Source organism: Dendrobates tinctorius, unplaced genomic scaffold (genome assembly GCF_039654945.1).
Source record: "Dendrobates tinctorius isolate UK_male_01 unplaced genomic scaffold, ASM3965494v1 ptg000209l, whole genome shotgun sequence".
NCBI lineage: Eukaryota > Metazoa > Chordata > Amphibia > Anura > Dendrobatidae > Dendrobates > Dendrobates tinctorius.
In genome coordinates this window covers 1,514,052-1,658,230 of record NW_027361876.1, presented here as the reverse complement: position 1 = coordinate 1,658,230, position 144,179 = coordinate 1,514,052, and positions in this window count along the sequence as shown.

Here is a 144,179-nt window from a genome sequence, read left to right as displayed (position 1 = left end):
GACAGCTGTTTCGGGGTATTGCCCCTCATCAGTGTGGAGTAGGAAACTGGCTAGTAGGAGCAATGCCTAGTGAAAGGCTATGAACATAAGGATGAGTGACCTCATGGAGATCAACATCCAACACTGCGGAGACACCATCACATGTTTCTCAACGCAGTGATCTAGAGCAATGCCCCCATCCCTTATGGGAAATATGCAAATGATGAGGAGCAATACCCCGAAACAGCTGTCTGTGGATGGATACCATGTTTTGGCATAGGTGGTTTCCTTCATTGGAGACTGCCCTTCCCGTGGTTGTTCCTTCCCGGGGAAAGACCTGGCTAGTCATTGCTTGCGTTGAGAAACATGTGATGGTGTCTCCGCGGCTGTTGATTTACATGCTTTTGCATATTTCCCATAAGGGATGGGGGCATTGCTCTAGATCACTGCGTTGAGAAACATGTGATGGTGTCTCCGCAGTGTTGGATGTTGATCTCCATGAGGTCACTCATCCTTATGTTCATATACTGTGTAATATCACAGTCATGTGATTAGTCACATGGTCTAGGGCTTAAATAGCTGGGCTCCAGAGGCAGTCTTTGTTCAGCAGTGCTTGAGGAAGGATTCTCCAGTGGTTTGTGTCCTGAGGAGGAAAGACTTAACCTGTGATGCTGCAGAGCGTGAAGCTCCCCGCAGACGTACAGTCTGTGTACAGCATATTTGTTTTCTTTGCTGTTTTGCTATTTTGCCCAGAGGGCCGTGATTATTTTCCCAGCTTGGTTTATGCTGTATTTATGAAACCAAGCATGTTCTTAAAGAGACAGTGTTCCGTTTCTACCTCTGTGTCCAGCCGAGTGAGCCGCTCTACCACACCACCTACTAAGAATGGAGAGGTCTGTTATTTTTATTGTAGGTACACTTCAACTGTGAGAGACAGAATCTAAAAATAAAAATCAGAAAATCACATTGTATGATTTTTACATAATGAAGTGGCATTTTATTGCATGAAATAAGTATTTGATCACTTATCAATCCGTAAAGATTCTGGCCCTCACAGACCTGTTAGTTTTTATTTAAAGGGAATCTGTCACCCCTGGGACTTTTTTTTACTAATAATATGGGCATATAGGTGACACAATGGTAAAACTAGTCATACCTGTATGCCCATATCTGCGGTCTTGATGTGCAGAAATTGCCTTTTATTCTTTTATGGTGATTAGTTCTTCCAAGCTCAGGGGCATGCGATTCCTTGGAGAAGACACGGTGTCCAATCTTCATTTGAATACCACCCCCCTCCCACCAGTGTCACAGTGTCCTGTGACATGTTTGCTGGCCCCAGAATCGCCCTGCAATTGCACAATTATACTTACCTATTCTGCAATCCTATGGGCATTGGCATTGTTGTACTTCTGCGCAGGTGCCAGTGAGTCATTGCTACTGAAGGACTTTGAAGAGGTAGAGAGAGATCATGTATGAAAATGCTCCATATTTTAAAGCAATCGTTTGTGAAATTATGCACCCACTATTTATTGTACATAGTTCCCTCCAAGTTAGTGTTAAGAAAAAGACTTTATTTTTGAGTGGTGGTCTCCTTCATTCAACCCCTCAACACCAGGTCCTGACCAGCCGAAGTCACCAGCATCATGCAGCCTGTACAGGTGCAGCACCCCCCTAGACAAAGCCCACACTCAGTCAGTAAAAACATCTTCATGTAGCGTGATGGCCAGTGAAAGACGAGTACCTCTCTCACGGTTACTGCCCTGCGCCATTTTACAATGCCATAGCGTATTTTTATTTCTTTTAGTTATATACAGTATGTCTAGTTCTTTCTTAACTTGTTTATAGAACTGCATTTACTTGACAACACCAACTAGATATTTTTGTATGAGGGAATATCATCCATAAAATAAAATGTGAACTTTTCGCAGAGTAAGTTATTTACATAGGCCATAAAATGTGTTAATAACTTTATATGTGTCTCTATGTATTCTAATGTACAATTATTGTTGCTTATATGACGTTTTTGTTATGATCAACCCCCAACTCTTTCCAGAAATGTCATAGAACGCTGCCAAGTGCTTAACATTCGCTAAGCTGCAGGAAAACTTGTTTTTTCAATCACGGTAAATATTGTATGTTGACTGTGAAATCAGTGAATGTTTTGGCCTTACCATTAGACCACTAGGTCATGATCTGAATAGCTGCACACTTTTTCGTCCTGTTGCTTCAGCTTCACTTTCTAATTTTCACTTGCAAAACCTTTAGATATGACAGATGTTCTGTCTTTTATCCGTGACTTGTTGTATATGGTATATGTTTTTTCACATAGTCATTTCTCTCTGTGATCATCTGTATAAATAGCCACAAACTGTGCATAGAGAGCACAGCAGTATACAGGCCACAGGAAATAGTTGTCCTAACCTAAGCTCTAAAGTTCATATTATTATACATGGAGTTCCATTATAAGCAAATGCTGTTTACTGTTTCTAAAGCAGGGTGATCCGTCTACAGCACTGATGTATGTAGGGGTGCTCTGTATATTCTATAAAATATATAGCAATTTATAATCTTCATTATGACCAATTATAAAGCTTGATTTGTCAAGTTTACAGCAAAGTAAACAAACACCATAAAGTCTATAAAGCACATAATATACAGTTGTGCTCAAAAGTTTACATACCCCGGCAGAATTTTTGCTTTCTTGGACTTTTTCAGAGAATATGAATAACACCAAAACTTTTTCTCCACTCTGGTTAGTGGTTGGGTGAAGCCAATTATTGTCAAACTACTGTGTTTTCTCTTTATAACTTATAATGACAACCCAAAACATGTGTTTTCATGTAAATTTGTTTGCTTCCTTTAAAAGACACACTGACTTTTCCCCCTCATTTGGAACTGAAAAAAGGGCATCGTCTAAAGCGAAAAATACTGTATACAGACAAAAGTTTGGGCAAACCTCCTAATCAATCCTTCTGAGTTTTTACCTTAGCCACATTTCCACAGATTGTATAAAATCTAGTCCTTAGCCATGCTGTCCACCTTTACAAATATTTTTGAAAGAGTACCGCTTTTGTCCATTTTTAGAGATCACAGAAAACTTAACTGACCTGGTGACACTGTATGTCTGAGAAATGGAAGCCCTACAACATTTTTAAAAAGCTTTTTAGCAGTTTTAGAGATCACAGAAATGTTCACAGACCACGTAGCACTGTATATCTGAGAAATGAAAGTATATAAACCTTTTAAATGCTTTTGTTCACTTTTAGAGATCACAGAAGTGTTCAGAGGCCGTGTAACACTGTATGTCTGAGATATGGAAGCCTATAAAATTTTTAAAAGCTTTTTAGCAGTTTTAGAGATCGCAGAAATTTACTCCACACTATGGAATAGTGTATGGCTGAGAAATGTAGCCTAGAAAAATATTTCAATGAGTTTTGTGTGTGTTATATTACATAAAAAAGGACCTCAAAGCATGTATTGCTGGATCAAAATATATTAAATATTTACAGCCCCTACAAAAAAAATTGCAGCTATATATTTGCCAATGGACTGCACAAGCTTAATCCCTGTCTATAGACTGGGTTCTGTCACTCCATTTGCTCCTGCAGCTCTCTCTCCCTCCCTAGTCTAAACAAAGATTGTATGTTATGCAAATGATTAGCCCTTAGAAGGGCTGTTAGTATGACGGCTCAGCTTCAGCACCAGTATCAACACTACAGGACTCTGATTCCTTATACTGTGGACACACACGCCTAGACAAGCACTGTCTCCCTCCAACATGAACTGTCAAAGAGCTGTGCAATGGCGTCAGTGTGCCAAGCCGGGCAGCACCTGTCCTTTTATAATTACTGTGGATGTCAGATAGCCAACCAATCATAGTAAAGCCAAAACCAAGAAGGCTATGACATTTCAGTGGATAACAGGCAATCGCTGCATTCTTATTGGATGCATAACAGGTGCCAAAGATGCGGGACGGGGATTCGAGTTTTGCATCAAGCACCGCCCATTACTCACCGAGTAATGAGCACTGTGATACTCGAGTGATAACGGACTATCACCAGGTACGATCGCTCATCCATATTGCTAATATTGAGATATTCTCTGAAATGTGTATGATACTCCTACATATTTTAGGTCACATACAATACATTTCTATTATGTAGATAACACAAACCATTTGATTTGATATTCAGTTGAATTTGCCAAATCCCTAAGAGTGTTTGTGTTCTCTTCATACAAACAGGCCTTACAAGGATGGCACCCATGTTTTGTGGTGAACTATGGGGTACTGATTGATTTATGGGAATAATACATAATAGGTGACAGGCTATTTCATAAAGTGGGAGCTTTCCTTGCCACTATATTCGCTCTCTTAGTAAGCAATGACTCAAAAACTAAATCATTGTACAGCATTGGATAATATTTGTGCACAATTTACCCTATATCATGAAATTGGGCACTAAATCGCAATACCAGCATTGGTTTTTAGTAGAGATGAGCGACTTTGCCTTTTTTCGGGTCGAGACGGGTTTCATGAAACCCGACTTTCGCAAAAGTCGGGTCGAACGAAATCGGTCGACTACAGGGAAAAGTCGGAGGCCGACTGAAACACGAAACCCAATGCAAGTCAATGGGGAAGCAAAGTCGGCAGGGAGTGGAAGACAGTAAACACACATACAGTGCCCATTTCAATGACAAAAACATCAATTCTTATAACTGAAGCTTGTCAACCTTAATTTACTTCCTAATAATAGTTACGCATTGAAAACTGGGGGTTATTTGGCTAAAGTTGTGTGGGGGGTTGGGCTGGCTCCAGGTTTTCGTGTGCCCTGGGCCAAAGAGTGTCAGTGCGCCCCTTTAACACATACCACAACTCATGATGCTCCGATACACCACAGAAATATAGGTATAGTACAATAACACATACTTCACTGCTTACATGACATGACTGATCTATTTTAAATTGTACAATAGCTCAAAAACAGGACAGTGTATTACTCCATACAGTGATATGGCCACCACATTGTGCGCCATACAGAATAATGAGCCCCATATATTTCTCCATACCAAATAATTAGTCACATATAAGTTCCATACAGTATCTGATGATACTGCCCCATATATAATGGGCCCTATTTGTAATGCTCCAGTGTATAATGTGCCCCTTAGATGCTGCTCCAGTGTCTTATCTGCCCCATTTACATTGCTCAAGTACATGATGGGCCTCATGGATTCATGGATGATGCTCCAGTGTTAGAGTTGAGCGAAACGGGTCGAAAAAATTCAAAAGTCGCCGACTTTTGGCAAAGTCGGGTTTCATGAAACGAAACCCGACCCTAGGATGAGGTCGGCCACGAGGTTGGCGACTTACGCGCCAAAGTCGCGTTTCAAAAGTTTGTTTTGCGCTCTTTTTCAGCCAATCAGGATCCACGGACACTGTGGGCAACGTGATGACATAGGCACGGGTCACCACCATCTTTCAGAAGGGCATGCAAGTGATTGGCTTGCTTTGGTGGGCATCACAGGGGGTATAAAAGGGCGTGCACGCCGACCGCCATCTTACTTCTGCCGATCTTAGTATAGGGAGAGGTTGCTGCTGATTGCTGCGTTAGGCAGGGAAGAAGACAAAAAAACTGCTTCTGCTGCTAGCGATTTGGCCTGCACAACACACAAGTCACTGTGTGTGCAGTGCAAGGGGAGGCTATATTGTGGTGTATCAGTGGTGTTGGTTGTTGGGTTGCCTTTTAAGGCTTCCTGACACGCTGGCATTGCTGTTTACCCACTGCTCCGCAAACTGCTTTTTTAAAAGCAATCCAATCTCCCTTATCCTCTCGTCACTTTGGTCACAGGCAGCTATGCCATCGAGCGTGTCACATAGCGCTCAGATATCAGTGGGCCGCACACAATCCACAAGTGTCCAGTGTCCAAAAGTGTACGCAGAGATTCAAAATCTCCATTATCCTCTCGTCACTTTGGTCACAGGCAGCTGTGCCATCGAGCGTGTCACATAGCGCTCAGATATCAGTGGGCCGCACACAATCCACAAGTGTCCACTGTCCACAAGTGTACGCAGAGATTCAAAATCTCCATTATCCTCTCGTCACTTTGGTCACAGGCAGCTGTGCCATCGAGCGTGTCACATAGCGCTCAGATATCAGTGGGCCGCACACAATCCACAAGTGTCCAGTGTCCAAAAGTGTACGCAGAGATTCAAAATCTCCATTATCCTCTCGTCACTTTGGTCACAGGCAGCTGTGCCATCGAGCGTGTCACATAGCGCTCAGATATCAGTGGGCCGCACACAATCCACAAGTGTCCACTGTCCACAAGTGTACGCAGAGATTCAAAATCTCCATTATCCTCTCGTCACTTTGGTCACAGGCAGCTGTGCCATCGAGCATGTCACATAGCGCTCAGATATCAGTGGGCCGCACACAATCCACAAGTGTCCAGTGTCCAAAAGTGTACGCAGAGATTCAAAATCTCCATTATCCTCTCGTCACTTTGGTCACAGGCAGCTGTGCCATCGAGCGTGTCACATAGCGCTCAGATATCAGTGGGCCACACACAATCCACAAGTGTCCAGTGTCCACAAGTGTACGCAGAGATTCAAAATCTCCATTATCCTCTCGTCACTTTGGTCACAGGAAGCTGTGCCATCGAGCGTGTCACATAGCGCTCAGATATCAGTGGGCCGCACACAATCCACAAGTGTCCAGTGTCCAAAAGTGTACGCAGAGATTCAAAATCTCCATTATCCTCTCGTCACTTTGGTCACAGGCAGCTGTGCCATCGAGCGTGTCACATAGCGCTCAGATATCAGTGGGCCGCACACAATCCACAAGTGTCCACTGTCCACAAGTGTACGCAGAGATTCAAAATCTCCATTATCCTCTCGTCACTTTGGTCACAGGCAGCTGTGCCATCGAGCGTGTCACATAGCGCTCAGATATCAGTGGGCCGCACACAATCCACAAGTGTCCAGTGTCCAAAAGTGTACGCAGAGATTCAAAATCTCCATTATCCTCTCGTCACTTTGGTCACAGGCAGCTGTGCCATCGAGCGTGTCACATAGCGCTCAGATATCTGTGGGCCGCACACAATCCACAAGTGTCCACTGTCCACAAGTGTACGCAGAGATTCAAAATCTCCATTATCCTCTCGTCACTTTGGTCACAGGCAGCTGTGCCATCGAGCGTGTCACATAGCGCTCAGATATCAGTGGGCCGCACACAATCCACAAGTGTCCAGTGTCCAAAAGTGTATGCAGAGATTCAAAATCTCCATTATCCTCTCGTCACTTTGGTCACAGGCAGCTGTGCCATCGAGCGTGTCACATAACGCTCAGATATCAGTGGGCCGCACACAATCCACAAGTGTCCAGTGTCCAAAAGTGTACGCAGAGATTCAAAATCTCCATTATCCTCTCGTCACTTTGGTCACAGGCAGCTGTGCCATCGAGCGTGTCACATAGCGCTCAGATATCAGTGGGCCGCACACAATCCACAAGTGTCCAGTGTCCAAAAGTGTACGCAGAGATTCAAAATCTCCATTATCCTCTCGTCACTTTGGTCACAGGCAGCTGTGCCATCGAGCGTGTCACATAGCGCTCAGATATCAGTGGGCCGCACACAATCCACAAGTATCCACTGTCCACAAGTGTACGCAGAGATTCAAAATCTCCATTATCCTCTCGTCACTTTGGTCACAGGCAGCTGTGCCATCGAGCGTGTCACATAGCGCTCAGATATCAGTGGGCCGCACACAATCCACAAGTGTCCAGTGTCCAAAAGTGTATGCAGAGATTCAAAATCTCCATTATCCTCTCGTCACTTTGGTCACAGGCAGCTGTGCCATCGAGCGTGTCACATAACGCTCAGATATCAGTGGGCCGCACACAATCCACAAGTGTCCAGTGTCCAAAAGTGTACGCAGAGATTCAAAATCTCCATTATCCTCTCGTCACTTTGGTCACAGGCAGCTGTGCCATCGAGCGTGTCACAGAGCGCTCAGATATCAGTGGGCCGCACACAATCCACAAGTGTCCAGTGTCCAAAAGTGTACGCAGAGATTCAAAATCTCCATTATCCTCTCGTCACTTTGGTCACAGGCAGCTGTGCCATCGAGCGTGTCACATAGCGCTCAGATATCAGTGGGCCGCACACAATCCACAAGTGTCCACTGTCCACAAGTGTACGCAGAGATTCAAAATCTCCATTATCCTCTCGTCACTTTGGTCACAGGAAGCTGTGCCATCGAGCGTGTCACATAGCGCTCAGATATCAGTGGGCCGCACACAATCCACAAGTGTCCACTGTCCACAAGTGTACGCAGAGATTCAAAATCTCCATTATCCTCTCCTCACTTTGGTCACAGGCAGCTGTGCCATCGAGCGTGTCACGTAGCGCTCAGATATCAGTGGGCCGCACACAATCCACAAGTGTCCACTGTCCACAAGTGTACGCAGAGATTCAAAATCTCCATTATCCTCTCCTCACTTTGGTCACAGGCAGCTGTGCCATCGAGCGTGTCACATAGCGCTCAGATATCAGTGGGCCGCACACAATCCACAAGTGTCCAGTGTCCAAAAGTGTACGCAGAGATTCAAAATCTCCATTATCCTCTCGTCACTTTGGTCACAGGCAGCTGTGCCATCGAGCGTGTCACATAGCGCTCAGATATCAGTGGGCCGCACACAATCCACAAGTGTCCACTGTCCACAAGTGTACGCAGAGATTCAAAATCTCCATTATCCTCTCGTCACTTTGGTCACAGGCAGCTGTGCCATCGAGCGTGTCACATAGCGCTCAGATATCAGTGGGCCGCACACAATCCACAAGTGTCCACTGTCCACAAGTGTGTGCAGAAATTCTAAAACTCCCCTGTCCTATATACACCTTGTACCTTGTTTTACATTACTATATAGTTTGTTGGATTTTGTCTACATTTCTACCAAAAATGAGGAAGGCTGGTGGAAGAGGCCGTGGAATTGGGCGGGGGTTGGCAGCTGGTAATGATGGTGTTGGTGGTGGATCTGATGGTAGTGGCAAGAGCAAAATAGGACCGAATGCAGGAGGTGCTGACCCTGCGTCATCGTCTGGCTACATAAGGACTCGAACGCTTAGTTTTCTAGGAGTTGGCAAACCGCTTTTAAAGGCAGAGCATCAGGAAAAAGTTTTGTCTTACATTGCTGACTCAGCCTCCAGCTCTATCGCCTCCTCTTCTTCAGTTGTAAAAAGTAAAAGCACTGAGTCGTCATTGGAGGCTCATGTTCATGAACCACACCTTTCCTTGTGTCCTTCACCCCAACCAAGATTGAAGGATGATGCAGGCCATACTACTGATTACTCCATGGAGCTGTTTTCACATACCATGCCTGGATTATCAAGTCAAATGGTGAATTGCCCAGGCCAAGATGAATCTGACATGGAGTGCACTGATGCACAGCCGCTGATGGATGATTCTGCTGGTACATTCACTCAGAGCACTACATTGTCCTCGCAGTGTACAGAGCCAGATTTTGACCCTGATGAGACTCAGGTGCCCCTTCCCGCACACTATACCACCATACACGGTGACACAGAGAAAGATGCACATGACATAGAAGAGGAGGTGATGGATGACCCAGTTGTTGACCCAGATTGGCATCCATTGGGGGAAGAGGGTGCTGCTTCCAATAGCTCAGATGAGGAGCATCCACAGCAGACATCGACATCGCAATAGCTGTTATCTGGCAGGCCCGGAGCACTCCAAAGACAGGTTCCAAACATCAAAAGAGTTGCTGGACAGCTTGTCCAGAGGGTCAAAAGATCACAGCGTGCTAGGCCGCAAAATGTCTGCCAAAGTAGGAAGAGTGCAGTGTGGCACTTTTTTGAACAAAATCCTCATGATCAGGCCAAGGTTATCTGTAAGAAGTGCGCAAAGACCTTTAGCCGAGGGAAAAATCTGAAAAATTTGAATACCAGTTGCATGCTTAGACATTTAACCAGCATGCACTTGCAAGCGTGGACACAACACCAAACCTCAAGTGCCACATGTGCAACTGATCACAACGAAGGTAGTCAGCAACGCTACATTGTTTCCCCCACTGTAAGCCCACCGGTTAGCACAGCAGCAAATGTTGAGGTGTCGTTGCAAGACCACAGCAGTCAGGGAATCCCACTGTTATATCAACGAAAGACTGATTCTAGGCTATCAGAAAGAACACCAACTCCATCACCATCATCAACCCTCTCTCAGTCCGCCCTGTCCACCGCTACTTCCACCATATGCAGCTCTCAAGTCCAGCTCACCCTCCCAGACACTATGAGTAGGTCAAGAAAGTACTCAGTCTCTCATCCGCGTACACTGGGTTTGAACGCCCACATTGCCAAACTAATCTCGTTTGAGATGATGCCCTTTCGGTTGGTGGAAAGCACAGCTTTCCGCGAACTCATGGCCTATGCAGTACCACGCTATGACCTACCCAGTCGCCACTTCTTCTCTCGCAAAGCCATCCCAGCCCTCCACCATCATGTGAAAGACCGCATTGTCCATGCACTCAAGCAGTCAGTGAGCGGAAAGGTGCACCTCACAACTGATGCATGGTCCAGTCGGCATGGCCAGGGCCGTTACGTGTCCATCACTGCGCACTGGGTTAATGTGGTGGATGCAGGGTCCACAGGGGACAGCGGTGGTGGGACAGTGCTGCCTAGCCCATGGTGTAGGAAACAGTTGGCTGTAGGCGTTCGACCCTCCTCCTCCTCCTCCTCCAGATGCGAAAGCTCGTCCACAGAGCGCAGTCGTACGAGCACTCCATCTGCAGCTGCCACTGTTGCACACGATGTGTCCCCCTATCGAGCAGCTAGTGGAAAGCATCAGCAGGCTGTGTTGCAGATGATGTGTTTGGGCGACAGACACACCGCCGAGGTGCTGGCCGAGTACTTGAAGCGACAAACTGAGTCATGGCTGGGCAGTGTACATCTTGAGGCAGGCAAGGTAGTTAGTGATAACGGCCGTAATTTTGTGGCAGCCATAGCCCTTTCAAAACTCAGCCACATACCTTGCTTGGCTCACACCTTGAACCTGGTGGTGCAGTGCTTCCTCAAAAATTATACGGAGTTAACAGCCCTGCTCCAGAAGGTGCGAAGACTGTGCGCGCACATCCGCCGGTCGCCTGTACACTCCGTTCGTATGCAGAAGCTGCAGCGATTGCTCCACCTTCCCAACCACCGCCTCATTATCGACATTGCAACAAGGTGGAACTCCACCCTGCACATGGTGGAGCGGCTGTGCGAGCAGAGGCAGGCCATAATGCATTTGTGGGAGGATACACGGCCAGGCACTTTGAGAGCAGACATGGAGTTGACAGGCGTGCAGTGGTCGAAGCTGAAAGACCTTTGTAAAGTCCTTCAGTGTTTTGAGGAATGCACACGGCTGGTAAGCGCAGACTGCGCCATCCTAAGCATGAGCATCCCACTTATGCGTCTGCTCATGCAAACTTTGACGCACCTTAAGGAGCAGGCGTCTGCAGCCAATGTTGATGAGGAGGAAGAGGAGGAGGGAATCCTTGATGACATTCAGCCATTGTCTGCTCAGGGACCTCTCCTGGACGAGGTGGAGGAAGAAGAAGAGGAGGAGGAGGAGGATGATGGGGATGATTACTTAGGGGAGGAGGATGCATCTCGTGGGGCAAGTGAAAATGTTGGCGTGGCAAGGTCTGGTACAGGGTTTGTGCGTGACTGGAGGGATGTGGATTTGCCAGAAAGTGCTCCTCCACCCAGCACTCGCAGTGCATCATTGACACCGGGAACATTGGCCCACATGTCAGATTATGCCTTGCGGATCCTAAAAAGGGACCCCCGCATTGCCAAAATGATGAACGATGACGACTACTGGTTGGCCAGCATCCTGGATCCACGCTATAAAGGCAAATTACAAAACATCATGCCACAGGAGAACCTTGACCTAATATTGGCTAATAAACAAGCAACTCTGGTAAATCGGTTGCTTGAGGCATTCCCAGCACACAGCAGCGGTGATGGTTCTCACACGAGCCGTACGGGCCGGGGGCAGCTTGGCAGAGGTGTTCGTGGTGCACACAGCAGAAGTGGCGTTGGAGACAGGGGTTTCATGACAATGTTGTGGACTGATTTTTCAAATACCGCTCACACAACTGGTAATACTGCATCGATGGAAAGTGACAGGAGACAGCAGTTGTCAACTATGGTTACAAACTACTTTTCCTCCCATATCGATGTTCTCCCACACAGGTCATTCCCCTTTGACTATTGGGCCGCTAAACTGGACACCTGGCCTGAATTGGCCCAATATGCCTTACAGGAGCTCGCTTGCCCAGCTGCAAGTGTGCTATCGGAAAGAGTCTTCAGTGCAGCTGGATCAATCCTGACAGAAAAAAGGACCCGTCTGTCAACCCAAAATGTGGATGATCTAACCTTCATTAAAATGAACCACGCATGGGTTTCCAAGGATTTTGTCCCACCTTCCCCTGATGACACATAGGGTGACAGAAAAATGGCTTGCTTTGGTCCACCTCTTCCTGGTACTTCACCTATTTCGCCTTTTGCATCAGTTGAATGTCCAACATCAACATATGCCACTTTCTAAAACTCCCTAACTGTGCTGCCTCCCCCCCCCATGGCCGGGGTCACCACCTAGCGCACGACACCGTGCGAGTGCCGTTGCCCTGGACAGGTGGGTAGGCCGACTCTTGGGCGCGGACACTGGCACAGGGTCCCTCATAGTGCAATCAAGTGTCTCTGACGGTGGTGGTGCACACCCGCCGTCAGACACACCGCTGTACTATGAGGGGCCCAGTGCCAGTACCGACGCCCACGAGTGGGCCCCCCTTGCTTGGCCAGGGCCCCAGCATTTGCAATCTTTACCTCTCCCTGCTCCTCCGCTGTGTAATCTGGGCCGTCAAATCCATACTGTGCCTGACACCGTCTGAGCCTGCCTCCTGAGACATATATTTTGAATGTGTACGCTATCCATACATGTTATCCGGGGATACGGTACCCTTTCTAACCTTTGTGCAATGATGTGCAATCCATACTGGGCCTAACACCATCTGAGCCTGCCTCATGCTGTATAGACATATATTTTGAATGTGTACGCTATCCATACATGTTATCCGGGGATACGGTACCCCTTCTAACCTTTGTGCAATGACGTGCAATCCATACTGGGCCTAACACCGTCTGAGCCTGCCTCATGCTGTATAGACATATATTTTGAATGTGTACGCTATCCATACATGTTATCCGGGGATACGGTACCCCTTCTAACCTTTGTGCAATGACGTGCAATCCATACTGGGCCTAACACCGTCTGAGCCTGCCTCATGCTGTATAGACATATATTTTGAATGTGTATGCTATCCATACATGTTATCCGGGGATGCGGTACCCCTTCTAACCTTTGTGCAATGACGTGCAATCCATACTGGGCCTAACACCGTCTGAGCCTGCCTCATGCTGTATAGACATATATTTTGAATGTGTACGCTATCCATACATGTTATCCGGGGATACGGTACCCCTTCTAACCTTTGTGCAATGACGTGCAATCCATACTGGGCCTAACACCGTCTGAGCCTGCCTCATGCTGTATAGACATATATTTTGAATGTGTACGCTATCCATACATGTTATCCGGGGATACGGTACCCCTTCTAACCTTTGTGCAATGACGTGCAATCCATACTGGGCCTAACACCGTCTGAGCCTGCCTCATGCTGTATAGACATATATTTTGAATGTGTACGCTATCCATACATGTTATCCGGGGATACGGTACCCCTTCTAACCTTTGTGCAATGACGTGCAATCCATACTGGGCCTAACACCGTCTGAGCCTGCCTCATGCTGTATAGACATATATTTTGAATGTGTACGCTATCCATACATGTTATCCGGGGATACGGTACCCCTTCTAACCTTTGTGCAATGACGTGCAATCCATACTGGGCCTAACACCGTCTGAGCCTGCCTCATGCTGTATAGACATATATTTTGAATGTGTACGCTATCCATACATGTTATCCGGGGATACGGTACCCCTTCTAACCTTTGTGCAATGACGTGCAATCCATACTGGGCCTAACACCGTCTGAGCCTGCCTCATGCTGTATAGACATATATTTTGAATGTGTACGCTATCCATACATGTTATCCGGGGATACGGTACCCCTTCTAACCTTTGTGCAATGACGTGCAATCCATACTGGGCCTAACACCGTCTGAGCCTGCCTCATGCTGTATAGACATATATTTTGAATGTGTACGCTATCCATACATGTTATCCGGGGATACGGTACCCCTTCTAACCTTTGTGCAATGACGTGCAATCCATACTGGGCCTAACACCGTCTGAGCCTGCCTCATGCTGTATAGACATATATTTTGAATGTGTACGCTATCCATACATGTTATCCGGGGATACGGTACCCCTTCTAACCTTTGTGCAATGACGTGCAATCCATACTGGGCCTAACACCGTCTGAGCCTGCCTCATGCTGTATAGACATATATTTTGAATGTGTACGCTATCCATACATGTTATCCGGGGATACGGTACCCCTTCTAACCTTTGTGCAATGACGTGCAATCCATACTGGGCCTAACACCGTCTGAGCCTGCCTCATGCTGTATAGACATATATTTTGAATGTGTACGCTATCCATACATGTTATCCAGGGATACGGTACCCTTTCTAACCTTTGTGCAATCACGTGCAATCCATACTGGGCATGAGAACGGCTGGCGAGCTGTTAAGCAAGCTACAGCACCTGTCCAGACAAGTACAGGGATTCCCTAGCGAGGAGACTTATTTGATTGTTTTCTATGTTGGGACAGCAATTTTTGGGGAGCACTATACTCTGGAGAATGATAGATGGGGCCCACCATACACTGGAACATTCCAAAGGTGGACATCAGACACTGGAGCAGCATTTACAGGGCCCATTATACACTAGAGCAGTAGAAATGGGGCCCATTATGTTTGGAGCATTATTTGGGCCCATAAGACAGTGGAGCTTCATCCATGGGGACCAACATATACTGTAGCATTATGTGGAGCTCATCATATACTGTTTCAAACATTATATGGGACCAATGATTTTGTATGGAGAAATAGATGGGCCTCGTCATGAGATGTAAAAAGTGAGGTATTTTTCATTGTACTATACCGCTATTTCTCTGCCGTATCGGAGCATGATGAGTTGTGGTATGTGTTAAAGGGGCGCTCTTTCGCCCAGGGCACATGAAAACCTGCAGCCAGCCCTCCCCCCCCACAAATTTAGCCAAATAACCCCCATTTTTCAGTGCGTAACTTGTATTATGAAGTTAATTAAGGTTGACAAGCTTAAGTAAGAAGAATTGATGCTTTTGGCATTCAAATGGGCACTGTAGGTGTGTTTCCTGTCCTCCTCTCACTGCCGACTTTTATTCCCCATTGACTTACATTGGGTTTCGTGTTTCGTGACGACCCCGACTTTTCCCTATAATCGGACGATCTTGCTCGACCCGACTTTTGGAAAAGTCGGGTTTCACGAAACGAAACGCGACCCTAAAAAAGCAAAAGTCGCTCAACTCTATCCAGTGTATGATGGGCTCCAATAATGCTCCATATATAATGGGTCCCATTTGTAATGCTCCAGTGTATAATGGGCTCTTTAGATGCTGATCCAGTGTCTCATCTGCCCCATTTACAATGCTCCAGTACATGATGGGCCTCAAGGATGATGCTCCAGTTTATCATGAGCCCTAATAATGCTCCATATATAATGGGCCCCATTTGTAATGCTCCAGTGTATAATGGACCCCTTAGATGCTGCTCCAGTGTCTGATCTGCCCCATTTACATTGCTCCAGCACATGATGGGCCTCATGGATGATGCTCCAGTGTATGATGGGCTCCAATAATGCTCCATATATAATGGGCCCCATTTGTAATGCTCCAGTGTATAATGTGCCCCTTAGATGCTGCTCCAGTGTCTGACCTGCCCCATTTACAATGCTCCAGTAAATTATGGGCCTCATGGATGATGCTCCAGTGTATGATGGGCTCCAATAATGCTCCATATATAATGGGCCCCATTTGTAATGCTCCAGTGTATAATGTGCCCCTTAGATGCTGCTCCAGTGTCTCATCTGCCCCATTTACAATGCTCCAGTACATGATGGGCCTCATGGATGATGCTCCAATGTTTCATGGGCCCTAATAATGCTCCATATATAATGGGCCCCATTTGTAATGCTCCAGTGTATAATGGGCCCCTTAGATGCTGCTCCAGTGTCTGATCTGCCCCATTTACAATGCTCCAGTACATGATGGGCCTATTTTTAATTAACCCAGGCATGGTAAGTGAAAAGAGCTCCATGGAGTAATCTGAGGTGTGTGCTTCCACATCCTTCACTTTTGGTGTGGGTGAAGTTCACAAGGAAAGGGGTTGCTCCTGACCAGAAGTCTGCAGTTACGACTCAGTGCTTGCATTTTTTACAACTTCAGAAGAGGAGGCGATAGAGCTGGAGGCTGTTTCAGCATTGTAAATCACAAACAGTTCCTGATACTCCGGCTTTAAAAGCAGTCTACCTACTCCCAGAAAAGGGAGCCTTCCAGGCCTTCCAGAGCTACACCATGACGCTGGCTCAACACCTCCTGCCTTAGCTGCTATTGTGTTTTTGGCACTACCAGCAAATGCACCACCACCACCATCAGTACCAGATGGCCCTCCATGCCCACATCCACGTTCTCTTCCACCATACTTCCTCATGTTTTTGAAAATGGTCCCAAAATACCAGCAGATATATGGTACTGTATCAGGAGCGTACAGCTCCATACAGTCTATGGATAACAGTAAATCTCCGTATATATTTCATGAGGCATACACAGATGCTCACAGGCTCAGTATGGATTACCCAATAAAATAACAAGTTGAAAAAGGGTACAGTATCACCAGATACAAGGTATATATAGTATAGTGTAAACATTCTGATTCTCCGTATACATTTCAGGAGGCAGACACAAACGCTCTCAGGCCCAGTATGGATTACACAAGAATATGAAAAGCTGTAAATGGGTTATGTAACACAAGCGTACAGCTGTATACAGTGTTGGGGTAATCTTAAAGTTCCAAATATATTGCCGGAGTAACAGACAGACGTTTACAGGCTCATTATGGATTACACCAGAATCTAAATAGCTAAAAAGGTTACTGTATCAGAAGTGTTCTGCTATATACAGTGTTGGCCAAATTGAAAATATCGGTATATATTTCCGTAGTCACCCTCAGACACTCACTCAGTTTGGTTTTGACCATAGTAAAAAATGTTGTAAAAAAAAGTCCTGGATAACAAGATAACAAGTATATAATTTTTAGGGTACAATTGAAATCTCCGTATAAATAGTCCCGTAGTCACTCTCAGACGCTTACACAGTATGGTTTTGACCATAATACTAAATGTCGAACAAAGGTACTGCATAACAAGCTACAAGCTGTACTGAGTATAGTGTAAAAATTTGTTTCTCCAATTCACCGTATATATAGAAGGCATAACCCACACATGCTCACTCACTATGGATGATGTAGGGACGGTGGACTGACAGACAAACCAGCCTGTAGAGAGAAGCAGAGGTGTAGCGCAGTGTAGGTAAGATAAAGAGAAAGGGTGCAGTGTTTTAGCTTGCCCATTGGAGGGCAGTGGAGAGTGTAGGAGTGGGACTGAATAACTTCCATTGGTCAGAGAAACTGTTAGGTGATGGTGGGTGGAGTTACCAGAACTGGAAGTATAAATGGCTGAGGGAAGGTTCTGGAAGAGTCAGGCAGCGAATGGAGCACAGTAAAGAGGAAGTTCTGCTGAGGAAATAGAGACAGTGGAAAGGACTGACAGTTGAGGCGGTCACGGGGGGTGACCCAGAGGACGGTAGCCGCAGACGAAGACGGCCTGAGGCTATCATACGGATGGTGTGCTCAGACTGGTGCAGCGCTGTGGTGGTTGGGCCTAGGCCAGCCACAGTGGAAGAGCCACAGAGGATGCCATGATTATAGTTACAAAGGAAGTGAAGGTACTGGGGCCTGTGTACAGAGAAATGTGAAACGGCTGTGGTGAATTGCTGTTGTCGACAGAAGGTACTTTTAAATCTTCATATATATTTCAATTTCAGTAAGCCAGTCAAGAATCTCCACTACTGGAAACTACATGGATACAAGTATAGATGCAAAGTCGATTGTTAGCAGAAATTTTGGAATTACTCATAGCGGGAAAACCTCCCAGTAGATGTTGCAGAGGTGATGCAGACCCTCAATTACTGTGTCTGTGGAGAAAGCGAAAAAGGTTCTTTGTGAAGAAAGGATTGCTTTAAGGCAGTAGCATGGATCACATCACCGTTACTCGTCTCCATCAAATTGTGATCACAGGGAGAGATGTACCCATGGTCCTCACTGCCTATCATGATGTGTCTGGTCATTTTGGAGTGCAAAAGACAGAAGCCACAGGCCGTATGCGATTCTATTGGATTGGCATGAGAGGAGACATTGAAAAATGGTAGCAGTAATGTCACACGTCTGTGACTATCACAACTGTGAAAGGTGATCATAAACCACCACTGCATCCGCTTGTACGCTTGTAAGTTGACGTCCATTTCAAATGGTAGCCATTGATCATCTGAAGGTAGAGGCCAGCAGGACAGGCCATAGCTACATCTCAACCATCATTGATCAATACACCAAATTTCTAGTTGCCGTCCCTGTGAAGGATTTAACCCCTTACCTACAATTGACGTTATATTCCGTCCATGTGACCATGGACCTAATTACCATGGACGGAATATTACGTCATCGCGATCAGCGGCGCCCACGTGGTGAGCGCCGCTGATCGCGGCCGAGTGTCAGCTAATTATCATAGCTGACACCCGGCACAATGTGTCAGGGGCGGTCACGGACCGCCCCCGACACGTTAACCCCTTGCACACCGCGATCAAACGCGATCGCGGTGTACCGGGGGTTAAAGGGAAGCATCGGCAGGGAGGGGGCTCCCTCCGTGCTTCCCTGAGCCCCCCACGGCAGCGCAATGTGCAGCGCTGCTGCGGGGGGCTCTTTCCCTACAGGCCCCCGGATCCAAGATGGCGACGGGGGCCTTCGGGGGCCTGAGGAAGCTGGCTTCCTCAGTGCCTGCAAAGCGCAGGCATGAGGAAGTCTGCAGCAGTGCCTGTGACAGATCGCTGATCTGTCACAGTGATCTGTGATGTGACAGATCAGCGATCTGTCACAGGACAGCGATGTCCCACCTGGGACAAGGTAATAAAGTAAAAAAAAAAAAAAAAAAAGTGTTAAAAATAATTTTAAAAAAATCGCTAAATAAATCAGTAAAAAAAAAAAAAATATTCCCCAATAAATCCATTTTTTCAAAATAAAAAAAACAAAAACAATAAAAGTACACATATTTGGTATCGCCGCGTCCGTAATGACCTGCCCTATAAAACTGTCCCATTAGTTAACCCCTTTAGCAAACCCCTTAAAAAATAAAAATAAAAAACGAAGCAAAAAATAATGATTTATTATCATACCACCGAACAAAAAGTGCAATAACGTGCGATCAAAAAGACGCATATAAATATGCATGGTACCGCTGAAAACGTCATCTTGTCCCGCAAAAAATGATCCACCATACAGCATCATCCGCAAAAAAATAAAAAAGTTATAGCTCGCAGAATAAAGCGATACAAAAATAATTATTTTTTATATAAAATAGTTTTCATTGCAAAAAACCGACAAAACATAAAAAAACGACATAAATGAGGCATCGCTGTAATCGTACTGACCCGAAGAATAAAACTGCTTTATCAATTTTACCGCACGCGGAACGGTGTAAACGCACCCCCCCAAAAGAAATTCATGAAACGCTGGTTTTTGTTCATTCTGCGTCCCAATAATCGGAATAAAAAGCGATCAAAAAATGTCACGTGCCCGAAAATGGTACCAATAAAAACGTCAACTCGTCCCGCAAAAAATAAGACCTCACATGACTCGGTGGGTCAAAATACGGAAAAATTATAGCTCACAATATGTGGTGATGCAAAAACTATTTTTACAATAAAAAGCGTCTTTTAGCGTGCGACAGCCGCCAAACATAAAAACCGCCATAAATCGTAAATCAAACCCCCCGTTATCACCCCCTTAGTTAGGGAAAAATAATAAAACTAAAAGAAAATGTATTTATTTCCATTTTCCCGCTAGGGTTAGGGTTAGGGTAGGGTTAGGGCTAGGGTTAGGGTTAGGGCTAGAGTTAGGGCTAGGGTTAGGGCTAGGGTTAGGGTTAGGGTTAGGGCTTGGGTTAGGGCTAGGGTTAGGGCTAGGGCTCAGATTAGGGTTAGGGGTGTGCTGAGGTTCGGGTTGGAGTTATAATTGGGGGTTTCCACTGTTTGGGCACATCAGGTGCTCTCCAAAGGCAACATGGCGTCTGATCTCAATTCCAGCCAATTCTGCGTTGAAAAAGTCAAATGGTGCTCCTTCCCTTCCAAGCTCTGCCATGTGCCCAAACAGTGTTTTACCCCCACATGTAGGGTATCAGCCTACTCAGGACAAATTACAAAACAACTTTTGGGGTCCAATTTCTCCTGTTACCCTTAGGAAAATAAAAAATTGGGGGCAAAAATATAATTTTGCGGAAAAAAATGTTTTTTTTATTTTCACGCCCAGGCGTTATAAACTTCTGTGAAGCACTTGGGGGTTCAAAGTGCTCTCCACACATCTAGATAAGCTCGGTGGGGGGTCTAGTTTCCAAAATGGGGTCACTTGTGGGGAGTTTCAATAGTTTAGGTACATTACGGGCTCTCCAAACGCATATGACACCCGCATACCAATCCATCAAAGTCTGCATTCCAAAACGTCACTACTTCCCTTCCGAGCCCCGACGTGTGCCCATACAGTAGTTTTCTCCCACATATGAGGTATCAGCGTACTCAGGACAAATTGGACAACTACTTTTGGGGTCCAATTTCTCCTGTTACCCTTGGGAAAATAAAAAAAATGGGGACTAAAAGATGATGTTTGTTGAAAAAATACGATATTTTTATTTTCACGCCCGGTCGTTATAAACTTCTGTGAAGCACTGGGGGGTTCAAAGTGCTCACCACACATCTAGATAAGTTCATTAGGGGGTCTAGTTTCCAAAATGGGGTCACTTGTGGGGGGTTTCCACTATTTAGGTACATCAGGGGCTCTCCAAACGCAACATGACACCCGCAGACCATTCCATCAAAGTCTGCATTCCAAAACGTCACTACTTCCCTTCCGAGCCCCGACGTGTGCCCATACAGTAGTTTTCTCCCACATATGAGGTAACAGCGTACTCAGGACAAATTGGACAACAACTTTTGGGGTCCAATTTCTCCTGTTACCCTTGGGAAAATAAAAAAATGGGGACTAAAAGATCATGTTTGTGGAAAAAATACGATTTTTTTATTTTCACGCCCGGACGTTATAAACTTCAGTGAAGCACTGGGGGGTTCAAAGTGCTCACCACACATCTAGATAAGTTCCTTGGGGGGTCTAGTTTCCAAAATGGTGTCATATGTGGGGGGTTTCTACTGTTTTGGTACATCAGGGGCTTTCCTAACGCGACATGGTGTCCGATCTCAATTCCAGCCAAAAACGTCAAATGGCGCTGCTTCTCTTCCGAGCTCTGCCATACGCCCAAATAGTGGTTTACCCCCACATGTGGGGTATCAGCGTACTCAGGATAAATTGCACAATATCTTTTAGGGTCCTGTTACTTTTGGAAAAATAAGAATTGAGGGTGAAAAGATCATTTTTGTGGAAAAAATATGATTTTTTAATTGTACTGCTGTACGTTATAAACTTCTGTGAAGCCCTTGGGGGTTCAAAGTTCTCACCACACATCTAGATAAGTTCCTTGGGGGGTCTAGATTCCAAAATGGTGTCATTTGTGGGGGGTTTCCACTGTTTTGGTACATCAGGGGTTTTCCAATCGCGACATGGTGTCCGATCTCAATTCTAGCCAAAAACGTCAAATGGCGCTGCTTCCCTTCCGAGCTCTGCTATGCGCCCAAATAGTCATTTACACCCACATATGGGGTATCAGCGTACTCAGGACAAATTGCACAATAACTTTTAGGGTCCTGTTACCCTTGGAAAAATAAAAATTGGGGGTGAAAAGATCATTTTTGTGGAAAAAATATGATTTTTTAATTGTACCGCTGTACGTTATAAACTTCTGTGAAGCCCTTGTGGGTTCAAAGTTCTCACCACATATCTAGATAAGTTCCTTGGGGGGTCTAGTTTCCAAAATGGGGTCACTTGGGGGGTTTCCACTGTTTAGGTACATCAGGGGCTCGCCAAACGTGACATGGCGTCCGATCTGAATTCCAGCCAATTTTGCATTGAAAAAGTCAAACGGCGCTCCTTCCATTCTGAGCTCTGCCATGCGCCGAAACAGTGGTTCCCCCCCACATATCAGGTATCAGCGTACTCAGGACAAATTGCACAATAAGTCTTGCAGTCCAATTTCTCCTGTTACCCTTGGTAAAATAAAGAAAATTGAACCTGAAGTATTTTTTTTGTGAAAAAAAGTTAAATGTTCATTTTTTTTTTTAATATTCAAAAAATTCCTGTGACGCACCTAAAGGGTTAATTAACTTCTTGAATGTGGTTTTAAGCACCTTAAGGGGTGCAGTTTTTAGAATGGTGTCACTTTTGGGTATTTTCTATCATATAGACCCCTCAAAGTGGCTTCAAATGTGAAGTGGTCCCTAAAAATAAAATGGTGTTGCAAAAATGAGAAATCGCTGGTCAATTTTTAACCCTTATAACTTCCTAACAAAAAAAAATTTTGGTTCCAAAACTGTGCTGATGTAAAGTAAACATGTGGGAAATGTTATGTATTAAGTTTTTTGTGTGCCGTATCGCTGTGATTTAAGGGTATAAAAATTCAAAGTTGGAAAATTGCGAAATTTTCAAAATTTTCGCCAAATTTCCGTTTTTTTCACAAATAAACGCAAGTTATTTGAATGCAATTTTACCACTAACATGAAGTACAATATGTCACGAGAAAACAATGTCAGAATCACCGGGATCCATAGAAGCGTTCCAGAGTTATGACTAGAGTTGAGCGATACCAGCCGATACTTGAAAATATCGGATCGGAATGGATCGGCCGATCTTAAAGAAAAGTATCGGTATCGCCGATTCCGATACCGGGAACCAATGCAAGTCAATGGGGCCAAAATATCGGAATTAAAAAAAAACCTTTCTTTCCTTGTAGGTTAATTCTACATGAAGAAAAACAACTAAGAATAATGTAGAATGTATTGTGGGAGGTGGAGGAGACATTAAAGCCATAGAGGTTTAGCCCAATCAAATGGAATAGCAGGAATTAAACTTTTTTTTTAAAGATGTTAGGAGTTACAAAGATATTGACTATGTTAGCCTCATTTATATTTTGCCAGACATGTATGTCTTCTTCTTCTTCTTTCTTCTTCTTTCTTATTCTTCTTCCTTTTTTTTACCTTCTTCTTCTTCTTATTCCTTTTTTTACATTCTTCTTCTTCTTCTTCCTCCTTTTTTTACATTCTTCTACTTCCTTTTTTTACATTCTTCTTCTTCCTTTTTTTACATTCTTCTTCTTATTCCTTTTTTTACATTCTTCTTCTTCTTCCTTTTTTAAATTCTTCTACTTCCTTTTTTTACATTCTTCTTCTTCTTCTTCCTTTTCTTACATTCTTCATATTCTTCTTATTCAACAATTATTATTCTACATATTCAACTTCTTCATCTTCTTCCTATTCTTCTTCATCATATTCTTGTTTGTGTCAGGCATTCCTGTAGTTGTTATCTGGAAAAGTTAGAAGTTTACACCTTCCGTTCTGCCTGTCACAAAAGATTTACAACAGGATTTGTCCGCGTTCAGTTTGGCCTGCAGCAGCAGGCCTTTTCCAGGGGCACCACGAGGAGGAACGGACTCACCCCCATACACTGCTTAGTCTTCTTCTGCTTATAAATAAGATAATATCATTTGCTCAGAGTATTAGTCTTATGCTTAATGTTCTTCTGCTTTGTTTTTTTTATGCTTCTTGGTCTTCTCTCTCTTGTTGTTCTGCATCTTGGTGGTTGTCTTCCTGTTCTTTGTCCTCTTGAACCAGCTGACGGTACTGGCACCGGGAGGGGCAGCAGAAGGAACAAGAGCCAATGGCACTACCGAGGACCAGCTGACGGTGCTGGAACCCGGTTACTAAGCAGGAGGTACCTGTGCTACAAAGCACTACCAAGGACCAGCAGACGTTGCCGGAACTCGGATACCGAGATGGAGGCACCTAGGCCAAAGGCTCTGACGAGAACCAGCTGACGGTGCTGGAACCCGGAGGGGTAGCATAAGCTGCAAGAGCAAATGGAAATAGCGAGGACCAGCTGACAGTGCTGGCACCCGGAGGGGCAGCAGAAGGAATAAGAGCCAATGGCACAACCAAGGACCAGCTGACGGTGCTGGAACCCGGTTACTAAGCAGGAGGTACCTGTGCTACAAAGCACTACCAAGGACCAGCAGACGTTGCCGGAACTCGGATACCGAGATGGAGGCACCTAGGCCAAAGGCTCTGCCGAGAACCAGCTGACGGTGCAGGAACCCGGAGGGGTAGCATAAGCTGCAAGAGCAAATGGAAATAGCGAGGACCAGCTGACAGTGCTGGCACCCGGAGGGGCAGCAGAAGGAATAAGAGCCAATGGCACAACCGAGGACCAGCTGACGGTGCTGGAACACGGTTACTAAGCAGGAGGTACCTGTGCTACAAAGCACTACCAAGGACCAGCAGACGTTGCCGGAACTCGGATACCGAGATGGAGGCACCTAGGCCAAAGGCTCTGACGAGAACCAGCTGACGGTGCTGGAACACGGAGGGGTATCAGAAGTTACCCCTGAAAAGCAAAGTTGGCATGCCGCAAGCTGGCCGCAGTTACCGAATCACACAGTCCTACAGGGGGTGCTTGTCCTACTGGCACTATGGAACAAGCCTTTCTTACCAGAACCCGCAGTCCACATAGGAAGCACCTAAACTGCTGGCACCCTAGCCTCGGCTAACCCAACCGCAACACGACATGGCAACTTGGGGTGGCAAACTGACATTGACACTTCCCGGAAACAGCAGGCAGGGCTGGAACCAAGCTGGGCAGGAGGGAGTACCCGTGCCAAAGTCAGTTATGAGCAGCAACTGGCGATGTTGGAGCCCAGGACAAGCACTTAGCAGGCTGAGGCCTGATGTGCTGTCAATTGGGAGGCAGCAGGACAGATTGCCATCAAAACAGCAGGGGAACAGCTGACGTTACTGAACCCCACAAACACAGGAGCTAGTGTTTTACTCTGTGAAGACGGCACTTCCGAGCAACAACTGGCTGTGTTGAAGCCCAGGGACAAGCACGGAGCAGGCTGAGGCTGCATTGAAGAAATTTTAAGATCGGTTGTAGACTACTAATTTGAACCAAGCTCCACTTAGGCCTGTGGCTTCACTGATTTTCGTATTTCCCCTGTCCTCCAACCCCGCCAGTTACAGCTCCGAAGTGGCGTCTGCACAATCCACACTTGTTCCTGTGTTACAGGTGTTCAGTCCGGTCAGTTAATCCCCTGATGTGTGTCCGGCAATGTCGCCTGCTCTGTCCACATTCCCATAATGGGAATGTGGACAGAGCAGGCGACATTGCCGGACACACATCAGGGGATTAACTGACCGGAATGAACACCTGTAACACAGGAACAAGTGTGGATTGTGCAGACGCCACTTCGGAGCTGTAACTGGCGGGGTTGGAGGACAGGGGAAATACGAGAGACAGTGGAGCCACAGGCCTAATTGGAGCACGGTTAAAAATCAGTAGTGGTATGACTGTGTAGGCAGCAGGAGACTTTGCCATCTACACAGCAGGGGATCAGCTGACGTTACTGAACCCCACTGAGACACGGGAGCAAGTGTCTCTTTCCGTGTGGACGGCACTTCCGAACTACAACTGGCTGTGTTGAAGCCCAGGAAATAGGAGGGTGTAGGCAGAGGCCTACTGTATTTTGAATGAGGTGACAGCAGGAGAGACTGCCATCCACAAAGCAGGGGATCAGCTGACGTTACTGAACCCCACTGAGACACGGGAGCAAGTGTCTCTTTCCGTGTGGACGGCACTTCCGAACTACAACTGGCTGTGTTGAAGCCCAGGAAATAGGATGGTGTAGGCAGAGGCCTACTGTATTTTGAATGAGGTGACAGCAGGAGAGACTGCCATCCACACAGCAGGGGATCAGCTGACGTTACTGAACCCCACTGAGACACGGGAGCAAGTGTCTCTTTCCGTGTGGACGGCACTTCCGAACTACAACTGGCTGTGTTGAAGCCCAGGAAATAGGAGGGTGTAGGCAGAGGCCTACTGTATTTTGAAAGAGGTGACAGCAGGAGAGACTGCCATCCACAAAGCAGGGGATCAGCTGACGTTACTGAACCCCACTGAGACACGGGAGCAAGTGTCTCTTTCCGTGTGGACGGCACTTCCGAACTACAACTGGCTGTGTTGAAGCCCAGGAAATAGGATGGTGTAGGCAGAGGCCTACTGTATTTTGAATGAGGTGACAGCAGGAGAGACTGCCATCCACACAGCAGGGGATCAGCTGACGTTACTGAACCTCACTGAGACACGGGAGCAAGTGTCTCTTTCCGTGTGGACGGCACTTCCGAACTACAACTGGCTGTGTTGAAGCCCAGGAAATAGGAGGGTGTAGGCAGAGGCCTACTGTATTTTGAAAGAGGTGACAGCAGGAGAGACTGCCATCCACACAGCAGGGGATCAGCTGACGTTACTGAACCCCACTGAGACACGGGAGCAAGTGTCTCTTTCCGTGTGGACGGCACTTCCGAACTACAACTGGCTGTGTTGAAGCCCAGGAAATAGGAGGGTGTAGGCAGAGGCCTACTGTATTTTGAAAGAGGTGACAGCAGGAGAGACTGCCATCCACACAGCAGGGGATCAGCTGACGTTACTGAACCCCACTGAGACACGGGAGCAAGTGTCTCTTTCCGTGTGGACGGCACTTCCGAACTACAACTGGCTGTGTTGAAGCCCAGGAAATAGGATGGTGTAGGCAGAGGCCTACTGTATTTTGAATGAGGTGACAGCAGGAGAGACTGCCATCCACACAGCAGGGGATCAGCTGACGTTACTGAACCCCACTGAGACACGGGAGCAAGTGTCTCTTTCCGTGTGGACGGCACTTCCGAACTACAACTGGCTGTGTTGAAGCCCAGGAAATAGGAGGGTGTAGGCAGAGGCCTACTGTATTTTGAAAGAGGTGACAGCAGGAGAGACTGCCATCCACAAAGCAGGGGATCAGCTGACGTTACTGAACCCCACTGAGACACGGGAGCAAGTGTCTCTTTCCGTGTGGACGGCACTTCCGAACTACAACTGGCTGTGTTGAAGCCCAGGAAATAGGAGGGTGTAGGCAGAGGCCTACTGTATTTTGAAAGAGGTGACAGCAGGAGAGACTGCCATCCACACAGCAGGGGATCAGCTGACGTTACTGAACCCCACTGAGACACGGGAGCAAGTGTCTCTTTCCGTGTGGACGGCACTTCCGAACTACAACTGGCTGTGTTGAAGCCCAGGAAATAGGAGGGTGTAGGCAGAGGCCTACTGTATTTTGAATAAGGTGACAGCAGGAGAGACTGCCATCCACACAGCAGGGGATCAGCTGACGTTACTGAACCCCACTGAGACACGGGAGCAAGTGTCTCTTTCCGTGTGGACGGCACTTCCGAACTACAACTGGCTGTGTTGAAGCCCAGGAAATAGGAGGGTGTAGGCAGAGGCCTACTGTATTTTGAATGAGGTGACAGCAGGAGAGACTGCCATCCACAAAGCAGGGGATCAGCTGACGTTACTGAACCCCACTGAGACACGGGAGCAAGTGTCTCTTTCCGTGTGGACGGCACTTCCGAACTACAACTGGCTGTGTTGAAGCCCAGGAAATAGGATGGTGTAGGCAGAGGCCTACTGTATTTTGAATGAGGTGACAGCAGGAGAGACTGCCATCCACACAGCAGGGGATCAGCTGACGTTACTGAACCCCACTGAGACACGGGAGCAAGTGTCTCTTTCCGTGTGGACGGCACTTCCGAACTACAACTGGCTGTGTTGAAGCCCAGGAAATAGGAGGGTGTAGGCAGAGGCCTACTGTATTTTGAAAGAGGTGACAGCAGGAGAGACTGCCATCCACACAGCAGGGGATCAGCTGACGTTACTGAACCCCACTGAGACACGGGAGCAAGTGTCTCTTTCCGTGTGGACGGCACTTCCGAACTACAACTGGCTGTGTTGAAGCCCAGGAAATAGGAGGGTGTAGGCAGAGGCCTACTGTATTTTGAAAGAGGTGACAGCAGGAAAGACTGCCATCCACACAGCAGGGGATCAGCTGACGTTACTGAACCCCACTGAGACACGGGAGCAAGTGTCTCTTTCCGTGTGGACGGCACTTCCGAACTACAACTGGCTGTGTTGAAGCCCAGGAAATAGGATGGTGTAGGCAGAGGCCTACTGTATTTTGAATGAGGTGACAGCAGGAGAGACTGCCATCCACACAGCAGGGGATCAGCTGACGTTACTGAACCCCACTGAGACACGGGAGCAAGTGTCTCTTTCCGTGTGGACGGCACTTCCGAACTACAACTGGCTGTGTTGAAGCCCAGGAAATAGGAGGGTGTAGGCAGAGGCCTACTGTATTTTGAAAGAGGTGACAGCAGGAGAGACTGCCATCCACAAAGCAGGGGATCAGCTGACGTTACTGAACCCCACTGAGACACGGGAGCAAGTGTCTCTTTCCGTGTGGACGGCACTTCCGAACTACAACTGGCTGTGTTGAAGCCCAGGAAATAGGAGGGTGTAGGCAGAGGCCTACTGTATTTTGAAAGAGGTGACAGCAGGAGAGACTGCCATCCACACAGCAGGGGATCAGCTGACGTTACTGAACCCCACTGAGACACGGGAGCAAGTGTCTCTTTCCGTGTGGACGGCACTTCCGAACTACAACTGGCTGTGTTGAAGCCCAGGAAATAGGAGGGTGTAGGCAGAGGCCTACTGTATTTTGAATAAGGTGACAGCAGGAGAGACTGCCATCCACACAGCAGGGGATCAGCTGACGTTACTGAACCCCACTGAGACACGGGAGCAAGTGTCTCTTTCCGTGTGGACGGCACTTCCGAACTACAACTGGCTGTGTTGAAGCCCAGGAAATAGGAGGGTGTAGGCAGAGGCCTACTGTATTTTGAATGAGGTGACAGCAGGAGAGACTGCCATCCACAAAGCAGGGGATCAGCTGACGTTACTGAACCCCACTGAGACACGGGAGCAAGTGTCTCTTTCCGTGTGGACGGCACTTCCGAACTACAACTGGCTGTGTTGAAGCCCAGGAAATAGGATGGTGTAGGCAGAGGCCTACTGTATTTTGAATGAGGTGACAGCAGGAGAGACTGCCATCCACACAGCAGGGGATCAGCTGACGTTACTGAACCCCACTGAGACACGGGAGCAAGTGTCTCTTTCCGTGTGGACGGCACTTCCGAACTACAACTGGCTGTGTTGAAGCCCAGGAAATAGGAGGGTGTAGGCAGAGGCCTACTGTATTTTGAAAGAGGTGACAGCAGGAGAGACTGCCATCCACAAAGCAGGGGATCAGCTGACGTTACTGAACCCCACTGAGACACGGGAGCAAGTGTCTCTTTCCGTGTGGACGGCACTTCCGAACTACAACTGGCTGTGTTGAAGCCCAGGAAATAGGAGGGTGTAGGCAGAGGCCTACTGTATTTTGAAAGAGGTGACAGCAGGAGAGACTGCCATCCACACAGCAGGGGATCAGCTGACGTTACTGAACCCCACTGAGACACGGGAGCAAGTGTCTCTTTCCGTGTGGACGGCACTTCCGAACTACAACTGGCTGTGTTGAAGCCCAGGAAATAGGAGGGTGTAGGCAGAGGCCTACTGTATTTTGAATAAGGTGACAGCAGGAGAGACTGCCATCCACACAGCAGGGGATCAGCTGACGTTACTGAACCCCACTGAGACACGGGAGCAAGTGTCTCTTTCCGTGTGGACGGCACTTCCGAACTACAACTGGCTGTGTTGAAGCCCAGGAAATAGGAGGGTGTAGGCAGAGGCCTACTGTATTTTGAATGAGGTGACAGCAGGAGAGACTGCCATCCACAAAGCAGGGGATCAGCTGACGTTACTGAACCCCACTGAGACACGGGAGCAAGTGTCTCTTTCCGTGTGGACGGCACTTCCGAACTACAACTGGCTGTGTTGAAGCCCAGGAAATAGGAGGGTGTAGGCAGAGGCCTACTGTATTTTGAAAGAGGTGACAGCAGGAGAGACTGCCATCCACACAGCAGGGGATCAGCTGACGTTACTGAACCCCACTGAGACACGGGAGCAAGTGTCTCTTTCCGTGTGGACGGCACTTCCGAACTACAACTGGCTGTGTTGAAGCCCAGGAAATAGGAGGGTGTAGGCAGAGGCCTACTGTATTTTGAATAAGGTGACAGCAGGAGAGACTGCCATCCACACAGCAGGGGATCAGCTGACGTTACTGAACCCCACTGAGACACGGGAGCAAGTGTCTCTTTCCGTGTGGACGGCACTTCCGAACTACAACTGGCTGTGTTGAAGCCCAGGAAATAGGAGGGTGTAGGCAGAGGCCTACTGTATTTTGAATGAGGTGACAGCAGGAGAGACTGCCATCCACAAAGCAGGGGATCAGCTGACGTTACTGAACCCCACTGAGACACGGGAGCAAGTGTCTCTTTCCGTGTGGACGGCACTTCCGAACTACAACTGGCTGTGTTGAAGCCCAGGAAATAGGATGGTGTAGGCAGAGGCCTACTGTATTTTGAATGAGGTGACAGCAGGAGAGACTGCCATCCACACAGCAGGGGATCAGCTGACGTTGCTGAACCCCACTGAGACACGGGAGCAAGTGTCTCTTTCCGTGTGGACGGCACTTCCGAACTACAACTGGCTGTGTTGAAGCCCAGGAAATAGGAGGGTGTAGGCAGAGGCCTACTGTATTTTGAAAGAGGTGACAGCAGGAGAGACTGCCATCCACAAAGCAGGGGATCAGCTGACGTTACTGAACCCCACTGAGACACGGGAGCAAGTGTCTCTTTCCGTGTGGACGGCACTTCCGAACTACAACTGGCTGTGTTGAAGCCCAGGAAATAGGAGGGTGTAGGCAGAGGCCTACTGTATTTTGAAAGAGGTGACAGCAGGAGAGACTGCCATCCACACAGCAGGGGATCAGCTGACGTTACTGAACCCCACTGAGACACGGGAGCAAGTGTCTCTTTCCGTGTGGACGGCACTTCCGAGCTACAACTGGCTGTGTTGAAGCCCAGGAAATAGGAGGGTGTAGGCAGAGGCCTACTGTCTTTGTAATGCGGAGACAGCAGGAGAGACTGCCATCTCCACAGCAGGGGAACAGCTGGCAGTGCTGAACCCCACTAACACTTGAACGAATGTGTTTGGCTCTGTGGAGACGACACTTCTGAACACCAACTGACGTTGTTGGAGCCCAGGATTAGGCGAGGAGCAGGCTGGGGCCTACTGGATTTTGGCAGGTGAATGCAGCAGGAGACTTGCCATCTCCACAGCAGGGGAACAGCTGACAGTGCTGAACCCCACTAACACTTGAACGAATGTGTTTGGCTCTGTGGAGACGACACTTCTGAACACCAACTGACGTTGTTGGAGCCCAGGATTAGGCGAGGAGCAGGCTGGGGCCTACTTGATTTTGGCAGGTGAATGCAGCAGGAGACTTGCCATCTCCACAGCAGGGGAACAGCTGACAGTGCTGAACCCCACTAACACTTGAACGAATGTGTTTGGCTCTGTGGAGACGACACTTCTGAACACCAACTGACGTTGTTGGAGCCCAGGATTAGGCGAGGAGCAGGCTGGGGCCTACTTGATTTTGGCAGGTGAATGCAGCAGGAGACTTGCCATCTCCACAGCAGGGGAACAGCTGACAGTGCTGAACCCCACTAACACTTGAACGAATGTGTTTGGCTCTGTGGAGACGACACTTCTGAACACCAACTGACGTTGTTGGAGCCCAGGATTAGGCGAGGAGCAGGCTGGGGCCTACTTGATTTTGGCAGGTGAATGCAGCAGGAGACTTGCCATCTCCACAGCAGGGGAACAGCTGACAGTGCTGAACCCCACTAACACTTGAACGAATGTGTTTGGCTCTGTGGAGACGACACTTCTGAACACCAACTGACGTTGTTGGAGCCCAGGATTAGGCGAGGAGCAGGCTGGGGCCTACTGGATTTTGGCAGGTGAATGCAGCAGGAGACTTGCCATCTCCACAGCAGGGGAACAGCTGACAGTGCTGAACCCCACTAACACTTGAACGAATGTGTTTGGCTCTGTGGAGACGACACTTCTGAACACCAACTGACGTTGTTGGAGCCCAGGATTAGGCGAGGAGCAGGCTGGGGCCTACTGGATTTTGGCAGGTGAATGCAGCAGGAGACTTGCCATCTCCACAGCAGGGGAACAGCTGACAGTGCTGAACCCCACTAACACTTGAACGAATGTGTTTGGCTCTGTGGAGACGACACTTCTGAACACCAACTGGCGTTGTTGGAGCCCAGGATTAGGCGAGGAGCAGGCTGGGGCCTACTTGATTTTGGCAGGTGAATGCAGCAGGAGACTTGCCATCTCCACAGCAGGGGAACAGCTGACAGTGCTGAACCCCACTAACACTTGAACGAATGTGTTTGGCTCTGTGGAGACGACACTTCTGAACACCAACTGACGCTGTTGGAGCCCAGGATTAGGCGAGGAGCAGGCTGGGGCCTACTGGATTTTGGCAGGTGAAGGCAGCAGGAGACTTGCCATCTCCACAGCAGGGGAACAGCTGACAGTGCTGAACCCCACTAACACTTGAACGAATGTGTTTGGCTCTGTGGAGACGACACTTCTGAACACCAACTGACGCTGTTGGAGCCCAGGATTACGCATGCCGCATGCAGAGGCCAATGGGCATCGGTTTTTATGGAGGTTGTGGACTACTACTGATTCTAACCATGCTCCACTTAGGCCTCTGGCTCCACTGTCTCTACTATTTACCCTGGCCTCCAACGCCGCCAGCTACATCTCTGAAGTGGCGTCAGCACAATCTACACTTGTTCCTGTGTTACTGGTGCTCAGTCCCATCAGTTGATCCCCTGATGTTTGTCCGGCAAGTTCGCCAGCTCTGTCCTCATTCCCACTACTGGTTATGGGAATGTGGACAGAGCAGGAGACCTTGCCGGACACACATCAGGGGATAAACTGATGGGACTGAGCCACAGGAACACAGGAACAAGTGTAGATTGTGCTGACGCCACTTCAGAGGTGTAGATGGCGGGGTTGGAGGTCAGGGGAAATAGTAGAGACAGTGGAGCCAGAGACCTAAGTTGGGCACGGTTAAAAATCAGTAGTGGTTTGAATGTTGATGGAGCTGGTGACTCTGCCGTCCACACAGCAGGGGATCAGCTGGCATTACTGAACCCCAGTAACACAGGAGCTAGTGTGTTTCTCTGTGCAGACGACACATCTGAGCGACAACTGGCTGTGTTGAAGCACAGGGATTATAGTTCAGGTGGTAGAAAAATGAACACACCAGCAGACCTGGATACAGTTGCCAACCACTAATTTAGTCTGTAAGAGGAATGGCAAAGTCTTTGGAGATCCAGGCCTTGTTCATTTTCAGAAAAGTCAGCCGGTCAACATTATCGGAAGATAGTCGCGTGCGACGGTCTGTTAGTACACCACCTGCGGCACTAAAGACACGTTCCGATAATACACTGGCAGCAGGGCAAGCCAGCACCTCCAATGCATACTGGCTAAGCTCTGGCCATGTATCCAGCTTAGAGACCCAAAACTTGAAGGGGGAAGAGCCATCTGGGAGTACAGCGACAGGGCAAGACATGTAGTCTGACACCATCTGACGGAAGCGTTGCCTCCTGCTGACTCGAGGCGTCGCTGATGGTGTAGACAATTGTGGTGGACACACAAAACTTTGCCACATTTGGGCCATAGTGGTCTTGCCTTGTGCTGCGGCACTGCCTCTGCTCCCTCTTTGTGCAGAGTTTCCTCCACTGCCTCGACGCACAGAGCTGCTTTGTAAAGCACTAGCAACAATGCTGTCGGGTGGAATGGAAAACATTATGGACTGCACCAGTGACTCTTCGTACTCCCGCATTTTACGCTCCCGGTTCAACGTTGGTATGAGCCTTTGTACGCTGTCCCGGTAGCGAGGATCTAGGAGGGTGTACACCCAATAATCAGCCGAGACGAGAATGTGGGCGATGCGGCGGTCGTTTCTCAGGCACTGCAGCATGAAATCAACCATGTGCTGCAGACTCCCAACTGCCAAAGAACCGCTGTCCCCTGTTTGAGGCGTGACCTCGACCTGCTCTGCATCACCCCACCCTCGCTGTACATACTGAGTAGAGGTTTGTGTACCTCCCTCCTCTGGAGAGATGTCTTCCTCCTCCATCGACTCCTCCTCATCCTCCTCACAAAGTGTCCCCTGCCTAGGCCTTTGTGAGGAAACACGTAGCGCAGACTGTCCAGAAGCAGATGGCATTTGGGACTCCTCATCCTCCACCTCTTCTGAAACCTCATCCCTTAGTGCTTGCAGTGTTTGTTGAAGCAGGCAGATAAGGGGGACAGTCATGCTGACTAGTGCATCATCTGCACTCGCCATCCGCGTGGATTCATCGAAGGCACGCAAAACGAGGCAGATGTCCTTCATAGAGGCCCACTCAATGGTGCTGAAGTGTGAACGGCGCACAGTGCGACTTGTTTGCGCCTGATGCAGCTGGTACTCCATGACTGCTGCCTGCTGCTCACACAACCGCTCCAACATATGTAACGTTGAATTCCACCGGGTGGGTAGGTCACATATGATGCGATGTTCCGGAAGGCCAAATCGTCGCTGCAGAGCAGCGAGGCGCGATCTTGCCGTGCTGGAACGTCGCAAGTGAGCGCACTCTATGCGGACCTTGTGTAACAGTGCATCAAGATCCGGATAGTCCCTCAGAAAGCTCTGCACGACCAAGTTAAGAACATGTGCCAGACATGGGATGTGTGTGAGGTTGCCTAGGCCAAGAGCTGCCACCAGATTTCGGCCATTGTCACACACTACCAAGCCCGGCTGGAGATTCGCTGGCCCAAACCACACATCGCTCTCCAGCTTGATAGCATTCCAGAGCTCCTGCGCTGTGTGGCTTCGATTCCCCAAAGAAATTAATTTGAGTACAGCCTGTTGACGTTTGGCCACGGCTGTGCTCATATCGGTCGTAACAGGCTCCTGCTCTGCTGTTTCTGAGGAACTTGAGTAGGAGGAGGAGTCTATGTGTACAGACTGGAGTCCTGCAATCCGTGGCGTTGGAAGAACACGTACAGCGCCACTCTCCAGATCCGTACCCGGCTCCACAACATTGACCCAGTGGGCAGTGAGGGAAAGGTATCGTCCCTGTCCATGGTTACTGGTCCACGCATCGGTGGTCAGGTGGACCTTGCTACTAACGGCGTTTAGTAGCGCATGTTTTATTTTGCCCTCAACATGTTTCTGCAGGGCAGGGACGGCTCGCCTGCTGAAATAAAAGCGGCTGGGCACGTTGTATTGGGGGACTGCCAATGCCATTAAGTCCCGGAAGGTGTCAGTGTCCACCAGCCTGAATGACAGCATTTCAACTGCCAGAAGTTTGGCAATGCCAGCATTCAGAGACTGTGCTCGGGGATGGTTTGCCGAGTAAGGGCGCCTTTTATCCCATGCCTGTGCTACCGATGGCTGTGATGGATGGGAACGTGCTGTTATGGGTGGAATCTGACAGGGTCTCCGGACAACAGTGGCAGAGGTTCTTCCTTGGCGATCCTGTGAGGAAGCCGAACCAGCAGTGTGTGAGCTGGAGGAAGAGGGCCCAACACGAACTGAAGAGGTGGTAGGTGGTGCTGTACGTTGGCCTACGTCTTCAGGGTGTCTCTGCAACTCCAACTCGTGCTTGGTGCGCACGTTTCCACATATTTGTGGTATTGAGGTTGCTGACATTTCTCCCTCTTTTGACTCTCTGATGACACAGCTTGCATTTGACAAAGCAAATGTCATCTGCAACTGTGTCAAAAAAGGACCACGCACTGCAACTCTTGTGAGCGCCCGGTTTGCCTTTGGAAGGAGGAATGCTCCTAACGGGTGCCGAAGTGGAGGGTACAGGCAACCAAGTCTTCCCCCTCCCTCTGCCTCCTGTTTTGGCCGGTAGGGGAATCTCTTCCTCCGAGCTGCTCCCACCACCTTCCTGTTGCTCACGCCATGATGGGTCAAGGACCTCATCATCTTCCCTCCCCTCTTCAAACAGCTGCTTCTCCGGGGTTGTCTCGCCAGCACCGTACGCACCAGAAAGTGGCAACTGAGTCTCGTCATCATCTGATGCGTACTGAGGTGTGCTGACCATAGGCACTGGCCCACTCGCCTCTTCAGATTCAGAGGGACAAAGAAGTTGCGCATCACTGCATACTCCCTCTTCTTCACATTCAGGAATGCTGCTTGGCTGGCCCCCTCTTTCCAAGCCAACAGATTCCGAGAACAGAAGTAGAGACTGTGATGGCTCCTGTCCATGTCTCTCTGACTGCCTGGGCACTTTGGCAGGTGGTGAAGAGACAGATGGTTGCTCTTCGGTGCTCTGACCCTGAGAGGATGCGGAAGTAATTGAAGTCGATGCGTTAGCTGCCATCCATCCGACAACGGCTTCAATTTGTTCCTCCCGCAGCAGTGGGGTACGTTGAGGTCCTACAAAGCTGCGCATAAAGGACTGTTGCCTGCTAAAACTGGGGGATGCTGATCCACTGGTGCCCGCAGCAGGCCCAGAATCCCCACGTCCTCTACCTGTAGAATCCCCACGTCCTCTCCCTGCAGAATCCCCACGTCCTCTCCCTGCTGAAACTCCACGCCCACGCCCACGCCCCCGCGCCTTACTCCCTGCCTTCTTCATCTTGCAAGACTGCTTAAGATAGGCAAAAAAGTACAAAGGGGGGCCTTAGTGTGCTTATTCCTGAACAGCTGGTTACAGGTACAAGAAACACTAATTTTATGAAGTGTGTGTGTGTGGACTAGACTTTAATAGGAGCTGATGTGGCCTACACAAGTTCAAAATGTAGTGTTTGGTGAACTTTTTATGTGGTTTCTTTGTTTGAAACAAACTCAAAGTATGAGAACAAAGAATTGAAACTGATAGTATCACCAACTTTTTGGAGCTATTACAATGCAGGCAGGTAACCTACAATGCAAAAGATGAGGCTCCCAAAAAATTGGGTAATACTAATCTGGCTGCGCCGGCAGGGCACAAGCCAGAAAAAAAGGCTCCTCTATCTACTCCTATATAGTGTTTGCAACCAACCAATGTTGATGGATACGGATGGATGCACACTAATAGGAGAAGAAAAAATGAGCTGCACTCAAAGACAAATATGTGTGAGGCAGTGACGCACGTTGAGCGTCCTACAACCAGACGTAGCTGCAGGACACTCTGCTCAGCGTGAGCTGCACTCACACACAGTCAGAGACCTCTCAGACAGCCGTCAACAGTGCAGCTAAGTGGGCACTGGCACTGACAGGCTGCAGAAAGGCTCCGCTGTGTACTCCTATATAGTGTTTGCAACCACCGTAGATGGAGACGGATGGATGCACACTAATAGAAGAAAAAATGAGCTGCACTCAAATAAAAATATGTGTGAGGCAGTGACGCACGCTGAGCGTCCTACAGCCAGACGTAGCTGCAGGACACACTACTCAGCGTGAGCTGCACTCACACACAGTCAGAGACCTCTCAGACAGCCGTGAACAGTGCAGCAAAGTGGACACTAGCACTGAAAGGCTGCAGAAAGGCTCCGCTGTCTACTACTAGTGTTTGCAACCAACGTATATGGATACGGATGGAAGCACACTAGATTGAAATTATTTAAAAAATGCAGCTCAAAAAATAAAAGATGTATGAGGCAGCAGTGATCACACTGGGTGGCCTACAGCCTGACGTGGCTGCAGGACCCACTCCACAGCGTGAGCTGCACTCACACAGCCCTTGCAGACAGCTGTGAACACTGCTGCTAGGGCAAAGAAGGCTGTGGTGGTGGTTTATGTAGCCTGGGTAAAGCACTAGATGTTTGGTGGAATCGCTATTTCTAACTGTCCCTCACAGTCTTCTACAGCAGCCTGTCCCTAACTGAATTCACAGCAGAGTGACCAGAAATGGCGGCTGCGGTGGCTTTTATAGTGCATCATGACATCATTTCGGCAGCCAATCACAGCCATGCCAATAGTTAACATGCCTACATGCCTAACAGGATGTGCCCACACTTCGGAGGATTCCCATTGGCTTAATCAAAGCAAGCAGGCTCATAGCATGATGGGAACTTCCTATTCCGATTCCGATCCCGGAATCCGATATGAAAAAAGTATCGGAATTAAGTATCGGAATTCCGATACCGCTAATATCGGCCGATACCCGATACTTGCGGTATCGGAATGCTCAACACTAGTTATGACCTCATAAAGGTACAGTGGTCAGAATTGTAAAAATTGGCCCGGTAGTTAACGTGCAAACCACCCTTGGTAGTGAAGGGGTTAACTGCCAAGACTACACAGCGGTGGAGCAGGGAGAGGTAAGTATTGCAACTTGCAAGTGCTGTGGCCATGACCAAGCAGTGGGGCACAATCGTGGTCGACGATACTGGCACAGGGCCCCTCATAGTACGCTGGTGTTTCTGACGGCGAGTGGGCCCTCCCACCGTCTGAGACACTGTATTGTACTATGAGGTGCCCTGTGCCATTGCCGTCGGCCATCAGTGGGCCCATCCACCTGTTCAGAGCAACGGCACTTACCCGGGTGCACTAGGTTTTGACCCCAGCCATTGGGGGAGGGGTGGGCAGCCCGGTTAGGGAGGTTTAAAAATTGGCATATGTAGATGTGTTGGCTGGACATTCAGCTGCTGCAATGGGCGTAATTGGGTAAGTCCGAGGAAGAGGAGCAAAAAACCGAGGCACTTTTCTGGTAACCTATGTGTCATCAGGGGAAGGTGGGACAAAATGCTTTGAAACCCATGCATGGTTCATTTTAATGAAGGTTAGATCATCAGCATTTTGGGTCGACAGACGGGTCCTTTTTTCTGTCAGGATTGATCCAGCAGCACTGAAGACAGTTTCAGATAACAAACTAGCAGCAGGGGAAGCGAGCTACTGTAAGGCATATTGTGCCAATTCAGGCCAGGCGTCCAGTTTAGAGGCCCAATAGTCAAAGGGGAATGACCTGTGAGGGAGAACATCGATATGGGAGGAAAAGTAGTTTGTAATCATAGTTGACAACTGCTGCCTCCTGTCACTTTTAAGCGATGCATTATTAGCAGTTGTGTGAGCGGTACTTGAGAAATCATTCCACAACATGGTCATTAAACCCCTGTCTCCAACGCCACTTTTGCTGTGTGCACCACGAACACCTCTTCCATTGTGCCCACTACGGCTCATGGGAGAACCAGCACCGCTGCTGTGTGCTGGGAAAGCCTCAAACAAACGTTTTACAAGAGTTGCTTGTTTGTTTGCCAATATTATCTCTAGGTTCTCCTGTGGCATGATGTTGTGTAATTTGCCTTTGTAGCGTGGATCGAGGATGCTGGCCAGCCAGTAGTCATCATCCCTCATCATTTTGGCAATGCGGGGGTCCCTTTTTAGGATCCGCAAGGCATAATCGCACATGTGGGGAAATGTTCCAGGTGTCAATGATGCACTGCCCGTGGTGGGTGGAGGAGCAGTTTCTGGAAAATCCACATCCCTACAGTCACGCACAAACACTGTCCCTGACCTTGGAATGCCAACATTATCTCTGGCCCCCTGAGAAACATCCTCCTGCCCAAAATAGTCATCCCCCTCATCCTCATCCTCTTCTTCCTCCACCTCATCCAGGACAGTTCCCTGACCAGACAATGGCTGACTGTCATCAAGGCTTCCCTCCTCCTTCTCCGCTGCAGACGCCTGATCCATAATGTGCGTCAAACTTTGCATGAGCAGACGCATAAGTGGGATGCTCATGCTTATGATGGCATCGTCTGTGCTTACCAGCCGTGTGCATTCCTGAAAACACTGAAGGACTTTACAGAGGTCTTTCAGCTTTGACCACTGCACACCCGACAATTCCATGTCTTCCCTCAAACTGCCTGCCCATGTATCCTCCCACAAATGCATTACAGCCTGCCTCTGTTCGCACAGCCTCTCAACCATGTGCAGGGTGGAGTTCCACCTTGTTGCAATGTCTATGATTAGGCGGTGCTTGGGGAGGTGGAGCAATTGCTGCAGCTTCTGCATATGACTGGAGTGTATGGCCGAGTGACGGATGTGTGAGCACAGTCTTCGCACCTTATGGTGCAGGGATAATTATTAAGGAAGCACTGCACCACCAGGTTCAAAGTGTGAGCCAGGCAAGGTATGTGTGTGATTTTTGCACGGACTATGGCTGCCACAAAATTACGGCCGTTATCACTGACTACCTTGCCTGCCTCAAGATGTAGACTGCCCAGCCTTGACTCTGTTTGCCGCTGCAAGTAGTCTGCCAGTACCTCCGCGGTGTGTTTGTTGTCACCCAAAGACATCATCTTTAACACAGCCTGCTGACACTTACCACTAGCTGTTCGATAGTGGGACACCTTGTGTGCAACACTGCAAGCTGCGGATGTAGTGCTCGTGTGACTGCGCTCTGTGGACGAGCTTTCGCTGACAGACGAGGAGGAGGAGGAGCGAAAGCCTTCAGCCAACTGTTTCCTATACCGTGGGCTAGGCAGCACTGTTCCACCGCCGCTGTCCCCAGTGGAGCCTGCACCCACCACATTAACCCAGTGCGCAGTGATGGACACGTAACAGCCCTGGCCATGCCTACTATTCCATGCATCCATGTGACGTGCAGCTTTCCACTCACTGACTGTTTTAGTGCATGAACAATGCGGTCTTTCACATGCTGGTGGAGGGCAGGGATGGCTTTTTGAGAAAAGATGTGCCGACTGGGTAGGTCATAGCGTGGGACAGCATAGGCCATGAGGTTGCGGAAAGCTTTGCTTTCAACTAAACGGTAGGGCATCATCTCTAATGAGATTAGTTTGGCAATGTAGGCGTTCAAACACAGTGTACGCGGATGAGAGGATGAGTACTTTCTTGTCCTACTCAGAGTGTCTGGTAGGGTGAGTTGGACTGGGGAGCTGCATATGAGGGAAGTAGCGGTGGATCAGATGGAGTGAGAGGGGGCTGGTGATGGTATTGGTGGTGAATTTGATGGCCTAGATTCAGTGTTGTGTTGCAAAACCATTGTGATTCCCTGAGTGCTTTGGCCTTGCGATGACACCTCCACATTTAGTGCTGGTGGTGTGCTTAATGATGGCGGTGGTCTTACAGTGGGGGTAGCAATGGAGCGTTGTTGGCTACCTTCAGTCGGAGCAGGTGCACGTGTGCTACCTGAGGTTTTGTAGTCTGTAGACGCTTGCAAGTGCATGTTGATTAAATGTCTAAGCAAGCAACTGGTATTTAAATTTCTGAGTTGTTTACCTCGGCTAAAGGTCATTCTTACAGGTAACCTTTGCCACATCAGTAGGATTTTGGGCAAAGAAGTGCCACACTGCACTCTTCCTACTATGGTAAACATTCTCTGGCGGCCCATCGGCGGCCGCCGCTTCACTCCAGCCTGCATTTGCGGCCTGTCTGCTGCCGTCTGTGGCCCCCGCAGCTCAACTCCGGCCCGCGGCTGCTGCCTTCGCCATCCAGACCCCGGGCAGCGCCGTCCCACCTCCGCCGGGAGGTGCGACGCAGAGGAACTCTTCAGGGGCCTGAGATGACGAGGATTTGGCTGAGACTTCGACGGGGCATAGGAACGCCCGAAGTCTCAGCCAAATCCTCGTCGGCTGGGCCCAGCGGCTGATACGCAGAAGCATCATCGACCATCGGTCTGGCGGATGTCGGGGAGAATAAGTGACACGTTGTAGTTAACATTCTGAACCCGTAGTCGGCCATACCACGGCCCTATAGTGAACGGTCTTTTCCAGGTTAGTCGTGTTTGTGTTATCAGTGTATTCTTGTTTTGATCCCTGCGAGGATAACTGCTGTTAGCTTGTTTGGTTGCTCGAGATAGCCCCTATAGGCACCTATATTATATATAAAAGTTAGATCTTAAAGTTCATCCCGTCTCACGTCTCGTCACTGCATCCCGCGTACCTGCGAGTAACACATTAAAGAGACTTTGTGTTTGAATATTGTGGGTCACTGCCTCTTCACTGCATAAAGGTGCTACCGATGCACTACAGTAGGTAGAGCACAATTTTTCCTACCAGCTGTAATCCACATGGGTGGGTTTAAGGTGGACGTGTCTGCATTTCTGGACAGTGGGGCAGGCTTTAATTTGATCTATGCTAAGTTTGTCCAGGTCCAAGCCCCCAATCCACATACTCTGTCTAGACCCATACCCATAATTGCCATCGACTCCGCCCCCTTGAGACAAGGGCATTTTACTCAAGTTGTCCATGACTTATGGCTTCATGTGGGGGCCATGCATTCTGAGGTGATTGACTGTTATGTGCTAGAGGGTCTGCTCACACTTGTAGTACTGAGACTTCCCTGGCTCGCTCTGCACAATCCTGTGACAGAATGGCACACTCAGGAGGTAGTAAAATGGAGTGGATATTGTCAAGGACACTGCTTGCTTGGGTATCTGATTTGCTAGGATGGATATCCAGTCTACCTTTCGGATTTTGGAGACGTGTTCTCAGAGCAGGGGTGACAAGAACTCCCTCCCCATCGTCCTTATGATTGCATCATAAATCTCGTCCCTGGAGCCAACCTGCCTAAGAGCAGACTCTATAATATCTCTGGTCCAGAGAGGCAGGCCATGAAGGACTACATCGTGGAAAGCCTGGCTAGAGGCCATATCAGACCATCCTCATCCCCATTGCCGTAAGGTTCTTTTTTGTAAAGAAAAATGATGGGGGTTAAGCCCATGCCTGGATTTCCACGAACTTATTGCGATCAATGTCCGTGATTCTTATCTGCTCCTTCTCATTCCAGACCCCTTTAATCAGCTCATAGATGCAATGTGGTTCTCAAAAATGAATCTCAGGGGGGCGTATAACCTCATAAGTAGTGTTGAGCATTCCGATACCGCAAGTATCGGGTATCGGCCGATACTTGCTGTATCGGAATTCCGATACCGACTTCCGATATTTTTTCAATATCGGAATTCGGCATCGGAATCGGAAGTTCAAAGTTGATTGACGGCCTGACGTCATCATGATGCGCGGTGTGTGCGCATCATGATGCGCCGTCATTTCGGGCCTTCCGGGGGTCTCTGCCGGCCTGCCGGGGGGCTGTGTGGACTGCCCGGGGTCGGTACCGGCCTGCCGGGGGGCTGTGCCGGCCTGCCGGTGGTCTGTGCACCCTGTGGGGGTCTGTACCGGCCTGCCGGGGGGCTGTGCCGGCCTGCCGGTGGTCTGTGCACCCTGTGGGGGTCTGTACCGGCCTGCCGGGGGCTGTGCCGGCCTGCCGGGGGGCTGTGCTGATGTCCGGGGGTCTGTGCAAGCATCGTCCGATGGGACTACAAGTCCCATCTGGCGATGCCTGCTACCATGACAGTGATTGACACATTAGCCAATGATGGGACAGTAGTAGTCCCATCATCCGGCTAATGTGTTAAATGTTAAAAAAAAAAAAAAATACTACATACATACTACATACATACTACATGCTACATACATACTACATATATACTACATGCATGCTACATACATACTACATGCTACATACATACTACATATATACTACATGCATGCTACATACATACTACATGCTACATACATACTACATATATACTACATGCATGCTACATACATACTACATGCTACATACATACTACATATATACTACATACATACTACATACATGCTACATACATGCTACATACATACTGCATGCTACATACATACTACATACATACTACATACATACTACATGCATGCTACATACATACTACATACATACATACTACATGCATGATACATACATACTACATGCATGCTACATGCATGCTACATACATAATACATGCTACATACATACCACATACATACTACATACATACTACATACATACTACATGCTACATACATACTACATATATACTACATGCATGCTACATACATACTACATGCATGCTACATGCATGCTACATACATACTACATGCTACATACATACCACATACATACTACATACATACTACATACATACTACATGCTACATACATACTACATATATACTACATGCATGCTACATACATACTACATGCTACATACATACCACATACATACTACATACATGCTACATGCTACATACATACTACATACATACTACATACATACTACATGCATGCTACATACATACTACATACATACTACATGCATGCTACATACATACTACATGCATGCTACATACATACTACATGCATGCTACATGCATGCTACATACATAGTACATGCTACATACATACCACATACATACTACATACATACTACATACATGCTACATGCTACATACATACTACATATATACTACATGCATGCTACATACATACTACATATATACTACATGCATGCTACATACATACTGCATGCTACATGCATGCTACATACTACATACATACTACATGCTACATACATACCACATATATACTACATACATACAATACATTCGTACAATACATACATAGACATACAGTACATATAACATAGAGTAACATACTTACCAATACTTGTCACATTGTTCCCCGAAGCCATTGTCTTTTCCGGAATAAATTTTAACATAACAAATCACAAAAATACTCACCCACGATCCGAAGCAGTCCACGAGTGTGTCCCACGACGATCTTGGGTAGAGAACGGCAGCATCAGATGATGCTGCCGTTCTCTACGGGCTGCAGGAATCCAATGACGGAAGGTAGGTATCCTTCCGCACTGTATTCCTCCGCCACTTAAAAAAAAAAAAGTCCCTAGTCTCACTTTATGCCATTGCTGTGTGGGAATTTCCCACGCAGCAATGGCATAAAGTGAGACTAGGGACTTTTTTTTTTTTAAGTGGCGGAGGAATACAGTGCGGAAGGATACCTACCTTCCGTCATTGGATTCCTGCAGCCCATAGAGAATGGCAGCATCATCTGATGCTGCAGTTCTCTACCCAAGATCGTCGTGGGACACACTCGTGGACTGCTTCGGATCGTGGGTGAGTATTTTTGTGGTTTGTTATGTTAATATTTATTCCGGAAAGGACAATGGCTTCGGGGAACAATGTGACAAGTATTGGTAAGTATGTTACTCTATGTTATATGTACTGTATGTCTATGTATGTATTGTATGAATGTATTGTATGTATGTAGTATATATGTGGTATGTATGTAGCATGTAGTATGTATGTAGTATGTATGTAGCATGCATGTAGTATATATGTAGTATGTATGTAGCATGTAGCATGTATGTAGTATGTATGTGGTATGTATGTAGCATGTAGTATGTATGTAGCATGCATGTAGTATATATGTAGTATGTATGTAGCATGTAGTATGTATGTAGTATGTATGTGGTATGTATGTAGCATGTAGTATGTATGTAGCATGCATGTAGCATGCATGTAGTATGTATGTAGCATGCATGTAGTATGTATTTAGTATGTATGTAGTATGTATGTAGCATGTATGTAGTATGTATGTAGCATGCATGTAGTATGTATGTAGTATGTATGTAGTATGTATGTGGTATGTATGTAGCATGTAGTATGTATGTAGCATGCATGTAGCATGTATGTAGCATGCATGTAGCATGCATGTAGTATGTATGTAGTATGTATGTAGTATGTATGTAGTATGTATGTAGCATGCAGTATGTATGTAGCATGCATGTAGCATGCATGTAGTATGTATGTAGTATGTATGTAGTATGTTTGTAGCATGCAGTATGTATGTAGCATGTATGTAGCATGTATGTAGTATGTATGTAGTATATATGTAGTATGTATGTAGCATGTAGTATGTATGTAGCATGTAGTATGTATGTAGCATGCATGTAGTATATATGTAGTATGTATGTAGCATGTAGTATGTATGTAGCATGTAGTATGTATGTAGCATGTAGTATGTATGTAGCATGCATGTAGTATGTATGTAGTATATTTTTTTTTTTTTTTTTTTTTAACATTTAACACATTAGCCGGATGATGGGACTACTACTGTCCCATCATTGGCTAATGTGTCAATCACTGTCATGGTAGCAGGCATCGCCCGATGGGACTTGTAGTCCCATCGGACGATGCCTGCACAGACCCCCGAAGCCTGCACAGACCACCGGCAGGCCGGCACAGCCCCCCGGCAGGCCGGCACAGCCCCCCGGAGCCTGCACAGCCCCCCGGCAGGCCGGCACAGCCCCCCGGCAGGCCGGCACAGCCCCCCGGAGCCTGCACAGACCACCGGCAGGCCGGCACAGCCCCCCGGCAGGCCGGCACAGACCACCGGAGCCTGCACAGACCCCCTGGCAGGCCGGCACAGCCCCCCGAAAGGCCCGTACAGACCCCAGAGAGGCTGTACAAGGCAAAAACAGGGTTTTTCTTATTCCGATACCGGAAGTCCCATAGACTTGAATGGGACTTCCGGTATCGGAATCGGCGATACCGATACTTTTTTTAAAGATCGGCCGATCCATTCCGATCCGATACTTTGAAGTATCGGACGGTATCGCTCAACTCTACTCATAAGTATTAAAGAGGGGGATGAATGGAAGACAGCATTCAGTACGCCTGAGGGAAACTATGAGAATCTGGTGATGCCTTTTGGGTTAACGAACGAGCCGCCATCTCTCAACACTTTATAAATTACGTCTTTTGTCACCTGGTAAGCAAGTTTGTGGTTATCTATCTGGATGACATGTTAATTTATTCACCTGACCTTGAGTCACATCAGGCACATGTCAAGCAGGTCTTACATATATTTAGAGACAATAAGTTATATGTCAAACTCGAGAAGTGTATGTTCTCAGTTGAGGAGATCTCTTTCCTAGGATATGGTTATCATCCATTGGTTGTCGCCTGGATCCGATTAAAGTCCGGGAGGTATTGGGCTAGGATGAGCCAGAGGATTTGAAGTCATTACAAAAATTTTTAGTTTTTGCCAAATACTACCATAGGTTCTTAAAAAATTTTTCGGTAGTAGCCAAACCTCTTATGGATATGACCAGGAAAGGAGCAGACTTCTCCAAGTGGTCCAGTCCCACCAGAAAGGCATTTGATATGTTGAAGAGGCATTTTCATCTGTGCTCATCATTATTCAGCCTGACGTCTCTCAGACTCATGTCATGATCTGAATTTGATCTGACAGTTTTAAAAGCACAGAGTGAACTTTTTTTCCTTTTGGCAAGTTGCCAAAGTGACTTGACTGTCCCCGGTGGTGGTTAGTGGTATCGCACTTTAGGTTTAATGCGCACATAATTATGAATCAGGTGTGGGGCTCTATAAATGAGTCTCAGGGTGTGTAATCACGGCTGGTGATATTCATTCATTCATTGATTCTGAGTTGGTGAGAGCCTGGTGGAAGGATGGATCTGAGGAGGAGTCCTGCGCAGTTTAGCCAGGGGGGACGTGTGTCAGCTATGGTGTCTGGACGAAGGGCTGGCATGGCGTGGTGGGGTCGCAGTGATGGTGTCGGCAGGAAGTGTCTGCATGGACTGGTGGAGTGGCGACTATGGAGAGTGGCACTCACCATGTGGGACTTGGCTGCTGAGCTGGACTCAAGCATGCTTGCCTTCGTGGCAGAAGCTGAACTCATCTTTGGGACTCTGTTACTAAGCAGCAGCAACTGGTGGTGGACTCTGCTCCAAGGCTGCACTATGGTGAAGGATCCTGTTATGGTGATGGATCCAGGTGGAGGAGAAGACGCACGCAGGTGGAGGGCTCTGTTGCAGGAGCATAAGCACAGAGCATAAAGCTAAGTGGTGTCCCCCTGTATTGTCTCTTTCCCTCATGTGTGTTTTTAGTGTAGTGGTGGGATTAGTCTCTGCACCGACCAATTCCCTAGTGAGGGTTTAGGGTCAGGGCGAGCAAGGGTTTAAGGTTCGTGTGCGGCGACAGGTGCGGAGCCTGTATAGGGAACGTAAGGAGTGCAGGGATGCTGGCTCAGGGGAGCTTAGGAGGTCTCCTCGTCCCCATTCCCTATCGCAGGGCCCACCATTGTTAATGTTTCCCAGGTCCCCCTTATTATTTAAATGCGCCACTGGAGGTGCTGTATCCAGGGTCACGTGTGTTATGGGTCCGCCTTGCGGTATCATCTGCGTCCAGACACACGTGACCATGACACTTATCGTTGAGGCCGATGCATCTAAGGTGGGAGTAGGGGCTGTATTGTCGCAGGGTTCATCTTTTGTTAAATGGCAACCATGTGTTTATGTGACACCCCAGAGTCCGGTTGTCACAGTGACATCGCCTCCCTCTAAGAGGTGAAGTCATGCTTGGAGGCAGAAAGGGACCCCCATGCCAGGCAGCATAGATTAAATCACAATTTCCTGCTGCAAGTCAGAAAAGGGAGATGCCTTATAAATTCTGGCCAGCAGAGGGGGTTGGTGAGTCAGCTAGAAATCAGCTGAGGGGGTTGTCATGGAAACGAAGCAGCTGTGAGCTGTGAGGGGGAAAGATGACAGTTAAAACGTGAGGACGTGAGGTAAAGAGATATTTCTGGAAGATCCTGTCAGTTCAAGACAGGCAGCTGATCTGACAAGCAGAAAAGGACACAAGCAGAGATATGAGGCTCTGGGAAAGCTAAAATGCTGCATATAGCAGACCCCTGAGCGAAGCACTAATAAGGAGAAAAGGGACGTCAGAGTCCTAGGCTGCAGGAGCTGTAAGTCCTGATAGCCGAATCTGAAAGTACAGGGGATTGTAAATTCCTGTGCACATTGAACACCTGAGGGCACGTCAGCGGATAAGGAGCCCGGGGCCGACGGTGAAGAGAAAGGTACCCGTGGAATAGGCTCACACTGACAGCCGTACAGGTTAGTGAAACCATCAAGAATAGAGGGTCGCAGCATAGTTATATACAGCAGAGACCCACACACATAGCGCAGAAAGGTAAGTACTAAATCCCCACCTGGCAAGGTGGATCCCCTGAATGCCTCCAGGCGAGCCGTACTCATTCCATCACCTGTATGTGGTACTCCAGACTGCAACCTATTACCAGTAAAAGGTAAAGAAACTGCACCTCTCTGTGTCTTTCTCTCATTTCTCTGCACCCCAACGTTTACAGCCATTTTTACTATTTATTTAACATCTTTGCCCTGGGACTACAGCCCTACCTGTGGAGGGCTACCACATTATAGCTGCGCCCAACATCCATCCCAGAGGAACAACACCGCAGCGCTGGTCACCTCTGACCAGAATACCACAGGTGGCGTCACGTATTTCACCATCTATAAACATTATTTTTATTTTTACCACATAAATACCACACAACTTTCCCCTATTTTATTATTGGATGCCTCTGGGCCACGGACCGGGTCGCCGCCGCCATGACACCGTCCCCCATGGAAGTTGACGGGCCCGGTACCGAGTACCCCCAGGCCCCGCGGGGCGCTCCATTTATTTTTCTAAGAAACTTGACGAGAAAAATTATGACATTGGTAACAGGGAGCTCTTAGCAATCAAATGGGCTTTCGAAGTGTGATGTTGTTTTTTGGAGGGAGCTGTTATCTAGTTATAGTAATCACGGATCATAAGCATCTGTTATATTTGGAACTGGCGAAATGTCTTATGCCTCGACAGGCAAGATGGGCATTGTTCTTCACTAGGTTTATTTTTTTTGTCACATATAGGCTGGCGAACAAAAACATTAAGGCCAATGCCTTATCTCGTTTTCCTGGGGCAGGAAATAAGTGTGAACCGGTACCTATTCTTCAATAAGGGGAGGTTATGGCGTCTATATGCTCTGATCTGGAAAGATAGACTGTTGAAGCTCAGGGGCTGCCTGTCCACTTGGTAAACTATTTGTTTCAGTTAATCTTCGTCTTAAGGGGGTTTTACACTAAGCGATATCGCTAGCAATATCGCTAAAACGTCACTGGTTTTGTGACGTTATAGCGATATTGCTAGCGATATCGCTATGTGTGATACTTACCAGCGACCGGCTCCCCCGCTGTCCATCGCTGATCGCGCGAGAATGTCCAGCTCCATTTCTCGTCGGGCGCTTCCTGCTGAGACTTCCTGCTGTGACGACGAGCGACGCGTGGAGGCGGGCAGGAGGACGTCAGGATCGCTGTGTGTGAATGGTAAGTATCGTGCGCTGCGTCGCTGCTGCATCGCTGTGAGGTCTTTCTGTATGAAAGCTCACTAGCGATCATTTAGCGATGCACCAGCGATCCTGACCGGGTCGGATCGCTGATCGATCGCTAAATGTAAAAGGGCCTTTAGAGTCCTTAGTGAACATCACGATTCAGTGTTAGCCAGACATCCTGGTAATAAAGCCACCGCTTATCTTCTTGCTTGGCATTTTTGGTGGCCAGGTTTGGGGCTCGCCAAAAATTAGAGATTCCCAGTAGACCTTGGACTCATTTGTCAGTTGATTTTATCACGGATCTTCCCATGTCGGCAGGGAATAATGTAATTTTGGACAGATTCAGTAAAATGTCTCATTTTATCGCTTTACCAGCTTTACCGAACGCCAAATTCTTGGTGCTAATTTTCATCAGGGAAATAATTTGATTACTTGGGATCCCAAATTATATTGTATCTGACCGAGGAGTGCAGATTGTATTCAAGTTTTTGGAGGGCATTTTTCACCCATCTGGGGATTAATTTGTTATTTTCTTCTTCATTTCATCCGCAGTCTAATGGGCAGACTGAATGGGCTAACCAGAATCTGGATACATATTTCAGGTGATTTGTGTCTGAGAAACAGGAGGACTGGGTTACCTATTTACCATTAGCCGAATTCGCTGTAAATAATCGCTGTCAGGAAACGACTGGTAAGTCCCCTTTTTTTGTCATTGTCGATGGAAACTTTGAGTTTCAGATAGTGAAGATTTTAGATTCTTATCTTGTTCATCAGTCACTTCAGTATCTGGTACATTGGAGGGGGTACGGTCTTGTTGAGAGGATATGGGTACCAGCATCTGATGGTCATGCAGCCAGACTGGTCCAGTATTTTCACGTGGCACAGCCCGTAAAGCCTAGCCCTGAGGTTCTTGAGGTCCCTTGTAGAAAAGGGGGGTACTGTCACGGGGTTACAGTGACAGTGTAGAGGTAGAAGACCGCAGCGTCTGATTGTTCCTACTCCAATGCTGAAAAGAAGCACTTCTTCATTTTGATGGTGTTTATTCCTTCTGGCAGAAGAGGGTGTGATATGGCGACTAGTTATGTAGTTAATGTGTGGTATGTATCACAGAGGTGGGTGGCCCGGTGATGGAATCATGTGACGGGGGTCGACGATGAGCTCATTTCCGGCCCAGCGGCCGGAAGTGCTATTTAAATGCCCGCTGTCTGCTTTGAGAGCGGGATTTAACTAGTTAATAGGCACGGGTGGATGGCGATTTCGCTCGCGCCTATTGCGGGCACATGTCAGCTGTTTATAACAGCTGACATGTCGCGGCTTTGAGGTGGGCTCACCGCCGGAGCCCACCTCAAAGCAGGGATCCTTACCGATGACATACTATTCCATCATCAGAAAGGAAGGGGTTAAACTGTATATAATCTATTCTATTCTGTCAGGTCACGCTGTGATTTTATCTGTCTATCTAAATAGAAAAAACAGACAGCAGCACAAACTTGAGCAGATTTTGGGTGCAATAGTCCTGAATAATGCAGTTGTCCAACGCAAAAATATAAATAGAAAAAAAACAGGCAGCACTCCAGTTAAAGGGAAAATTGTGGACTTTAATCCAGCGCCAAGTGGAGCAACGTTTCGAGCTCACAGCACGGTCTGTGAGGTCGAAACGTTGCACCACTTGGCGCTATATTAAAGTCCACAATTTTCCCTTTAACTTGAGTGCTGCCTGGTTTTTTCTATTTATCTATCTAAAACTGTATATATTCTATCTATTCTATCCTGTACGCAACTGTTGATTTGCCAGCTTTTCAATGGACATCTGTGTGTAAAAATCGGACAGCAATTGCATGGTTCGAGTGCTGTGCGATTTTTTTACTTGCACCAATTGAGTTCTTTTGCTGAATTTGTTTCCATTTCCGATTACAATCGCAGCATGCTGTGATTTTTTTTCGTGATCCATTCCAAGCTGGAAAAAAATGGTAAATGAACACACAATAACACTCATTGGTCCTAATTCAATGCGATTTTTAATCGGATCGCATTTGTCTGATATTATTGCAAGTGGGAATGAACCCGAAGGGAAGGTTTGACCAGGAAAACATTGGTATGCTCACTTATTTTTTATTTTTTTGTTGTTGTAAGTTCTGTCTCTTTTAATGTTTTCTTGCAGAGAAATATAAAATTTCTAGCGTTTATTATTACATATTCAGATCTTTAAGCAGTGGTTAGTTATGTCACATGTAAACAGCAGCCATCTCCTTTCATGTTGTAATCCACCCTCATGCTTCCACAGTGCATTTTGTTTGTAAAGCCACAGGTTCTAATATTTTATAACATTCCAAATGTACCACAGTTAATTAGGAAATATCAAAGGACATCATGGGACATATCCAAAAGGAATGATGGAATTATCTTAATCTCAAAGTAAAAAAATAACTAAATCAAGTAAGAACCGAGTTGTTATTAAATCGAATGCACATCCTGCAATTTAGAAACCATATGTCACATTTATGGGGCTCCGAACACATGTAAATTAGAGGTGCTGTTTGGATCTTCCATCTCAGATGTTTGATAGATAGAATAGCGGTATTTTGCATTAAAATGAAGCATGTCAATCTGGCCATGCTTTTTGCAAGTGAAAACATGACATTAGACTTTTCTTTGCATTTAGTTTAAGTAAGACCCTGTTCACATGGTCATTCCTTCAGTTCTGTTGGGAAGATTAACCTTAGCAGCATTATTCTTCAGAAGCACTGGAACTGTAATAGAAACCTTGCAAACGACGACTGTGCTGATTGGTTATTGATTAAAGTGTTTTCATACCCTGTGAACTTTTCAAAATGTTTTCATGTTGCACCTACAAACTGAAATGCATTTGTGAAGAATATGGAGATATAATTTCATCTTAACTATTTGTATCTTTGGTGGAATGAGATTACAAACCCCCTTCAGGGTGCAGCTATAACAGAACAAATAGGCAGCTAGCACAACGGGTGGCTAAGCCTAAAAGGCTGTGAGTGACAGATCTCACACCTTAACCAGCTTAGAGTAGGACAAAGGCCTGCTTGCCATATAGACGCATGCTAAAGCTGCAAACACCTTCTAGAACATTTCAGAAGCATAATTCCATAATGAGTTATGGAGATACTATACGTCCTAGCCATACATCGGCGAACGCCTGCCTGGGTTTCTACAAAGAACAGCTAGTAGAAACCAGATGGCAAAGCTGTGTATGGTCTTAACGCATATCAGGGGTCTGGCCAGATCAGATGTCTCCAAAACCGCCTCCCTAAGACCGTCTATTAACCGCTTCACGACATTTGCAGTGCATGTACGTCATAATCGGTAAGGACTTCCCAACTAATGCAGTACATGTACGTCATGGTGATCATACGTGCACAGATGGCTATATGCCAGCGATCACCGCTGGGTGTCAGCTGATTTTGACAGTTGACACCCAGCTCTCAGTGCTAGGAGCTGTACCTGCCGGCTACTGGCACTTTAACCCCCTAAATGCTGCAATCGCAGCATTGCTGCAAATGCCGCAATCACAGCATTAGATAGCAGGCTGAGGAAAGAAAGCTCCTCTGCACTTTGATGGGAAACCCTGAGACATCATCGCGGGGTCCCGATCGATGTCGTCATGATGACATCCAGGTCATGAGGCTCTACAAAGCTAGTTCGATCACGCGCAGTGCATAATCTAACTAAATTGTGTCCACAGGGCTGACAGGCTATAAGGTATAGCAAAGCTTCTGCATTGCTATCCCTTATAACTGCGATCAGACTTCAGATATATATATATATATATATAGTGAGGCAGTGACCTGTGTCATATGCGAGGGTCGCTATGTGTCCCCCCCCCCCAGGATGCACAGAGATATATTGATGCTGTGGGAGTGCATTGCAGTCACAGACATAGCTGTGATTGCAATGCAAAATAAAAGTAAATGTTGGTCTTGGGCAAGCTATTTGTCCAAGGCAGATTTAAGAAAACCTGCTCTAGACTTTTATTTTTGAAATGGACTACAGGTTGGTAGAGTGGGTGGCCCATTTCCTTCCGGCCAGGTTTTCCATGTGGCCTGCGTCCACAGGTTCCTTGTAAAAACCCCTGAAGCAGAGGGTTGGGTGTGTCAGATGGTCCTACAAGCGTACAGATCAGAAGGCTCTTCAGAGAGCTCCACCTGTGTGAGGTAACACAGGACCAAGCGGAGCGAAAAGGCCTGGCATCCCTCAGCGTACATGGTGGTGTAATCGCTCATGGTAACCAGTCTCGGAGGTGGACTGTCTTGTGTGGATACCGCTGCACTACTGTATATTTTATGTATATATATATATATACACTAGATGGTGTCCCAATTCTATCGCATCGGGTATTCTAGAGTCTCTGTTAAAATAAAAAATAGTTATATACTCACCTTCCGACGGCCCCCAGACTCTTTCTCTCCTCTCCATGCTCCCGGCATCTTCCGGTTCCAGTAATGCTTTGCGCGAAACACCGCTGATGACGTCACTCTCACGTGAGTGCGACGTCATCTCCGGCCCTTCTCGCTAAGCATTACTGGGACCGGAAGATGCCGGGAGCGTGGTGAGAGGCAGGACAGAATCCGGGGACCATCGGAAGGTGAGTATATAACTATTTTTTTATTTTAACAGAGACTCTAGAATACCCGATGCAATAGAATCGGGCCACCATCTAGTGTATTATACTCCTGTTACACCCGGAGCTGCTGTCACTGTTCTGTTGTTACCTAATGTATTGTACTCCAGTTACACCCAGAGCTGCAGTCACCGTTCTGCTCTTACCTAATGTATTATACTCCTGTTACAGCCAGAGCTGCAGTCACTGTTCAGATCTTACCAAATGTATTGTACTCAAGTTACACCCAGAGCTGCAGTCACTGTTCTGCTCTTACCTAACGTATTGTACGCAAGTTACACCCAGAGCTGCAGTCAGGCTATGTGCCCATGTTAGCATTTTTAAACGCTCAGGAAACTGGTTTCCTTCCCAGAAAACACGCGTTTTTTGCCGTGTTTTTTGCGCAAAAAACGCAAGTTTTTGATGCGGTTTTTTTCCGCACATCTTTTGGACTATAGGAAATAGCCAAAAATGCAGACCTAAGCAGAAATTAATGAACATGCTGCGTTTTTTACCGGTAAGCGTTTTCTTAGCGGTAAAAAACGCATCCATTGGCACAAAAAGGCCAAAATGCATTAAAATGAATGGGATGCTTCTTTTAAGCGTTTTTGATGCGGTTTCACCCCAAAAAATGCATCAAAAACACTTACAAAAATGCAACATGGGCACACAGCCTCACTGTTCTGCTGTTACCTAATGTACTCCTGTTACACACAGAGCTGCAGTCACTGTTCTGCTGTTACCTAATGTAGTGTACTCCAGTTACACCCAGATCTGCAGTCACTGTTCTGCTGTTTCCTAATATATTGTAGTCCAGTTACACCCACAGCTGCAGTCACCGTTCTGCTCTTACCTAATGTATTATACTCCTCTTACAGCCAGAGCTGCAGTCACTGTTCAGATCTTACCTAATGTATTGTTCTCCAGTTACACCCAGAGCTGCAGTCACTGTTCTGCTGTTACCTAATGTATTGAACTCCAGAATATGTACAGGACTGTGCCTGTGTAATGAGCGACGCAGCAGTGATGCCTTTAATGGCTGTAATGTGCCTGTACAATAAGCGATGCAGCCGTGTTGCCGCGACGACTAAGCAACTGTCGCTGATTGGTCGCGGCTAGTTTTGAGCGATACCATCCGATATTGAGAAATATCGGATTGGATCGGCCGATATCCAAAAAGTATCGGGTATCGCCGATTCCGATCCTGGAAGTCCCATTCAAGTCAATGGGACCGAAATATCGGAATTAAAAAAAAACTTTCTTTCCTTGTAGGTTAATTCTACATGAAGAAAAACAACTAAGAATAATGTAGAATGTATTGGGGGAGATGGAGGAGACATTAAAGGCATAGAGGTTTAGCCCAATCAAATGGAATAGCAGGAATATTTTTTTTTTTTTAAGACGTTCAGAGTTACAAAGATATTGACTATGTTAACCTCTTTTATATTTTGTCAGATATGTATGTTTCACTACTTCCATGCTCTTCACCTTCTTTTTTACTTCTCTCACACTTTCTCCTTCATGATCCTCAGCAGCAGCATCTTTTTCATCAACTTCTTCTTTACCTTATTCATCTTCTTCTTCTTCTTCTTCTTCTTCTTCACCTTCTTCCTATTATTCTTTTTTTTACATTCTTCATATTCTTCTTATTCAACTATTATTCTTCTTCATATTCTACTTCTTCATCTTCTTCCTATTCTTCTTCATCATATTCTTATTTGTGACAGTCATTCCTGTAGTTGTTATCTATAAAAGTTTGAAGATTACACCTTCCGTTCTGCCTGTCACAAAAGATTTACAACAGGATTTGTCCGTGTTCAGTTTGTCCTGCAGCATCAGGCATTTTCCAGGGGCACCACGAGGAGGAACGGACTCACCCCCATACACTGCTTAGTCTTCTTCTGCTTATAATTTAGATAATATCATTTGCTCTGATTTTTAGTCTTATGCTTAATGATCTTCTGCTTTTGGTTTTTCTGCTTCTTGGTCTTCTGTCTCTTGTTGTTCTCCATCTTGGTGGATGTCTTCATGTTCTTTGTCCTCTTGGTCATCTTCTTCAGGGTCATCTTTTTGGTCTTCTTTGGTGTGGTCTTCAGGGTCGTCATCTTCAGGGTTGTCGTCAGGGAGATCCGGAGTGAGATCCAAAAACCATTTCCACAAGCTCTAACTTGGAAAAGTAGCAGAAGGTACAAGAAGGCTCAGGAACTGCTGAGAACCAGCTGACGGTGCTGGAACCCGGAGGGGCAGCAGAAGGAACAAGAGCCAATGGCACAACCGTGGACCAGCTGATGGTGCTGGAACACGGTTACTAAGCAGGAGGTACCTGTGCTACAAAGCACTACCAAGGACCAGCAGACGTTGCTGGAACTCGGATACCGAGAAGGAGGCACCTCAGCCAAAAACACTGCCGAGAACCAGCTGACGGTGCTGGAACCCGGATGGGTAGCAGAATCTGCAAGAGCAAATGGAACTAGCGAGGACCAGCTGAAGATGCTGGAACCCGGAGGGGCAGCAGAAGGAACAAGAGCCAATGGCACAACCGTGGACCAGCTGACGGTGCTGGAACACGGTTACTAAGCAGGAGGTACCTGTGCTAGAAAGCACTACCAAGGACCAGCAGATGTTGCTGGAACTCAGATACCGAGAAGGAGGCACCTGAGCCAAAGGCACTGCCGAGAACCAGCTGACGGTGCTGGAACCCGGATGGGTAGCAGAAGGTACCCATGAAAAACAAAGTTGCAAGGCCGCGAGCCGGCCGCAGTTACCGAAACCCACAGTCCTTACAGGGGGTGCTTGTCCTATTGGCACTACGGAACCAGCCTTCATTACCAGAACCCACAGCCCACATAGGAAGCACCTAAACTGCAGGCACCATAGGCTTGGCTAACCCGACCGCAACACGACAGGACAACGTATTGGTGGCAAAGTGATGTTGACACTACCCGGAAACAGCAGGCGTGCTGGAACCAGGATGGGCACGAGGGAGTACCCGTGCCAAAGACACTTCTGAGCAGCAACTGGTGATGTTAGAGCCCAGGGTCAATCAGGGTGTAGGCTGAGGCCTAATTTCATCAAGTTTAATATCTGTTGTAGACTACTACTGATTTCTAAGAGTGGGAATGTGGACAGAGCAGGAGACATTGCCGACACACATCAGGGGAACAGCTGACGTTACTGAACCCCAGTAACACAGGAACAAGTGTTAATTGTGCATACACCACTTCTGAGCAGCAACTGGTGGGGTTGGAGGCCAGGGGAAATACTAGAGACAGAGTGGAGCCAGAGGCCTAATTGGAGCAAGTTTGAAATCAGTGGTAGTGTGAATGTGGAGGCAGCAGGAGATATTGCCATCCACACAGCAGGGGAGCAGCTGGCATTACTGAACCCCACTAACACTGGAGCATGTGTTTCTCTCTGTGCAGACGGCACTTCCGAGCAACAACTGGCTGTGTTGAAGCCCAGGATCAATCATGCAGCATGCTGAGGCCTACTTGGACAAGTAGAAAATCGGATGTAGTGTGAATGTGGAGGGAGCAGGAGACTTTGCCGTCCACACAGCAGGGGAGCAGCTGACATTACTGAACCCCACTAACACAGGAGCTGGTGTTTTTCTCTGTGCGGACAGCACTTCCGAGCGACAACTGGCTGTGTTGAAGCACAGGATCAATCATGCAGCAGGCTGAGGCCTAATTGCAGCAAGTTTTATATAGGTTGTAGACTACTACTGATTGTAACCATGCTCCACTGTCTCTAGTATTTCCCCTGGCCTCCAACCCCACCAGTTGCTGCTCAGAAGTGGCGTCTGCACAATCCACACTTGTTCCTATGTTACTGGGGCTCAGTCACATCAGTTGATCCCCTGATGTGTGTCCGGCAATGTCTCCTGCTCTGTCCACATTCCCACTACTAGTAATGGGAATGTGGACAGAGCAGGAGACATTGCCGGACACACATCAGGGGATCAACTGACGTGACTGAGCCCCAGTAACACAGGAACAAGTGTTGATTGTGCAGACACCACTTCTGAGCAGCAACTGGTGGGATTGGAGGCCAGGGGAAATACTAGAGACAGTGGAGCCAGAGGCCTAAGTGGAGCACGGTTAAAAATCAGTAGTAGTTTGAATGTGGAGGCAGCAGGAGACTTTGCCGTCCACACAGCAGGGGAGCAGCTGGCGTTACTGAACCCCACTAACAGGAGCTAGTGTCTTTCTCTGTGCAGACGGCACTTCTGAGCAACAACTGGCTGTGTTGAAGCCAAGGGATTACAGTTCAGGTGGTAGAAACATGAACACAACAGGAGACCTGGATACTGTTGCCAACCAATTATTTATTCTGGAAGAGGACTGGCAAATTCTGGCGAGATCCAGGCTTTGTTCATTTTCAGAAAAGTAAGCCAGTCAAAGTTATCGGAGGATAGTCGCGTGCGACGGTCTGTTAGTACACCACCTGCGGCACTAAAGACGCGTTCCGATAATACACTGGCAGCAGGGCAAGCCAGCACCTCCAATGCATACTGGCTAAGCTCTGGCCATGTATCCAGCTTAGAGACCCAAAACTTGAAGGGGGAAGAGCCGTCTGGGAGTACACTGACAGGGCAAGACATGTAGTCTGTCACCATCTGACGGAAATGTTGCCTCCTGCTGACTGGAGCCGTCTGTGATGGTGTAGACATTTGTGGCGGGCACACAAAACTTTGCCACATTTGGGCCATACTGGTCTTGCCTTGTGCTGAGGCACTGCCTCTTCTCCCTCTTTGTGCAGAGCTTCCTCCACTGCCTCGACGCACAGAGCTGCTTTGTAAAGCACTAGCAGCACTGCTCTCGGGTGGAATGGAGAACATGATGGACTACACCAGTTTGTCTTGGTACTCCTGCATTTTACGCTCCCGGTTCAACAGTGTTATGAGGCTTTGTAAGTTGTCCCGGTAGCGAGGATCTAGAAGGGTGTACACCCAATAATCAGCCGTGTTGAGAATGTGGGCGATGCGGCGGTTGTTTCTCAGGCACTGCAGCATGAATTCAACCATGTGCTGCAGACTCCCAACTGCCCAAGAAACGATGTCCCCTGCTTGAGGCGTCATCTCTGCCTGCTCTGCATGACCCCATCCTCGCTGTACATACTGACTAGAGCATTGTGTACCTCCCTCCTCTGGAGAGATGTCTTCCTCCTCCATTGACTCCTCCTCTTCCTCCTCACAAAGTGTCCCCTGCCTAGGCCTTTGTGAGGAACCACGTAGTGCAGACTGTCCAGAAGCAGATGGCATTTGTGACTCCTCATCCTCCACCTCTTCCAAAACCTCCTCCCTTAGTGCTTGCAGTGTTTTTTGAAGCAGGCAGATAAGGGGGACAGTCATGCTGACTAGTGCATCATCTGCACTCGCCATCCGCGTGGAATCATCGAAGGCACGCAAAACGAGGCAGATGTCCTTCATAGAGGCCCACTCAGTGGTGCTGAAGTGTGACCGGCGCACAGTGCGACTTGTTTGCACCTGATGCAGATGGTACTCCATTGCTGCTGCTCACACAACCGCTCCAACATATGTAACGTTGAATTCCACCTGGTGGGTAGGTCACATATGATGCGATGTTCCGGAAGGCGTAATCGGCGCTGCAGAGCTGCAATGCATCAAGATCCGGATAGTCCCTCAGAAAGCTCTGCACGACCAAGTTCAGCACATGTGCCAGACATGGGCTGTGAGTGAGGTTGCCTAGGCCCAGAGCTGCCACCAGATTTCGGCCATTGTCACACACTACCAAGCTTGGCTGGAGATTCGCTGGCAGAAACCACACGTTGCTGTCCTGCTTGATGGCATTCCAGAGCTCCTGCGCTGTGTGGCTTCGATTCCCCAAAGAAATTAATTTCAGTACGGCCTGTTGATGTTTGGCCACAGCTGTGCTCATATCGGTCGTAACAGGCTCCTGCAGCGCTGATTCTGAGGAACTGGAGTATGAGGAGGAGTCAATGTGTACAGACTGGATTCCTGCAATCCTTGGAGTTGGCAGAACACGTACAGCGCCACTCTCAAGATCTGTACCCGGCTCCACAACATTGACCCAATGGGCAGTGATGGAAAGGTATCGTCCCTGTCCATGGTTACTGGTCCACGCATCGGTGGTCAGGTGGACCTTGCTACTGACGGCGTTTAGTAGCGCATGTTTAATTTTTCCCTCCACATGCTTTTGCAGGGCAGGGACGGCTTGCCTGCTGAAGTAAAAGTGGCTGGGCATGGTGTATTGTGGGACTGCCAATGCCTTGAGTGTCAGTCTCCACCAGCCTGAATGAGAGCATTTCAAGGGCCAGTAATTTGGCAATGCCAGCATTCAGAGCCTGTGCTCGGGGATGGTTTGCCGAGTATGGCCGCCTTTTTTCTCCCATGCCTGTGCTACCGATGGCTGTAGAGTGGCCTGGGAGTGTGAGGATGAACGGGAACGTGGTGCTGTGGGTGGAATGTCACTGGGTCTCTGGACAACAGTGCCAGAGGTTCTTCCATGGCAATCCTGTGAGGAAGCCGAACCAGCTATGTGTGAGCTGGAGGAAGAAGCTACAACACGAGCTGAAGAGGTGGTAGGTGGTGCTGTGAGTTGGCCTACGTCTTCAGTGTGTCTCTGTAACTCCACCACATGCTTGGTCCGCACATGTTTCCACATATTTGTGGTATTGAGGTTGCTGACAATTTTTCTCTCTTTTGACTTTCTGATGACACAGATTGCATTTGACAAAGCAAATGTCATCTGCAACTGTGTCAAAAAAGGTCCATGCACTGCAAGTCTTGGGAGCGCCCGTTTTGGCTTTTGGAAGAGGAATGCTCCTAACGGGTGCCGAAGTGGAGGCTACAGGCAACCAAGTCTGCCCCCTCTCTCTCCCTCCTGTTTTGGCCGTTCGGGGAATCTCTTCCTCAGAGCTGCTCTCACCACCTTCCTGTTCCTCACGCCATGATGGGTCAAGGACCTCATCATCTACACTCCCCTCTTCAAACACCTGCTTCTCCTGGGTAGTCTCGCCAGCACTGTACGCCCCAGAAAGTGGCACCTGAGTCTCGACATCATCTGATGCGTACTGAGGTGTGCTGACCATAGGCACTGGCCCACCCGCCTCTTCAGATTCAGAGGGACAAAGCAGTAGCTCATCTCTGCATACTCCCTCTTCTTCACATTCTTGAATGCTGCTTGGCTGACCCCCTCTTTCCAAGCCAACAGAAGTAGAGACTGTGATGGCTCCTGTCCAGGGCTCTCTCACTGCCTGGGGACTTTGGCAGGTGGTGAAGAGACAGATGGTTGCTCTTCAGTGCTCTGGCCCTGAGAGGACGTGGAAGTCATTGAAGTCGATGCGTTAGCTGCCATCCATCCGACAACGGCTTCAATTTGTTCCTCCCGCAGCAATGGGGTACGGCGAGGTCCTACAAAGCTGCGCATAAAGGACTGTTGCCTGGTAAAACTGGGGGAAGCTGACTCACTGGTGCCCGAAGCAGGCACAGAATCCCCACGTCCTCTCCCTGCTGAAACTCCACGCCCATGCCCACGTGCCTTACTCCCTGCCTTCTTCATCTTGGTAGACTGATAAAGATAGGCAGAAAAGTACAAAGGGGGGGCTTAGTGTGCTTATTCCTGAACAGCTGGTAACAGGTATAAGAAACACTAATTTTATGAAGTGTGTGTGGACTACACTTTAATATGAGCTAATGTGGCCTACACAACTGTCAAATGGAGTGTTTGGTGAACTTTATTTTGTTTTTTCAAAAAAACAAAAAGGATGTGACCAAAGATTTGTAAGCGATAGTATCACAAACTTTTTGGAGCTATTACAATGCAGGAAGGTAACCTACAATGCAAAAGATGAGGCTCCAAAAAATAGGGTAATACTAATCTGGCTGCGGCTGAAGGGCACAAGCCAGAAAAAAGGCTCCTCTATCTACTCCTATATAGTGTTTGCAACCAACCAATGTAGATGGATACGGATGGATGCACACTAATAGGAGAATGAAAAATGAGCTGCAATTAAAGAAAAATATGTGTGAGGCAGTGACGCACACTGAGCGGCCTACAACCAGACGTAGCTGCAGGACACACAACAGCGTGAGCTGCACTCACACACAGAGACCTCTCAGACAGCCATGAACAGTGCAGAAAACTGTGCACTAGCACTGAAAGGCTGCAGAGAGGCTCCGCTGTCTACTATAGTGTTTGCAACCAACCAATGTAGATGGATACGGATGGATGCACACTAATAGGAGAATGAAAAATGAGCAGCAAAAATAGAAAAATATGTATGAGGCAGTGACACACGCTGAGCGGCCTGCAACCGGAAGTGGCTGCAGGACACACCACACAGCGTGAGCTGCACTCACACAGACCTTGCAGACAGCTGTGAACACTGCTGCAAGGCAAAAGAAAGCTACAGTGGTTGACTATGTAGCCTGGGTAAAGCACAATATGATTTGGAAAATCGCTATCTCTAACTGTCCCTCACAGTCTTGAACAGCAGCCTGTCCCTAACTGAATTCACAGCAGAGTGAACCCGAAATGGCGGCGGCGGCTTTTATAGTGCATCATGACATTTCAGCAGCCAGTCACAGCCATGCCATTAGTTAACATGCCTACATGCCTAACAGGATGTGCCCACACTTCTGAGGATTGTCATTGGCTGAATCAAATCAAACTGGCTCATAGCATTATGGGAACTTCCGATTCCGGTATTCGATATGCTAAAAGTATCGGAACTCAGTATCGGAATTCCGATACCGCGAATATTGGCCGATACCCGATACTTGCTGTATCGGAATGCTCAACACTAGTCGCGGCAGTTAGGCCGCGACCAATCAGCAAGGCGGGATTTCCATTACAGACACATACAGACAGAATTATACAATTATATAGTAGATTTATAATATATATATATATATATATATATATATATATATATATATATATGAACAACGACAAAGCAAAGTCCAGCAATAACGTGAGCAATCCAGGATGCTGTTAAAAAAATTTTTGTCTTTCTTTTTATTCATAAATCCATTAAAATACAATGGTCCAAGCAGTTCAAAACAGCAATAACGCAGGAAAGTAGTGCAGATAGGACTACGCGTTTCAGCGGTAAAACACGCCTTCTTCACGGTCCAGAATCTAATCTGCTTTCCAAATATGGAACCTTATATACAGCCCACTCCCATTAGGGTAATTATATACATATGTGAGAGACTAAAAAACATGTGTTATAAAAGCAGATCAAACATATAAACTATCCATATATTGATCAGTATACAACATGCATAAAAATTATAAAGAAAGGATTCAGTATATTGGAGAAAAATACATTAGGAGTGTCCCATAACCTGACCATAAGATTTAAGTGGTACAAAAACATATAACAATAGTACTAACCAGTGTTGTATAGTACAAATATATCAATAGTGCATAATGATATCCAGGCGGTTATTAAAGCCCTGTGGCATACGTGTCCCCAACTCAAATATCCACCTACTTTCTCTTGCAAGCACTTTTTTGTGAAAATCTCCACCCCTCAATGGTTTTTTTACATGCTCAATGCCCATAAAGGAGAAACCACGTAAATCTCCATTAAGTTTTTTTGAAAAATGTCGGGATACTACTGATGCACCAACCATAGGCAAATTACTAGCGTCTGACAGGTGTTTGCGGATTCTAGTTTTAAGGGGATTCATCGTACAACCTACATATTGCATACGGCATATATTGCAATTAATTAAATACACTACATTCTCCGTATTACAGTTTATAAAAGAACAAACATTAAACTGTTTTTTATTGGAGATAGATGTAAATGTTTTAGATTTATTAGCAAAACCGCAGCACTTACAAATATTGGCACCGCATTTAAAAAATCCTGTTGTTTTTAACCAATTGCTAGGGGAAATTCATATGTTTTTTAGTCTCTCACATATGTATATAATTACCCTAATGGGAGTGGGATGTATATAAGGTTCCATGTTTGGAAAGCAGATTAGATTCTGGACCGTGAAGAAGGCGGGTTCTACCGCTGAAACGCGTAGTCCTATCTGCACTACTTTCCTGCGTTATTGCTGTTTTGAACTGCTTGGACCATTGTATTTTAATGGATTTATGAATAAAAAGAAAGACAAAAATTTTTTTAACAGCATCCTGGATTGCTCACGTTATTGCTGGACTTTGCTTTGTCGTTGTTCACATTTGTATGGATGGACTCCTACATCCAGATCCGGGCACAACGGAGTTAACCAGGTCAGCTGAGGTCCCAGGTGGTTCACAGGAGTGAGCTGGTCTACATTGATGGATTTATATATATATATATATATATATATATATATATATACACACACACACTCACACACTGCTCAAATAAAATAAAGGGAACACTTAAACAACAGAATATAGCTCAAACTTCTGTGAAATCAAACTGTCCACTTAGGACGCAACACTGATTGACAATCAATTTCACATGCTGTTGTGCAAATGGAATAGACAAAAGATGGAAATTATTGGCAATTATCAAGACACCCTCAATAAGGGAGTGGTTCTGCAGGTGGGGACCACAGACCACATCTCGGTACCAATGCTTTCTGGCTGATGTTTTGGTCACTTGTGAATGTTGGTTGTGCATTGACACTTGTGGTAGCATGAGACGGACTGGACTCTGTGTCTCTGTTTACAGCCATTGACATGTCGTAGCGGTTAACACATGAGGAGCGGATATAAATTGTGTTGATGTCTAGTGAATGCAGTAACCGGGTCATTGCAGCAGATTTCAATACAAGAAAACTGTCACCATTCCCATTTTATTTAGGTGTATCCATATAAATGGCGAACCCTGTTAGGGTTGTGGATCGCACTGAATATAAAATATAGGCAAGTGCGATCACAACCTGGGGTCCACCGTGCTAAGGTATACTGCTGCTATACAAAAACGGACAGCGTGTAGCAAATGCTCGCTGGACACCGGCGGGGAACCACTGACCTGGTGTGATAGGAAGCGGGCTCTGTTACTGCACAGAGTCCGCAGAACCCAATGCTGGAGCCTGTTAAACTTCACAGGCTTTGGCTAGAGGAGCGCTAGTGTGAGGTCACAGGAGGACACTGCTTCTGGGACATGAGAACAGTGCCCCTCTAGACCCACTAGTGTCCAGAACCGCTACTGAGGAGCCAGGGAAAGTTCCCCCTGGAACGCTGTGCCCTGTTAACCGTCACAGGGCTCAGCAAACATTAGCCTACCGCTCTGAGCATATACTGTGTTTTCACTTGCGGTCGCCACTAACCAGCCTGAGCTCAGTGCTGGAAAGCACACTATCTGTGCACGGTGCCGTACAGACGGACGCTGCAACATATGCGGTACTGTGATGGCTGTGCTAACTGGTGCCTACTGGCGCTAACGGATGAATGAGCTGAATGCACTGCGGCGCTAGGCAGTAACAGTACTAGGTGCTGACTCTAGCTCTGTGACCCTAAGTCATACACAACCGAGGGAGGGGAGTCATATTGAGTCATTCACCTGTCTCATACATCCATCATCACACACACCACTATAACAATAAGAATTAATGTCTCTTACGTTTTACAGAACCACTTAGCACCCAGAATATGTTGTGCAGTTATATGGATGTATAATAGGTTCTACGTGAGATGCATGTCCCTGATGCATCAGCATTCCCCTTTTGTCCGCCCTCCCCCCACCTTTGTAATTTCCACAGTAAACATCGGCAGGCTCCGGCCACCTGCGGCTTTTGTAATGTATGTCTGGCCTGCCTCTTTTCTATTGGCCGGCCCTCTGTATCTGTGTGATATATTCTGTGTCCTGTGAGTAAAGTGTTGTCAGACTGGAAATACATGGAGAAGCAGTGGTCTTTTATATGTGCCCATGTAAATAGGGAATTCCAGCCAGCATCATTATTCATTCATACTCCAGCCAACGCAGAGCGGACCTCCGAAAACACGGGGTGGTACTGAAAGAGGTACCCCAGCTTGGTAGACCCCTTTACACTGGTGGCAGACAGCGGGATTTGATACCCTTCTACAGGAAGAAAGGAATGAATGGAAAATAACTACCAGAAGTTAAAGAGGACTACATTAAAAGATCTGGTGGAAGCCCGAGGGTTGATCACCAGCAACAAAACAAAAGCGGATTTGATAGCAGCCATCATGGAACACGACAGTGCAGCGCCCCCCAATGTGAATGTGGAGGAGACCAAATTCCAGAGGGAGGTAAAGAACAGACTGGCGTTCTATGGCCTAAACCCTGCAGTAGAGATCATACGAGAGGTGATGGCTGATGTGCGTACTGATCTGAAGGAAAAGATGGCCAAGATGGCAGATGGCAGAGCGGACCAAAGTTGAGCTGGCCAAGATGGAGATGGCAGAGCGGAGAGAGGAGAGCCAGCGAGCAGGGGGTGCTCTGGCCTTCGACCAGGTACCTTTTACAGTAAGCCACAAAAAGATCCAGTATAATGCCTTCCGACAGTTGGGGGAGGCAGAGGAAGACATTGATGGCTTTCTGCAGGACTTTGAGCGGCAGTGTGCCCTTCATCAAGTGAAGCCGGAGGAACGGGTTCAGATTCTGGCCAGCAAGCTGACAGGCCGGGCAGCGGACGCCTATCGCACGGTACCTGATGAGGACTGTATGGACTATGAGCGGATCAAAGAAGTGATCTTGGCCCGGTATGCGCTGACACCAGAGGCCTACCGCCAAAAGTTCCGCGGACTTATAAAACGAGTAACCGATACCCACGCTGAATGGGCCTGTAAATTACGGCGGTCACTGCTACAGTGGGTACAAGGGAGCCAAGCAACCACTAAGGAGGACGTCCTCCAGCTCTTCCTGTTAGAACGATTCTTTAATGGACTAAACCCCGAGACACAGGAATGGCTTCGGGACAGGCGGCCAACGACTCTTGAGGAAGCCGCTCGTCTGGCCGATGAACATCATGATGCCAGGAGGCCGCAGTTCTCCGAATCAAAGGTTGTCACTAGGGGCCCGCCCATGGACCTGGAGGGCCCCAAACCACCGAAGATTGTAGGGGGACCAGCTAGAAACCCGGCCTACCACAGTCCCCCTGGGGCGTAATGCCACACCTGCCGTCAGCTGGGCCACCTGCAAAGACAATGCCCCAACCGGACTCAGCATACCCAGTGGCCAAAGGCGAGAACAGCTACCTTCAGCCGGGCTGCTGTACACTGCCACCAAGGGGAAGCTGACCCGGCATTGGGGGCTACGACTAACCAAGGGGTGGAAGAGATGGAGGAAGTGCTGCATGAAGTAGACCCCGTGCAGGCAGCCCAGGCAGATAATCGACAACAGCATTGACAGGTCGTGTGGGTTAATGGGAAACGTATGCAGGGACTAAGAGATTCCGGGGCAACTTTGACCCTTGTGAAGCCTCATCTCGTCAGGGACCAAGAGAAGACGGACCAGACAGTGGCAGTCCGTGTAGCAGGGGGAGCTATACATCGACTACCCACTGCCAGGATTCACCTGAACTGGGGAGTCGGGGATGGCCTTGTTGAGGTTGGCTTGATGGAGGATTTGCCTGCAGACGTCTTGCTGGGAAATGACTTGGGGCCCATGTTGTCTGCATTCTCGGTGGCCCCTCTGGCTGAGACCTATCCTGTGACCACCGGAGACAAGCTCGAGCTGCGGAGGCGGAATCACACTCAGAGGAGGCCCAGGTAAGACATCCCAGCCCTGCACGTATTCCCATAGCCAGACACATTTCTTGGGCCACCCCAGATGAATTTAAGAGGGAGTTACTTGAGGATCCTTCATTAGAGGGATATTGTGGGAAGGTACAGGAGGGCAGAGGAGTACTGGAAGGGGAACAGTTTGTATGAAAGCAGGGACTCCTCTACCGGATCACAGAGCAGCACCACACAGGGACGAGCCCCACTATAAAAAAAACAGCTGGTAGTTCCCAAGAAGTATAGGCAGGAGCTACTGCGAATCTCTCATGATATACCCTTGGCCGGGCACTTCGGCGTCAGTCGCACCAGGCATCGTCTGACACAAAACTTCTTTTGGACGGGGGTAACCTATGATGTTCGTCAGTACTGCCAGACCTGTGACAGTTGTCAGCGCATTGGCAAGAGGGGGGATCGATGCAAGGCCAAATTACGCCCCCTCCCCATTGTGGAGGAACCATTTAGCCGAGTAGCTGTCAATCTGATAGGGCCGTTAGCCAAACCCAGTCCGTCCGGGGAAAAAGTATATATTGACAGTGGTAGATTATGCCGCACGGTATCCAGAGTCGGTTGCGTTACCTAACATACTGGCAGAGACGGTGGCGGCCGCCCTGCTCCAGGTGTTCTCACGGGTTGGATTTCCCCGGGAGATTATCTCGGACCAGGGTACCCAGTTTACAGCAGAGGTGACCAACCAACTGTGGAAGCTGTGCGGCGTAAAGTCCATTAGAAGCGCCCCGTACCACCCGCAAACCAATGGGTTGTGCGAACGCTTTAACGGGACATTAAAACAGCTCATTGGGACTTTTACCAGGACCTACAGGGACTGGGAGAAATTCTTTCCACACCTCCTGTTTGCCTATCGGGAGGTGCCCCAAGAATCCGCGGGGTTCTCCCCGTTCGAGCTGGTATACGGGAGATGGGTAAGGGGATCCCTAGACTTAGTGCTGGAACACTGGGAAGGGGAAGGCCTCATAGAAGGGGTACCTATTGTACCCTATGTGCTGGAATTCCGGGACCGCCTACAGGAGCTGACTCAGGCTGTACGTGAGAACATGCAGGCAACCCAGCGGCGCCAGCGCATATGGTACGATCGGAGGGCCAGAGAGCGCACTTTGGAAATAGGACAGAAGGTCCTGATGTTAGAGCCCACTAAGCAGAATAAGTTTCAAGCTGCATGGCAGGGGCCCTACCAGGTAGTGGGGAAAATAGCCGACACAACCTATAATGTCGCCGATTGTGACAACCCCAGTGTTATCCACATCTTCCACGTGAATATGCTGAAGCCCTACCGGAGCACTCTGAAGAGGTAGTGGCCATCTGTGCACCTGAAGCAGAGGATTTAGCCGGACTTCCCTTGCTGGATGTCTTAGGGGAAAGGACTCAGTCTAAAACATGGGACCAGGTACACTTGGGTGAAGACTTGGGCCCCCGGGAGAGACAGCAGGCGGAGGCGTTGTTGAGGCTGCGACAGAGGATGTTTTCAGAGAGACCGGAGTACACTCGCCTGGCACAACACAAGGTTGAGACCCAGGATCAGACCCCCCCTGCGACAAAACCCCTTCCGCGTCCCTGAGTCTGTACGAGAGGGGATGCGACAAGAGATACAAGAGATGTTGCGTTTAGGGGTCATTGAAGAGTCAGATAGTCCCTGGGCATCCCCCCGTAGTGTTAGTGCCCAAGAAGGATGGGATTACATGGTTTTGTGTAGACTATCGTAAGCTCAATGAGAAAACAGTGACGGATGCATACCCCACGCCGCGTGTGGATGAGTTGTTAGACCGGCTGGCGGGGGCAAAGTATTTGACCACCATCGATCTATGCAAAGGCTACTGGCAGATTCCCCTTAGTCCTGACGCTATTCCCAAGTCGGCATTTGTCACCCCGTTCGGCTTATTCCAGTTTCGAGTTATGCCATTCGGGATGAAGAATGCCCCGGCGACCTTCCAAAGGCTGGCTGACCGGCTTCTGGATGGTCTCCAGGACTATGCTTCTGCCTACCTGGACGACATCGCCATCTACAGTGCGACATAGGAAGAGCATCTAAATCTCCTAGAGACAGTATTGGACAAGATCCACCAGGCTGGAATCACCCTGAACCCAAACAAGTGTCATGTGGGCAAAGCAGAGGTTCAGTATTTAGCGCATTGGGTGGGAAGTAGGAAACAGCGACCAGAACCAGCCAAGATTGAGGCCATAGCCAAATGGCCCATCCCACGCACTGAAACCCAGGTCATGGCGTTTCTAGGGACAGCGGGGTATTACAGGAAATTCGTTCCCAATTACAGCAGCGTAGCCAAGCCCTTCACTGATTTGACCCGTAAGAACCAACCCCACCAGGTAACCTGGACCTCAGAGTGTGAGGAAGCCTTCCGCCAACTAAAGGACGCCCTCACCAATACCCCTGTAATGGCCGCATCCGATCCAACTAAACGTTTCCTGGTTCACACAGACGCTTCTATGTTTGGATTGGGGCAGTACTGAGCCAAGTCGGGCCGGACGGCCAAGAACACCCGGTAGCCTACCTGAGTCGGAAACTACTGCCCCGTGAAGTAAGCTATGCGGCCATCGAGAAGGAGTGCCTGGCGGTAGTATGGGCACTCAAGAAGTTGCAACCATATTTGTATGGACAACAGTTTTCCCTCCTAACGGACCATAATCCCCTAGTCTGGCTTAATCGGGTCTCCGGAGACAACGCCAGATTGCTGCGGTGGAGTTTAACCCTACAACCTCTGGACTTCACCATCCACCACAGACCCGGCAAACAAAACGGTAACGCCGATGGACTAAGTCGACAAACAGAACTTGTACCAACCCCATAAACTTCGGTCATCCCCAAAACGATCCGTTGGGGATCAGACTGTGTATGCCAATCGCGTCGCTGAAAAGGGGAGCCGTGTTACAAAACCACTTAGCACCCAGAATATGTTGCGCAGTTATATGGATGTATAATAGGTTCTATGCGAGATGCATGTCCCTAATGCATCAGCATTCCCCTTTTGTCCGCCCTCCCCCCACCTTTGTAATTTCCACAGTAAACATCGGCAGGCTCCGGCCACCTGCGGCTTTTGTAATGTATGTCTGGCCTGCCACTTTTCTATTGGCCAGCCCTCTGTATCTGTGTGATATATTCTGTGTCCTGTGAGTAAAGTGTTGTCAGACTGGAAATACATTGAGAAGCAGTGATCTTTTATATGCGCCCATGTAAACAGGGAATTCCAGCCAGCGTCATTCATTCAGACTCCAGCCAATGCAGAGCAGACCTCCGAAAACACGGGGTGGTACTGAAAGCGGTACCCCAGCTTGGTAGACCCCGTTACAATCTCTATCATAGCACATGGCGGGGCAGCCATGCGAGGCTTTTATAGCCACGACCTTCCTGGACCTTCCTGATGATCCAATCAAAGCAGGAGCAGGACCTGAGCATGTGACCTCTAATCTCCAATGAGAGATCGTCCCACGGGCATGCTCAGTGGACCGAAAGGAGGAATTAGTCCCTGGAGTTGCTCGCTGCTGACCAGCATGCGTTGCTATAGCTGGACCAGAGGTGGCAGCAGCAACCAAACCCACAGTGCTAGTCTGAACAGGGCGACGGGATCAACGACCCTGCTGAGCAGGTTCCTCTGTGGCCAGAGAGGAATAGGAGACCGCAGAAGGCAAGGCTCGGGATTCTTCCTGTGCAGCTAACACACCCAAAAAAGTTTGCCTTATCACTGAATATAATGTTCTGTGTAAACTGAGGATCCAGTTCCAATATTTGTTTTGCCCATTTCTGGAAATTCAGTGTGCCTATCTGGGTCACCAACCATTCCCATTTTATTTAGATGTATCCATATAAATGGCCCACCCTGTGTATATAGTATATATTGTGCCCATAAATAAATATTATTATGGAAAAAAAGCAATAAAATTATGCATATTTGATATCGTTGCATCCGGAAGGACCCAACCTATAAGACTGTCCCACTAGTTTAGTGATCACAGTAAAAACAAAAAAAAATTAAATCAAGGCAAAAAACTATGCTTTATCATCATACTGCTGAACAAAAAGTGAAATAAAATGTGATCAAAAAGATGCATGTAAATAAAAATGGTATTGCTGAAGCCATCATCTTGTTACGCATAAATCAAGCTTCCATACAGCTCCATCAGCTAAAAAATAAAAAAGTTATAGCTCTCAGAATAAAGGGTTCAAAAATAATTATTTTTTCTGTAATATAGTTTTTACTGTGTGAATGCGGCAAAACATAAAAAACTATGTAAATGGGGTATCACTGTAATTGTACTGACAAGAAGAATAAAGCTGCATTATGAATTTTACCACAAATAAAACAGCATTAAAAAAGCACAAAAAAACGATTTCTGCATTGTTGGTTTTTGATTATTCTGCCTCCCAAAAATCAGAAAAGAAAGCGATCAAAAATTGGCATGAGCCTAAAAATAATAACAATAAAAATGTCAACTCGTCCTGCAATAAACAAGGCCTTATATGACTCTGTCATCAGAAATATGGAAAAATTATAGCTCTCAAAATATGGTGATGCAAAAGACTAGTTTTTGAAAACAAAAAAAGCATCATTTAGTGTGTGAGAGCAGCCAAACATAAAAGACTGATATAAATCTGATATTGCTGTAATCGCACCGACACAAAGAATAATGTCGCCTAATCACTTATACCACACGAGGAACAATTTAAAAAATAAATAAAACCATTTCTTCACCTGCTGTTAATTTTTTCATTCTGCATCGGCTCACATTTATCCTGCGCTGAGAGCTGACACCGGGGTTTCCGTGTAATTTTCTGAAATACAGGGTTCAGATGGAACCCCCGGTGGAAGATTCCTTGTAATGAGGCAGATGGAGGCACTGGGAACTCTGACCTGTGATCCAGGGGTGTCCGTCTTTTTATTAGGAGTGCATAAAAGTGCCATTGGCCATAGTTTTCTGCACCTCTGAAAGAAAGGACACAGCTAAACAGAGACCAGACGGAGTCCAGAGTAACTCTTGCTGCCTCATTATAGTGAATGGATCCCTCGGGATTTCATCTGAATTATGTCATTTGAAGATATAAATGGAAACCAAGATATAAGTGCTCAGGGTATAGCGCCGGAAAAATGTGATCCAAATTGTTTTGTAAAATGTTCCCAATAAAAGTTTCAACTCAATTAAATAAATAGCAAGTCCCCACTTCATCTGTTAACGGATATACGAGGGGTTTCTACGTTACTGGTATAACAAGGCAAAATTGCCCTCGCCCCCCCCCAATAGAAATTCAGCAAATTCTGTTCAACAGTTTGATGATAAAGCATAGTTTTTTGCCTCGATTTAATTTTTTCTGTTTTTACTGTGATCACTAAACTAGTGGGACAGTCTTATGGGTCGGGTCCTTCCGGATGCAACGATATCAAATATGCATAATTTTATTGTTTTTTTTCCATAATAATATTTATTTATGGGCATAATATATAGTATATATACAGGGTGGGCCATTTATATGGATACATCTAAATAAAATGGGAATGGTTGGTGACCCAGATCGGCACACTGAATTTGCAGAATGGGCAAAACAAAAATTGGAACCAGATCCTCAGTTTACACAGAACATTATATTAAGTGATGAGGCAAATTAAATAAATATTTTTTAAAAAATTACATAGGATAATAGATGCACTGTTTCTGGGGCAGCTGTGGGATGCTATTTTTAGGCTGGGGCCAATGTCCATGGCCTTTACCAGCCTCTAAATACCTGCCCCCAGCTGTCAGCTTTAGGTTGGCTGGTTGTCAAAAATAGGGAGAATCTATTTTGTTTTTTTTAAATTATTTATTTAAGTAATTAAAAAAAACAGCATAGGGACACCTCTATTCTTGATAACCAGCTGTGCTATTGCTGACAGATGAGGATTGCAGCTCGCAGCTGTCAGTTTTACCTGGCTAGTTATCAAATATGCACCCAGTAGACTAAGTAAGTGATACATCGTTGGACTCAGGATCTATTTTTCCAACATCATGCTGCTCTCAGATGAGATGGCAAAAACCTGGTGATAGATTCCCTTTAAGAACCAGAATGTGTTACATAATACTTACAATGTAATGTGTAAAGAAGTTTGTTTATGAAAATATGCAGAGAAGCAGGTAATTTGCACTGCTGTGCCACTGAACCCACCAACCCAACCACGGTGTCACAAACGATACAGGCTTACATGCCCGGACAGATGGGTGCTCAATCCAGAAAGAAACATTGCCAAAAGTCCATGCACAGAGACTGAATGGGATGGCACTCACCATCCTTTAAAATCCATGATTTATTGAAGCATTAAAAAATCTTAAGCAGAGGTGAAATGTGTGGGATACAAGGACAATGGCCGTTTCGCGCGACTATGCTTCTACAGGTCCCGTAGAAGCCCAGCCGCGCGAAACGGCTGTCGTCCTTGCATCCCAAACATTGCTCCCCTGCTTAAGATTTTTTAATGCTTCAATAAATCATGGATTTTATAGGACGGTGAGTGCCATCCCATTCATTCTCTGTGCATGGACTTTTGTTTATGAAAATATCTTGTTCCTTAATTTTACTTACTCATGCCAACAATTCTTGTAAACAACTTATGTAATAAGTCTGTATTCTGTGCCAGAGATGTCAGCAGGTGATTGCATGGAACAACAACAGATTCTTGAAGTTTCTTCAATTATTCTTTTAAAGTCCAGAGGTTCCAGTAACCTAATGAGCTTTGCGTCAGTCCCCTGCAGGCATTTCTGGCAATGCACTCACACTTGTTGATAACACAGACTTGTCTAGAATTCTGTCCTGGCAATGAATTAGCAAGGTTGTATTTTGAATAATAATCATTTCATAAGCACTTCTAAGAGATTCAAGAATAGTGCTGTCTAGAATACATATAATTATATTAATATTGCAGTCTAGGAAATATATAATTATGTAGATTGCATTTAAACCATACGTCAAAACAGTCCTAGCCCCAGGTGTATAAACTCCCATTATTTTCATTGTTACTAGGTCAGCTAATTTTCTACTGTATTAAATCAACAGTGGTCAATAAATGTGTATATCATGTATGTTTTGCAGAAAATGCCACATGTACAAAGAAATTACATATAACTAAAGCAGCTATGTTTGTGTGATAGTCTTATGCCCCGTTGTGAATTCTGTGCTGAAATTTGTGCTGTGAAAACTGATCTGCCATTGGTATACAGACAGATGATTGATAGGCTGCTGCACATGGCAGCTAGCTGTAATTCAAGGATTGAAATGATTGTCCCCTTTTCTAAATGCAGCTAGACTTTATTCTGTATTACATAAATCTACTACAGTACAGTCTTTGAGCATTTAGTGATACACTACTTTTTTGTTGTTTGTGCTAATAGGAAAGCGGACCTTTCCCCATACTATGCTTCATAATCTGATCACAGATCTATTTTACAAATATAGGTTGTGGTGGCAAATGGCCATACCTCAGTTTAACATAAACTAGTCCATGGAAACTACATAAACATGACTCAAAAGGATAGGCTGAGATAAAAATATTATCAGTAATTAGGATAGGTCATCAATGTAAAGTTTATGGGATCTGATCCTCGGCACTCCCACCAATCTGATGATATCTTCTTCAGCAGAGATATCAGTGATGGGGAAGCCAGATGTTTAATTCCCAGAAGCTCACACTGATGATCTACAGCTCTGGCAAAAATTAAGAGACTATTGCAAAATTTTCAGTTTGTCTGATTTTTCTCTTTATAGGTATATTTTTTAGTAAAATGTAAATTGCTCTTTTATTCTATAAACTACTGACAACATATCTTCGAATTTCCAAGCACTAAATTTTGTATTTGTTTTCGGAAAATGCGAAATGGCCAAAATAACAAAAAAAAACAGTGCTTGCAGACCTCAAATAATGCTAAGAAAATAAGCTCATAATCATTTAGAAACAACAATACTAATGTTTTAGCTCAGGAAGAGTTCAGAAATCAATATTTTGTGGAATAACCATGATTTTTTATCACAGCTTTCATGTGTCTTGGCATGCTTTTCCACCAGTCTTTCACACTGCTTTTGGGTGACCTTATGCCACTTCTGGTACAAAAATTTAAGCAGTTCTTCATTGTTTGATGGTTTGTGACTATCCATTTTCCTCTTGATTACATTCCAGAGGTTTTCAATGGGGTTCAGGTCTGGAGATTGGGCTGGCCATAACAGGGATTTGATGGGGTGGTCCTTCATCCACACATTGATTGACCTAGCTGTGTGGCATGGGATATTGTCCTGCTGGAAAAACCAGTCCTCAGAGTTGGGGAACATTGCCTGAGCAGAAGGAATCAATGTTTTTTTCCAGGATAACCTTGTATGTGGCATGATTCATACGTCCTTCGCAAAGATTAACCTGCCTAATTCCTGCCTTGCTGAAGTATCCCCAGATCATCAGCGATCCTCCACCAAATTTCACAGTGGGTGCAAGACACTGTGCCTTGTACTCCTCTACAGGTCTCCGTCTAACCATTAGACGACCAGATGTTGGGCAATGCTGAAAATTAGACAGAGAAGACTACCTTACTCCAGTCCTCTATGGTCCAATCCTTATGGTCTTTGGCAAACTTCAGCCTGGCTCTCCTTTTCTTCTCATTGATGAAAGGCTTTATTCTAGCTTTACATTACTTGAGCCCTGCCTCTAGGAGCCTGTTACGAACTGCTCTTCCCGTGCACTTCACCCCAGCTGTCATTTGCCATTCCTTTTGCAGGTCACTTGATGTCATCCTGCGGTTGCTGAGTGACATTCGAATAAGATGACGGCCATCCCGGTCAGTGGAGAGTCGTTTTCGCCCTCTGCGTGTCTGTAGCTTTGCTGTCCCCAATGTCTGCTGTTTCACCTTGTTGTAATTGACTGCTGTCTTAGAAATTTTAAGGATGGAGGCAACATGATGCTTACTGTATCCCTCTGCTTGTAAAGCCAGAATTGAGCCCTTCTTTTCCTCACTCAAGACTTCTCTTTTCAACTCCTTTGGCATGTTTAAACGTTATTTTTTCATTCCTATTACTTTTGGGATATTACTAGCACTTGTTTTGCCATCCAGCTTGTCCTATTGCAAGAGGATTGTGAACACCACAGCAGGGTTTTTTATACTTTCCTTCATTAAATAATATTTGGTTCAGGAGATCATCTAATCAGAAGCACATTAAGTAGAATGAGGTGTACTCTGGTTGGAATTCAACTGACACTGGAATGGAATGGCTGTCAGACATGTAGAGAAGCTGATTTCTATGAAACTGTGCAGTGGTCTCTTAATTTTTGCTAGAGCTGTATATTATGGATACTTAATCAATATGTTAGTCAAAGACAACTCTTTTAAATTTACTGGCATAAAATAATCAATATAATTTCATGCTATTTTACAGTCAGCTTCCTTTTCCTACAGCATGGTGGAACGAATTTTACTTTAGGCTCCCAGAGGTAAAGATCCCTAGTGCAGATTGCAATTCACAAGATCTATATAAGGTCTTATACCCTGGGGAATGAGGAAAGTTCTTGTCCCTGGAGAAAATATTTCACAAAATGTACTAAGCTTTATTATGTATTATTTTTCCCCCACCCATATAAGATGTCAGAGTCTGTAAAACTTTGTCATCATCTCTTCTGGATGTCCTTACCAGGGGCGTACATACCATTGATGCAGCAGTACAGGGGCCTAAGAGGTACGGAGGTCTCTATCCTCTTCAAAGCAGGTGGAATAGTGTATTATGATAAGTTTCTTTCCTTTTCCTGGCAAAACACTTCTTTGTTCTGCACCTTTAATTCCTCTGTGACTTTATTGCCTCTTAGGAGATAGTGACAATACAACATGCTTCTTCAAAGTCAATCAAAAGCATTGACAAAAATAATGTGGTATATCAAGCGATTCTAAGAAAAAGGTTATTTTTATACCACCTTTTTATTATTTTAGAAAAGAGATGTCCAGGCAAAATAAAAGCTTGCCCAGGGAATTTGTTGTGGAAAAAATAAACTCATTAATATTCACCTGGATCCAGTGTAGGTCGGTTCGGGGTCCATACACAGGAAGTGGAGACATCCTTGTTCAGCCAACCACCAGACTACTGCAGCTTGTGATAGGCTGCAACAGTCGAGTATCGTCAGTATCATCAGAAATAGATGACATGCTGCTCAAGTCACAAAACAACTGCTGCAACCAATCATAGGCCACAGAGATCCGGTGGCTGGCTGCATGGGGATGTGCCTATTTCCTGTGAAGGTACAGGCCATGGAGTGGCCTGCACTGGATCCAGGTGGATTCCGGTAGGTGAGTATTTAATAGATTGTTATATTGTATACATCTATGTCCGTGGGCAAAATGTTCTATTGCCTTATCAACCCCTTTAGGAAGATGTAGTTATTCTCAATATTATGATTTCAGTTTTCACTATGATGTTATAAATGCCAAAAATTAGCTTTAGTAAAACCTGGCAGCAAGTGTCTAATTTTCCTGCAGGACACCACAGGTAAAGATTAAAATAGGCTTCAGTTAATTAAAGAAGCACTCCAATCAAAGTTTTAATCCTCTTAATACATTGCATTCATCATATTATATAGCACTATGTATTTACAATTGCTCGATTTGCCTTTCTACCCTGTAAATTATTCTTTTGTCTCTGTTCTATGTAGAAACAGTAAAGCCCCCGTTACACATAGCGATATCGCTAGCAATATCGCAGTAACGTCACCAATTTTGTGACGTAGCAGCGATATTGCTAGCGATATCGCTATGTCTGATACTTACCTTCGACCGGCACCCCTGCTGCTCATCACTGGTCGCGCGAGAACGTCCTGGATTATTTCTCGTTAGGCGCTTCCTGCTGGGCTTCCTGTGGCACCGACGAGCGACACGTGGACGCGGGCGGGAGGATGTTAGGATCGCCGCGTCTGACAGTAAAGTAACGACCCCGGACCCCAGCGATGTCACTGGTGAGATCTGCCTGTGTGGCAGCTCACTAGTGACCACTTAGCGATGAATCCAGCGATCCATATCGTTGTCGGGATCGCTAGTGCATCGCTAAGGCTGTGTGCACACGCTGCGGATTTTGCTGCGGTTCCGCAGCGGTTTTTGCCGCTGCGGACCCGCAGCAGTTTCTGCTGCGGTGTACAGTACCATGATTCCCTATGGGAATCAAAAAACGCAATGCAGACGGTGCGGAATTTTCCGCGCGGATTATCTGCGGTTTTCAATCCGCAGAAAGAATTGACATGTCAATTCTTTCTGCGGATTCTCCTGCGGTTTGCCATCTCCTCCATTGAGGAGATGAAAAACCGCAGGGCAAAACCGCAGAGCAATCCGCAGGTAAAACCGCAGGTCTTTTGACCTGCGGTTTCACCTGCGGATTTTACAAAATCCGCGCGGATGAATCCGCACCTAATCCGCAGCGTGTGCACACAGCCTAAGTGTAACGGTACCCTTAGTCTCTTTTCCTTGTATTTATCATTCACCTCTTCCCCTTCTGACTGAACTGCTCCCTCCTCCCTCTGCCAGGGACTTTTGGAGTGACTCATGATTCATACAAGAAAAATTGACCTCCTGTTTCTACATAGCACTTATAAGGATTCATCTAGTCATTTTTTATCACATGAAGTCATAGACCTAATGGAAAACAGAAGAATTAGCTGGGTAGACAGGCAAAATAATCAATTGTAAGTATACAGTGCTGTATAATATGAGGATTGCAATATATTAAGAAGATAAGAACTTTGATGGGAGGAGGGCTTCTTTAAAGTGCTAGGTATGATATGATCTATGCAATGAAAGAGTTGAAAATTGGTTTTCTAAATCAAACGCTTTTCCTGCATTTTATCAAACTGCATTCCTAATGAAATATGAGGCATACTAATAGTTTAGATTCTCCTACAGTCTTATGAAAACCTCAAAACACATTGTCAAAATAATCATAGTTATCCTATCATTACAAAATAATATCATACCTAACAAAAAATATATTCGGGAATTACTGTATCTTGAATTGACTGAGATACAGTAATATCAATTTGTAACATGTACTTTAAAGAGGACAAACCAAGAATGTTTATATGTTGCACTTGTTCAGTGTGAGACCAGATGGAATGGAAAGTCTGAGGTTTTGATAAATAAACAAGCAGAGAAAAAGGCACAGGTCTTTAGCCTTACTGTAGGCTGTTTATTTTCCAATATTTTTACTCTTTTCATCAAAAATATGTTGTATGATCCTTTTTGCGCCCTACTGTTATTTTTGTTTGCAGAAATAAAATAAAAAACAACATACTGACGCAATAAAACAGATGTTAGGCAGCAAGAGGCTAACAATATGAGGTAAAAGATCAATCGAAAACTCTTGCAACATTTGTATGGCAGCTGTCTTCCAGAGTTAGTTATCTAACAAACATCTCATCTGTACAATAATTATTTTCAAGTGTTTATTTTCAGATGTTTTAAACACATTATATTTAAATTTCAAGTCATTTCCAATTTTTATTATTTTAATTTCTTTGAGTTACCTGCTTTACTGCTGCTAAATTATCATTTACATTGCTAGCGGTACCATAGACAAAGTTTTGTTAAAGATTCTCATTGGAAATGAGGTTTGAGCTACCTAAACACACCGTCCATATTGTTGTTGCCTATGGATGAACCTCCTCATATATTTTCTGGCTTTGCACTTTCTGCAAAACCTTTATGAGTGTAGGAGTACATAAAGTACACTTTCAAAATATTTATGTTCAAAAAATTTTTATGGCTTCAATAACTCATCTATACAGTTTAACATGCATTGTCACATTGCTATTTAAAACTTGCAAAAAGTGTAAAAAAATTCTGGATTAGATGACTTATCCATAGCGCATTTAAAATTTTTTGCTTGGTTACATTTCTTACCCATACACTATTCCGTGTTCTGGTGTACATTTTTGTGCTATATAACACTCAAAAAATTTTTTTCTGAATTTTACTTGGTTACCGTATTTTTCACTTTATTAGACGCTCTGGATTATATGACTCACCCCAAATTTTGAGGAGAAAAATAAGAAAAATATTTTTTTTAATTAAATGGTGGTGCTTCTTACTACCCTTGCATCTTATTGCTTACCGGGGGTGGCGGGGTTGCAGCTGGAGGAGGCAGGTGTGGGGTGATGCTGCAGGCCGCAGGCAGCTATGAGGGGGGCTCCGATGTGCGCTGCTGTTGCGGGGGTCTTGTGCTGCTGCTGGGTGTCTCCGGGTGCCCAGCAGTTGCTGGCCGGTGCTGTGGGTGTCTCCAGTGCCCAGCGGTGCTGTCTGTGTGTCAGGCGCTGCCATTTCCACGGTTCTCTGTGTGTGTGGTGGTTCTGGTAAAATTGGCCAGCGGCACATGCGCAGATGTGATCTCGGGACCAAGATCTCAAGAGATGAGATCTCAGCGCTGAAATCTCATCTCTCAAGATCTTGGTCCCAAGATCACATCTGTGCATGTGCCGGCGGACATTTTTTACCAGAACCACCACACACACAGGGAACTGTGGAAATTCCGGGGCTCTGGCCTGTTGCAAAATGTCAGAAGAGCCCCGGGCAGCGCCGGACACACACGCAGCACCGCTGGGCACCGAGACACCCACAGCTCTGGCCAGCAACTGCCGGACACCCGGACACCCCCTGATCACGGGCCTATGGTAAGGCATGTACACTTTGTAAGATGCACCCCTATTTTCCCCCCACAGTTTGGGGAAAAACAGTGCATCTTACAAAGCGAAAAATATGGTTCTTTTCTCAGCCATACAGAATTACTTTTTCTTGGGTACATTTCCTTAGTATATAACCCTCAAAAATCTTGATTCCAAATTTATTGGTTGTATATCGCTCACCCATAGGGTATTGTTATGAATGAGTCACCGGAGGAGGAAAAAACAAAAATACAAGCTAAGTCCAGAAAACCGGAGAGGTTGGTAGCTAGCGGATTGCAGACCCCTGATCCTATTCACAACAACTAACAGTAGCCGTGGGGTGTTCCTACGGTGGTCCTAGACACCTCGTTCACAGCCGGAGAACTAAATAAACCTAAAGAAAGGGGAAATCTAAACTGCCCCAGAGCAGACCCCAAAGTAATAGACAGCCCCCAATATGTATTGACGGTGAAAACAGATGAAAACACAAACACAGACAGAAAGACAAGCTGAGCAAACGATTGGGCCCTCACTAACTAGATAGGACAGGAAAGAAAAGCAACTGTCTGCAATCACGCAAAAACCCTGCCAAAAATAATGTCCAATACGTCTGATAGAAAAGGCCCTGAAGTCACTAGACTTCAAAATCACTATATCAGCACTCAGGTATATTCTGAAAACAGAGCAAAGAGATCAACTGATCAGAGACAAAAATGGAGTTCAGCCAGTCCCAACCAGGGCTGGCTGAACACAAGCACTAAGTAAACCAGACAAAATCTCATAGAAAAATAGCAGAGCAAAAACTTAGCTTTAGTAGACAGGACTAAACTGGAGGCCAGAGTTCAGAGCAGAGAGGATCACCAGCAACCCAGCAGGGTGTCGGCGGCCTTATATCCACTCAGAGATTCCGGATATCCAATCCCACTCCACCTGTTGAGATGACAGGTTTTTCCCATCCAAATCAATTTCACTACCTCCTTTCACCAGCAGAGGGAGTTCATCGGACATCAAAGGTGAAGGAGAAAATGAGCTCATAACAGGGTATTATGTCTTCTTGAGTGTATTTCATTGCTATCTAAGCCTGTAAAAACTTTTTCAAGAATGTTTCGGCATTATATTGCCCATCTGAACAGTATTACGTGTTATTGGGTATATTTCCCTTGTATATAACCCTCAAAAACTTGTTTAAAAATCAGTATAATCTATTGCTCATCCATAGAATTTTACATATTCTTGGGTAGATATTGTTGCTATATAATCCTCCAAAAAAACAGTCAAAATTTTATCAATATTGATATTGCTCACCCATAGACTACTTCATGAGCTGAAGTACATTTCGCTGGTATGTAAGCCTCAAAAACGTGTTTAAAAATTCATCAGTATAATATAGCTCATCCATGAGTTATTATGTCTTCTCTTGGATGCATTTCAGTGGTATCTAACACTCCAAAAAATTGTTCAACATTTTATTAGTGTTATATTGCTCATCGATAGAGTAGTTCATCTTCTTGGGTACTTTGTTAGCATAAAACTTTCCAAAAACTGGGTAAAAAAAAGTACTGGTATTTATATTGCTCATCCACACAGTATATAATTTTCTTGTGTAAATTTTGTTGCTATATCAGCCTTCAAAAACTTGCTATTTTTTTCAGCAATGTATATTGCCCATCCATAGGGTATTACATCTTCTTGAATACAGTTCATTACTATATAAGCTTCAAAAAACTTGTTCAAAATTTTAGGTTATGTGTACATGTAAAGAGGAGAGGTTTGTTGGATGCAGTGAATAGCCGGGGGCAGAGAAGGGGTTAACAAGTGTTTACTGAACAGGAAATTAACAGGTAATACTCCACGCAGGGAGGCAAGACCAGTAAAGACCAGAGGAAAACTCATACAAACACAATGCTCAGGAATAAGAGATAAAGAAACACGGTAACTTATCGCTTGCAGTTCTTGCAGGGAAAAGGCTGGAAAATCCCCCTTTGGCGTCGCAAATCGTGGGCAAAGTCTCTGGCTCTGCTACAGAGATACAAGAAGCACTGTCTCCCGATGGTGCTGATGGATTCTGTCCTGCTTGACTTGAGTGCTTTGGAATGTAGAAACAGTCTTTTAGGCGGATTCCTCAGCAATGGCGCCGGACACAAAACATGGGCACGCTTACAGTCCACGGCAACTGGCAGTCTTTCAGAATAGTCTCCAGGCAGTTTATCCTCTATCACAGTCACAAAAGGGATATACAAAAGCACGGATCAAAACAGTAAATTTATAGTGTTAAAGGAAGTCTTTAAGTTAGCACTCTGAGGGTTGGGGGACTGGAGGCTGTCAGCACGAGCAGCGGATAAAGAGTCAACGTCCTCTGTCGTCTTCCCGCCAAGTCTGACCCGTTCCCATGCTCAGTTCTCCTTATATATCCCGTGCCCCCTGCTGTCTGACAGAAAAGGTCTCTCCCTCCTAGAAGAAACCTCCCCTGCCAACAGTGGTGACAGTCCCGACAGTTCCAGCCTTAAAGGGCACCGAACACTGCTGACTCTGTCTTGGCTCATCTTCTTACACCCCCCTCTCTTTTCACTCACCATTCCACGGGCGAGGCATCCTGAGTATAACTAGAAAGTCTGTTGTCGGTTCATGCGGTTTGCCGCCAAATAAACTGATCCTGATTATATGGAATGGGGGGTTGTTCCGCCATTGTTCGTTTGGAGTAACATAGATTGTAAGGAATAGTGGAGCCTTCCTGCAGAGGTAAAGCCAAATCTAAACCCGCCATAGCGTTCTCTTTTGGGGTCTCAGGATTCCGCTCTGCAGACAAATTTGCAGATGGCTGCTCGAAACTTTCTTCTTCGTCATCCTCCACGGCCACAGGAGGCACCTCTTCAGGAATTTCAGGGGTTTCTTCTTTCTGTATGTGGTCTTCGGAGAGGCATGGCCAGAGTATACTCCTGTGGGCCACTATGATGGGCGTATTCTCATGCCCTTCTGGGTAAACCTCGTACACCGGTCCTTCCATACCGACCGAACGCTTCACTCCGTACGGCCTACTCTCCTACCGATTTTCCAGCTTGTCACAAGGATGTCTCTCCCTCACTAACACTCAATCACCAACCTGAAGATCTGTCCCCCATAGAGGAAGCTTGTCAGGGTGTTCCAGTTCCCAGAGTCATGTCTGAACTAACTTATGTATGGTTTGTAGACGATGACAATGTTCTCGGACCCAGGTAGACACCGCCGTCCATGGGTAGTCTTCTCTTGGATCTAGCTCCAGCTCTGTGACTTCCTTTCCTGTTCGGCCAAACAATTAAGAGTAGGGTGTGTAACCCGTGGTTTAATGGACTCAATTGTTGTAGATCCACACGAGCTCAGAGACATATTCAGGCCACCTATCTTTTCTATTATCTTCTAGGGTCCTCAGCATCTGAATCGGAGTATGGTTAAATCACTCACAGCCCCATTTCCCTGAGGATGATATGGTGTGGTGTGTGTGTGATCAGTCGAACTGATAGATCCGCTGTAACTCATCCATAACTCTTCCCAAGAAACAAGCTCCTTGGTCCGAATAGATCCACTGTGGGCATCCATACACCTGAATGAAGTGTTTACAGATAGCATACGCAACGGACTAAGCCATCTCATGTTGGGTGGACTTCACCACCGCAAATTTCGTGAAATGATCTACCATCACTAAGCAGTGTCATATCCTTGGTGAGCTGGCCCGATGGTTAAATAGTCGATGGTCAATAGCTCCAGAAGTTCTTTGTTCCTATTTTCTTTAACCAACCAGGCAAAACTCACAGCTGGGGGCTGCAACCCTCAAACTATCAGCTTCAGCAAGGTTGGTTATCAAGAATAGAGGGGTCCTGACACTGTTTTTTTTAACATATGAAACCGGCCTAAGGCTGAGTGCACAAGTTGCATATTTGATGCATTTTTAATGCGTTATTGTGGAGCGAATATGTGGCAAAACCTGATACCAGTAAAGTAAATGAGAAAGCTAAAGTACCATGCACAAGTTGAGTATTTTTGATTTGCACATTTGATGCAGAAAATAATCTGCAGCATGTCAGTTTTCTGTATATTTTTGCCTTGCGTTTTCCACCATTCACCTCACTCAAATCAATCAAAAACGGGGCAAAAATGCACCATTTTTGCAGCTGCATTTTTCCTGTCAAGAGATGTAGAAATGGTGCAGAAATTGTGCTCAACGTGTGCGCATACCCTTAGCCTCAAAAAGCATGTTCAAAACTTCAGGCTGTGTGCACACGTTGCAGATTTGGCGCGCTTGAGTATTTTTGACTTGCAGATTTGGTGTAGGAAATGCAATAAAAAAGAAAAAATCCAGCGTGGAATGAAAATGTAAAAAATTTACTTTATTACTAGTTACTAAAAGGGAAAAACATTTTCCAGACAAGCATGCAGGCAGTTACAGCTCCATGTAAGACAAGTGAGACAGATCTACGCATTTCGACGCTAGTCTTCCTTTCTGCTGCCAGCTTTAAAAATGTTTTTCTGAATAAAGACATTGGATTTTAAAGGACGGGTGAGGGCAACTACTTTTTTTTACTATATGCACCTTTATTAAATCATTTTATGTGAAAGAATAGGCTCTAGCCAAACCATATTTAAAAGTGGCTCCGGATAGCCATTCTGGATTATCCTATTTTTTAGATCTACTGCTTGTTCCATAAAACTGTTGTTGTTAATTTTCCTGAGTTTCAGGAATGGGCTGAATGGGTATCTCTTATTAAACCAACCTGCATTTTTACATCCAAAAATTCTAAAAGTGGACCTTCAAAATTAGAGGTGAATCTCATATTCACTGTATTTTCCAGGTTTAAATAAATCACAAAGTTATCAAATTGATCCTGAGTGCCAGACCACATAATAAATATGGGTTTCCTATTGAGAGCACATATTTGTCCTCAAGCGTGGCCAAAAGAAATTTGTAAAGTCACCCGCTACCGGAGTCCCCATAGCTGAACCCTTACACTGCAAGTACAATCTATCCAGGAATTTAAAAGTATTGTGCTTCAAAATGTAACTCAAAACTCCACATATAAAATCCACAATTTACCGTTGCAATTCTTTGTTCTTGCGGTATACTATTGACACTAATGACAAGCCATCCTACCAGTCAAACCCCTGAAGAGCATTCAAAAAGCACCTGTGTCCTTGATATAACAAAGGATACTTTTTAATAAAGACTGCAATAACCAGTCCACATACTGTGACAGTGGTTTGGTTAGAGAACCAATCCTTGACATTATGGAATGTTCAGGCGGCGTAGAAAGTGACTTGAGCAGTTTTGGTCTAAAATACCAATGTGGTTTATGTGGGAAATCGGGGAAGAGTTTTTCTTCTTTTTTTCTGAGAGGACCCCTAAGTTGATATATTGTCTCAGAAATGTATGAAATTCCTTTTGTACTTTACAGTGGGGTCTCGCGTTAACTATATGTAGGTGTTTATATCTGACAACTGTCTATTAGCTTCCTCCACATAGTAGTCCTTGGATGACAATACTATATTTCCCCCTTTTTCTGCCTCACGGATCATTGTATCTTCCAAACTCCTTATTGTTTCTAAAGCTTTCTGATCTATTTTATTCAAGTTAGGTGGTAATTGGTGATAGACAAAAGCCTCAACAACCTTGATAACCTCATCATGGAAAATATCAATGATGTCTACAATTCACCACTCCATCATATAGTATAAAAAAATATTTTTATTAATTCTACTTAGGCTACTTTCACACTTGCGATGCACAGACTTGCGTCGGTCTGCGCACGGCCGCCGCTAAGCTCCGCCCCCTGCCGTGCCTTCTCATGTTAGCTCTGCCTATGGGCGCATGATGCTGCATGCGACCTGCGTACCCTATCTTTAGCTTTGGGTACGCAGGCCATGCGCAGGTATGCGTTTTCCGGCGCATGCGTCTTTTTAACGGTGCTAGAAGCAGATATATTCTGCTACAATAAATGCCAAATGGCTCTAATATATAGTCTTCTTATGAGCATAAAGCAGGGTAGGTGAGTCGATTACCTGTGTATTGCTTGGCTGTTAAATGTCCAGAGCTGTGTCCAGGAATCCAGTGTCCCGCTGTGTTGCCCTCAGCCCCAACGCACATTTCATATTGTACTTCCTCTGGGGGCATCAATGCCACAATATTTCTGGACACTTTAATTCATTTACGCATTTCAGAATCTAAATCATTTTTGATAATAGTGTGAGCCATACGCCTGGTCACATTTCAGGATATAAATAGTGTTTGCTATTAGTGTGGACCAGACACACCAGGCCACATTTCAGAATCTAAATCCTTTCTGCTAATAGTGGGGGCCAGCCTTGAGTCCACATTTCAGAATTTAATTCCTTTCTGCTAATAGTGTGGCACAGAGACCAGGACAAATTTCAGACTCTAAATCCTTTCTGCTAATAGTGTTGGCCAAACACCAGTCCACATTTTAGAATCTAAATCATTTCTGCTAATAGTGTGGGCCAAACACCAGGCCACATTACAGAATCTAAATCATTTCTGCTAATGTGGCCCGGTGGACTATACACCGGGCCAAATTTCAGAATCTAAATAGTTTTAGCTAATAGTGTTTTTGTGGACCAAACACCAGGCCGCATTTCAGAATCTAATTCCTTTCTGCTAATAGTGTGGGGTATACACCAGGCTTCATTTCAGAATCTAAATCATGTGTGCTAATAGTGTGGGCCAGAGACCAGGCAAAATTTCAGAATATAAATCATTTGTGCTAACAGTGTGTACCAGCAGTGTTGCAGTGAGGAATCAAGAGGACATATTTCCTCTTAAAAATGATCAGGCCTTACATAGGGGGTTCAGCCAGGAGGCCGAATTTGTTAATCCAAATCGTTTGGGATAAAACTATGATGCAATGAAGACCCAGAAGACCACATTTCCTCTTAAAACCCATTAGGTGTAAGCAGAGGCATAGCTAGGGTTTTGGTTCAGGGGGGCAAAACTTCTGTGTGGGTCCCTAACCAGAGAACCTCAGCAGATTACCGCGCTGTTGCCAAAAATAATCTATATAATATATATATACTGTGTATATATATATTCCATTATTGCGGCGTCGATGCGGCCCCCCAGTGCGCACCGCAACAATGGAAGAGAGAGTGTCACATGACGCTCCCTCTCCCATCATTACCCTCTTCCACTGACACACAGCGGGTGCGCGATGTGTCGCATCCCCGCTGTGTGCCAGTCTGACTGCAGCGCAGCTCCTGACATCAGAGCAGAGCCGCCGCCGAAATCAGCGTGGGAGCGAGGAGGAGAGGTGAGTATAGTTTTTTAAAATTTATATATTGAGTCCAGTTGCATGATTATGATACCCCATATGGGGGGGCAGCATAATACCCGTATGAGGGGGCAGCATGATATACCCCGTATGAGGAAGGGGCAGCATGACACCCCATATGATGGGGGGCAGCATGATACCCCGTATGAGGGGGGTAGTATGATACCCTGTATGAGGAGGGGGCAGCATGATACCCCTTATGATGGGGACATCATGATACCCCGTATGAGGGGGGCAGCATGATACCCCATATAAGGGAGGGCAGCATGATACCCCATGAGGGGGGCAGCATGATACTCTATGAGGGGGGATGCATTATATTCTGAAGGGGCTACATTATAATCTTTGGGGGGCTGTATTATACCATATGAAGGGGGCTACATTATAAAGAAAGAAAGAACAGAGAAAGAAAGAGATGAAAGAAAGAACAGAGAGAGAGAAAGAAAGAGCAGAGAGAAAGAAAGGAAGAACAGAGAGAGAGAAAGGAAGAACACAGAGAGAAAGGAAGAACAGAGAGTGAGAAAGAACAGAGAGAAAGAAAGAACAGAGAGAGAAGGAAAGATTAGAGAGAAAGAAAGAACATAGAGAGAAAGAAAGAACATAGAGCGAAAGAAAGAACATAGAGAGAGAAAGAAAGAACGAAAGAACATAGAGAGAAAGAGAGAACATAGAGAGAAAGAGAGAACATAGAGAGAAAGAGAGAAAGAAAGAACATAGAGAGAGAAAGAAAGAACATAGAGAGAAAGAAAGAACATAGAGAGAGAAAGAAAGAACGAAAGAACATAGAGAGAAAGAGAGAACATAGAGAGAAAGAGAGAAAGAGAGAACATAGAGAGAAAGAGAGAAAGAAAGAACATAGAGAGAGAAAGAAAGAACATAGAGAGAAAGAAAGAACATAGAGAGAGAAAGAAATAACATAGAGAGAGAGAAAGAACATAGAGAGAAAGAGAAAGAAAGAACATAGAGAGAGAAAGAACATAGAGAAAGAAAGAAAGAACATAGAGAGAGAAAGAAAGAACAGAGAGAGAGAAAGAACATAGAGAGAAAGAAATAAAGAACAGAGAGAGAGAAAGAAATATTAGAGAGAAAGAAAGAGGAGAAAGAAAGAACAGAGCGAAAGAAAGAACAGAGAGAGAAAGAATAGAAAGAAACAGAGAGAGAAAGAAAGATTCTTTAAAGATACTATAGCAGCCCGGCTCCCATTGTAGTGCCCACCTGAGCCTCCCGGTGCAGGGCATATCATGATCCGCTCACATTCCCGACATCACCGAGTCCAAGGCGATCCTGCTGTCCGTGCTGTCGGAGGAGACGGTGATGGATCTGATGCATTCCCTGAGGTGCCTCCATGCTTCCGTCACAATCTCCTCCTGAAATTACCTCGGTCAGTTTCCAGCACGTCACTTCCGGTGGAATGTCAAGTGCAAATTTTAAAGTGCTCCTCGGGGCTCTGCCGTGTACTCCTGTGTCCGCGGGAAAAGTAAGCTCCTAATGGGGAGGACTCTTTCTAAATCGAGACAGTTGGGAGGTATGAATGCTCCCCACCATACACCTTGTACCCGCATAGCTCCGCACACCTCATACACATACGGTTCCGCTTTCTATGCCTTGTACACACACGGCTCCACTCCCTACACCTCGCACACACATGGCTCCACTCAGTACACACATGGCTTCACTCCGTAAACTTGAACACATGTGGCTCTGCCCCGTACACCTCGTACACACATGGCTCCGCTCCGTAAACCTCTTACACACGCGACTTTGCTCCGTACACCTTGTACACACGTGGCTCCACTCCATACACCTCGTACACACGCGCCTCTGCTCTGTACACCTTGTACACATGCGGCTCCACTCCATACACCTCGCACACACATGGCTCCACTCAGTACACACATGGCTTCACTCCGTAAACCTTGTACACATGCGGCTCTGCTCCGTACACCTCGTACACACATGGCTCCACTCCGTACACCTCATACACACATGGCTCCGCTCCGTAAACCTCTTACACACGCGGCTTTGCTCCGTACACCTCGTACACATACGGCTCTGCTCCATACACCTCGTACACACGCGTCTCTGTTCTGTACACCTTGTACACACATGGCTCTGCTCCGTAAACCTTGTACACACGCGGCTCTGCTCCATCCACCCTGTAAAGTTCACCTTACCCCACACAGAAACTTCCCTTCATCCAGCACCATGACAACCAGCATGGCAGAGTCCTGCATACACTGAGAGGCCCCTGATCATATGACCTCGACTCCTCCCCTTCTGTGACCTCATCACAGGTCATGTGGCAGCCAGAGAAGAGTACATAATATTAGCGGCAGAGCAGGGCGATGATCGATTCTCCCTCTCTGCCGCAGATACAGTAATTACAGTGTAAATCCGGGTGGGCCCCCTCAGAGCACGGGGCCCGGGGCGGCCGCCCCCTCTGCCCCCCCGGTAGCTACGCTACTGGGTGTAAAAGAGTTGTTCAGGCATAGTATCTGAGAAAATAAATAGTGATTGCTCTTTTACTGACAGGTGACTGATGGGTGTGGACTAAGGTTATGAAACAGCAGGTTACAAAAGTGGAAGCATACCTACAATGTGAGTGAGAAAAATCAAGGTCATGGTGGAAGGAGGAGTAGGCTTGGTGTTCGATGTGTACGTGGGTTAGGTGTTAATGTTAATGAAAACTCAACTGAACAGAAACCATCTTGCCCTATCCAAAGACCACTGACAACATCTGTTACTGGACGGGCTACTCCACTCCCTTTCTTTGGCAGCAGTAGTAAGCCTTGCAGATGATGGCCAAAAAGAGCATGTGCTACAGTGGATGGCAGAGCTGTATCAAGTGGCCTCTGCTCCTTTTTCTACACCTTAACATCACTCACAGTACAATGCTCAGAGATTTCACTCCAATCACCCTTATTTCCCCCCGCATCACAAATTTCCAAATGCAGAGCTTACTCTGAGGAACAACAAATGGGCCATTCTGCAGAGTTGTTCACACATTCTATTCCATGGGTATCAGAGGTCTGCTCCGAAGATACACAGAATCTAGAAGAGGAAAGCGTCTGCACCTATGCCCCAAATTTTTTATGTTGGATCTGGGGCTGAACAAAGTAGGGTCCGAACAGAATCCAGACCCTTGTCAGCAGATGTTAACCACCAGGGGTGGAAGTGAACCTGATGAGACTCAGATACCAAGAGGCGCACGCTTACTGTACTGTGGTGTCAGAGCAGGAAGAGGAGGAGAGTGACTCTCAGGGTGAAGAGTGTGAGAGCTGAGAGGATGAAAATGAAGTTGTAGATCCTGCTTGGTGTGAAGCTAGAGGTACACAGGTAAGTAGCTCAGCAGAGGAGGAGGAAGATGAGGATGTTATGTTGTGACTTCCCACACAGACACAGTGTGATACAACAATGACAAGCACTGTATCCTCAGCCACAGCTCTGACTGTGGCCAGCACCAGTTGAGTAGAGGCAAAAATTGCAATAATTTGACTACTTCATTCATGAACCGCCACATGCACGATCAACATGCCTTATTGTGGGAAACTAACTGCGCTAAAATGCTGACTAGTGGTCCTCGCCAACAACTGGCTGTCCCATCATCCACACCTGCTGCTTCTTCCTCCTTCGTCACTATGCCAAGTGTTCTCACCCAGGTCTCTTGCTGCAGAAACTCCACTTGTTTACCCCCTACAGTTGGGGGTGAGTGAGCGCCCATTAGCTGTTTTTGTATCACCTAGCAAAACACATCTTTCTCTATCCACCATAACATATCCGCCAGCACATCACTCACAGTCCAGCAATTTGTCCTGTTCACACTGCTCTATCCTCTCTCAACACAGCAGCTGGCCCTCCCCCTGTGGTCATGTAAAAGAATGTTTCCTCCTACACATGCCAAAGTTGACAGCATAAAGTCCACCATCTCCAATATCTTGGCCATGGAAATGCTGCCTTTCTGATTGGTGGATACAGATGTAAGGGGGTGAGATAGAAGTACCTTCTTGCCTACCTTCCTCTAATTGTTCTCAGTGTATTGATGCATACATATGCTAATGTTGGTAATGTCTATGTAAATATTTGTAGTAATGCTACATAGTAATACAGTTGTGGCCAAAAGTATTGACACCCCTGCAATTCTGTCAGATAATACTCAGTTTCTTCCTGAAAATGATTGCAAACACAAATTCTTTGGTATTATTATCTTCATTTAATTTGTCTTAAATGAAAAAACACAAAAAGAATTGTCCTAAAGCCAAATTGGATATAATTCCACACCAAACATAAAAGAGGGTGGGCAAAAGTATTGACACTGTAGGAAAAATCATGTGATGCTTCTCTAATTTGTGTAATTAACAGCACCTGTAACTTACCTGTGGCACCTAACAGGTGTTGGCAATATCTAAATCACACTTGCAGCCAGTTGACATGGATTAAAGTTGACTCAATCTCTGTCCTGTGTCCTTGTGTGTACCACATTGAGCATGGAGAAAAGAAAGAAGACCAAAGAACTGTCTGAGGACTTGAGAAACCAAATTGTGAGGAAGCATGAGCAATCTCAAGGCTACAAGTCCATCTCCAAAGACAAGAATCTTCCTGTGTCTACCGTGCGCAGTGTTATCAAGAAGTTTAAAGCCCATGGCACTGTGGCTAACCTCCCTAGATGTGGACGGAAAAGAAAAATTGACAAGAGATTTCAACGCAAGATTGTGCGGATGTTGGATAAAGAACCTCGACTGACATCCAAACAAGTTCAAGCTGCCCTGCAGTCCGAGGGTACAACAGTGTCAACCCGTACTATCCGTCAGCGTCTGAATGAAAATGGACTGTATGGTAGGAGACCCAGGAAGACCCCACTTCTTACCCCGAGACATAAAAAAGCCAGGCTGGAGTTTGCCAAAACTTACCTGAAAAAGCCTAAAACGTTTTGGAAGAATATTCTCTGGTCAGATGAGACAAAAGTAGAGCTTTTTGGGCAAAGGCATCAACATAGAGTTTACAGGAGAAAAAAAGAGGCATTCAAAGAAAAGAACACGGTCCCTACAGTCAAACATGGCGGAGGTTCCCTGATGTTTTGGGGTTGCTTTGCTGCCTCTGGCACTGGACTGCTTGACCATGTGCATGGCATTATGAAGTCTGAAGACTACCAACAAATTTTGCAGCATAATGTAGGGCCCAGTGTGAGAAAGGTGGGTCTCCCTCAGAGGTCATGGGTCTTCCAGCAAGGACAATGACCCAAAACACACTTCAAAAAGCACTAGAAAATGGTTTGAGAGAAAGCACTGGAGACTTCTAAGGTGGCCAGCAATGAGTCCAGACCTGAATCCCATGGAACATCTGTGGAGAGACTAAAAATGGCAGTTTGGAGAAGGCACCCTTCAAATATCAGGGACCTGGAGCAGTTTGCCAAAGAAGAATGGTCTAAAATTCCAGCAGAGCATTGTAAGAAACTCATTGATGGTTACCGGAAGCAGTTGGTCGCAGTTATTTTGGCTAAAGGTTGTGCAACCAAGTATTAGGCTGAGGGTGCCAATACTTTTGTCTGGCCCATTTTTGGAGTTTTGTGTGAAATGATCAATGTTTTGCTTTTTGCTTCATTCTCTTTTGTGTTGTTTCATTTAAGAAAAATTAAATGAAGATAATACCAAAGAATTTGTGTTTGCAATCATTTTCAGGAAGAAACTGAGTATTATCTGACAGAATTGCAGGGGTGTCAATACTTGTGGCCACAACTGTATGTATTACTACTCACTTTGATGGTACTGCCACATTCATACATGTGTTACCATTCTCTGTAGTACCTGTATTACATTATTTTGTGTTCCTTCTAATGTAATATAATGTGTTGTCGCGTTCTTCATTATATATAATGTTTACTAATGCTCATGTACAGTTTAGGGAAAGTGAAGTGTACCCTTTGGACAATAGACGGGGGCTTTATAGTGTTTGCAGTTCTTTATTATTAAGGGTAACTGTGGTACTTGTGGGAACCACTAGATGGAGGCATACTAGTGTGCACTGTAGGTACAGTTCATGGCATGGTTATAGAGGGTTAAGTGTAGGAGGGGCTGCCAGGTGGTAAGACAGGAGTTTTCAGGAAGTTAGTCCATGTTAATTTCAAAATTTAAAAGTTATCATATCCATTATATAAAACATGAAAAAAAAATATAATAAACAGGCACCTTTCGATCTATGTAATCTTAATAATTGTTATAAATAAAGGGAAAAAATTATCCCAGGTTTTACATACTGCATATACTCGTGTATAAGCTGACCCGAGTATAAGCCGACCACCCCTAATTTTGCCACAAGAAACTGGGAAAACTTATTGACTCCCGTATAAGCCTAGGGTTAAATGGTGGTCCAAGAAGATGCTCCATAGATAAAAAAAAAAACCCATATGCTGCTGCGCAGGGGTTAATGCTGGCCCTAGAAGATGCTCCATAAATACCCCCCATATGCTGCTGCACAAGGGTTAATGCTGGCCCAAGAAGATGCTCCATAATTACCCCCCATATGCTGCTGCACAAGGGTTATTGCTGCCCCATAAATACCCCCCATATGCTGCTCCACAAGAGTTAATGCTGCCCCCTAAATACCCCCCATATGCTGCTCCACAAGGGTTAATGCTGCCCCATAAGATGCTCCATAAATACCCCCCATATGCTGCTCCACAAGGGTTAATGCTGCCCCACAAGATGCTCCATAAATACCCCTTATTTGCTGCTGCTGCAATTAAAAAAAAATGACATACTCACCTCTCCATCGCTAGGGGCCAGGTGCCGGTGTCCTGAGCCCCTGGCAGTGGCGATATTCACCTGTCCCCATTCCAAGCAGTGCACCGCTGTGTCTCCCGGATTTCTGCATTGACAGCAGAGGGCGCGCACTGACTACGTCATTGCACCCTCTGCTATCACAGTAGGAGGACCCCGAGACACAGCTGTGCACGGCTTGGAACGGGGACAGGTGAATATCACTCTGCCCCGTCATACTCTCCCCTCCTAGCACAAGGTCTTCTCTGCAGCGGCAGCCCCTGCTTCTCCCTCTGCCGTTTGCTTCCTGCATTCAGCTGGTCACGTGGTACCACTCATTAAACTCATAAATATGCGCATATTCATGAGTTTAATGAGCGGTACCATGTGACTGCTGAATGCAGGAAGCAGACGGCAGCGGGAGACGCAGGGGCTGCAGAGAAGTGCCAGGAGAGGTGAGTATGATCTGACACCCCCACTCCCCCTCCTCCGCCCACCCCCCGGTATATGACTCGCATATAAGCCGAGAGGGGGACTTTCAGCCAAAGAAAATGGGCTGAAAATCTCAGCTTGTACATGAGTATATACGGTAACTTAAATCTAGGAATGATATAAATATAAAAATGACGGACAAAAGAGATTCACTTCAATTAAGCAAGGAGAATGAACAGGATTATATAGATGAATAACTGACCATGTGAATGATGCCATTAGCAATGTTTTGCCTGCCTGTGACCAACAGAAACCTGTTAAATGATCAATATATTTCTGCATTGATGCCAATTTATTTTCTTAACCACATTTCGGAGGGTTTCAGCTTTCAAAAGAATAATTTATACAACCAATGGATGAAGTTAACGTCAGGTTATAAGCTTTTATTTACATAACATGGATAAGCGACATAACTTCTGTCAGGGAGTGTAACATCAACTGATATTCACTGTACTATTAAAGGAATAAATAGAGTTGAGCGACTTTTGGTTTTTTAGGGTCGAGTTTCGTTTCGTGAAACCCGACTTTTCCAAAAGTCGGGTCGAGCAAGATCGGCCGATTATAGGGAAAAGTCGGGGTCGTCCCGAAACACGAAACCCAATGTAAGTCAATGGGGAATAAAAGTCGGCAGTGAGAGGAGGACAGGAAACACACCTACAGTGCCCATTTGAATGCCAAAAGCATCAATTCTTACTTAAGCTTGTCAACCTTAATTAACTTCATAATATAAGTTACGCACTGAAAAATGGGGGTTATTTGGCTAAAGTTGTGGGGGGGGAGGGCTGGCTGCAGGTTTTCATGTGCCCTGGGCGAAAGAGCGCCCCTTTAACACATACCACAACTCATCATGCTCCGATACGGCAGATAAATAGCGGTATAGTACAATGAAAAATACCTCACTTTTTACATCTCATGACGAGGCCCATCTATTTCTCCATACAGAATCATTGGTCCCATATAATGTTTGAAACAGTATATGATGAGCTCCACATAATGCTACAGTATATGTTGGTCCCCATGGATGAAGCTCCACTGTCTTATGGGCCCAAATAATGCTCCAAACATAATGGGCAACATTTCTAATGCTCTAGTGTATAATGGGCCCTGTAAATGCTGCTCCAGTGTCTGAAATCCACCTTTGGAATGTTCCAGTGTATGGTGGGCCCCATCTATCATTCTCCAGAGTATAGTGCTCCCCAAAAATTGCTGTCCCAACATTGAAAACAATCAAATAAGTCTCCTCGCTAGGGAATCCCTGTACTAGTCTGGACTCCTCGTCGTCCCCATCTTCCATCTCACTGCACAGTATTTCAACCTTGCAAGTGCTGTGATCCTGAGCAAGCAGGGGGGGCCCACTCGTTGGTGACGGCACTGGCACAGGGCCCCTGATAGTACGGTGGTGTGTCTGATGGCGGGTGGGCCGAACCTGCACTTTCATCTGCAGCTTCCTCTTTGTCACCGTGTAAGATGGAACTGTATATGGGAAGGGTAACCTGAGTTTCATCAGGGTCAGATTCAGGCCGTGTAGCGTGCGAGGGGAATGTAGTGGTCTGTGTCAATGTACAAGCAGATTCATCGAGCAGTGGCTGGGCATCAGTGCACTTGTGTCGCCCCCAGGAGTACGGTCGCCACAATGGCATTACCTTCCTCCTAGGGAGTGTGATGTCATGCTTGGGAGCAACAAAGGATCTCTCTAGCAGGTTAACTGATTGGGCGGCATTATTCCCACGAGTCATGACCCTCCAAACAGCGTTCATGAAGGCAAAGTGTTTGTTTTACGTGGGCAGTATGGTTGCAAAGCTGAACCTTAAAGGAATGTCCAGAAGGGCACCACCAGGAGTGGAGCCTACGGTTAAATTCGACTCCACCTGGGAAACATCAACCATGCCAGCTACAGAAAAGATGCACACATTGCAAGCTTAATTCCGTTAACGAACGAGACTCCGTCATGCCCCGCGGTCCGAGTCTGGCTTACTAGAGGGACACGTGAGGCTCTGGCACATGAGATTGGCCAATAACTGGTGTGTCATGCCCTTACATGTCCGTGGCTGCATGTGCGCTACACTGAAAAGGCCAGCGTTTGTCGCTTACAGGTGCAGATAACCCGCTGAACAACGTTAGTGATGGGGATCACTGATTACAATTATTACCCGCGAACGATGATTTCCCAGTAAGTGCAGGTCAACCGCAGTTCCGGAATTAGGCCTAACCGTCATTCCTGAAAAAATGAAAAACTTACGTGTGCAAACCACAGGTGCTGTAGCTTGCTTAACAGCTCGCCAGCCGTTCTCACGCCCAGTATGAATTACACATGATTGCACAAAGGTGAGAAAGGGTACCGTATCCCCGGATAACATGTATGGATAGCGTACACATTCAAAATATATCTCTATACATCAGGAGGCAGGCTCAGACGGTGTTAGGCCCAGTATGGATTGCACGTGATTGCACAAAGGTGAGAATGGGTACCGTATCCCCGGATAACATGTATGGATAGCGTACACATTCAAAATATATGTCTATACATCAGGAGGCAGGCTCAGACGGTGTTAGGCCCAGTATGGATTGCACGTGATTGCACAAAGGTGAGAAAGGGTACCGTATCCCCGGATACCATGTATGGATAGCGTACACATTCAAAATATATGTCTATACATTAGGAGGCAGGCTCAGACGGTGTTAGGCCCAGTATGGATTGCACGTGATTGCACAAAGGTGAGAAAGGGTACCGTATCCCCGGAAAACATGTATGGATAGCGTACACATTCAAAATATATGTCTATACATCAGGAGGCAGGGTCAGACGGTGTTAGGCCCAGTATGGATTGCACGTGATTGCACAAAGGTGAGAAAGGGTACCGTATCCCCAGATAACATGTATGGATAGCGTACACATTCAAAATATATGTCTATACATCAGGAGGCAGGCTCAGATGGTGTCAGGCACAGTATGGATTTGACGGCCCAGACTACACAGCGGAGGAGCAGGGAGAGGTAAAGATTGCAAATGCTGGGGCCCTGCCCAAGCAAGGGGGGCCCACTCGTGGGCGTCGGTACTGGCACTGGGCCCCTCATAGTACGGCGGTGTGTCTGACGGCGGGTGTGCACCACCACCATCAGAGACACTTGATTGCACTATGAGGGATCCTGTGCCAGTGCCCGCGCCCAAGAGTCAGCCTACCCACCTGTCCAGGGCAGCGGCACTCGCACGGTGTCGTGCGCTAGGTGGTGACCCCGGCCATGGAGGGGGAGGCAGCACAGTTATGGAGTTTTAGAAAGTGGCATATGTTGATGTTGGACATTCAGCTGATGCAAAAGGCGAAATAGGTCAAGTCCCAGGAAGAGGTGGACCAAAGCAAGCCATTTTTCTGTCACCCTATGTGTCATCAGGGGAAGGTGGGACAAAATCCTTGGAAACCCATGCATGGTTCATTTTAATGAAGGTTAGTTCATCCACATTTTGTGGTGACAGACGGGTCCTTTTTTCTGTCAGGATTGATCCAGCTGCACTGAAGACTCTTTCCGATAGCACACTTGCAGCTGGGCAAGCGAGCTCCTGTAAGGCATATTGTGCCAATTCAGGCCAGGTGTCCAGTTTAGCGGCCCAATAGTCAAAGGGGAATGACCTGTGTGGGAAAACATCGATATGGGAGGAAAAGTAGTTTGTAACCATAGTTGACAACTGCTGTCTCCTGTCACTTTCCATCGATGCAGTATTACCAGTTGTGTGAGCGGTACTTGAAAAATCAGTCCACAACATTGTCATGAAACCCCTGTCTCCAACGCCACTTCTGCTGTGTGCACCATGAACACCTCTGCCAAGCTGCCCCCGGCCCGTACGGCTCGTGTGAGAACCATCACCGCTGCTGTGTGCTGGGAATGCCTCAAGCAACCGATTTACCAGAGTTGCTTGTTTATTAGCCAATATTAGGTCAAGGTTCTCCTGTGGCATGATGTTTTGTAATTTGCCTTTATAGCGTGGATCCAGGATGCTGGCCAACCAGTAGTCGTCATCGTTCATCATTTTGGCAATGCGGGGGTCCCTTTTTAGGATCTGCAAGGCATAATCTGACATGTGGGCCAATGTTCCCGGTGTCAATGATGCACTGCGAGTGCTGGTTGGAGGAGCACTTTCTGGCAAATCCACATCCCTCCAGTCACGCACAAACCCTGTACCAGACCTTGCCACGCCAACATTTTCACTTGCCCCACGAGATGCATCCTCCTCCCCTAAGTAATAATCCCCATCATCATCCTCCTCCTCCTCTTCTTCTTCCACCTCATCCAGGAGAGGTCCCTGAGCAGACAATGGCTGAATGTCATCAAGGATTGCCTCCTCCTCTTCTTCCTCGTCAACATTGGCTGCAGACGCCTGCTCCTTAAGGTGCGTCAAAGTTTGCATGAGCAGACGCATAAGTGGGATGCTCATGCTTAGGATGGCGTCGTCTGCGCTTACCAGCTGTGTGCATTCCTCAAAACACTGAAGGACTTTACAGAGGTCTTTCAGCTTCGACCACTGCACACCTGTCAACTCCATGTCTGCTCTCAAAGTGCCTGGCCGTGTATCCTCCCACAAATGCATTATGGCCTGCCTCTGCTCGCACAGCCGCTCCACCATGTGCAGGGTGGAGTTCCACCTTGTTGCAATGTCGATAATGAGGCGGTGGTTGGGAAGGTGGCGCAATCGCTGCAGCTTCTGCATACGAACGGAGTGTACAAGCGACCAGCGGATGTGCGCGCACAGTCTTCGCACCTTCTGGAGCAGGGCTGTTAACTCTGGATAATTTTTGAGGAAGCACTGCACCACCAGGTTCAAGGTGTGAGCCAAGCAAGGTATGTGGCTGAGTTTTGAAAGGGCTATGGCTGCCACAAAATTACGGCCGTTATCACTAACTACCTTGCCTGCCTCAAGATGTACACTGCACAGCCATGACTCAGTTTGACGCTTCAAGTACTCGGCCAGCACCTCGGCGGTGTGTCTGTTGCCCAAACACATCATCTGCAACACAGCCTGCTGACGCTTTCCACTAGCTGCTCGATAGGGGGACACCTCGTGTGGAACAGTGGCAGCTGCAGATGGAGTGCTAGTACGACTGCGCTCTGTGGACGAGCTTTCGCTTCTGGAGGAGGAGGAGGAGGAGGGTCGAACGCCTACAGCCAACTGTTTCCTATACCGTGGGCTAGGCAGCACTGTCCCACCACCGCTGTCCCCTGTGGACCCTGCATCCACCACATTAACCCAGTGCGCAGTGATGGACACGTAACGGCCCTGGCCATGCTGACTGGACCATGCATCAGTTGTGAGGTGCACCTTTCCACTCACTGACTGCTTGAGTGCTTGGACAATGCGGTCTTTTACATGATGGTGGAGGGCTGGGATGGCTTTGTGAGAGAAGAAGTGGCGACTGGGTAGGTCATAGCGTGGTACTGCATAGGCCATGAGTTCGCGGAAAGCTGTGCTTTCCACCAACCGATAGGGCATCATCTCAAACGAGATTAGTTTGGCAATGTGGGCGTTCAAACCCAGTGTACGCGGATGAGAGACTGAGTACTTTCTTGACCTACTCATAGTGTCTGGGAGGGTGAGCTGGACTTGAGAGCTGCATATGGTGGAAGTAGCGGTGGACAGGGCGGACTGAGAGAGGGTTGATGATGGTGATGGAGTTGGTGTTCTTTCTGATGGCCTAGATTCAGTATTTCGTTGATATAACAGTGGGATTCCCTGACTGCTGTGGCCTTGCAACGACACCTCAACATTTGCTGCTGTGCTAACCAGTGGGCTTACAGTGGGGGAAGCAATGTAGCATTGCTGACTACCTTCTTTGTGATCAGTTGCACATGTGGCACTTGAGGTTTGGTGTTGTGTCCACGCTTGCAAGTGCATGGTGGTTAAATGTCTAAGCATGCAACTGGTATTCAAATTTTTCAGATTTTTCCCTCGGCTAAAGGTCTTTGCGCACTTCTTACTGATAACCTTGGTCTGATCATGAGGATTTTGTTCAAAAAAGTGCCACACTGCACTCTTCCTACTTTGGCAGACATTTTGCGGCCTAACACGCTGTGATCTTTTGACCCTCTGGACAAGCTGTCCAGCAACTCTTTTGATGTTTGGAACCTGTCTTTGGAGTGCTCCGGGCCTGCCAGATAACAGCTGTTGCGATGTCGATGTCTGCTGTGGATGCTCCTCATCTGAGCTATTGGAAGCAGCACCCTCTTCCCCCAATGGATGCCAATCTGGGTCAACAACTGGGTCATCCATCACCTCCTCTTCAATGTCATGTGCACCTTCCTCTGTGTCACTGTGTATGGTGGTATAGTGTGCGGGAAGGGGCACCTGAGTCTCATCAGGGTCAGAATCTGGCTCTGTACACTGCGAGGACAATGTAGTGCTCTGAGTGAATGTACCAGCAGAATCATCTATCAGCGGCTGTGCATCAGTGCACTCCATGTCAGATTCATCTTGGCCTGGGTAATTCACCATTTCAATTGATAATCCAGGCATGGTATGTGAAAACAGCTCCATGGAGTAATCAGTAGTATGGCCTGCGTCATCCTTCAATCTTGGTTGGGGTGAAGGACACAAGGAAAGGTGTGGTTCATGAACATGAGCCTCCAATGACGACTCAGTGCTTTTACTTTTTACAACTGAAGAAGAGGAGGCGATAGAGCTGGAGGCTGAGTCAGCAATGTAAGACAAAACTTTTTCCTGATGCTCTGGCTTTAAAAGCGGTTTTCCAACTCCTAGAAAACTAAGCCTTCGAAGCCTTATGGAGCCAGACGATGACGCAGGCTCAACACCTCCTGCATTCGGTCCTATTTTGCTCTTGCCACTACCATCAGATCCACCACCAACACCATCATTACCAGCTGCCAACCCCTGCCCAATTCCACGGCCTCTTCCACCAGCCTTCCTCATTTTTTGTAGAAATGTAGACAAAATCCAACAAACTATATAGTAATGTAAAATAAGGTACAAGGTGTCTATAGGACAGGGGAGATTTTGAATTTCTGCACACACTTGTGGACACTGGACACTTATGGATTGTGTGAGGCCCACTGAATATCAGAGCGCTATGTCACAGGCTCGATGGCACAGGTGTGAAAAAAGTGACTACAGGATAAGGGAGATTTTGAATTTCTGCACACACTAGTGGACACTGGACACTTTTGGATTGTGTGAGGCCCACTGAATATCAGAGCGCTATGTCACAGGCTCGATGGCACAGGTGTGAAAAAAGTGACTACAGGATCACAGAGATTTTGAATTTCTGCACACACTTGTGGACACTGGACACTTATGGATTGTGTGAGGCCCACTGAATATCAGAGCGCTATGTCACAGGCTCGATGGCACAGGTGTGAAAAAAGTGACTACAGGATAAGGGAGATTTTGAATTTCTGCACACACTAGTGGACACTGGACACTTTTGGATTGTGTGAGACCCACTGAATATCAGAGCGCTATGTCACAGGTTCGATGGCACAGGTGTGAAAAAAGTGACTACAGGATAAGGGAGATTTTGAATTTCTGCACATTACTACTGGATACTGGACACTTTTGGATTGTGTGAGGCCCACTGAATATCAGAGCGCTATGTCACAGGCAGAAATTGGCTAGTGTATCACAAACTACAAGGTGTATGTAGAATTGGGCAGAATAGGAATCTCCCTAGAGTGTAGGTCTGTAAGAACGGAACAAGTCCTCCACTTATCCTTCCACAGTGACACACAGATAGCTTCACTGTGGCCGTGATAACAGCCGTTACACGATACTGAGAGGAGCGTGCACGTACACGGCTGTCCGGTGTACGTAAAATTGTCAAGCTCCGTGTTTTTTAAGTATACAGACTGACACACGCTGTCTCTCTATAGTTTTGAATGTGATCAAACAGCAAATATATTTAACTGTTTGAAAGCTAGACAAAACTAGTAGGTGCAGGTCTGTAAGAACGGAACATGTCCTCGACTTATTCTCACAGAGTGACACACAGATAGCTTCACTGTGGCCGTGATAACAGCCGTTACACGGTACTGAGAGGAGCGTGCACGTACACGGCTGTCCGTTGTACGTAAAATTGTCAAGCTCCGTGTTTTTTAAGTATACGGACTGACACACGCTGTCTCTCTATAGTTTTGATTGTGATCAAACAGCAAATATATTTAACTGTTTGAAAGCTAGACAAAACTAGTAGGTGCAGGTCTGTAAGAACGGAACATGTCCTCGACTTATTCTCACAGAGTGACACACAGATAGCTTCACTGTGGCTGTGATAACAGCCGTTACACGGTACTGTGTGAGGAGCGTACACGGCTGTATGGTGTGAAAAAATGCACGCTCAGTACCTCAGCAGGACAAAAAAAAAAATTGGGATTGCTTTTAAAAAAGCAGTTTGCAGAGCAGTGGGTAAACAGCAATGCAGCTGTCAGGAAGCCTTAGAAGGCAGCCTAACAACCAACACCGCTGATCCACCACAATATAGCCTCCCCTTGCACTGCACACACAGTGACTGGTGTGTTGGACAGGCAAAATCGCTAGCAGCAGAAGCAGTTTTTTTTTCTTCTTCCCTGCCTAACGCTCTCCCTACAGAATCAGCAGCAACCTCTCCCTATCCTAAGATCGGCAGAAGTAAGATGGCGGTCGGCGTGCACGCCCTTTTATAACCCCTGTGACGCCCACCAAAGCAAGCCAATCACTTGCATGCCCTTCTGAAAGATGGTGGTGACCCCTGCCTATGTCATCACGTTGCCCACAGTGTCCGTGGATCCTGATTGGCTGAAAAAGAGCGCAAAACAAACTTTTGAAACGCGACTTTGGCGCGTAAGTCGCCGACCTCGTGGTCGACCTCATCCTAGGGTCGGGTTTCGTTTCATGAAACCAGACTTTGCCAAAAGTCGGCGACTTTTGAAATTTTTCGACCCGTTTCGCTCAACTCTAGGAATAAAAGAATGCACACTATATATAAATAGAGATGGTGAGGAAACATTTAGCTAATTTAGGTGAATTTAAATCTCCTGGCCTAGATGAGTTACATCCTAGGTTACTGAAAGAGACAGCAGAGGAAATTGCAGAACTACCAGCCAAAATCTTTTGAAATTTCCTGGAGAGCAGTAGAAATCCCAGAAGATTGGAGAAGGGTAAACGTTGTCCTTATATTCTGGAACAGAACGATAGAGCCAGGAAAATACAGGCCAGTGAGCGTTACTTCTATACCAGGAAAGATATTTGAACAAATTATTAAACAGCAGGTATGTAAGTACTTGGATAAGAACACATTAATTAACAAGAGCCAGCATGAGTTAGTAACAAACAAGTCATGTCAGACTAATCTAGTTTCCTTCTACAATAGAATCACTGTCTGGGTGGATCAGGGAAATGTGGTAGATATTGTATATCTTAACTTCAGCAAAGCTTTTGATAAAGTATCTCATAATATCCTTATTGAAAAAATGACCAAAAATGGGATTGACAAGGCTACGGTTAGGTTGATTCATAACTAGAGTTGAGCGACTTTTGGTTTTTTAGGGTCGAGTTTCGTTTCGTGAAACCCGACTTTTCCAAAAGTCGGGTCGAGCAAGATCGTCCGATTATAGGGAAAAGTCGGGGTCATCCCGAAACACGAAACCCAATGTAAGTCAATGGGGAATAAAAGTCGGCAGTGAGAGGAGGACAGGAAACACACCTACAGAGCCCATTTGAATGCCAAAAGCATCAATTCTTCTTACTTAAGCTTGTCAACCTTAATTAACTTCATAATACAAGTTACGCACTGAAAAATGGGGGTTATTTGGCTAAAGTTGTGGGGGGGGGGAGGGCTGGCTCCAGGTTTTCATGTGCCTTGGGCGAAAGAGCGCCCCTTTAACACATACCACAACTCATCATGCTCCGATACGGCAGAGAAATAGCGGTATAGTACAATGAAAAATACTTCACTTTTTACATCTCATGACAAGGCCCATCTATTTCTCCATACAGAATCATTGGTCCCATATAATGTTTGAAACAGTATATGATGAGCTCCACATAATGCTACAGTATATGTTGGTCCCCATGGATGAAGCTCCACTGTCTTATGGGCCCAAATAATGCTCCAAACATAATGGGCCCCATTTCTAATGCTCTAGTGTATAATGGGCCCTGTAAATGCTGCTCCAGTGTCTGATGTCCACCTTTGGAATGTTCCAGTGTATGGTGGGCCCCATCTATCATTCTCCAGAGTATAGTGCTCCCCAAAAATTGCTGTCCCAACATTGAAAACAATCAAATAAGTCTCCTCGCTAGGGAATCCCTGTACTAGTCTGGACTCCTCGTCGTCCCCATCTTCCATCTCACTGCACAATATTTCAACCTTGCAAGTGCTGTGATCCTGAGCAAGCAGGGGGGGCCCACTCATTGGCGACGGCACTGGCACAGGGCCCCTGATAGTACGGTGGTGTGTCTGATGGCGGGTGGGCCGAACCTGCACTTTCATCTGCAGCTTCCTCTTTGTCACCGTGTAAGATGGAACTGTATATGGGAAGGGTAACCTGAGTTTCATCAGGGTCAGATTCAGGCCATGTAGCGTGCGAGGGGAATGTAGTGGTCTGGGTCAATGTACCAGCAGATTCATTGAGCAGTGGCTGGGCATCAGTGCACTTGTGTCGCCCCCAGGAGTACGGTCGCCACAGTGGCATTACCTTCCTCCTAGGGAGTGTGATGTCATGCTTGGGAGCAACGAAGGATCTCTCTAGCAGGTTAACCGATTGGGCGGCGTTATTCCCACGAGTCATGACCCTCCAAACAGCGTTCATGAAGGCAAAGTGTTTGTTTTACGTGGGCAGTATGGTTGCAAAGCTGAACCTTAAAGGAATGTCCAGAAGGGCACCACCAGGAGTGGAGCCTATGGTTAAATTCGACTCCACCTGGGAAACCTCAACCATGCCAGCTACAGAACAGATGCACACATTGCAAGCTTAATTCCGTTAACGAACGAGACTCCGTCATGCCCCGCGGTCCGAGTCCGGCTTACTAGAGGGACACGTGAGGCTCTGGCACATGAGATTGGCCAATAACTGGTGTGTCATGCCCTTACATGTCCGTGGCTGCATGTGCGCTACACTGAAAAGGCCAGCGTTTGTCGCTTACAGGTGCAGATAACCCGCTGAACATCGTTAGTGATGGGGATCACTGATTACAATTATTACCCGCGTACGATGATTTCCCAGTAAGTGCAGGTCAACCGCAGTTCCGGAATTAGGCCTAACCGTCATTCCTGAAAAAATGAAAAACTTACGTGTGCAAACCACAGGTGCTGTAGCTTGCTTAACAGCTCGCCAGCCATTCTCACGCCCAGTATGGATTACACGTGATTGCACAAAGGTGAGAAAGGGTACCGTATCCCCAGATAACATGTATGGATAGCGTACACATTCAAAATATATGTCTATACATCAGGAGGCAGGCTCAGACGGTGTTAGGCCCAGTATGGATTGCACGTGATTGCACAAAGGTTAGAAAGGGTACCGTATCCCCGGATAACATGTATGGATAGCATAGTGTACACATTCAAAATATATGTCTATACATCAGGAGGCAGGCTCAGACGGTGTTAGGCCCAGTATGGATTGCACGTGATTGCACAAAGGTTAGAAAGGGTACCGTATCCCCGGATAACATGTATGGATAGCATAGTGTACACATTCAAAATATATGTCTATACATCAGGAGGCAGGCTCAGACGGTGTTAGGCCCAGTATGGATTGCACGTGATTGCACAAAGGTTAGAAAGGGTACCGTATCCCCAGATAACATGTATGGATAGCATACACATTCAAAATATATGTCTATACATCAGGAGGCAGGCTCAGACGGTGTCAGGCACAGTATGGATTTGACGGCCCAGACTACACAGCGGAGGAGCAGGGAGAGGTAAAGATTGCAAATGCTGGGGCCCTGCCCAAGCAAGGGGGGCCCACTCGTGGGCGTCGGTACTGGCACTGGGCCCCTCATAGTACAGCGGTGTGTCTGACGGCGGGTGTGCACCACCACCGTCAGAGACACTTGATTGCACTATGAGGGACCCTGTGCCAGTGCCTGCGCCCAAGAGTCGGCCTACCCACCTGTCCAGGGCAACGGCACTCGCACGGTGTCGTGCGCTAGGTGGTGACCCCGGCCATGGGGGGGAGGCAGCACAGTTAGGGAGTTTTAGAAAGTGGCATATGTTGATGTTGGACATTCAGCTGATGCAAAAGGCGAAATAGGTGAAGTCCCAGGAAGAGGTGGACCAAAGCAAGCCATTTTTCTGTCACCCTATGTGTCATCAGGGGAAGGTGGGACAAAATCCTTGGAAACCCATGCATGGTTCATTTTAATGAAGGTTAGAACATCCACATTTTGGGTTGACAGACGGGTCCTTTTTTCTGTCAGGATTGATCCAGCTGCACTGAAGACTCTTTCCGATAGCACACTTGCAGCTGGACAAGCGAGCTCCTGTAAGGCATATTGGGCCAATTCAGGCCAGGTGTCCAGTTTAGCGGCCCAATAGTCAAAGGGGAATGACCTGTGTGGGAGAACATCGATATGGGAGGAAAAGTAGTTTGTAACCATAGTTGACAACTGCTGTCTCCTGTCACTTTCCATCGATGCAGTATTACCAGTTGTGTGAGCGGTATTTGAAAAATCAGTCCACAACATTGTCATGAAACCCCTGTCTCCAACGCCACTTCTGCTGTGTGCACCATGAACACCTCTGCCAAGCTGCCCCTGGCCCGTACGGCTCGTGTGAGAACCATCACCGCTGCTGTGTGCTGGGAATGCCTCAAGCAACCGATTTACCAGAGTTGCTTGTTTATTAGCCAATATTAGGTCAAGGTTCTCCTGTGGCATGATGTTTTGTAATTTGCCTTTATAGCGTGGATCCAGGATGCTGTCCAACCAGTAGTCGTCATCGTTCATCATTTTGGCAATGCGGGGGTCCCTTTTTAGGATCTGCAAGGCATAATCTGACATGTGGGCCAATGTTCCCGGTGTCAATGATGCACTGCGAGTTCTGGTTGGAGGAGCACTTTCTGGCAAATCCACATCCCTCCAGTCACGCACAAACCCTGTACCAGACCTTGCCACGCCAACATTTTCACTTGCCCCACGAGATGCATCCTCCTCCCCTAAGTAATCATCCCCATCATCCTCCTCCTCCTCCTCTTCTTCCTCCACCTCGTCCAGGAGAGGTCCCTGAGCAGACAATGGCTGAATGTCATCAAGGATTCCCTCCTCCTCTTCCTCCTCATCAACATTGGCTGCAGACGCCTGCTCCTTAAGGTGCGTCAAAGTTTGCATGAGCAGACGCATAAGTGGGATGCTCATGCTTAGGATGGCGTCGTCTGCGCTTACCAGCCGTGTGCATTCCTCAAAACACTGAAGGACTTTACAGAGGTCTTTCAGCTTCGACCACTGCACACCTGTCAACTCCATGTCTGCTCTCAAAGTGCCTGGCCGTGTATCCTCCCACAAATGCATTATGGCCTGCCTCTGCTCGCACAGCCGCTCCACCATGTGCAGGGTGGAGTTCCACCTTGTTGCAATGTCGATAATGAGGCGGTGGTTGGGAAGGTGGAGCAATCGCTGCAGCTTCTGCATACGAACGGAGTGTATAGGCGACCGGCGGATGTGCGCGCACAGTCTTCGCACCTTCTGGAGCAGGGCTGTTAACTCCGGATAATTTTTGAGGAAGCACTGCACCACCAGGTTCAAGGTGTGAGCCAAGCAAGGTATGTGGCTTTGTTTTGAAAGGGCTATGGCTGCCACAAAATTACGGCCGTTATCACTAACTACCTTGCCTGCCTCAAGATGTACACTGCCCAGCCATGACTCAGTTTGTCGCTTAAAGTACTCGGCCAGTACCTCGGCGGTGTGTCTGTTGCCCAAACACATCATCTGCAACACAGCCTGCTGACGCTTTCCACTAGCTGCTCGATAGGGGGACACATCGTGTGCAACAGTGGCAGCTGCAGATGGAGTGCTCGTACGACTGCGCTCTGTGGACGAGCTTTCGCTTCTGGAGGAGGAGGAGGAGGAGGAGGGTCGAACGCCTACAGCCAACTGTTTCCTATACCGTGGGCTAGGCAGCACTGTCCCACCACCGCTGTCCCCTGTGGACCCTGCATCCACCACATTAACCCAGTGCGCAGTGATGGACACGTAACGGCCCTGGCCATGCCGACTGGACCATGCATCAGTTGTGAGGTGCACCTTTCCGCTCACTGACTGCTTGAGTGCATGGACAATGCGGTCTTTCACATGATGGTGGAGGGCTGGGATGGCTTTGCGAGAGAAGAAGTGGCGACTGGGTAGGTCATAGCGTGGTACTGCATAGGCCATGAGTTCGCGGAAAGCTGCGCTTTCCACCAACCGAAAGGGCATCATCTCAAACGAGATTAGTTTGGCAATGTGGGCGTTCAAACCCAGTGTACGTGGATGAGAGACTGAGTACTTTCTTAACCTACTCATAGTGTCTGGGAGGGTGAGCTGGACTTGAGAACTGCATATGGTGGAAGTAGCGGTGGACAGGGCGGACTGAGAGAGGGTTGATGATGGTGATGGAGTTGGTGTTCTTTCTGATGGCCTAGAATCAGTCTTTCGTTGATATAACAGTGGGATTCCCTGACTGCTGTGGCATTGCAACGACACCTCAACATTTGCTGCTGTGCTAACCGGTGGGCTTACAGTGGGGGAAACAATGTAGCGTTGCTGACTACCTTTGTTGTGATCAGTTGCACATGTGGCACTTGAGGTTTGGTGTTGTGTCCACGCTTGCAAGTGCATGCTGGTTAAATGTCTAAGCATGCAACTGGTATTCAAATTTTTCAGATTTTTCCCTCGGCTAAACGTCTTTGCGCACTTCTTACAGATAACCTTGGCCTGATCATGAGGATTTTGTTCAAAAAAGTGCCACACTGCACTCTTCCTACTTTGGCAGACATTTTGCGGCCTAGCACGCTGTGATCTTTTGACCCCCTGGACAAGCTGTCCAGCAACTCTTTTGATGTTTGGAACCTGTCTTTGGAGTGCTCCGGGCCTGCCAGATAACAGCTGTTGCGATGTCGATGTCTGCTGTGGATGCTCCTCATCTGAGCTATTGGAAGCAGCACCCTCTTCCCCCAATGGATGCCAATCTGGGTCAACAACTGGGTCATCCATCATCTCCTCTTCTATGTCATGTGCACCTTCCTCTGTGTCACCATGTATGGTGGTATAGTGTGCGGGAAGGGGCACCTGAGTCTCAGAATCTGGCTCTGTACACTGCGAGGACAATGTAGTGCTCTGAGTGAATGTACCAGCAGAATCATCCATCAGCGGCTGTGCATCAGTGCACTCCATGTCAGATTCATCTTGGCCTGGGTAATTCACCATTTCACTTGATAATCCAGGCATGGTATGTGAAAACAGCTCCATGAAGTAATCAGTAGTATGGCCTGCGTCATCCTTCAATCTTGGTTGGGGTGAAGGACACAAGGAAAGGTGTGGTTCATGAACATGAGCCTCCAATGACGACTCAGTGCTTTTACTTTTTACAACTGAAGAAGAGGAGGCGATAGAGCTGGAGGCTGAGTCAGCAATGTAAGACAAAACTTTTTCCTGATGCTCTGGCTTTAAAAGCGGTTTGCCAACTCCTAGAAAACTAAGCGTTCGAGGCCTTATGTAGCCAGACGATGATGCAGGCTCAACACCTCCTGCATTCGGTCCTATTTTGCTCTTGCCACTACCATCAGATCCACCACCAACACCATCATTACCAGCTGCCAACCCCCGCCCAATTCCACGGCCTCTTCCACCAGCCTTCCTCATTTTTGGTAGAAATGTAGACAAAATCCAACAAACTATATAGTAATGTAAAACAAGGTACAAGGTGTCTATAGGACAGGGGAGATTTTGAATTTCTGCAGACACTTGTGGACACTGGACACTTATGGATTGTGTCAGGCCCACTGAGTATCTGAGCGCTCTGTCACAGGCTCGATGGCAGAGCTGTGACCAAAGTGACTAGAGGATAAGGGAGATTTTGAATTTCTGCACACACTTGTGGACACTGGACACTTATGGATTGTGTGAGGCCCACTGAGTATCTGAGCGCTCTGTCACAGGCTCGATGGCAGAGCTGTGACCAAAGTGACTAGAGGATAAGGGAGATTTTGAATTTCTGCACACACTTGTGGAGCCTGGACACTTATGGATTGTGTGAGGCCCACTGAGTATCTGAGCGCTCTGTCACAGGCTCGATGGCAGAGCTGTGACCAAAGTGACTAGAGAATAAGGGAGATTTTGAATTTCTGCACACACTTGTGGACACTGGACACTTATGGATTGTGTGAGGCCCACTGAGTATCTGAGTGCTCTGTCACAGGCTCGATGGCAGAGCTGTGACCAAAGTGACTAGAGGATAAGGGAGATTTTGAATTTCTGCACACACTTGTGGACACTGGACACTTATGGATTGTGTGAGGCCCACTGAGTATCTGAGCGCTCTGTCACAGGCTCGATGGCAGAGCTGTGACCAAAGTGACTAGAGGATAAGGGAGATTTTGAATTTCTGCACACACTTGTGGAGCCTGGACACTTATGGATTGTGTGAGGCCCACTGAGTATCTGAGCGCTCTGTCACAGGCTCGATGGCAGAGCTGTGACCAAAGTGACTAGAGGATAAGGGAGATTTGGAATTTCTGCACACACTTGTGGACACTGGACACTTATGGATTGTGTCAGGCCCACTGAGTATCTGAGCGCTCTGTCACAGGCTCGATGGCAGAGCTGTGACCAAAGTGACTAGAGGATAAGGGAGATTTTGAATTTCTGCACACACTTGTGGACACTGGACACTTATGGATTGTGTGAGGCCCACTGAGTATCTGAGCGCTCTGTCAAGGGATCGATGGCAGAGCTGTGACCAAAGTGACTAGAGGATAAGGGAGATTTTGAATTTCTGCACACACTTGTGGACACTGGACACTTATGGATTGTGTGAGGCCCACTGAGTATCTGAGCGCTCTGTCACAGGCTCGATGGCAGAGCTGTGACCAAAGTGACTAGAGGATAAGGGAGATTTTGAATTTCTGCACACACTTGTGGACACTGGACACTTATGGATTGTGTGAGGCCCACTGAGTATCTGAGCGCTCTGTCACAGGCTCGATGGCAGAGCTGTGACCAAAGTGACTAGAGGATAAGGGAGATTTTGAATTTCTGCACACACTTGTGGACACTGGACACTTATGGATTGTGTGAGGCCCACTGAGTATCTGAGCGCTCTGTCACAGGCTCGATGGCAGAGCTGTGACCAAAGTGACTAGAGGATAAGGGAGATTTTGAATTTCTGCACACACTTGTGGAGCCTGGACACTTATGGATTGTGTGAGGCCCACTGAGTATCTGAGCGCTCTGTCACAGGCTCGATGGCAGAGCTGTGACCAAAGTGACTAGAGAATAAGGGAGATTTTGAATTTCTGCACACACTTGTGGACACTGGACACTTATGGATTGTGTGAGGCCCACTGAGTATCTGAGTGCTCTGTCACAGGCTCGATGGCAGAGCTGTGACCAAAGTGACTAGAGGATAAGGGAGATTTTGAATTTCTGCACACACTTGTGGACACTGGACACTTATGGATTGTGTGAGGCCCACTGAGTATCTGAGCGCTCTGTCACAGGCTCGATGGCAGAGCTGTGACCAAAGTGACTAGAGGATAAGGGAGATTTTGAATTTCTGCACACACTTGTGGAGCCTGGACACTTATGGATTGTGTGAGGCCCACTGAGTATCTGAGCGCTCTGTCACAGGCTCGATGGCAGAGCTGTGACCAAAGTGACTAGAGGATAAGGGAGATTTTGAATTTTTGCACACACTTGTGGACACTGGACACTTATGGATTGTGTGAGGCCCACTGAGTATCTGAGCGCTCTGTCACAGGCTCGATGGCAGAGCTGTGACCAAAGTGACTAGAGGATAAGGGAGATTTTGAATTTCTGCACACACTTGTGGACACTGGACACTTATGGATTGTGTGAGGCCCACTGAGTATCTGAGCGCTCTGTCACAGGCTCGATGGCAGAGCTGTGACCAAAGTGACTTGAGGATAAGGGAGATTTTGAATTTCTGCACACACTTGTGGACACTGGACACTTATGGATTGTGTGAGGCCCACTGAGTATCTGAGCGGTCTGTCACAGGCTCGATGGCAGAGCTGTGACCAAAGTGACTAGAGGATAAGGGAGATTTTGAATTTCTGCACACACTTGTGGACACTGGACACTAATGGATTGTGTGAGGCCCACTGAGTATCTGAGCGCTCTGTCACAGGCTCGATGGCAGAGCTGTGACCAAAGTGACTAGAGGATAAGGGAGATTTTGAATTTCTGCACACACTTGTGGACACTGGACACTTATGGATTGTGTGAGGCCCACTGAGTATCTGAGCGCTCTGTCACAGGCTCGATGGCAGAGCTGTGACCAAAGTGACTAGAGGATAAGGGAGATTTTGAATTTCTGCACACACTTGTGGACACTGGACACTTATGGATTGTGTGAGGCCCACTGAGTATCTGAGCGCTCTGTCACAGGCTCGATGGCAGAGCTGTGACCAAAGTGACTAGAGGATAAGGGAGATTTTGAATTTCTGCACACACTTGTGGAGCCTGGACACTTATGGATTGTGTGAGGCCCACTGAGTATCTGAGCGCTCTGTCACAGGCTCGATGGCAGAGCTGTGACCAAAGTGACTAGAGAATAAGGGAGATTTGGAATTTCTGCACACACTTGTGGACACTGGACACTTATGGATTGTGTGAGGCCCACTGAGTATCTGAGTGCTCTGTCACAGGCTCGATGGCAGAGCTGTGACCAAAGTGACTAGAGGATAAGGGAGATTTTGAATTTCTGCACACACTTGTGGACACTGGACACTTATGGATTGTGTGAGGCCCACTGAGTATCTGAGCGCTCTGTCACAGGCTCGATGGCAGAGCTGTGACCAAAGTGACTAAAGGATAAGGGAGATTTTGAATTTCTGCACACACTTGTGGACACTGGACACTTATGAATTGTGTGAGGCGTACTGAGTATCTGAGCGCTCTGTCACAGGCTCGATGGCAGAGCTGTGACCAAAGTGACTAGAGGATAAGGGAGATTTTGAATTTCTGCACACACTTGTGGAGCCTGGACACTTATGGATTGTGTGAGGCCCACTGAGTATCTGAGTGCTCTGTCACAGGCTCGATGGCAGAGCTGTGACCAAAGTGACTAGAGGATAAGGTAGATTTTGAATTTCTGCACACACTTGTGGACACTGGACACTTATGGATTGTGTGAGGCCCACTGAGTATCTGAGCGCTCTGTCACAGGCTCGATGGCAGAGCTGTGACCAAAGTGACTAGAGGATAAGGGAGATTTTGAATTTCTGCACACACTTGTGGACACTGGACACTTATGGATTGTGTGAGGCCCACGGAGTATCTGAGCGCTCTGTCACAGGCTCGATGGCAGAGCTGTGACCAAAGTGACTAGAGGATAAGGGAGATTTTGAATTTCTGCACACACTTGTGGAGCCTGGACACTTTTGGATTGTGTGAGGCCCACTGAGTATCTGAGCGCTCTGTCACAGGCTCGATGGCAGAGCTGTGACCAAAGTGACTAGAGAATAAGGGAGATTTTGAATTTCTGCACACACTTGTGGACACTGGACACTTATGGATTGTGTGAGGCCCACTGAGTATCTGAGTGCTCTGTCACAGGCTCGATGGCAGAGCTGTGACCAAAGTGACTAGAGGATAAGGGAGATTTTGAATTTCTGCACACACTTGTGGGCACTGGACACTTATGGATTGTGTGAGGCCCACTGAGTATCTGAGCGCTCTGTCACAGGCTCGATGGCAGAGCTGTGACCAAAGTGACTAGAGGATAAGGGAGATTTTGAATTTCTGCACACACTTGTGGACACTGGACACTTATGGATTGTGTGAGGCCCACTGAGTATCTGAGCGCTCTGTCACAGGCTCGATGGCAGAGCTTTGACCAAAGTGACTAGAGGATAAGGGAGATTTTGAATTTCTGCACACACTTGTGGACACTGGACACTTATGGATTGTGTGAGGCCCACTGATTATCTGAGCGCTCTGTCACAGGCAGAAATTGGCTAGTGTATCACAAACTACAAGGTGTATGTAGAATTGGGCAGAATTGGAATCTCCCTAGAGTGCAGGTCTGTAAGAACGGAACATGTCCTCGACTTATTCTCACAGAGTCACTCACTGATAGCTTCACTGTGGCTGTGTGAGGAGCGTACACCGCTGTATGGTGTGAAAAAATGCACGCTCAGTACCTCAGCAGGATAAAAAAAAAAATTGTGATTGCTTTTAAAAAAGCAGTTTGCGGAGCAGTGGGTAAACAGCAATGCAGGAATGTCAGGAAGCCTTAGAAGGCAGCCCAACAACCAACACCACTGATATACCACTATATAGCCTCCCCTTGCACTGCACAGTGACTGGTGTGTTGTACAGGCAAAATCGCTAGCAGCAGAAGCAGTTTTTTTTTCTTTTTCTCAGCAGGACAAAAAAAAATTGGGATTGCTTTTAAAAAAGCAGTTTGCGGAGCAGTGGGTAAACAGCAATGCAGGAATGTCAGGAAGCCTTAGAAGGCAGCCCAACAACCAACACCACTGATACACCACTATATAGCCTCCCCTTGCACTGCACAGTGACTGGTGTGTTGTACAGGCAAAATCGCTAGCAGCAGAAGCAGTTTTTTTTTCTTCTTCTCAGCAGGACAAAAAAAAAAATTGGGATTGCTTTTAAAAAAACAGTTTGCGGAGCAGTGGGTAAACAGCAATGCAGGAATGTCAGGAAGCCTTAGAAGGCAGCCCAACAACCAACACCACTGATACACCACTATATAGCCTCCCCTTGCACTGCACAGTGACTGGTGTGTTGTACAGGCCAAATCGCTAGCAGCAGAAGCAGTTTTTGGTGTCTTCTTCCCTGCCTAACGCTCTCCCTACAAAATCAGCAGCCGCAGCAGCTCTCCCTATTCTGAGATCAGCATGAGTAACATGGCGGTCGGCGTGCACGCCCTTTTATACCCCCTGTGACGCCCCCCAAAGCAAGCCAATCACTTGCATGCCCTTCTGAAAGATGGTGGTGACCCGTGCCTATGTCATCACGTTGCCCACAGTGTCCGTGGATCCTGATTGGCTGAAAAAGAGCGCAAAACAAACTTTTGAAACGCGACTTTGGCACGTAAGTCGCCGACCTCGTGGCCGACCTCATCCTAGGGTCGGGTTTCGTTTCATGAAACCCGACTTTGCCAAAAGTCGGCGACTTTTGAATTTTTTCGACCCGTTTCGCTCAACTCTATTCATAACTACCTCTTATGGTCGTATTCAAAGAGTGGCAATAAGTTGTTTCACATCCAATTAGAAGAGTGTTTCAAGTGGGGTACCACAAGTCTCTGTCTTGGCCCCAGTGTTGTTCAACATTTTTTTAAATGATCTAAATAAGGGAACTGAAGGTAAACTAATCAAGTTTGCAGATGATGCAGAGTTAGGAGGGATAGCTATCCTATCACTAGAGAAGACGGAGAAAGGATTCCGAAGGATCTAGATAAACTTCACCAATGAGCAGCAAATAATACATGAAATAATTATCCACTGCTATTCCTCCTTGGTCAGACCTCAACTTAAATACTGTGTAAAGTTTCTGGCCACTACATTTTAAAAAAAGTCATTGAAAAACTAGAGCAAGTTCAGATAAGAGGCTGGGGAATGAACTGCAAACTATATCCAAGGAGGAACAGTTAAATGATCTGGGAATGTGTAGCTTGCAAAAAAGAAGGCTATAAGGAGTCATAAACAATTGTCTTCAAATATCTGAAAGGATGTCACAGTGTAGAGGAATGATCCTTATTTTCATTTGCAAATGGAAACACAAGAAGCAATGAAATAAAACTAAAAGAGTGGATACAGATTAGATATTATAAAAAAACTTTTTGACAGTGATGGTGATCAATAAGTGGAAAAGGCTGCCATGAGAACATATTAATGTTGAAAATCTGTCCATTCTGATCATAAATAAATAAATAACAATTTAAATCTCAAGTTCACTCGCATACCATGTTCCAATATTGTTTCCATTTTGAATCTAAAATTAACCAGTAATCATGAACACATTACAGAATCAGTTACTTTTCATAAACACACTGCAGGAAATAATATTTTGAATTCTACAAGCCATCACCCTATTCACACTATAACATAAATTCCATTTGGTAAACTCATAAGATAAAAACATAAATGCAGGAAGCAATCAAAAGGAATCTAAACTTATCAATCAATGATTAACACATAGAGAGTTTCCAAAATTGATGTTAAAATGAGCCTCACACATAGTTGTTAATAATAAATCAAGATTAACGCTAATCAACAACAAAATTGCATAATAGAAAGACAATATAAATTCCTAGAAACTAGAGTTGAGCGAAACTGGTCGGTCAGATTAAAAAATCACCGACTTTCGTCAAAGTCGGGTTTCGCCGATTGAAACCTGACCCTAGCGTGAGGTCAGCCATAAGGTCGCCAAAGTCGCATTTCAAATGATGCTTTCAGTGCCTTTTCTCACCCTATGATGGAGGACGCACACTGTGGGCAACGCAATGACATGCACAGTGGCCAGCACCGTCTTAGAGAAGGGCATTGAAGTGATTGGCTGGCTTTGTGTGGTGTCACAGTGGGTATAAAAGGCTGTGAACGCCGACCGCCATCTTACATCTGCCGATCTTACAATAGGGAGAGGTGCTGCTGCTGATTCTGAACAGGCAGAGCGTTAGGCAGGGAAGAAGAAAAAATAAAAACTGCTTCTGCTGATAGCGCTTTTCATTGTACAGTTAGTGTGCAGTAAAAGGGGAGGATTTTTGTTGTGTGCAGCAGCGTTGGTGGTGATTAGGCTGTCTTTTAAGGCTACCTGCTAGCTGCAATGCTGTGTGCACACTGCTGTTCAAACTGCTTTATTCAAAGCACTCCTACTTTTATTATTTTGTCCTGGTGAGTTACTGAGCGTTCATTTTTTCACACACCGTCTAGCGGTGTATGCTCCTCACATACTACCGTGTAGCGGCTGGTATCACGGACAAATAGAAGCTATCTGGGTGTGACTCTGGAAGAAATAGCCGAGGAGTTTTTCCAGACCTACACCTTAGAGTCCTGTCCGTTTCGTATATCTGCTGTTTGATGACGGTCAAAACTAGACAGAGACAGCGTGTGTCAGTCCGTATACAAATACATGGAGCATGACAATTTTACATACACACACCGTACAGTGGTGTACGCGCCTCACACACTACCGTGTACTGCCTTCTAGCACGGACAAATAGAAGCTACCTGTGTGTGACTCTGGAAAAAAAAGCTGAGGAGTTTTTCCGTTTTTCCAGACCTACACTGTGACACTCCGTAAATACATATATGGAGATTGTTAGTTGCACAAAAATCGTATACAGCTTTACATTTCTGATACAGTTCCGTATATCTGCTTGTTGGATTATGGTCCAATACATACTGTGACTAACTGTGAGAGCATCTGTGACTAACATAATATATACGTTGATTTAATTTGTTTACTACACCTTACACAGCTGGACGCTCCTCATACAGTACCATCTCTCTGCTGGTATTTTTGGTACATTTTCCCAAACATGAGGAAGTATGGTGGAAGGGGCCGTGGACGTGGGCAGGGGGGCGCAGCTGGTACTGATGGTGGTGGTGCATCGGCTGGTTCTGGCAAAAGCACAATAGCAGCTAAGGCAGGAGGTGTTGAGCCTGCGCCATCCTCTGGCCCAAGAAGGCCTGTAAGGTTGCCTTTTCTTGGAGTAGGAAAACCGCTTTTAAAGCTGGAGCATCAGGAACAGGTTTTGGCGTACATTGCCGAAACAGCCACCAGCTCTATTGCCTCCTCTTCTGAACGGTCGAAACCTGCAAGCACGGAGTCGTCAGTGCAAGGTTCTGGTCATAAAAAACCCCTTTCTTTGTGTCCTTCACCCCCACCAAAAGCTAAGGATGCGGCAGCTCACACTTCAGATTACTCTATGGAGCTCTTTTCACATACCATGCCTGGGTTATCCAGTCAAATCCTGAATTCCTCAGTCCAAGATGAATCTGACATGGAGTGCACTGATGCACAGCCACTGCTAGATGATTCTGCTGGTACATTGACCCACAGCACTACATTGCCCTCGCAGTCTATTGAGCCAGAATCTGACCCTGATGAAACCCAGGTGCCCCTTCCCGCATACTATACCACCTTACAAGGTGACACAGATGAAGGTGCAGATGACTTTGAAGAGGAGGTGATGGATGACCCAGTACTGGACACGGATTGGCATCCATTGGGGGAGGAGGGTGGCGCTGGCAATTGTTGAGATAAGGAGAAGGATCCGCAGCAGGCATTGACGTCGCAGCAGCGGTTATCTAGCAGGCCCGTAGCTGTCCTAAAACGTGGAACAAAACCTAAAAGAGTTGCAGGACAGCTTGACCAGACGGTCAACTTAGCACAGCATGCAAGAATATAAGACATATTTTCAGTTGTTTCACACTTTTTTGTTAATTATATAACTCCACATGTGTTAATTCATAGTTTTGATGCCTTCAGAGTGAATCAACACTTTTCATAGTCATGAAAATAAAGAAAACTCTTTGAATGTGAAGGTGTGTCCAAATTTTTGGTCTGTACTGTACATAGTGTATTACATATTTACAATTTATTACAGTTTTTTTGTGTTCTAAAGTTGTATTCCAATAAATAGATATTATGTTCTATCCAAATATCTTGATTATTGGATCATAGAAATGATTCAATGTCTGATGTTCACATTGTACTACAATAAATTTTTCACTTAAATATAAGCAATATATGTGGGAGTCGGAGTCGGTGTAAGGGAAATTGAGGAGTCGGAGATGCAGGTTTGGCTTACCGACTCCACAGCCCTGCTGGCAGCAGAGACCCCTGGCAGCACCCCTGCCACCACCCCTGGTAAGCAATTAGAAGATGCATGGATTATAAGAAGCACCACCATTTTATTAAAAAAAAATTTTTTTCTTTTTTTCTCCTCAAAATTTGGGGTGCGTCTTATAATCCGGAGCGTCTTATAAAGCGAAAAAATACAGGTATATTCTCTATGTGTATATATCTAGTGTTTTGTGAGCTGTCAGTGTGATTTTACAAATGCCGACAAATGAATTATCACCTATTCTGCTATGTACCTCTCTATGAAATATAAAGAGATATACAGTATATATAAATATATACTGTATATCAGTGAGACATATACATTATATATATATATATATATATATATACACACACACACCTATTCTATGTGTATACATGTATTATATCTTGTGTATTCTAACATGTCAGTGTGATTTTAGAGTATAGCTGCAATTGATTTACCGGCTTTTCTTCTATGCATCAATCTAATATAAATACATATATACGTGTGTGTGTCACTGACATGTATATATCTATGTGTTCTATGTGTATATATCTATTCTTTTCTGAGCGGTCGGTGTGATTTTACAGTAGTTGCATATGAATTGCCGGCTTTTCAAAGGACACCAGTGCGTATAAATCGGACAGCACTTGCATGGTCCGAGTGCTGTCTGATTTTTTTATCGCATTCATTGACTTCTATTGCGGGATGCGATCTGATTTGTGATTACAATCGCAGCATGCTGCGATTTTTTTTCAAGCCCGATCTTGATCCGATCCGTGCTGGAAAAAAAACCCTGATGAAAACACTATCATAGATTAACATTGGTACACGAATTAAATCCCATTTTTTATCGTACTGAATTCGTCCGATTTCATCGCAAGTGAGCATGAGCCCTATAGCTGAAGTCAGGGGCGGAGAGGTCAGACAGGACAGGTATACAAGCAAGGTTAATAACAGGAGAGACAGAACTAAAATATACCCACAGGATCCAGACAAGCACCTGGGAACCAACAATCTGGCCAAGAGTACTGTGAGAAACTGCCTAAAAACTCTGCCTAGGGGTTTTCCTGGAAAAGGCAAATCCTGCAGGACACAGCCGGGTTCAGGGTCGGACTGGCCCACCGGAAAACCAGAGGATTCTCTGGTGGGCCCAAGCATAGGCAGCTGCTGGCATACTGGCTAGCAGTTGTCTAGGGCCCCCACTGCTCCAAGGGCCCCCAGCCAGTGGGCAGCTGCTATGGGGCCCCCCCTGGTGCCAGCGGAGCAACAGGGGGTGCCAGGAATCAGAAGCCGGCTTCTGCTGTCCCCGCTACTAAAGAAAAATTAATATTCACTGCTCTGTGGGAGGAGCCCAGAGCAGGACTCCTCCCAGCGTGGCGTCACCACCACGAATCCCAGCTCCGTGCTCACTGCTCAGAGAGCAGTGCGGGCGGGCATCACATGTTCGGATGCTGCAGACTGGGGAGCACTATTTGTAAGTAGTAAGTGTTCTTGTGTCCTGATGACTTTTTATGTTACTGCTCTTCCCTGCGATGAGCAAGCACAGAGAGTGGAGCTGCTCTTGGCAAGGCTAACACTGATTGGCTGCAGCACAGCTAATCAGTGTTAGCTTAAGTTTGTGTCCTCTTCTCCTCAGCTGTACAGCACAGCTAAGGTAATGAACTGCTATCATCAATAACGCCCCTCCCCCACAGTGTAAGCAGCAGAGGGAGATAGAGGACTCCCTACTACAGCTGCAATGGTTGAAGGAGGGCCCCCTGCCAGCCTAAATGTAAGTGTAAATGGGGGGCCTTTAGTCTGGGGGGAGAGAGGGGGAGGGACTAAGTTACTTAGGGATAAATCAGGGCCCCATTACCTCATCTCTCCTTTCACTCCTGACTGACTGCACCCCTCACTCTATATCACCCCTGACTGCACTCCCTCGCCCCGGAATCACCCCTGACTGCACCCCCTCGCCCCGGAATCACCCCTGACTGCACCCCCTTGCCCCGGAATCACCCCTGACTGCACCCCCTTGCCCCGAAATCACCCCTGACTGCACCCCCTCACCCCGGAATCACCCCTGACTGCACCCCCTCCCCTGAAATCACCCCTGACTGCACCCCCTCCCCCGGAATCACCCCTGACTGCACCCCCTCCCCCGGAATAACCCCTGAATCACCCTTGACTGCACCCCCTCGCCCCGGAATCACCCTTGACTGCACCCCCTCGCCCCGGAATCACCTTTGACTGCACCCCCTCACCCCGGAATCACCCCTGACTGCACCCCCTCGCCCCGGAATCACCCCTGACTGCACCCCCTCGCCCCGGAATCACCCCTGACTGCACCCCCTCACCCCGGAATCACCCCTGACTGCACCCCCTCGCCCCGGAATCACCCCTGACTGCACTCCCTCGCCCCGGAATCACCCCTGATTGCACCCCTTCGCCCCTGTATCACCCTGACTGCACCACCCTCCTCTGTATCACCCTGACTGCGCCACCTCCCCCTGTATCACCCTGACTGTGCCACCTCCCCGTGTATCACCCTGACTGCGCCACCACTCCCTGTATCACACTGACTGCGCCACCACCCCCAGTATCACACTGACTGCGCCACCTCCTCCTGTATCACCCTGACTGTGCCACCTCCCCCTGTATCACCCTGACAGCGCCACCTCCCCCTGTATCACCCTGACTGCGCCACCTCCCCCTGTATCACCCTGACTCCGCCACCTCCCCCTGTATCACCCTGACTGCGCCACCTCCCCCTGTATCACCCTACCTGCGCCACCTACCCCTGGATCACCCTGGCTGTGTCACCTCCCCCTGTATCACCCTGGCTGCGCCACCTCCCCCTGTATCACCCTGACTGCGCCACCTCCCCCTGTATCACCCTGACTGCGCCACCTCCCCCAGTATCACACTGACTGTGACACCTCCCCCTGTATCACCCTGATTGAGCCCCTCTCCCCCTTTATCACCCTGACTGCACCACCTCCCTCTGTATCACCCTGACTGCGCCACCTCTCCCTGTATCACCCTGATTGAGCCCCTCTCCCCCTTTATCACCCTGACTGCGCTACCTCCCCCTGTATCACCCTGACTGCACCACCTCACTCTGTATCACAAAGACTGAGGCCCTCTCTCACTGCATTACCCCTGACTGACTACACCACCTCCCCCTGTATCACCCTGATTGAGCCCCTCTCCCCCTTTATCACCCCTGACTAAAACTTTTCTTTCCCTACTACTAACAAAATGAGGCTCTTCATAAAACATTATGGTCTTATAGGTGGCAGAGAGATTTCTGTAAAAAGTGTATGGGGGGATGTGAGGGAAAACTCTTGATATTACTCCAATGTCAGATATAAGTGATTTAGGACCCCCCACCACTAGAAGAGGGGGCATTCACATAATGTATTTGCTTCAGAAATCAAACAGCAAATTAACAGCAAAAACATCCACACAGACATTGTGCAGATATTGCTGCATTTACTACTCTGTAATGTCGCACCTTTACCACTGACATGATTCTTTGTATTGCAAAGGATGAAATTGGTGGTGAATTTGTTAAAGGGAATCTGTCACCCAATTTTAGCGCTATAAGCTGTGACCACCACCATCAGGGGCTTATCTACAGCATTCTGTAATGTACTCGGTAATGCTGTAGATAAGCCCCCGATGTAACCTGAAAGATAAGAATAACACGTTAGATTACACTCACCGGGGGGCGGGGGATGTGGGTGTCGCGGTCCGGCACCTCACATCTTCATACGATGATGTCCTCCTTCTTGCTTCTCCCTTGGCTCCGGCGCATGTGTACTATATCTGCCCTGTTGAGGGCAGAGTAAAGTACTACAGTGCGCAGGCGCCGGGAAAGGTCAGAGAGGTCCGGCGCCTGCGCACTGCAGTACTCTGCTCTGCCCTCAACAGGGCAGATAAAGTATACGTGCGCAGGAACCAAGGGAGAAGCAAGGAGGACGACATCATCGTATGAAGAAGGGAGGCGCCGGACCGGACCGTGACACCCATCGGACCGGACCGAATGCCGGGGTGAGTATAATCTAACTCTTTTTTCTTAACTTTCATGTTACATCGGGGGCTTATCTACAGCATTACAGAATTCATTACAGAATGCTGTAGATAAGCCCCTGATGGCGGTGCCGGCAGCTGATTCGTTGGTCAAGCAAGGAGTACAGGTGAGAGAGACACAACTACAATCCAGCAGAGGCAGTGGAACACTGGCAAAGTTCAGGGAGAGTTTTCTCAAACCCTCCCATTGCCCTAGCCCTGAGGCATGGGGGACTCTCATAAGGAGTGCAAAGTTTGGGAAAATGCTGAGGGGGTACCTTGCTGACCATACCAACGTCCTCTGTCTTTCATTTGGTCTTTATAATTATTGTTTATCCATGCTGATCATGTGGCATGAACTGGCTCACTCTACTGTCCACATGAGCTGTACTCACGGTCAAGGAGCGCATGGCGCCTCGCTCTCTGGCGGTCACTGGGCACATGGTGCCTCGCTAAATGGCAGTACCTCTTTTAGTGATGGGAGCCAACGGGAACAGTCCTTGGCAGTGCCAGTGCTCTAAGGACAGAGCACGCTGCTCAGCCTCCTATGCGCTGTTTGTCCATGCCAAAAATCTCTGCTGTTGTGCCCGCTTTCTCTTAAGTTGGCCCCCTGCCTCAAGGTCATCGGGTCTGTCTGTCTGCTGCAGTTCGTCGCAATGTCAGCGCTTCTGGTGCGTAGAGCACTGCCCCCCTTGCTGCTCACACGCTCACAGCTGGGGACTCCCTCCTGCTTTGCAGTTTTTTTCCCTCAGCTTCCGGCCAGGTTCCCTGTCTAAATACGCGCTCTCTTCCTGGTTAATGGGGCCTGACCATACTCCTATTCCTTCCCCGGGAAACAGGGGACACAGCCTTGACAGTTCCGGACCCAGTGCAGCACAGGTACCCACAGCCCGGTCATCCTGACTCTGTACATATCTGGCCAATCAGTTCTTTAATGCAAGCATCATAGAAGGCATGTTCTTCCAATTTTCAAGAGAAAATTGTACATTACATCCAGAACAGTTTCACGTTGAAGGACTTTGTGGCTCATATCAATCCACAAGGTGACACTAGTATCTTACTTCAAAATTTTGGTGGTAACTCATTTCCCCACTGATAGGTTGTATATGTTCTGGCTTATGTAACATCATTTGGGTGATAATTATTCATACCTATTTGCTTCACAATATATTCCTCTTTTTCTTTAAGGCTTCGGAATATAATATTGTAAAAGTGAAAACAAGTTGGTGAAGTGTGTTTTAACTCAAATGTGAAACTAATTGTCATCTTTACTATTTCTCCATTCTGTGTGCGGCTAACCACTTCATTGATCTTATTGAGTTTCTTTGGCAAGAAAACAGCTCCATCAATACCACGTGTATTCCTATTAAGTTATCATGCTGGTAAAGTAGAGGTGACATTAGGGATCTAGATAACATCTGTAGACTGTAGTCAACATGACACTGTGCCAAGACCCAATGGGGTCTAGCTACCAATTTGACATAGTTTGTGCAAAGCTGAACAGAGTTGTCAGAAAAACAAGATTTTGATTCAATAACATATTGGATGGTTTGTCTAGTGGAAAAACCCATATTTTATTATTATTATTATTACTATTAATATTTATTTATATAGCGTCATTAATTCTTGGGTGTTGTACATGAAAAGGGGTTACATACAAAGTAATAGATTTCGTTTACAGTAAACAAATTTACAATGACAGACTGGTACAGAGGAATAATGGGGAAGAGACAGAAAGCCAGTGTAACAGCGTGTCCCTCCCCCGGCCTGTGTCCCTGGACTGCAATGTAATCAGGCCTGAGTCAACAACCAGTGGGGGGTCTGTCTTTGTTCTCCTCAGATAGGACTTATCCAATACAAGTGTGTAGCTTCTGGAAACTTCTTAAGTTAGGCTGGTTTCACATTTGCGTTTTTTAGCGCTGGAAAAAAACGCATACGTGCGCATGCGATTTTTCCCCTATATTTAACATGGGTGCGCATACCTGCGCACTTGTAAGCGCATGTATGCGATTTTCATGCGCTGCGTTTTTTTGGGGTGTGCGATGGTATTTTCCAGACGCTGCATGTTGCATTTTTTGTCCCTTGAAAAAATCGCATGCGCACGTATGCGCACGTTTTGCGCTAAAAATGGCCATTATAGCCTATGGATGCGCATACGTGCGCACTGGCATGCGCAGGTATGCGCTTTTTTAGCGCAGCGTTTTTTGGGTGGTGTCCACTTTTTATCCTAGTTAGAATCTTCTAAAGTCCAAAAAAAAAAGGCTATATAAAGGAGGTGCCTGCCAAAACTCTGCCACTACTACACTAGACAGATTGAAGAGCAGACATTCAACCAAGAACACATTATATCAGCGAAGAATGTGAGTATATTACATTATATGCCTGTCCTTTTAAATTATGTATGTACTAATGATTTTTATTATTTTTACATGCAGTATGTCTTCAGAATCGGAGTATTCCCCATCGCGGCAGGAATTGGCGCAAGCAGACCGTGAGGTGATTATTTTCGTGCATCTGGTAAGTATATCTGCTGCTTCTCCAAATCTCTTACGTTTTTTTCAACTTTCAGACATCGTCATCATCATCTGCGGACGGGAATAGTGAGGGCGAACAGCAGGAGCAGCGAAGCCAAGTCCCGGTGGTGATACGTAATGTAAGTATCAAATGATTTGTAATGTTTTTTTTTTTTTTTTATCTTCTATTTTTACTCTTTTTTTTTTTTCTTTTTTTGTAACTTTTTAGTCAATTTAAATTTGATTATTCTAATGAATGTGTTTTGTCTAGGTTCCACAACGGGATGAAGACGTCTACCTGGATAATGAGCAGCTCATCAGCCTGGTCCAGGAGCGTTCGCCGTTGTGGGACAGCCGTGACCGGCTGTACAAGGACAATGTGGTGACACGGCGGCTATGGAATGAGGTGGCCGCAGCGTTGATGGATGGCTGGGACAGCGCCACAGCATCCGCCAAAAAGGCGTTTAGTGAGTATTTCCCTGCTCTGTATTGTGCCGCAGTGACTGTTGTCCTTGACGGCACTGTTGGGTTTCGTGCTAGGCGTATTCTAGCAGGAAACCCAACAGTGTCATCGTGGTCTACAGTGACTGCTTTGAGTATTGTATTGCTACATTGTGCCGCAGTGACTGTTGTCCTTGACGGCACTGTTGGGTTTCGTGCTAGGCGTATTCTAGCAGGAAACCCAACAGTGTCATCGGGGTCTACAGTGACTGCTTTGAGTATTGTATTGCTACATTGTGCCGCAGTGACTGTTGTCCTTGACGGCACTGTTGGGTTTCGTGCTAGGCGTATTCTAGCAGGAAACCCAACAGTGTCATCGTGGTGTACAGTGACTGCTTTGAGTATTGTATTGCTACATTGTGCCGCAGTGACTGTTGTCCTTGACGGCACTGTTGGGTTTCGTGCTAGGCGTATTCTAGCAGGAAACCCAACAGTGTCATCGGGGTCTACAGTGACTGCTTTGAGTATTGTATTGCTACATTGTGCCGCAGTGACTGTTGTCCTTGACGGCACTGTTGGGTTTCGTGCTAGGCGTATTCTAGCAGGAAACCCAACAGTGTCATCGTGGTCTACAGTGACTGCTTTGAGTATTGTATTGCTACATTGTGCCGCAGTGACTGTTGTCCTTGACGGCACTGTTGGGTTTCGTGCTAGGCGTATTCTAGCAGGAAACCCAACAGTGTCATCGTGGTCTACAGTGACTGCTTTGAGTATTGTATTGCTACATTGTGCCGCAGTGACTGTTGTCCTTGACGGCACTGTTGGGTTTCGTGCTAGGCGTATTCTAGCAGGAAACCCAACAGTGTCATCGTGGTCTACAGTGACTGCTTTGAGTATTGTATTGCTACATTGTGCCGCAGTGACTGTTGTCCTTGACGGCACTGTTGGGTTTCGTGCTAGGCGTATTCTAGCAGGAAACCCAACAGTGTCATCGTGGTCTACAGTGACTGCTTTGAGTATTGTATTGCTACATTGTGCCGCAGTGACTGTTGTCCTTGACGGCACTGTTGGGTTTCGTGCTAGGTGTATTCTAGCAGGAAACCCAACAGTGTCATCGGGGTGTACAGTGACTGCTTTGATTATTGTATTGCTAAATTGTGAAGCAGTGACTGTTGTACTTGACGGCACTGTTTTTTTTTATCAACAGTGGACAAAGTCCGAACACGTTGGCGTTCGATCAAGGACCGCTTCAACAGTGATGTTCGTGCTGAGGGCCAGGTTCGCAGTGGATCTGCGTCAAGGACCAGAACTAGATACCGTCACTATCACGCGTTGCAGTTCCTAAGACCGGTCCTTGCCACAAGATCGTAAGTATTATACATTTTGGGATTTTATTTTTATTAATCTGTGTTTTTCTAATCCACAGCTGATGCTTCTTGTAAAGGCATGGTAGTAATGATTTTCCTTTCTTCCACAGCACCTGGAGCAGCACCCTGCAACCTGGCCCTGGAGCGGTCCTTCGTCGGACGTCCTCTGACCCGTCCCAGCCATCCGACAGCCAGGAAGCACCTTGCAGGTCCCACACACACACAGCTGGTGACCAGGAAGCTGGGCCATCAGGTGTTCCCCTGTCCCAGGTCTCTGCCACTGGTTATGCGGGCACTACCCGCCAGCGGCAGAGGGCCTTGGACAGGAATGTCTTGCCCGAGTTTATGCATTTGAGCGAGACATTTAATTCCAGCCTCAAGTCACTGTCCGACAGAGTTGAAAGCGGTTTTGCACTGATGGAACGTGGTTTTAACCACTTTGAACACCGCTTCAATTCTGTAGAACAGCGCCTTGACCGTCTGGAGGCCGACCTCAACAGACCAGCACACCATTTTTTTAGTAAGATTGAAAAGGGCATGGCGGAACACCTTAGTCCTGATCAACAGCTGAATGTGCTGCAGGCCTGCAACAATGCTTTCTTGCAGGCTATGCAGCATAATCGGTACGGTCAGCAGTCAGTGGTGTCCTTTCCACCTGTGCCACCATTGACTCGCTTCACCTCACTACCGACTTGTGCTGCATACCACTGCACGGACACCTCTCTTCAAAGGCTGGACACCCACCGTTACACCACCACAAGTCTGAGTGCAGCTGGTCACTTCACCGACACCACCATGGCAAGCGCTGCTCCTGTCTGGAGCACCACCGCCAATCCCATGCATGCGTGGAGCTCAGCCACCACTAGGCAAACATGGAACAGCCCTGCCGCTACAACAACATGTAGTAGCCCTGCCACCACCACTCTGCAAACCTGGGCCATCACTGCCGCCACCAGTCCTCCTGCAAGGACGAGCACTGAACAAGAAGAGCAGCATCAGCCACCTCAGCAGCAGCAGCCAACTCAGCAGACGCCACCTCAGCAGCAGCAGCCACCTCAGCAGCAGCCGCCACCTCAGCAGCAGCAGCAACCACCTCAGCAGCAGCCGCCACCTCAGCAGCAGCAGCAACCACCTCAGCAGCAGCAACCACCTCAGCAGCAGCTGCCACCTCAGCAGCAGCCGCCACCTCAGCAGCAGCCGCCACCTCAGCAGCAGCCGCAACCTCTGCAGCAGCAGCCGCCACCTCAGCAGCAGCAGCCATACCAGCAGACGGGGGACCTACATTCCATATTTGCCCCTACTTCAAGGCGAAATCAATCAAGGCGGGCATTGGGCCAAAGTCGGTCCAGGCACACAAGCCTACGGCGACATGCCATTACAACTAATGTAACTGAACAGATTTCCTCTCCTACAAGTGTTCCAAGTTTAATTCCCTTAACTGGACTACCTTCCCCCACAAGTTTTGTTGCCCCTTCCCCTCAAACACCGTCTTCAACTGCAAGTGTTGCATATTCCCTGCACACCCCCAAATTGAAACCATCTGCCCCCAAACGCCGTAAAAAATAATTTTTAAATTTTTTTTTTGTGATAAAAAATAAATTTACATTTGTGGTTCACCATTAATAAGTTTCATTAATGTTGTTTGCGCCGCTCACACACACTGATGGGTAAATACATGTTAAAAACCAACCCAAGGGCTAGTATAGTCATATGTGAAATAACATGGACTAGTATAGTCATTCAAAGGCCTAGTGTAATAACTCTAGTTTTACAAAATAGAATCTGGTTTCATGAAAAACAAACTGTTGAAACTTGTCTAAAAAATAAGTTTCTTTCTAGTTTCACCAGTTTGTTTTTGGTGAAACAAGATGCTAGTTGTTAAAAATCGAGTTATTACAGTAGGCCTTGGTATGACTATACTAGGCCGTGGTATTTCACATATACTACTAGCCCCAAGGCCTAGTATACTCATATTTGAAATACCACGGCCTAGTATAGTCATTCCAAGGCCTAGTGTAATAACTCTAGTTTTACAAAATAGAATCTGGTTTCATGAAAAACAAACTGTTGAAACTTGTCTAAAAAATAAGTTTATTTCTAGTTTCACCAGTTTGTTTTTGGTGAAACAAGATGCTAGTTGTTAAAAATCGAGTTATTACAGTAGGCCTTGGTATGACTATACTAGGCCGTGGTATTTCACATATACTACTAGCCCCAAGGCCTAGTATACTCATATTTGAAATACCACGGCCTAGTATAGTCATTCCAAGGCCTAGTGTAATAACTCTAGTTTTACAAAATAGAATCTGGTTTCATGAAAAACAAACTGTTGAAACTTGTCTAAAAAATAAGTTTCTTTCTAGTTTCACCAGTTTGTTTTTGGTGAAACAAGATGCTAGTTGTTAAAAATCGAGTTATTACAGTAGGCCTTGGTATGACTATACTAGGCCGTGGTATTTCACATATACTACTAGCCCCAAGGCCTAGTATACTCATATTTGAAATACCACGGCCTAGTATAGTCATTCCAAGGCCTAGTGTAATAACTCTAGTTTTACAAAATAGAATCTGGTTTCATGAAAAACAAACTGTTGAAACTTGTCTAAAAAATAAGTTTCTTTCTAGTTTCACCAGTTTGTTTTTGGTGAAACAAGATGCTAGTTGTTAAAAATCGAGTTATTACAGTAGGCCTTGGTATGACTATACTAGGCCGTGGTATTTCACATATACTACTAGCCCCAAGGCCTAGTATACTCATATTTGAAATACCACGGCCTAGTATAGTCATTCCAAGGCCTAGTGTAATAACTCTAGTTTTACCAAATAGAATCTGGTTTCATGAAAAACAAACTGTTGAAACTTGTCTAAAAAATAAGTTTCTTTCTAGTTTCACCAGTTTGTTTTTGTTGAAACAAGATGCTAGTTGTTAAAAATCGAGTTATAACAGTAGGCCTTGGTATGACTATACTAGGCCGTGGTATTTCACATATTACTATACTACTAGCCCCAAGGCCTAGTATACTCATATTTGAAATACCACGGCCTAGTATAGTCAATTCAAAGGCCTAGTGTAATAACTTTTAATGGAGCAGATTACATTCATCCACTCAATGCTGACTTGTATTCCCCATGGACTTTCATTGGGGTTGGGTTTTGAGTGTTGTGTTTTGAGAAAATCACATACTTTGTTTTAAACTATTTGCACAATTTTATCTTGAAAAAAAATGGTTTCCTGATTCATGGCCTGCAGCTTTGCTCATTCCAATATATTTCACGCAGACTAGCAATGCTGCATTTTAACTCGTATGTGTATTTACCTGCCCAGGTGTGTGAACATAACAAAATTCAGTTATACATGGGAAGTTTTTTAATTAATCGGAGTTTAAAAAATATAGTGCACTCAGTAATGGTATCAAATAAGGATTTTTATTACCATAAACAACAACATTACACCATTTCATCTTGCCAGTGCACCCGTCCTACATCAGAAATAAAGTAGGCCGCAAATTTGTCCCTCATTTGGCCAACTTCAACGGATGACCTGAGAGTGTGCTGAGTGAATTCAGGCAATGGGTTAGGAGCATCATCGTCCAGTTCAAAGGTCGGGTGCTCTTTAGCCATCACAAAGTTATGTAGAACCACACAGGCCTTCACCACCTCATCGACTGTTTCAAGTTTAAGATTAATGGCCGTGCCCAGAATTCGCCATCTGGAAACAAGAATCCCAAAAGCACACTCGACAGTTCTTCTGGCCCTGGTCAGCCTGTAATTAAAAATTTTTTTGGTGTGGTCCAAGTCCCGGCTGGAGTAGGGTTTCAGTAAGTTTCCGCACATTTGAAAAGCCTCATCGCCAACCATTACAAAGGGCAGTGGCGGAGCTTCGGTGTGAGGAAGAGGCCGTGGCATAGGGAAATTAAATTGGTTGCCATACAACCTCCGGCCCATGTCTGAGTTTTTAAAAGCCTGCGAGTCATTACCACGGCCAAATGCTCCAATGTCCACTGCTACAAACATACATCCGGCATCCGCAATTGCAATGAGTACTATTGAAAAGTACTTTTTGTAATTATAGTACTCAGATCCCGTTCTTTGGGGTTTGATGATCCGTATGTGTTTCCCATCAACAGCTCCCAAACAGTTGGGAAAATTGCATACTGTCCAGAATTTGTCAGCAATTTCCATCCACTTTTCAGCGGTGGGCAGGGGCATAAATTCTGGGCAAAGAACATTCCAGAGAGCCCGGCAGGTGTCAGCAACAATTCCAGACAAGGTAGAGATTCCAATACGGTACTGGAAGTGTAGTGAGGATAGGGTTTCTCCAGTCGCCAGGAATCTGTGAACAGACAAAGAAGTAAAATTAATATTTATGTATATTATTTTTAAAAACTATAAAAAAAATATTAGTACATTCACGAAAACTAATTACCCAAGGTTTTGAATACTAAATTTACAAAAAAAAACATCAGACCACACCCCTTTGTTTTTAAAACATACCGTAATGTCACCAGTAGCCGTTCCTCAGGAGGAATCGCACGACGGAGCTGTGTGTCCTGTCTCCGGATGGATTGTTGGACACGAGCAAGCAAATCCATGAAACTTTCGTGGGACATCCGGATATAATCTGTAAATTTCTCCGGGTTTGACTGGAGCTCGCTGTAGAGGGTATGGTATGCCCCACGGCTCTCCCGGAGTTCAACAATCGGATGTATCCACATACGCCGCCGTCTTCGCTGCCTCTCTCTCTTCCTTTGTTCATGGCAAGCAACTGCATACGCCTGAGCCATCGCGATGTCCAAATCCAAGTTGAAGTGAAAACTCTTCCAGCGCAGATCCATGGTCACGAGAAGAATCAAGCAAATGTGAAGAATACTGTAGACAGGGTGTATATATATTAACATACCACACCCACAATGAAGTCCCATTGGTCTTGTGTGTTGTTGAATGGTTGTTTTTTCTTTTTTGTGGGGTTTTTCCAAAATCTGTAAAAAAACGCAAACGCACAAAAAACGCATACAAACGCGCAAAAACGCTGCGTTTTTTTCCTGCATGCGCATTAAAATGCTGGAAAAAAACGCAGCGTTTGTATGCATTTGTATGCGTTTTTTTAATGCGTTTTTTTGCGGGAAAAACGCGCTGCAAAAAAAAGCAAGTGTGAAACTAGCCTTAGCCACATAGTCAAAAGTAGGTGGGAACCCATCCACATGGAGGGGTGGATCCCAGGACACAGAACAATAGACACATGTTTGGCCCAGGTAGTTGGGTATCGACTGGCCAGGGGCTATGATCTTATGCTGAGGCGAGATCCTAGTGCCCATGTGTGGAGAGTTAAAAGCTGCCACGTGGAATGGTGTGATGTCCCTCATCTGTTGGATCCACTGAACTTATGCCTGGATTATTTTGTCATATCCCTGGCGTCGTATTACCGGGTGGCGCCCCTGAAACTGTCCCTCTTGGTGTTGACTCATTGTGGACTCTAAGAGACGCTATTGATATTTTATGTTCTATGCTCCCTGTCTCAATAAATCCCATTGGATTAATCTTCGGGCCTGGTGTCCCTTCATGCTCTGTCACACACACTATCACAAACTGGTTGGCAGCAGCGGGATCAGAGAAGGAATGGAGGACAGGAACCCATTAACATCTGGAACCAGAACCTCAGGATACAGGAACTGGACTGTGTTGAGCTTACAAACAAAGGCCCATGAATTAGGAGTCAGCTACAAAGGGCTGTCCAAGGAGCAACTGATTGAGGCTCTAGAAGAAGCTTGCCTGCAAGATGGCACAGAGGAAGGATTTCAACAGCAAGGGGATGAAAGATGGAAGCTGGAGATAAATACCCAAAAAAAGTCAGTGGGTTGTGTGGTATGAGGAGGAGATGGCATTACTTGGGGATGAGGCCACCATAGAGGATAAGAGGGAGGCCATTCACACAGCTAAGGAGAGGCAGCGCATGGTGGAAGCAGCTGGAAGCTCCAGACAGACTGTAACCACAGCACCCACCATGAGGGAATTCCTAAGGGTGTCCCGTAAGGACTTTAAGCTGTTTAACGAGGCTGCAGGCGACATTGAGGGCATCTTCCAGGACTTCGAACACCAATGTCAATTAATGGAAGTCCCGGAAAGGGAGCAAGTCAGACATCTAGTGGGGCTCTTAGAGAGTGGGGCTGCTGAAGCCTATAGAGCTATGGACCCTCGGTGGAACTGCGATTATGGGAATATTCAAGAGACCATCTTGGAACATTATGCTGTAACTCCAGACACTTAAGGCCCCGTTACACACAATGATGTCCCAGCAATCCCACCAACGATCCGACATGAATGGGATCGCTGGGACATAGACAGACTCACCAGCGATCAGGACCAGCGAGCAGGCTGGTATCTAGGGTAAACAGCGGGTATCCAAGAGCGGCACGGCTCTTAGTTACCCGCTGTTTACCCTAGATACCAGCGTGCAGCATCGCTGATCGTCGGTCTCCCGCTGCCACACGCAGCGGGAGACCAACGATCAAAAAATGGCCCAGTACGATCCTGCACGATCAGCGATACCCGGCGGGGGGGTGGTCGCTGATTCATATCACACACAGTGACATCGCGGGAGAGATCGCTTATGCGTCACAAAATCAGCGATCTCGCTAGCGATCTTGCTGTGAGTGATGGGGCCCTTACAGAGCGCAGTTCTGCTCCATAGCCTGTGAGGGGGAAGTGTCTTTCAAGATGTATGCCCACCGGTTCAAACAAGTATGTAATCACTGGCTGGAGGGAGAGGGGGCCTTAACTTGGGATACTTTCCTTCAGGTCATCCTAAAAGAGCAGTTCTACGCCAAATTCCCTGCTGAGATCCGGGAATGGGTGCGTGAGAGGATACCAGCAACAGTGTAGCGAGCTACTGCTCTTGCTGATGAGGTTCTCACCATCAAGCCTCAGTGGAAAAAACTTCTAGTAAGTGAGATAAAACCTACCCAACACTGGCGGCCCCTTGTTCTTTGGCTTCTAATGTTCACCATCCCACTAGATTACAAACACATGGTGAACCCAGTGTGATTGTGCCTCCCATTACAACTGCAAGATCTTTGGGAATACGATGTGGAGGAAAAATTGTAGAATGCAGGTGTTAAGGATGTGGACATCCCAGGCATCTGCAGGCCACATGCCCAGCTATCAAGTGTAGAAATCATTCTCAAACCCAACAACCACCTCCTGCACTTTCACATGGATTTCATCCTCCAGGTTCCCTTACCTCTGTTCCCAGAGTGTAAGTGGGAAGTAGTGCAATACAGTGCAGATGTTACAAATGTGAGATGCCTGGGCATCTGCAAGACACCTGTCCTCAGGGTCAGTTGAGGAGTGACCCTACACCAAATCGGCCTATCAATTATTTACAGCCAAATACAATGCAGGAAGAGGTGCCACCCCTTCAAATTGATTTGTCTAATATTTGTCTAATGGCTCAGAAGCACATGTTCCACCATTAGGGGTTTATGGAGTGCAAGTCATAGCCATCAGCTCCTTTAATCCTCAAGGTAAGCACTTACAGGAGGTCGTGCTGGATGGTCGCAGAGTTCTTGGTTTTTGTGACTCTGGGGCATTTCTCCCCATAGCTGAAGCCAGAGTCGTTCGGCCAGAGACAAAACAGCATGGACATTGTATTACTATTGAATTAGCTTGAGGCCAAAGGAATATCCCAAAAGCAAGTGTAGAACTGGACTTTGGCTTTGGGATCAAGCAATGTGAGGTTGGGGTGATGAGAGCCTGTGTTATCAATGGGTCACCGAGAAGGATGGCAGGAACAGGCTAAGCCACCAGAAAACCAGAGAGGTTGGTAACTAAGCGGATTGCAGACCCCTGATCCTATCAACACAACTAGCAGTAGCCGTGGAGCGTTCCTACGATGCCCTAGGCGCCTCGGCACAGCCAGAGAACTAGCTAAGCCTAAAGCCAGAAAGGTGAAATCTAAACTGCCCCAGAGCAGATCCCCAAAGGAATAGACAGCCCCCAAACATATATTGTCGGTGAGACAAGATGAGACACAAACACAGGCAGAGAACAGACTGAGCAAATGGTGGGGCCCAAGCTGTCTAGACAGGACAGGACAGAAAAGATACTGTCTGCAATCATGCACAAAACCCTAAAAAAATCCAACACATCTGATATACAAAAAACCTGAGGCCACACGACCTCACCCCCACTAGATCAGCACACTGGTACGAACTGGAAGCAAAGCAAAAGATACTAGCATAACAGGGGACTGAACAAACTGACTCAAGTTGTAACATATGAGCAGGACCCAGCGCTGCCCCCAGCGGGGAGTACGCTGAACCCTAGCAAGAAGGCACAAAGCAAAAAAAGCACAATTTGATGCAAAGGATTAGCAAAAGAATCACTTAACTGAACCATGCAGATCAGGCAGGAGGCAAAAGAACTCCAAATGCACAAGGAGGAAATCACCATTAACCACCAAGGGAAGCCTGCTCAATTATATGCTCCCAGCCAGTAATCCCAGATTCCCAATTATCATCGTCAGGTGGCAAACTTCCATCAACCTGGCCAGCTCCACTACTCCCAGTAACCACCAGAGGGAGCTCCAGAAGTCCGAGTGTAATGTTACGTGTGACTGGATACACCGCCTCAAGCTGGGCGAATTTCTATAACACCCATGAATGCCCTAATGCCTGCCGGGGGCAAAACTAACTTTAAGCAAACAGCTTAAAGGAAAAAAAAAAGGTTACTTGTGCAAAATCTGTCATAATCCAACCTGGATCATGACACCAAGCAAGGGAATTCACAACAGGCCTGCCTGTGGATATTGCCCTATGAAATGATGTGGGAGAGCTACAATGTCAATTTTTTGGGAGCATGAGGTAGGGTTTAAGTCGAAGAGGATGTAAAATGGAGCTCTGAGGCCTGTCAGCCATGACCTCATGTACATGACAAGCAACCTGTAGAGATCACCAGTCTGTACACAAATTGGGGGGGAAGGGGTTGTAACAGCATGTCCCTCCCCCAGCCTGTGTCCCTGGACGGCAATGTAATCAGGCCTGAGTCAACAACCAGTGGGGGAGTCTTGGTTCTCCTCAGCATAGGACTTATCCAATACAAGCGTGTAGTTTCTGGAAACTTCTTAAGTTAGCCACATAGTCAAAAGTAGGTGGGAGCCCATCCCCATGGAGGGGTGCATCCCAGGACACAGAACAATAGACACATGTTTGGCCCAGGTAGTTGGGTGTTGACTGGCCAGGGTTTTGTGATTTCTCTTTCTGGGCTCCCTGTGGTGGTTACTGAAGGTAGTGGAGCTGGTCAGATTGACAGAGGTGTTGCAAGTTCTCTTTCTGAGCTCCCTCCAGTGGTTACTGGAGGTAGTGGAGCTGGTCAGATTCACAGAGGCTTGCCACCTGATAATGATGACGATGATTGGAGATCTGGGGTTTCTGACTGGAGTATTTAAGACAGCTGACTTCCTTCAATCCCTGCTGGTGATATTCTTTCTGTTCCTTCTGAGGTCTGATGTCTCCTGTTCCTGCATGGCTCAGCTAAGTGGTTCATTTGCTAATTTTTTGCATTTGATCTGGTTTTGTCTATCTCTGCTTTGTGCGGTTCAGCTTGCTCCTGCTGGGGCTGTGCTGGATCACTGAGCATATGTTACTGCGTGTGTCAGTTTGTTCTGTCCCCTGTTATATTGGTCTCTTTTTGCTTTGCTTTCAGTATACAACAGAGTGCTGATATAGTGGGGGCGAAGTCGTGTGACTTCAGTGTTTTTTGTGCATCAGATGTGTTGGTTTTTTCAGGGTTTTTTGCGTGATTGCAGACAGTGTCTTTCCTTTCCTGTCCTGTCTAGTCAGTTTGGGCCCCATAATTTTCTCAGTTTATTTTTCTGCCTGCGTTTGTGTTTTTATCTTGTCTCACCGACAATATATGTTTGGGGGCTATCTGTTCCTTTGGGGTCTGCTCCGAGGCAGTTTAGATTTCACCTTTCTTGCTTTAGGCTGAGTTAGCTCTCTGGCTGTGCCAAGGCGTCTAGGGCATCGTAGGTATGCTCCACAGCTACTGCTAGTTGTGTGGATAGGATCAGGGGTCTGCAATCCGCTTAGTTACCAACCTCTCTGGTTTTCTGGTGGCTTAGCCTGGTCCTGCTATCCTCCTCAGTTACCCATTCATAACAGAATCACCAGCCTTACTGTAGACTCTAGGGTACTCTAAAGAAGGAAAGAATTTTAAAAAAAAATTGTCAGAATTTTTTTTGGTATATTCTTTCCTCTTTTTAGGGGGGGCCGTAGGAGGATATTTTTTTTGTCTAAATGGAGACTAAGCAATTGTCTGATTGTGTTGAGCAGCTCGCTGCTGAAGTGCAGGGAATTTCTGCCCATCTCACTCAATCATCTGCTGTTGAACTAAAAATCCCTTCTGATATGTTTTCTGGGGATCGGTCTAAATTTTTGAATTTTAAGAATAATTGTAAAATGTTTTTTGCTTTGAAACCTAACTCATCGGAGAGCTCTGTGCAGCAGGTTAAAATTGTCATCTCCCTGCTGCGCGGCGATCCCCAGGATTGGGCTTTTTCTTTGACACCCGGAGATCCTATTCTGGCTAATGTGGATGCGTTTTTTCAAGCCTTGGGGTTGTTGTATGATGAACCTAATGCTATTGATCAAGCTGAGAAAACCTTATTGGCATTGAACTAGGGTCAGGATTCTGCAGAGTTATACTGTCAAAAATTCCGAAAGTGGGCGGTCCTTACTAAATGGAATGACGATGCACTAGCAGCTCTCTTTCGGAAGGGTTTGGAAGAAACCGTAAAAGATGTTATGGTGGGATTTCCTGTCCCCTCTGGTCTTGATGACTCTATGTCATTGGCCATTCAAATTGATCGGCGTTTACGTGAACATAAAACTACATGAGAGGCGATGCCGCCTTTTGAACGAACTTCTGAACCCATGCAATGCGATAGGGTTTTGTCGAGGGCGCAACGTCAGGAGTTTAGAAGGTGTAATAAGTTGTATTTTTTCTGTGGGGACCACTCTCATACTATTTCTGTCTGCCCTAAGCGAGAAAAGCGTTTGACTCATGCATTTGCGGTGGGCAGTGTACAGCCTAAGTTCCTTTTGGCGATTACCTTGATCTGCGCCTTGTCTACATTTTCCACTAAGGCTTTTGTTGATTCAGGAGCAGCTTTGAATCTGATGGATTTTGACTTTGCCAAACGTGGTTTTCCCATGATACCCCTGCGGACTCCTATCCCTTTGAGGAGTATTGATGCTACTCCTTTGGTGGAGAATAAACCCCAGTTTTGGACCCAGGTGATAATGCGGGTAGCCCCGGACCACCAAGAGAATTGTAAATTTTTGGTGTTGCACAATTTGCATGATACTATTGTTCTGGGTTTTCCTTGGTTGCAAACTCATAATCCTGTTTTGGACTAAAAATCTGTGTCTGTGGTGAGTTGGGGTTGTCAATGTGTTCTTAGTGACACTCCTGTTTTCTCCACCTCTCCCCAGTCTCATGATATTCCTGACTATTTGGCTGATTTTTCTGATGTATTTAGTGAGAGTAAGTCTGCGTCTTTGCCTCCTCATAGGAGTTATGACAGTGCAATTGAGTTAATGCCCAGGTGTAAATTTCCCAAGGGTCGTCTTTTCAACTTATCGGTACCCGAACATGATGCTATGCGATCTAACATCAAGGAGTCCTTGGAGAAGGGTCATATTAGACCATCCTCTTCACCTTTAGTTGCTGGGGGTTTTTTGTGGCCAAGAAAGATGGCTCATTAGGGCCATGTATTGACTATCGTTCCCTTAACAAAATCACTGTTAAATATCAGTACTCGTTACCCCTGATTTCTGATTCATTTTCCAGAGTTAAAAGTGCCTGTTGGTTTACCAAACTTGACCTCAAGGGGGAGTATAATCTTATTCATATCAAGCACGGGGATGAATGGAAGACGGCTTTTAATACCCCAGAGGGACATTTTGAGTACCTGGTGATGCCTTTTGGGCTCACTAATGCCCCTTCTGTCTTCCAATCTTTTATGAACGATATTTTCCGGGACTTTGTTGATAAGTTTTTGATCATTTATCTGGATGATATTTTGATCTTTTCCAGTGATTGGGATTCTCATGTGGAACATGTCCGGACTGTGTTCCGGATATTGAGGGAAAATTCTCTGTATGTTAAGGGATCGAAGTGTCTCTTTGGTGTACAGAGGATTTCATTTTTGGGATTCATTTTGTTCCTGTCTGCTATTAAAATAGACCTGGCCAAGGTACAGGCCATTTATGATTGAGTTCAGCCCACTTCTTTGAAGGCTCTCCAGAAGTTTTTGGAATTTGCAAATTTTTACCGTAAATTTATAAGTAATTTTTCTGGTATTGTTAACCCCTTCACTACCAAGGGTGGTTTGTACGTTAACTCCCGGGCCAATTTTTACAATTCTGACCACTGTCCCTTTATGAGGTCATAACTCTGGAACGCTTCCATGGATCCCAGTGATTCTGACATTGTTTTCTCGTGACATATTGTACTTCATGTTAGTGGTAAAATTGCATTCAAATAACTTGCGTTTATTTGTGAAAAAAACGGAAATTTGGCAAAAATTTTGAAAATTTCGCAATTTTCCAACTTTTAATTTTTATGCCCTTAAATCACAGCGATACGGCACACAAAAAACTTAATACATAACATTTCCCACATGTTTACTTTACATCAGCACAATTTTGGAACCAAAATTTTTTTTTGTTAGGAAGTTATAAGGGTTAAAAATTGACCAGCGATTTCTCATTTTTGCAACACCATTTTATTTTTAGGGACCACATCACATTTGAAGCCACTTTGAGGGGTCTATATGATAGAAAATACCCAAAAGTGACACCATTCTAAAAACTGCACCCCTTAAGGTGCTTAAAACAACATTCAAGAAGTTTATTAACCCTTTAGGTGCGTCACAGGAATTTTTTGAATATTAAAAAAAAATGAACATTTAACTTTTTTTCACAAAAAAAAACTTCATGTTCAATTTTCTTTATTTTACCTAGGGTAACAGGAGAAATTGGACTGCAAAAGTTATTGTGCAATTTGTCCTGAGTACGCTGATACCTGACATGTAGGGGGGAACCACTGTTTCGGCGCATGGCAGACCTCAGTAGGGAAGGAGCGCCGTTTGACTTTTTCAAAGCAAAATTGGCTGGAATTCAGATCGGACGCCATATCGCGTTTGGAGAGCCCCTGATGAACCTAAACAGTGGAAACCTCCCCAAGTGACCCCATTTTGGAAACTAGACCCCCCCAAGGAACTTATCTAGATATGTGGTGAGAACTTTGAACCCCCAAGGGCTTCACAGAAGTTTATAACGTAGAGTGGTACAATTAAAAAATCATATTTTTTCCACAAAAATGATCTTTTCACCCCCAATTTTAATTTTTCAAAGGTAACAGGACCCTAAAAGCTATTGTGCAATTTGTCCTGAGTACGCTGATACCCCACATGTGGGTGTAAATGACTATTTGGGCGCATAGCAGAGCTCGGAAGGGAAGCAGCGCCATTTGACGTTTTTGGCTAGAATTGAGATCGGACACCATGTCGCGATTGGAAAACCCCTGATGTACCAAAACAGTAGAAACCCCCCACAAATGACACCATTTTGGAAACTAGACCCCCCAATGAACTTATCTAGATGTGTGGTGAGCACTTTGAACCCCCCAGTGCTTCACTGAAGTTTATAACGTCCGGGCGTGAAAATAAAAAAATCGTATTTTTTCCACAAACATCATCTTTTAGTCCCCATTTTTTTTATTTTCCCAAGGGTAACAGGAGATATTGGACCCCAAAAGTTGTTGTCCAATTTGTCCTGAGTACGCTGACACCCCATAT